Raw genomic sequence first — 115,319 nt, forward strand, 5'->3', positions numbered from 1 at the left:
ATCAGAGCAATGAGCTTCCTGAGAGCGTCTTTATTTCTGGAATTCTCTGGCCCAGCACCAAAGCAGTTGGCATGGGATGCCTGAGAAGTGTGTCCATCTCCTGCCCCAAGGAATGTGGTGCCCCCTGCCTGGCCGTTCATGCTCCCACCTTCTTTCTGGGTATGACCACCATGATAGGAAATCCATCCTGCAGCCAGAGGCCTGGGGGGTCCATTTTAGGTGGACTTTGTAGGTATTATCTGAGAGCACATGGGCAGCCAGGCTTAGCCTCGGGCCACCATTCTGCCCCCATCACAAACAGACACCTATCTCCCCCTGAGGTTTAATGATTAGCATCAGGGGAGGGAGGGTCAACAGCCCCTGGACCCAGGCCAGAAGCAGTAGGCCAGGTACTGATTTACAAAGCACCTTCCCTGCATTACCTCTGCATCAAAGTGAGTTGGGAGGTCTTATCTCTACTTTGATCAGATGAAGTAGCAGTGGAATACTGACTGGGTAGACCTGGGTCTGCGTCAGCTCCTTGGACTTGTGCCGGGCTGCCATCAGGGGAATCAAGGACGTTGTTTCCTAAAGTGCTGATTCAAGAGCACAGGACGCACAACCAAAGGGTTTCTATCTTCTACTGCTCTTGTTTAAGGACTTGGGGTCTGGCTCCTGACCCTGTCCTCAGACCCTGTCCTCAGCCTCCACCTCTGGCCATCATCAGTGGGGACTTCCATTCCTAGTACGATCCGCCTCGTATGGGAGTCCTATGTCTTCCATCCCCCGACCCCAGCTGCACACCTTCGGGTCTCTGCGTGAGAGCACCATCTGGAATCACCAGCGTCAAGGCTGGGGTCGTCCTTCCCAGACAAACTCCTCAGTCCCTCTCAGTGTCTCTGGGCCTCCTGGCTTCACCCATATGCATGTCACACTGAACTCACCTGCACCTCGGGTGCACGGACAGATCTGCTCATTCTCTGTCAATCAGATTTTAAAATCTGTTACGGTCCATCTCTATTTGATTTATGGTTCTGCAGAAAGGGCCACTTGAATGAATTGCATAAAACAAGACCAAACAAAGGTCTCCAGCTGAGGCCAAGGCCCTGGTGGGTCTGGGAATTGCCGCTAGCCCCCACACTTCCCCAGCTTCCCTCTCTCAGCATGATTTCCAACTGCCTGGCTGCCCTGGTCTCTCTGCTTCCTTCTTTCCTACGTCTGAGACTCTTCTGAGGAAGAGTCACCTCCTAGACCTGTAGCTGCCCCTGCCCAGAGCAACAGCCACTGAATGCATTGGCTACACTCCTCGGGAACCCCAGGGCTGAGAAGAGCTTCACGGAGGGCAACCACCTGGCTCAGAAGAACAAGATACCACCTTCCGCTACAGCTAGGAGGACAGGAGAGAGGACATAGGGAAGCAGGGGGCCATGTCACCCACTGCTAAGGGCACTCGGCCTGGATTCTGTGCTGCCATATCCTGAGACCCTGAGCATCCCGAGTGGAGGCCATGTGTTCTGAACTTCCCCTGGGCATGACGCTCCCTTAGGCTCAGTACCACAGAGTTCTCTTCTCCTCCAGTCTGCAAATAGCTGGCCTGGTCACTGACATGTCAGTGACAAGGGGAAAGAGATGATTGTGCCCCTTAGTAGTTCCCAGTCCAGTGAAGAAGGTGGAATATCGTCAGTCCCAGTACATGATAGGAGCTGTGGTGTGGGAGGAGGAGCCTGCAAAGATGGTGCTCCACTGGCTCTGTGAAGATGAGGGGCAGTTTGTCAGCTAAAGAAATAGGGAAGAAAGAATGTTCTGGACAGAGGCATTTCAAGAGCAAGGCACAGAAAACATCATGGAGCCCTAAACTCCCCATACACAGTGTCCTGATGGAGGGAAAATGTTTGAGACTTTACTCATCCATGAATCCCGTGCTTGGAGGATCACTCACTACATAGAAAGCTCTGTACAGGGAGCACAGGGGCCAGAATCCAAGCATAAATTAGTCTCTGCCCTCAAGGACACCCAGTGTGTCAGGAGGAACCAAGGGGAAGCAAGTAGCTGAGGATTATGGGATTTTCTATATAGACGGAAACTTCCAGATGATCTGGTGCAGTTTCCTGCAAGAGGTGAATAACTTTCCCAAGACAGAAACCCAGCTTCTGGGAGAGCCTGGATCAGACTCAGCTCTTCAGATCTGCTCCCCAGACCCCTTCCCTTACTCGGGGTAGTGGACACCACAACGGGAATTGTTGGCCAGCCTTGGGAACTGGGAGGAGAGTGCAGACTAGGTAGCCTGTGGATGATATGCCCAGGAGCTGGGCCTTGGAAGCCAGGAAGGGCACCTATGTGCATGCCTAGGACAAGGCTGTGTCCAGTAGCCATGAGACACAGGAGGCAGAAGGGGGCCACCAAGAGCCAAGGCTGGGATGAGAGGGTGGGCCTGTTGACCTCATAAGAAGTCACTTCTTTATTTTTGAGTAAGGAGGAAATGAAGAGTCACTAAACAGCATCGTAGGATCAGAGCTGTGTCTTCCAGATAACTCTGGGGCAGGCACTGGACAGAGTGAGGGAGAGAGGACAGACCAGAGAGAGGGAGGCCACGGTGGCCGTGAGGTCCAGGTCAGAGATGAGGAGCACAAGGATGCTAGTGGCTTTGAAGTGGTAGAAATAATTGAATGACATGACCGGGGAGTGCAGAGGGACAGCTGGGACCAGTTAATCATTGTCCAGGAAAGACAAACAGATCCAACAGAGGATTGCCACTGCCACCTGTCCGCTGTCACTAGTCCTTCCAAGTCTCCACCTCATTGGGTTTCAGCCACCTCGCTTGGCTTCTGTTCCGATGCTCCTGCCTGTAAACGCTGCTCCAAGACGGGAGGACTCTGGCTTTGAGCCACCTCATGCTTCCCTACTTGGCCCAAGTCACCCCGGCCCATAGATACCATCTACTCAGGTCCTCTTCTCACGTACTCACCTGTCATCAAGATCCAGCCCCACACTTACCAGTGGGAGGGGGCCCCCATACCCTGGCAGGAAGTGGTCCCGCCACCCCCAGGGTGTTCCCAGTCATGGCCAGGTTCACACTGCTTGGGGGCATGTGTACAGTGTAAGCTCCTGAGATCAGCGTCAAATGTGCTGGTCACTGCAGCAAATGCGGAGGTGATTGTCCACGCCTGCAGGATCTGACCTTCTCGTCCACCTGAGGACACAAGTGGCTGTGAGGCCCAGTGACAGAGAGAGCTGAGTCCAGAGAGAGGGAGCCCACTGTGGTCAAGAGGTCAAAGGAAAGGTGAGGAATTGGAGGGGGGTGGCAGGTAAAAACCCCTGAGATTAAGGTGGCCACTATCAAAAACCCAAACAAAACGGAAAATGACAGGTGTTGGCACAGACGAGGAGAAATCGGGGTCCCTGTGCACTGTTGGTAGGCATGTACAATGATGTGACTATTGTGGGAAACAATATGGAGGTTCCTAAAAAAATTTAAAAATAAAATAACTGTATAATACAGCAATTCTACTTCTGGGTGTTTATCCAAAAGAATTGAAATCAGGATCTAGAAGAGATATTTGTACACTTATGCTCACAACAGCCTTGCTCACAACAGCTAGAACACAGAAGCAACCCAAGCACCCACCAACGGATGAACCGGTCGGTAAGTCGGGGTACACGTGTTCTGCGGAAGCCTTATTACTCCACTTTAAAAATAAAGGGAACCCTGACGTGTGCTCCACATGGATGAGCCTTGAGGACATCGTGCTAAGTAAAATAAGCCAGTCACAAAAAGACAAATGCCCTATGCTTCCATTTAGTAAGTGAAATTTAGTCAAATTCATGGAGACAGAACGGAGGTTGCTAGGGGCTGGGGAGAGGGAAATGGGGAGTGAGTGTCTAATGGATACAGAGTTTCAGTTTTGCAAGACAAAGATAGTTCTGGAAATGGGCGGTGGTGTTGGTTTTACAACAATCTGAATGTTCTTAATGGCGCTGAACCACACACTTAAAAATGGTTAAGATGGTAAATTTTACATTGTGTGCATTTTACCATAATATCAAACATTAAAAAAAAAAAAACCACACACACACACACACACACACACACCTATACAAGGTCGGGGTGTGCAGTTTTTCTGTAATGGTCATGCAGCCGCTGCTGTCACAGTTCCACAAGGCTCGGCTCTGCCAACATGGCATGAAAGTAGCTACAACACACACACACACACACACACACACACACACTCAAGCATGGCTGGTTCCAATAAAACTTTATCAACAGAAACCAACGGAGAATGGATTCAGCTGGTGACTGGTAGTTTGTTGACCCCAGGTGTAGGACTGAGCTCCTGTACTGGACCTTCTGGTGACTACTTCCTGGAGGTTCCCGGGTCTGTGAAGCTCCATGCCAGTGTATAGACTTTTTTTTTTTTTTTAAAGAGAGAGAGAGAGAGAGAGTGTTTCAATATTTATTTTTTAGTTATCAGCGGACACAACATCTTTGTTTGTATGTGGTGCTGAGGATCGAACACCCGGGCTGCACGCATACCAGGCGAGCGCGCTACCGCTTGAGCCACATCCCCAGCCCAGTGTGTAGACTTTTTATCAGGCAGAGTGCAAATTATTTCTATTGAGATACGATAATCCCAAAGGATTTTTGACCTGGAGGACAGCACCGGTTTTGCATCTGACCCATCAATCTTAGATTCTAACATTTATTAAAAAAAATCTCTTTACATATTGTATTCCTGAAAGTCTCCCAGCTTCATTATCCTGTTGAATCCCCCATTCATGGGTTAAATAAAACTTTGACACATGTTCTTTCTTTAAAAAACAAAAAAGAAAACTTTAAGACATTAAAAAAAAAAAAAAAAAGCAAGGGGAGAGGTAATCGGGAAAGGCTTCCCGGAGGTGGCAGCATTTGAGAAGGGCCTGGAAGGTGGAGAAGATGGGCCAGCACAGAGGAGGGGTGCAGGTCAGGGGCTGGCTGGAGAGGGGGTTTGGGGTTGGAACAGGAAGGCAGCACACAGTGTTATGGTTTAGATATTAGGTGTTCCCCAAAAGCACACGTGTGAGACAGTGCAGAAGAGTCTAGAGATGGAATGACAGGGTTAGAAGGGGCCTAACCTACCTGGTGCATGCTCCCCCGGTGCTGGTTAACTCGGGGTGTCCGCAGGCAGGGAGGGTGTGGCTGAAGGACGCGGGTCCCTGGGAGCTTGCCTCTGCTTCTTGGTGGCCATGTTTTGAGCCGCTTCCCTCCGCGACACCCTGCCACCATGATGCTCTGCCTTACCTTCAGCCCCAAGGAATGGCGCTGGCCTTCTGTGGACTGAGACCTCTGCAACTGTTGAGCCCCCAAAGAAACTCTTCCTTCCCCAGTCGGGCACGGCTCACCCACTGCCTCAGTGCCCTGCACCGGGCGAGGTTTCTGTGCTTATTCTCCACCACGGGGGGGTCACACCTGTCTCCCTGCCATCTGTTCTCTGCCTGGGAAGGGGGCAGCAATGAGGCCCAAGGGAGGGACATGTCCTGACTGGCAGCCCTCATGTCCAAGGCCACTTTATTGGTCATTCCCTCATTGTGACCGTAAGTGACCTCTTAGGCATAATGCCATAGTTCGTGTATTTACTCTCTCCAGTGAGCTATTATGTGATTTTTTAAGTGCAGGACATAAACACAGGTCATTGGGCCCTGTTCTATCAATGAGCACAAGGTGGGGGGGAGGGAATCTGCGCAGCTGGTGTGGGTCGTGGTGACAGGGGCTTTCCACCTCTCCTGCTGCTCTTGTCTGAGGAAAAGGGACTGTGATGGATGCCACCAGAGCGATGGGGTAAACCCAATGGCCTCTTAAGCTGCAGTCTGCCTCCGGTGACATCTGGTCTCACATGTGGCCTCCAGCATGGCAGGACCTGAGAGAGAGAGAGAGAGAGAGAGAGAGAGAGAGACATCTCCAGCTGATCACTTGGGGATTTCTGTCCCCTCTGCCTTTGGAATCTGATTTGCTGGCCCTGGTGGTGCCACAAGCTGAGCTCAGAAGACACGCTGGTCCTGCTGTGACAGGGGGTTGTTGATTCGCTCCTGAATTCCTGCTGATCAGGGCTAATTCCCCCAAACTCAAAGTCCTCGAGGTAGGCCCTGGCCCGAGCTGACTGAGCCCATCCGCTGCTCCAGGGATGTGACATATTCCCCTCAACTCACCAGGCTGCGGGGCCAAGTCACAAGGCACGGGTCAACAGGTTACTGACACACCAACCTTGAAATGCCCTGTCCAGAAGCAGGGATTAGGCAGAACCATCTTCCCACAGTTTTGTGGCTCTTCAGGTCATCCTCCAGGGAGGGGTGTTCCTGCCCGATGGACTGTTTGTCCTTCTCACCATTCTACAAATATTCCGCTGCTCCTTCAGTGGCCTCAACCCTCATGGCCAGGCCAAAAAAAAAAAAAAAAAAAAAACAAGAAGCCTGCAAATCCCTTCAAATGTCTCCTTAAGAAACAAATTATAAACCAACGACTCCACTCCTAGCTGGGTATTCCGCAAGAGAATCACGTGCACATACCCCCAAAACATGGGCGAGGATGATCAGAGCAGGCTTTTATCGTAGTGGTCCCAAAAGGGAAGCACAGCAGAGGTCCATCCACAGCAGAAAAGATTAAGTCGGGATTTAGTCACACGATGGGATACACTCAGCAATAAAACAGAACGAACGACTTCTACATGCAGCAACTTGAAGGAATCTCACAGACATAAGATGAGACAAAGGGGGCCGACCTACCGCGTGGGGGGGGGGGCTGGGGTTGTGGCTCAGTGGTGGAGCGCTTGCCCAGCACAAGTGAGGCACTGGGTTTGACCCTCAGCACCACCTAAAAACGAATAAATAAAATAAAGGTATTAAAAAATCATAACTTGTTTTGTGAATCCATTTAGTTGAAGTTCAAGAATGGGCACAGACAGCAAGACAAGTCAGAATGGCGGCTACCGTGGGGTGGAGCGTGTTGCTTGGAAAGGGGCCCGGGAAAGCTCCAAGGCGTTGAAATGTTGTTTTTTGAGGTGATGGTGGCACAGGGGACTGTGTGTATGTTCGTATGTCACATGAGCATAAAAATTCATCAAGGCTTACATGTAAGATGGGCCCTTCACTGTATGCATGCCACACTCTGATTTAAAAAAAAAAAATGACCAAACACATTTAAAATTTGTCCTATGAGATAGACACTTTGACTCTTTTCCAACCAGTTGGAGCATTCCAGTGACTCTTGCTCTTTGTCAGCTGAATGCTGGACAAGACGGTTCCACCAACAACTCTTTAGAAGTTTCCCACTTTGGAGTATGTGATATCCTGAACCCTTGCCTCCATGACCTGCCCAAGAAGGAGCTGTCTCTCTTTGCCTTTAGTCTCCTTAGCTTTTATCATCCCGTAAAAGGTGCCAGGTGCAAAAACAGAGGGAAAGATGAATTCTGAGCAGGGATCCATCATGTGGGAAAGCATATTAGCCCATTTTCCAAAGGTATAACCAAATACCTGAGCCAAGGCATTTTATAAAGAAAAGAGGTTTGTTTAGTTCACAGTTTTGTAGACTGAAATACAAGGTCAGGCAACACCTTGCTTCAGCCTCTGGTCTTCTGGATACATCGTTACCTGCGTAGCCCCATGCCTTTCTCTCCTCCCTCTGTCTCATCCCCTTCTTCTACTCTATTGGCCTTCCATTTCAAATATCCTTCCATTTCATAATATCCTTTGTTGTTGTTGTTGTTGTTATTCCCTATCTCCCTCTTTGGAGTTTCCACACATGAGAGAAGACATTGACCCTTGACTTTCTGAATCTGTCTTATTTCATTTAGCATGATCTCTAGTTCTATCTATTTATCAGCAAATGGAATATACTCCTTCTTCTTTAGGGCCCCAAACGTCCTTGTGTATATATTCACATTTTCTTTAATTCATTCATTTGTTAACAGACACCTAGGCTGGTTCCATAAGTTGGTTGTTGTGAATTACTCAGCTACAGAAGTTGAAATGCATGGATCGCTGCAGGGTGCTGATTTTAGTTCTATGGGATAAATACCAAGGAGTGGGATAGCTGGGTCCTATGGTGGTCCCATTCCTCGTCTTTTGAGGAATCTCCACACTGCTTTCCAACAAGGCTGTAGTGGCATGTGGCTCTATGATACAATCTTGTGGGAACTCACCAAGGCCCTGTGAGAACCACACTCATCCCTTCCAAGGGCAGCACCCCCAATGAACTAACTGCCTCCGCTAGGCCCCGCCTCTAAAGGTTCCACCACCTCCCAACATGGCCACGGAGTTTCCAGAACAGGAAACTGTGGGTCCCACTTGAACCATATCCAAACCACAGCAGAAATCTGCATGAAGGAGTCAACACTGGAGCAGGACCACCACAGTAATAGGTCTGGGAGGACACTGTTTAACTTCATGGAGAAATTGGCGAGGGGGGGTGTTCACATTGTACTTTACAGTCATTTCTTCTATGGTTGAAGTTTTTAAAGTAACAAGAATTCGTGAGTTACTTCTGCATTTAAAACCCATAGCACCTATTCACAAATTCATAGAGTCCCACCACCTCCATCGACCGTGGTGAAGTTGAGGGCAGAAATGGAAGGAGTGCCCTACTGAAATGACACGACCCCCCTCCCACGGCCGGCCAGGCTGGTCCTCAGGTCCTGTGTTTGCCCGGGTCTTGCTCTTTGGGTATGATTTTGTGCAGGACCCGGGCTGGAATTGCAGTTGAATGCTCTTGGTGACTGATAATGTTCTCTTCCTCTTTACGGGAAGAGGAGTGTGTTTTTCAGGATAGATAAACAGGGTCAACTCAGGCTGTCACACCCAAGTACCGTCAACTGGGTGGCTTCAGGAACAGATATTTGCTTTCTCAATTTTGGAGACTGGGGATCTGGGGTCAGGGTGCCAACATAGTCAGGTTCTGGTGAGGACTCTCTTCCTGACTTGCACACGGGACGCCTTCTCGCTGTGCCCAAATGGCCTTTCCATGCACACAGGGGAATGGAGACCAAGCTCTCTGGTGTCTTTTCCTAAGAGGGTCCTAATGTCATCAGACCAGGGCCCCACCTTCATGACCTAAATGCCACCCAAAGCCTTATTTCCAAATACTTCAAGGGCTTCAACCTACAAATTTTCAGGGGATGTGTGCCATCTATAGCACATACTTCCTCCTGGGTATGTGACATGATTTTTGAATTCCTTTTTTCATCTTGGACTTTTACTTCTGAACTTTATCTTATTTAATCAGCAAATATTTATTGTGCTCTAGGATTTTGGGAAATATCGGTGAAGGACAAAGATCCCTGTCCTTGCAGGTTCTTTCCTTTAAAGTAGAAGGCCCTGTGGCTCCGCCCTTGGATCTCTTTCTCTTATTTAATCTACCTTTACTCTCTGGGCGATTGCATAGTCTCACAGCTTTAGATAACATCATTACGATAAGAGCCTCACCCTTCTATTTCCAGTCCAGTGCTAGAGAGACCCTTCTGTTAAGGTTTAATGTATCCCCTCCAAAACTCCAGCGTTGAAACTTGGTAGCCAGCATGGTAGTATTAAGAGGCAGGGTCTTCAAGAGCTGTTGATGGCCATGAGGGCTCCCCCCTCACAAATGGGATTGAAGAGGCTTCACACAGCTTTGGACTCGTTGCCCTTTCCGCCTTCCACCATGTGAAGAGGAAGCAAGGCGCCATCTTGGAACCAGAGGACAGCCTTCAGCAGATGACTAGAACTGCGACCACCTTGACGGTGGACTCCCGGGCTTCCAGAACTGTGAGAAATAAATGTGTGTCCTTTGTCTGAGGTGTCCTGTTGTTATCAGCTTGTCTCCGTCATCAGTCACACCAGTACTGACACAGGCTATGCATGGACAGAGTAGCCAAAGTGTCCCAGATGGAGGCTGCATATGGGTTCAATAGCATGGACTTACCTCTCCCCTCTACTGCCATGACTGACCACCTTACCTGCCAGAAGAGACCTGCCCGAGTCAGCCTGTAGCAGCTTGAGGAAGTGAATTACTAAATTTTCAGGAACTCTCTGAGCTAGGAGTGTTATGTTGGTAACTTGAAATTGGCCATCCTGGGAGCTTTTACACCACAGACATCAACAAATGCTACACATCAGGGTCCTTTCCTACTTCCAGGAAGCAGGTTGTAAAGCATTGGCCAGCATTCACTGAACAGAGACCAGTGCCGAGTGCTGGACTGGACACTAACCCTCAAGGTTAACCCTCTCCCAGAATGCCGTATAAATAGATTCATACAGTACATAGGTTTTTGTGTGTGTGCGTCTAACTTCTTTCATTTAGCTTAGTGTTTTGAGATTCATTCGTGTGACTGAATATCGCTGTGGATGGTTCCGTTTTTTACAGTTGAGTAGTAAGTATTCCACTATGGGATATATCAGAGTGTTTACATCCATGCACCAGTTGATGGGCATTTGTTTCAGCTTTTAGCTGTTATACATAAAGCTGCTGTGCACACTGTGTACAGGTCTATGTAGGAAGAAATATTTTCTTTCCTCTTGGGTAGGCCCCTAGGAGTAGAGGGGTCATATAATAAGAGTAGGCTCAACTTTATAAGAAATTCCAGTTTTCCAAAGTGGCCAGACCATCTTGCACTCCACCAACAGTGCATTAGAGTTCCCGACTGCTCAATCTTTGTTAATACCTGGTATTTTCAGTCTTCTTACTTTTAGCCATTCAGTGAGTACGGTAGCATCTCACTGTGGTATTAATTGTCATTTCCCTAATGACTCATGACTTTGAGTTTTATGTACACGTGCCTTTGGTGAAGAGTCCTGTTTATACCCACATATGTCGGGGAAGTGTCTGTGGAAATATTTAGCAACTTTTTTTTGGTTTGTTTTGTCATTCTACAAGAGGATTGGAAGAGTTCTTTACATATTATTTGTACAAGTTCTTTAATATTTTACAAATATTTTCTCTCAGTCTGTGCTTGACCTGTTTTGTTAATAATGGCATTAAGAGAAAAAAAATATGTAATTTTAAGGAAATCCAGCTTATAAAATTTTTTGTTTGGTGTTTATGATATTCATCTTCAAGAAATATCTTCCTCACTCAAGTTCACTGAGATGTTTTCTGTCAGGCAGGTGAGGTCCACCCACACTCCTACTCAGGAGGCTGAGGCAAGAGGATCACTTGAGCCCAGGAGTTCAAGGCCAGCCTGGGGTACATGGGGAGACCGCAGCTCAAAAAAAGAGCCTTTCTTCTCCTCTGTCTTCTTATAGTTTTACCTCTTATGTTTTCTTACATTTAGGTTCATGATTATTTTAGAGTTAAAAGAATTTTTAAATATGGGAAGTGTTTCTTCATTTATTTTCTGCAAGATTTTTTTTTTAATAGAACTGCCATTATTTTTTCCTTAAATTTTTAGTAGAATTATCCAGCAAAGCTGTTTGGTTCTAGAGTTTTCTTTGTGGGATTAAAAAAAAAAAAAAAAAAAGTATGCACTTCATTCAGATCCTTAGCTTCAACCTAGTGTCCTTTTTCTGTCCCAGAGTCTTATGCAGGATGCCATCTTACATGTAGTCACCACGTCTCCTTAGGTGTCTCTAGCCTATGACAGTCTCTCAAACTTCCCATCTTGTTGATGACCGTGACCGTTAGCGAGATACTGGCAGGTATTTTGCACAATGTCCCTCAAGTGGGATCCATGGATGTTTTTCTCCGGATTAGGCAGGGGTTATGGGTTTGGGGAAGGAAGACGACCTACGGGTCAGAATGACAATAATTATTAGTGGTTTAAATTCCTCCCAGAAACAAAGACTTAGATTAAGGTTAACAATGGGAGCCAAATGACAGGTTACCTACAGAAGACACACCCCCAAACAGAACAACCCCAGGAGGTTAAAATTTCAAGGAACAGCAAACTCGAATATAAAATAAGAGGCAAAAATTAATTTCACACCAAGTGGAAACCCTCTGTAAGTGCTTTAGGACTTCAAACACAACTCTCCAGCCCCCTGAGGCCAGAACTTTTGGAGAGGAAATGGCCTTAGCGAAGCCTGCCAGAGAGGCTCAAGGTGGAACTGACTTGGGTCACCAAAGTGGCTTGGGCAGGCCCTCGGCACAAACGATCAGCCTGGCATCTTATCAACTTTGGGGGAAGTTGACACTGAAGGGATCCCCTTTAGACAGCCACTTCTCTGGCTCCAGACAGGACCAGTTGACATCAAGAAGCCGAGAGACCCTCTGCAGGGCCCATATCGGCCCTCGTTCACTATCTAACTTTGGCAGAGTCGTTTTTTGCTCTCCAGATCTCAGATCCCTTCACTGAAAAGGGAATTTGGATTTGCTGATCTCCAAGTTGCACCTCTGCATTAAAAGAAGAAGGTTCTTCCTGCTTTTTAAAATGTCTCCTCTATTAAAAAAATATATATATATTCAACCAGTGTTACTGATCATGTGCCAAATCTACCAAGTGTGGGAGGCAGCACCTGAGACGCCAAGCCTAACTTCCTGCTGGAGGGACGCTGCCAGCCCACACCTTAAGCCCAGGGAGTAAGCTCAGGGCACTGTGAGCCATGACCGGGGGCTCCCCTCCCTCCTTGGATGCATTCATGGAGTGAATACTGGGAGTCCCTCCTCTTCATACTCTCCCCTTTGGAGACCCCTTCTACAACCTTAAACACGGTCATGTGCAAGAGACTCCACACCCAAAGCAAAAGCATTGAGAGGCAGGACCTTTAAGGGGTCATGGGGGCTCTGCCCTCCCAAGTGGATTAACGTCCTTATCTCAGAAGTATCTGGTATAAAGCAAGCCCAACCCTCTTGCTCTCTCTCCAGTCTCTGCTGGTGCTCGCTCACCCTGAGATGCCCTCCGCCTTGTCATGGTGCAGCAACAAAGCCCTCATTCCATACCATCCCCTGACCTTGGACTTCCTAGCCTCCAGAACTGTAAGAAATAAATCTCTGTTCTTTCTAAACCACCAAGTCTCAGGTGCTCTGTTAAAGCAGCACAAAACAGACCAAGAAAGAGATAAAAACACATGCTTATGGCATGAAGCTTTTTTTAAATTTTAGGAAATAAATCCTCTCTGTGAATGTGACCACTGTCATTAATTGAAGGCAAATAATCCTATTTTTGTTTTTTTTTCTTTCTGATCATAATAACGCCTAAGAAGAGATATAAAAATTGCAATATAGAAATATGATTGATAAAAAAAAATCTGAATTGGGGATGGGGGTGTAGCTCAGTGGTAGACCAATTGCTTAGCATGCAGGGAGCCCTGAGTTCAATCCCCAGCACCAAAACAAACATCTCCTCCCCACAGAGGCTCTCTGTGGAGGCTGCCTTTGGGACCACCCTTCCTCGGCATAATCAGCTTGTCTGCATCCCTCCGGACTCACACTGGGCCTTCTCGGGCCATGAGGAGGGTGACACTGCACTGCAATGGTGGAGCTCAGCTTCCCAGGGACACATCTGCTTCAAGGGGGGCTGGGGGGGGGCAGGTACACCGCAGCAGAAGCAGGAGGGAGAGCAGGGCACAGGCTGAACCTGGTGGGCCGCTGAAGGTCACCAGCCCTGCAGGGAAACGGACACACCCTGGCAGGTCTCTCCAAAGGCCCTGGATCTGAGGAATGCTCAGGGTAGAGGGTCAAGGCCAGCATGTGGGCCCCTGGCTCCTGGTCCCCCGTCTAGCCACCCACAGGACAAACACTACCGTGGCAACACGTAAGTCCCACTCCAGCAGGGAAGGGCGACTGTCTTGTGCAGGGTTCTGCATAGCAGATCACAATGAAAAACAGATCTCCCTGCTCCCCGCCCTGCGTTCAGTCCACAGACGAAACTTCTCTTCGTTTTCCTTCGGTTCGAGTCTTTAGTCTTTAGGGGTTTCTTTTTTCTGAGAGTCCTTATCTTTAGGAGAAACATAAAGCTGTGTTTACAGATGAAATGCTGCAACGTCTGGGAAGGGCTTCCACACACGGCGGTGGAGGCGTGGGTGGGACATCGACGGCAACAAATGGTCCGAGGTACAGGCTGCAGAAACCCAATCACGGCACACGAGGGTTTGGGGCTGTTTCCTCTACTTTTGTCTACATTTGAAATTTTTACAGTAGACCATAAAAAGAAAACCATTCTCTCCTTCTACTGTTGTGGGGCAGGTCATTCAGAAAACACACCGAGTCCCAGTTTTGTCCAAATTGAAGACTCTTTATTTAGCCCGCAAGCCAGCCACTGCTCCTCACAGGACCCATAACTGTCTCTGCAAGGAACAGCCCCCAGCCTGAGCATTTTAGGATATTTAAAGGCAAAAACCACATCCGGGTTGATGTAGCTGCAAGCAAACAGGAACAGAAACTGGACTGGGCAGTTAGCAAGACAATGCAGTGGGCACACTGGTGTTTCCCACGGGACTTTCCAAGTTGGCATAGCAGCCAGCAGAAAGGAAGTGGGTCAAAATGACCCTAGTTGAGTACAAGTTAGAGAATGGTTACTAACGTCTACACAATCAATCTCTGACAAGGTACGTTGCCCAAGAAAAATGGAAGCCAAAGAGAACAATTTTACACTGTATAATAATTGCTATTTTGTGTTGCCAAGTATGCTACGCTAGGTAATTATTAGGGGGTACAGAGATGGGGCTTTCCCATGGGAGAAGCATTTCTTACATGATATGGAGTCTCAGGGTAAATGGAGTCTGTTTGGTCATTTCCCATATAGCCTGGCCCCTAACACTACCACACACTAATCTCCTACATCTTTCCCCTGCCACAAAGGGATCACATTTTCTGACCATATCGAATCTCATCTGTAATCCAATCACTGGGGTCACAGAAGGACAAGGGGGAGGGAAGTGCCCAAGAACTGGGCAGCAGCAACAGGGGCACCTGGCGGGTGATGCTCATAACTCCTCAGAGGATAAAAACACAGCATTAAAAGTATTTTATACATTCAGTACTTAAGGCCCCGTAGGAGGTTGCCATGACTTGATGGTGGTTCGTGCCCCAAGGTTTCATGTGTTGGAAGCTTAGGATGTGGGGTGGTGGTATTGGGCAACGGTGAGGACCCTTTAAAAGGTGGGATCTGAGGAGGGGCGTCTTTAGGGCACTGCTCTCAGAAGGGAATTCTGGTTTCCTGGAGCAAGTTGTTTTATAAGCCTGAGCCTGACCCTTGAATCTCTCTCTGGCTTCCTGTTCTGACGCATGATCTCTGGGTCCCACAATGGGCTTCCACCATTGGCAGCCTCCATGAGGTGACACAGCCCAGTGGAAGCCCCTGCAAGGGTCTGTGCATTGCTGTTTGGACTTTCAGTATTCAGAACTGTCAACTAAATAAACATCTTTTCTTTATGAAGTTACTCTGCCTCATGTATTTAGTCATAGTAACAGAACATAAATACAGAGATTCAGGCAATCAAAATGGCGGAAGCAGACGCCACAGAGGGGGTAGAACACAGGGTCAAGGGACAACTGGGCTTCCCCCACCCACGACCTGCTTTTTCCATCCACACACACACTACTTGCCCACAGTTACCACCCAGTAATCCATATCAGAGGGTTAATGCTGATTAGGTCACACCTCTCATAACCTGATCATTCAGCTCTAAACGTCCTCACAATGTCTCACCCATGAGCTTTTGAGGAACACCTCACACCTAAAATAAATACCTAAATGTTTATTTATTTTGCCCTGCTGGGGATCAAACCTAGGGCCCTGTGCATGCTAGGCAAGCACTCTACCTCTAAGCTAAGCCCTCTTTGTTTTGAGACAGGGTCTTCCGAAATTCCCTGGGCTGGGTTAGAACTTTTTTTTTTTCTAATATTTATTCTTTAGTTATAGGTGGACACAATATCTTTATTTTACATTTACGTGGTGCTGAGGATCGAACCCAGTGCCTCATGCATGCTAGGTGAGCACTCTACCTCTGAGCCACAACCCCAGCCCCTGGCCCAGAACTTTCTATCCTCCTGCCTCCTGTCTCGGCCTTCTGAGTAGCTGGATTTGTGCGGCACCTCGCCCAGCTTTCTTGGAAGCTTTGATACTTGCCCACTTTCTCCTTCTCTGGCCCTGATGGCCATGACCTTACCATCTCTGGGTTTCTCCTTGCATCTGGATGCTTTTCTCAGGCTCCCTGGCTGGCTCCTCCTCCCCTGCTCAGCACCTCACTGCAGATGTGCCTCGGGGCTTGGTCCAGGATTTCCCCTCACCATTTCCACTGAGGTGGTTTACCAGCTTCACTCACCATGAGGGTCCCTGCTCCCTGCCATGCCTATGTCTCTATCCCGAGGTCTCTCCAGCTGCTGACAGGACAGCTCTGCCTCGGTGCCGCCCTGGCTCTCAGATTCAGAATACCCAAACCCAAGCGGCCACGTGCCCTTCACCTGCCCCTCCACCACCTTCCTCTTCCTCGGCCAGCAGCACCAGCTTGCCCCCAACCAAGTCATTGTTGCTTTGTCCGTCTTGCAGATCAGTCCATGTCAGATCTGCCCATGTGTTAGATTCACCCCACTCACTACCACCCTGCGGCCAGGGATCCTTTGTGACAAGTCCACTCGTGCCTCTTTCTACCTAAAACTGTTCCGAATATCTCACTTCCCTTGGAATATTAAGTCCAAATCCCTGTCCGGGGCTGAAGTGATTGGGGCCCTGCCCAGTCCCTTCCTTATCTCTCCTTATCTTCCTGCAGAGCGTCCTGTTCCCAAGTCAGCAGCCTGAAGACCTCTTTCCCTTTGTCCACCCGAATGGTCCCACGTGCCCCCCTTGCCGCCTCCCTGCTCTCCTGAGGATGGCTTCATGCACACGCCTGCAGGAACCCAGTGCCAGAGCCCATGTCTGGGTGACCCAGAAAAGCCCATTTCTCCAGAAGCCCCTTGACAGGACAGAGGGGAGAGAGAGAGGAAATGAATCTGCTGCGGCAGAAAGCCTAGGCCATTTTTCCAGACGCGTGGAAAAATTAAGGCCCGCTGTCCACCAGGACTCCTGGCTTCTTTCCCTCCAGGAGGTGATCTCTGAGGACTGGCCCAGGGCTTTGGGAAGCGGTTCCAGAGAAACGCATGAAACCCACCCTCCAGCCCTGTTCACTCTGTAATGCAAAAGCCACTTCCTGCGGGAAGCTGTGGTTCACGCCTGTAGTCCCAAGTTGTTGGGAGGCTGAGGGCAGGGGAGTGGCTTGAGCCCAGAAGTTTGAGGCTAGCCTGAGCAACACAGTGAGACCTCTTTTAAAAAATAAAAGACCCACTGATTTTGCAATCATAGCCAATGAAATGACAGCATCTTATCAGTCTCTGGCTAAAGAGCCATTGGTGGGTCCAGGGAACCCTAGTGGAACTCCAAAACTCATGCTGGAAATGCTCTGACCCAGGTCTGCCACAGCAGACCTGACCCCCGACCCCCTACGAAACCAATGCCTGTCCTCTCTAAACCCATGAAGTCCAGCAAAGCCTGTCATCTGAATAAGTCATAGCTCTTCTGAGCGCTGTGCCTTCAGAACTACATTCTTGAGACTTTACCAGAATTGTACAAATAGGCGGCAGCTTGTCCCAACCCCAGGAACCCTCCCTTGCTAAGACTTGTTTAAGCAGGTCAGGTCCTGTCTCACTGACTAGTGGGACAAGAAAGAATACAGATACCTTTCAGGAGCCCAAGTGACCCAGACTCCCTGCCCTTGGCTCAGTGGGGACAGTCACCCTGAGAGACTCCAGAGCTTGCTAGGACTTAGTTGCTAGGTCTTTTTTGAAGTTGCTCACTTTCCAGGGACACCCAACACTCTTGTCAAGTTGTTCCTCCGCTCAGGGAGCCCAGAACCAGACAGCCCTAGACTTTCAGAATCCACTTATGGAGCTCACAAGGGTTGCTGTAAAGCTTGGAATCTTCCTGGACTAGTGGTGATGAATAAGTGCCATGACCCCTCTTCTTGGCACCAGTTTCTGTTTTAATCACCTGATCTTCACTGTGACCTCTGAGGTCTCAGTCCATAGAAAGCTGACTCCACAGGTCTGGGCCCTCAGTGAGGCGGAACAGCAGGGTGGGAGGGCAGGGAGGAGGACAGCAGCTCAGGACAGGACAATCAGGAAGCAGTGAGTTCTGCTCACCAGGGATGAAATAGAAACACCAAATTCATGTCCCTAGTGACCTACTTCCTCCAACTCTACCTGCTATAGTTACCACCCAGTGAATCCACATTAGTGGATTAATCCACTGATTGGGTTACAAAACTCATAATCTAATCATTTCATCCCTGATTATTCTTGCATTGTCTCACACATGAGCTTTTGGGAAATACCTCATATCTAAACCATAACCACCACGGGATCAACTTGGCCCATACCCAGGGTTTTCACTCTCACCTGCCACCTTGGGACTTAAGTGGAAGAATCCAAGAGATAATAGCCCCACAAACAATGTTCCTAAAGGGTAACATTGCTTGTTAACCTTAAAAGGCAATTCCCACTACTTTTTTAGGGGACAGTGATACCCAAGAAATGACAATTATGACCCCTGAGTTACACCCAGCTCAATTCCCAAGCTTCACCAGAACTGCCTGAGTAAGTAATGACTGCATCTTTCATGTTTTCATTTTTGAGTGTTTATGAGCCAAGGATGGTGTTAGGTAGTGGAAGTAGAGGTTGATGTCCTGAAATATGCTTAAACATATGTCCCCAAGGCTTCCCTGCTGATAAAAGTTAATGGAAGGACATCAGGGCCAACTTTCAGTTTCCCAGAATCTTCCATAAGGCCCTAAAGAATGGAGAGCTGACTTTTGACTACCCAAGGACCAGAGCCACTGAACCTGGCTTTCAATTCCTAAACAAGAAACCCCCTCCAGAAATTTTTAAACTAAACATGAAATAAGAAGATGAAACAATCAGCCCAGGGTCACACAGATGAGTGATAAAGCTGGCTTTAGATTCTGGCCACGCTCATGCCTCAAAGCCCTTGAGCAAAGACGTTCAACCCTGGCACTTACAAGCCTCATACAAAAACAGGGGTTTCTCCCAGGGGCTGGGGAGGACCGGTTACAGCTGCTTAATGGGTACAGGGCTTCCCTTTGGGGTGAACAAAATGTTTCAGAGCTCAACAGAGGTGACGGCTGCAGCACATTTTGCGTGTACTGAATGCCATGAGTGGAACCATTTAAAATGTTTAGTTTTATGTTGCATGATTTTTTTTTTTATCTCAATTTAAAGAAGTAAAATAAAAGGATCTCTTCCTTAACAGGCTGGGCACTGTGGCTCCTCCTCACCCTTCTTTGCTAAGTCACTGAAGCTGTTGCTAAAACAGCCAGGAGTTAGCTTTCTAGGACAGACAACTTTTTTTTTTTTTTACTGATTTTTCTCAGTAATCTAGAAGTTTCTAACATGTCAGTGAAAAGTGTTGGGGCTCCGTAGCATCCAGTGGGACCCAATTTTTATCACCCATCTTTTCGTTATTGTAGGAAATTTAAAGGAGGGGGAAAACCCACAAGACCCCTCTGAAAGTACTTTTTACAAAGTATGATATTCACATAGGCTTGTGTGGCTGAATTCCATGGATTCTGTTCAGAACGAGTCAGAAAAGCAGATTCCATTGTTATTACAGAAGAGAAAGACTATAGGTCAAGAGGTTTGGTTCATGGAACCAAACACAGCCATGGGGGAGACTCCTCAGATGAGGGTTATTTAAAACACTGTGCACCAAGAGGGCTGGTTGGCTGGCACTTGTTGCCTAAGGAGAAGGGACAAGGAGTTGGCCTTTGGGAGTGGGGAAACCTTAAATGGCAGAGTGCAGAGGCTCTCCTCTGGATGCCAACACACTCTACTGGCCAAAGTTCTCCCCAGGAAGTTCCTCTGATTACTTCCTTTGGGAGAGGAAGACTACAGGTCAAGAGGCAGCTTATGGATTTTGGTTCATGGAATAATAAAGGTATATACATATATATATGATTTGATTTTCTCTTTCTTCCTGTATTCCACACGTGTGCTTAAGCATCACACACAGGCATATACATTTTAAGTCAGCATTACAGAACTGCTTTCGTTCCTCCACACATTTGTAGCTGCTTTGTTAACCTGGGTGCTCCCTGTGAAGTGCTCCATCTATGAAAAACTTCCTTGACTTTCCCACAAAGATTTAGACACACCTTTATCTGCAATCACAGTTTGCTCTTCATATATTCATGATATGTCCTCAAAGGGTACAAACTTTGTTACCTTTCGTCATATTAAGACACAATTATGTCCTTTTTTAAATATTTTTTTTCTAGTTGTCGATGGACCTTAATTTTATAGATTTACAGGAAGTGCTGAGACTCCAACTCAGTGTCTCATACATGCTAGGCAAGTGCTCTACCCCTGAGCCACAGCCTCAACCCATACAATTATGTCTTGTTATTTCTCTCTCTCTTTTCTAGAACAGAGCAAAATATCTGGAAGATGCCAGATAAGAACTAAATATATCCAGTACGATATATTACTATGTCTTACATTTCATTTCATTTCATTTTGATATATATATTTATAAATGTATTAAACAATTTTGTGATCAATTTTAACTTTTTGTGTGGAAAGCATCATTATTTAGCTAGAGATACATAGACATAAAATGTATGTATAAAAGAAGATTTTATACATATATTATATATATATGTATATATATATATATGTGTGTATATGTATGTATGTATATATATATATATATATATATATATATATATATATATATATATATGCGTGTGTGTTCTTCTCTTGCAATGTGACTCCAGGGCTCTTCCCATAGGGTCTGTTTCTCCACCCCTTGAACCTGGCCGTGGCCATATGATCTGCTTCAGCCAAAGGTTCATTAGCAAACATGATGAAGCTGAGCTGGAAATCATCTGTGCATTTGGGGGCAACCCCTTTTACTGCTGGGAGCTCTTCTGTCATCACGTGAAAGTGGGCTGTCCACTGGATGATAGGAGGCATCTGGCAGTCACCCCAGCTGACATCAACACAGCCCTACAGACAGGTGAGAACCCCCTGGTCCAACCAGCCTACAGACATGTGACTCAGGCCATCCTACACCATCCAGCCCCAACCAAGCAAGCCCGAACTGGAACTGCTTAGCTGTCCCATCAAATCTTGAGCAAATAAATACGCTTGTTGTCGTGAGTTATTAAGTTTTAGAAAAGCCAACATATATATACACACAGAATATCTCTGGAAAGATCTTTTTGACTGGCTACTGGTATTGTCCAAGGGGTAGGACCTTCTGCATCAGAGGCAGGAATTGGAGGGGAATTTTCACTGTATTCCCTTTTGTGCATTTTGAATTGTGAACCACACAAATGAACCTGCTTTAAAAAATAAACACAACTGCAAACTGTTGATGCTCTGAAGCATGACTTGTGGAGAAGGTAGTTTTACTTCATCAATTATTCTTTTTGTTATTACTTCAAGATGTAACTGAACTGCAAAATCAACATACAGGGCTTTTTTGTTCTGGTTTCCTTTCTTGGATGGTCCTAGGACCTTTGTCCTCTAACACAATGAAAGCCTCAGTGCACTGTGGGATGTTTGAGACAACAGTCCAGTCTCTTGTCCCCTCTGCAGAGGCTTGACCTAAGTGCTCGGAACAGTTAATAAATCGATAGCACCAGAAAGCAGTGTCTCATTCACATCTCACCAAGTTTCCTGACTGGAAGTCCACTTCTTGCCGCCAGAGCATGTGCTGCAAGAAGAATGGGAAGAAGAGAGTGGGGGCTGAGCTCCCCGTGGCTGCAGGTGATTCATCTGGAAGTGGCGGGGGAGAAAGGAGGCACTTACCCTCACTCAGTTCAGGAAAGGTTGGACGACAATCTGGCCACGGGGAAGGTGGGGATGGAGGGGCCTCGGTGAGTGCTGCCAGGCTTCTGTCTCCTCGGTTTCTCTTGCGGTCACTTCCTTCTCTCTCCCCGAAGACCAGTTTCTCGAGATGGCAGGGCCTGGAGTTCGCGGCCTGGCTGTGTCAGAGTGCAATGCCACCTCGGGGTCAAACTCCCGAGGAAGAACACACTGGCACCCGCTCCCTGGGTCAGGTCCCCGCCTGGATGGAACCAACTGCGGCCTGGAGATGGACCTCACCTGAGAACAATCCACACATGAGCAGGGAAGGAGACATCTGGGGGACAGTGCTCCTTCCGGAAGAAAAGAGGGGGCTGGGAGAAAACCAGACTCTGAGGGCAGAAAAATAGGGGTTTCCTACAGTCGAGACACACTTGGGTCTGAGTTCTGGTGTCGCCAGCGCTGCGTGACCTTGGGCAGGTTCCGTGATCTTGCCGAGCCTCTGTTTGGTCATCCGTCATACCCGTGCCGTAGGGTGGCTTTAGGTGTTGATAATATTCCTAGCACCTGCAGCAGGGGCTTCTGCACCAACGGATTTTCACTGTTTTGCTTAGGTCCAGCACCGAGGAGGTCTCCTGAGGAACTTTTTGCAGCACAAAAACTACTTGTACGTAGGGCTGGGGATGTCACTCGGTGGTAGAGTGACAAGGCCCTGGGTCTGATTCCCAGTGCTGCAAAAAAAACATCAGCAAAAATAACTCGGACATAAAGTTTCTTCAATGGTGTGGACAAGGGTTCCTCCCCCAAAGGCCTACATTCATGTTAAAGGCTTGGTCCCCAGTCTGTGGCACTATTAGGAGGTAGTGACAACTTGAGAAGGAGCTTTAGAAGGTGAGCCTAGTAGGAGGCCTCAGACCTGCACAGCCTCCCCGACTATCACCATCGGGCCCCAAATAGGGCGTGTAATAAATGATGAACCTACAACGACTCATCACTATAACCCGAAGTCCTCCCTCTATTAGGGTTCCTGCTTAATGTCACACATTCTGGAGGTTTTGACAAATGTACCAAATCATGTATCCATCCTACAGAAGAGTTTCACTGCCCTAAAAATTCTCTGTGCTTCACCTATTGATCTGTCCCTCCCTACTAGCCCCTAGTAACTATTTCCCTTTTTGGTACCGGGATGGAGCCTCAGGTGCTTAACAACTGAGCCTTTTTATCTTTTTTTTAATTTTGAGCCAGAGTCTTGTTAAATTGCTTAAGGGCCTCACTAAGTTGCTGAGGCTGGCCTTGAACTTGTAATCCTCCTGCCTCAGCCTCCAGAGCCACTGGGATTACTTACAGGCAGGCACCACTGTGCCCGAAATCACCTATCTTTTTACTATCTTCATAGTTTTGCCTTTTCCAGAATGTCATATAATTGGAATCATACTGGCTTTTATCACTTAACAATATGGATTTGCATTTTCTCCGTGTCTTTTTTCGAGGTTTGATAACTCATTTCATTTCAGTGCTGAATAACAGCCCATAGATACACCACAGTTTGTCCATCCCAACACACCTGCTCACAGACATCTTAATGGTGTTCAGTTCTTAGAGATTATGAATAAACCTGCTGAAAACATGCATTGCAGTTTTTTGCATGGGCATAAATTTACAACTAAAAACAGGAGCACAATTATTTAGCTTTATAAGAAACTACCTGTCTTTCAAAGTGGCTATGCTAGTTTGCATTCTTACCACCAATGAGTGAGAACTCCCGTCACTCTGAATTCCCGTCACCATTTGATTTTGTGGGCGTTTGGGATTTTTGCCCTTCTAACAGGTGCATTGTGGTGGTGTCTTAGTTATAATTTGCAGCTTTTTAATGGCGTGTGATTTTGAGCACCTTTCCATCCACTTACTCGCTATCCGTTTGTCTTCTGTGGTGAGGTGTCTGTTCAGGTCTTCTGCACATTTTTTTTTTTTCTGTCCAGTTTTCAACTTGGTTGTTCAGTGTCTTCTTGTGTTTTAAGAGTTCTCTGGATATTTTAGATAAACCCTTTATCTAATGCCTCTTTTGCAAATACCTTTCTCAAGGCTACAGATTATCCTCTTGACAGTATCTTTTGGGAGTGGAATTTTTAGTTTTAATGAAGTCAATCTTATCAACTCTTTCATAGATCATGTTTGGTGTTGGACCTAAAAGGTCATTGCCAAACCCAAGGTCACTCTTTGTCTTTTGTTAGCTTTGTAGTTTCATAGTTTTGTGTTTTATGTTTGTGATTTATCTTGAATTGATTTTTATAAGAGTTTTAAGGCCTGTGTCTGATTTTTTCATGTAGATGTCCATTTGTTCTAGCACCACTTGTTGAAAAAACTGATATTTCTCTGTGGATATAGCAGTTGCTCCTTTTTTTTTTTTTTCTTTGAGTAACGGGGATTGAGCTCAGGGGCACTTGACCACTGAGCCACATCTTCAGTCCCATTCTGTACTTTATTTAGAGACAGGGTCTCACTCAGTTGTTTAGTGCCTTGCTGTTCCTGAGGATGGCTTTGAATATGCGATCCTCCTGCCTCAGCCTCCTGAGCTGCTGGGATGATAGGCGTGTGCCACGCACTTGCTTCTCTGTCAAAGATTAGCTGACTGTATTTGGGTGGGTCTGTTTCTGGCCTCTGTCTTCTATTCTATTCTACCTGTCTATTCTTTCACCACAGTCCTGATTACTATAACTTCATAATAAATCTTGAAGTCAGGTTGCTCTTACTTTTTAGTAGTAGAAAAAACAAGAGATGTTCCTTTAGAAAGTCAGAAAACACAGATAAGCTAAAACATAAGAGATATGCCCGCTGGGAAACAACCACCTTTACTACTGCTGTGCATGTTTTTCAAGATCTGTGTGATGTTAAACATGTAAATTTAACGGGATTGGCCCCTGGTCTAAGGGAGCTCTGGCTTGGGAGGAAATGCACTCAGAAGACGGTGAGTTAAGTGCTAGGGAGGCCCGAGTGCTCAGGACAGGCACAGGTTGTGGTTTGATGGGAGAAGCAGGAAGATGGCATGGAATGGAACCTGGTGAAGGGGGGTGGTAAAATGTTCTCTCTGGAATGAGAGCAGGCTATTGCAGGCACAGGCATCAGAAAGACCTCCGCAGCGCTGAGGATCTGAAAGAAGTTCAGAAGATCTGGAACCCAAATCAGCCAAGGGGAGGGGGGGGGGAGAGTTCCAGGGAGGAAGAGTGAGTGTTGGTGCTGGAAGGCAAGCAAGCACAGCGCACCAAGAGCCTCGCAAGCTATTTTAAGGAGTTAGAGGTTAGCTCAGGGCTGGTGAGAAGCCAGGAGATTGGCTACAGGAGGAGTGGGAATTCGAGGGGGGCAGACTAAAGGCGGGGGGGGGGGAAGACATTCATTCATTCAACACATGCTGAGGATCTGCTATATGCCAAGCACTGTTCTAAGTCTTACAAGTACAGCTGTGTATGAGAGAGAGAGAGAAAGTTCTTGTTTCCTTAGTGCTAATATTTTATGTTGTAACTTTTTTTTCTTTTTGCTGTGCTAGGGATGGAACCCAGGGCCTCACACCAGCTAGGCTGGTGCTCAACCACTGCTATCCCCCCAGCCCCGTGCTTATATTTCAGTGGGAGATAAACCAGTCACTTCCTAAAGCTCCAAGGGCTGAGAAGGAAGAAAATGAGGGTAACAGAAACTAACCGAGGGCAGGAGGAGATGGGGGTGCTGTGGAGAGGCAGGTTATGGGGGACAGGAGAAGGCGGGAGCCAGGATGCAGTTGCTCTCCCCTAGACACAGACGGAGTTTTGCCAGTGCAGAGTGGGGCCGGGAAGCAGCAGACTCAGTACGTACAAAGCTGCCCTTAAATGGAAGCACACACAGAAGGTTAATGCGCTCCTTCCGCTCGGTGACGTAAGCCTGAGTTTAAAAAAGCAGTGACGAGCCAAGGACCTGGCTGCCTTCTCAAATCTGGCAGGGCCTTTCTTGGGCAAAGGGATCAGAGAGCAGGGTCAACGTGGAGACTGATGCTCGGCTTTGCTCGGTACCCCGAGGTACTTCCTGAAAGTTCTGTGTCACTGGAGGACAGATTAGGAGCCCACAGCAGGGGCGCCCGCCCCGGGTTGTGTGGTGTTCTCGCCTCACAATCTCGCATTCAATCTGCAAACTGCAGGAAGGAAATAAGTCCCCTGAGACCGAGATACTTATTTAACCTAATAACCAGATGGCAAAAAGGAGCCAGGCTAACCAGGATCTGGAGGGATCGCAACCCAAGAAAACAAAATACCGAGGGAGGTGAACTTGGGGTGAACAAAGCACAGAGAGACGGTGTGCACGGGGCATGGAGTGACTGGGAGGGACAAGTAGAACTAAGACTTGGGAGGGAAACAGTGGTCAGATGGCTCAAGGTAGTGAAGGTTTGGTCAGGTACTTTAAAGCATATTGAAACACCCCAGGAGGGGCTTAAGCAGGAAGAGACGTGATCTGACATATATGAATTTAAAAAAAAAAAAAAAAAAAATATATATATATATATATATATATATATATATATATATATATATATATATATATATAAAAATTACCCACTCAGGGGCACTTGACCACTGAGCCACATCCCCAGCCCTGTTTTGTATTTTATTGAGAGACAGGGTCTCACTGAGTTGCTTAGCTCCTCACTGTTGCTAAGGCTGGCTTTGAATTTGCAATCCTCCTGCCTCAGCCTCCTGAGCCGCTGGGATGACAGGCATGTGCCACCATACCAGGCCCTGACATTTTTTTAATAGAGTACTTTGGTTTATTTGTAAAGAATGGACTTAAAGGGGCAAGAGTGGGTACATGGAGGCCAGCTAAGGAGACTTGTGTAGTAATCCAATCAAAAGACAGAAGTCACTTCATGAACATGCAAAATTAATGGAGGTGGAAAGATGGGGATAAGTTCAGAGTATATTTTGGAGAATCAAGAAGACCTGCTTATGAATTGAATGCACAGGGGCAAGGTAGTGGTAGCGGTGAAGGAATGAGAGGAATGAGAGGAATCAGGGAAGATGTCTCACATTCAGCTTTAACAACTGTGTAGATTACCAAGACAAGGACGTGGATTAGATATACGGTTAAAAAATTAAAAATCCTTTTTTTTTTCCCTTTTGTGGTGCCGGGGGGGGGGGGGGGGTGTCAAACCCAGGACCTTGTGCATGCTACTCAGTGTTCTACAACTGAGCCAGGTGCTCCAGCCCCTCGAATCTCATTTGTAAAGTTAGGTTTGAAACTATTGGGCATTCACGTTGGCAGCGTGGAGTCATTTTCAGTATAGAGGTTTTAAAACATCTTTCATTAAAATAGATCCTTAAATGTCTCATATATTTGGTGCTCCTATAAAACATGGCTTTCAACTTCCTTTCCCTATCTGCTCATTGCTAGTATGAAGAAATACCATAGAACATTATGTATCGCTCTTGTATCCTGTGACCTTGACACATTCACTCATCAGTCCTAGTTTCTGTTGTGAGGTTTTGCAGACTCTGTGAGTTTTCTACATGCGCACCCCTCGGTCTGTGAATGGCGAGTTTCACTTCCTCCTTTCCAGCCTGTATGTATTTTATTTTTTCTTCTCGCTTCATGGAACTGGATAGACCATCCAGTAAAATGTTGAATGAAAGTAGGGAGAACAGTCATTCTTGCCTTCCTCTCTGCATTAGGGAGAAAGAATTCGGTGTGTATGTCATGATTTCATACCTGTCTTGACCAGATCGGGGAAGTTTTCTTCCACCCCTGCACTGTTATGAGTTTTCCTGATGAGGTGAATTGGATCTTGTCAAATGCTGTTCCTGCACCAATTGTGAAAAGTCCATGCATTTTTTTTTTCTCCTTTATTCTTCTGATGCGGTGAACAACCATGGATTGATCTTCAGATTTTAAGCCAGCCTCACATTCTTGAGATAAACTGCACTTGCTCATGTCAGTTTTTATATATTACTGAGTGGACTTCCTAATACTTTAATCGGATCCTTTTTTGCCTGTGCTTATAAATAATATTGGCCCATAATTTCATTTTCTTGCAATGCTTTTGTCAGGTTCAAGTCAGGTTCTGCTAAATTGTTAAATGATTTATAAAGTTTTCCCTTCTCTATTTTCCGAGAGAGTTTGTATAGGATTGCTATGATTTCTTCCTTAAATGGGACCATGAAGATATCTGGACTTAAAGTTTTCTTCATGGGAAAATTAAAATTATGAATGTGATTTCTTTAATAGATATGGGGACATTTATTTTATTTTAGTCCCTTTTATCTAGTTATATTTTTGAAAAATTTGTCCATTTCATCTAAGTTGTTGAATTTTCTGACAAAGTTACTCATATTCTTCCCTTATTATCCTTTTAAGTCTTTAAGATCTGTAGGGATGTTTTCTTTTCTCATTTCTAATTATGGTCATTTGTGTTTTCTTTCTTTTTTTCTTGATCATTCTTGCTAGTTATTTATTAAATTTATTTCATTTTCTCAAATAACTGTTTTTATTGTATTTAATATTTCACTGATTTTAGACCTTTCTTTTCTAAGATCAACAAAGCCATAAGTTGCCCTTTAAGCACTGAATTAATTGTATTCCGCAAATCTTGAAGTACTGTGTTTTCATCATCATTCAGTTAAAACATTTTCTAATCATTCTGATTCTTTAACCCGTGGTTATCTGGTAATATGTTAATTTTAAAGTATTTGGGGGACTTCCTAAACATTTTATTGTAAGTATTTTTTAACTTAACACTTTTGTGATCAGAGAACCTACTCTATAATGTCAGTCTGTTGATGATTATTGAAATATTTTTTTACAATCCAGCATACAGTCTTTCTTGATAAATGATGAATGTACTCTCCAACAGAATATGTAGTCAGTAGATGTTGGATGTGATGCTTGATTAATGTCAATGAGGTCAAGCCAGTTGATGGTATTGCTTAGTAATTATATATTTATACTGAAATTTTGTCTCTTCTGTAAATCACTAAAGGGGGCTTAAAAACTATGGTTATGGATTTGTCTCTCCCTTTAATTCTATCTATTGTTTGCATCAGATATTTTCAAGCTCTATTATTAGATGCATTCTGAACTTTGGGTTTTTATGTCTTTATGAATTAATATTTTTCTCATGAAATCCCTCCAGTAATACTTTTATCTGATTTTAATACAGCTACTCCAGCTTTCTACATTTTTGTTGGTGTATCTTTTCCTTTTCTTTGACTTACTGTGTTAGCATACGTAAAGGGCAACTCTTTTTTCATATAATTGGATCTTGGCTTTTAACTAATCAGACAATTTGGAATATATGGTCTGTTTACATTTAGTGTAATTATTGTTATGGTGATTTAAGTCCACAATTTTGCCATTTGTTTTCTCTGTCTTAGCCACATTTTTGTACCTTTTCTTCCTTTCTTGCTATTTTTTTTTTTTAATGTTGAAGTTTTTAAAATTTTCATTTGATCTCCTCCTTAGATTTTTTGCTAAGCCTTTTAAGGGTTACTTTGGGGAATACAATGTGCAGCCATAACTCATCACCATCTAGAGTGAGTTAATATTATACCACTTCACATATAATATAAAATCTTTACATTATATATTGAAAACCCCACAATATATGCTTATTATTTCTTCTTTAAGCAGTTAATTATCTTCTAGAATTTAACAAATAAGAAAAAAAAAAAGGATACTTACTTGCACAGGTACTATTTCTGGTGTTTTTCATCCTGTATACAAATCCTAGTTTCCATCTGACCTGAAAAACATGTTTTAACATGCTCCCAGTGATGAATTCTGAATTTGTCCAAAAACATCCCTATTTGCTTTCATCTTTTAAAATAGACTTTTTTTTTTTTTTTGGTACCAGGGAAACTCAGGGGCACTCGACCACTGAACCACATCCCCAGCCCTATTTTGTATTTTATTAGAGACAGAGTCTCACTGAGCTGCTTAGGGCCTTGCTAAATTGCTGAGGCTGGCCTTGAACTTGTGATCCTCCTACCTGAGCCCCAGAGTCTCTGGGATTACAGGCCTGTGCCACCATGCCAAGCTAGACTTCAATTTTAAATAGCTGCCTTAGAATCACAGCGGTATTGATTGGAAAATACAAGAGAGTTTTCTTGCCCTGCCCTCCAGAGGCCTCTGTTTTTTAAGAATGTTTTCATTAAATACAGACTCCTAGGTTGACAGGATTCCCACCCCATTTGAACATTGTAAAGATTTTTCATTGCCTTCTGTCTAGCATTATTTTTGATGAAAAATTTGGTAATTTTTTTTTTTTTCCAGGACTAGAGATTGTACCCAAGGGTGTTTTAACCACTGAGCTACATCCCCAGCCCTTTTTATTTTGGGACAAGGTCTTGATAAGTTGCTAAGGTTGGCCTTGACTTTGTAATCCTCCTGCCTCAGCCTCCTGAGTTGCTGGGATTGTTAGCGCCAGGCTATCTGGGCAATGACCAAACAGACTCCATTTTTGGCCGGAGACTCCATGTCATATAAGAAATGCTTCTCCCATGGGAAAGCCCCGCCTCTGTACCCATCAACAGTTGCTTAGCTTAGCATGTTTGGCAACACAAAATGACAACTCTTCTACAATGTAAAATTGTTCTCTCTTTGGTTCCCATTTTCCTTGGACAATGTATCCTGTCAGAGATTGATTGTCTAGATGTTAGTGACCATTCTTTAACTTGTACTCAACTAGGGACATTTTGACCCACTCCCTTTCTGCTTATGATTTTAGATCTCCGGATGTTCTTTTAATGGTTTTGAGTCATAGCAGCAGCCACTTATGACTAATATGGTTTTGGACTACAAAAGGTGCACTCAACCCCCAGGAGGGGGTCAAAGGGTGTGGACTTGCAGCCTGCCCCTTGGCCCACCAGCTGGTGGATCCGGACGGCCAACTGGTGAACAGTTTCCATCTCCTGCTTTAAGATCGACTCGGTGATTTATTGCAATCTCCACCTTAACAGGATTAGGTAAGTGATCAATCTTACTGTCATTCTTCTCCCTGGGTCTTTTCTTCTGAAGTCATTTTTTAAGATTTTTCTCTTTATTTTTTATGTTCAGCAATTTGACTATCATGCTTCTATAAGTGTTTTGTTTTGTTTTCCTGCTTGGGGGTTCACTGAGTAAATTGATATTTTTCATCTCATTTGGAAAATGGCCACTATTGCTGTAAACTTTTTTCTACTCCAACCTTTCTCTCCCCTCATTCTGAGATTGCCGTTATACACGTGTTAAAATACTTGATACTGTTCAGTGGTCACTGTTCTTGTTTTTAGCTTTTTTCCTCTCCGTGAATGTCACTCTGGGAAATTTCTGTTCCTTTCTTCAAGTTCATCGATCTCTCTTTCTGTAGTTTTCAACCTACGATGAAATCCTACCCATGAATTTTATTTATGATTTTAGATCTCAGGATGAAAATTGAATTTTATTTCAAATGTGATATTTTTCAGTTCTAAGAAGAATAGCCACTTAATTACTTTTTATTGTTTCTTTTTCTTGAGTGATTTTTTTTTTTTTCATATCTCACTAAAGGGATTTTTTTTCATCTACTGTTAATAGTTTCCTTTAAATCCTTACATATATTTATAATAGTTGTTAAGTTCCTGTCTGCTCTAACTAACATCTTTGTTATCTAGGGGTCAATTCCTGTTGTTTTGTATTTAACCTGGTTTTGAGTCACATTTTTCTAATTTTGGTCATGCCTAGCAATTTTACATTTTATGCTGGGCATTGTGAATGCTAAATTTTTTAATTGTCAAGATTTCGTGCCTTCCTTTAAAAAATGTTGTGTTTTGTTCAAACAGACAGTAATTTGCTAGATAAGCTTGATTCTTGCAACCTTATTTTTAAACTTCATCGGAAAGTGGCACATAGTTTAGGGCTATAGTAGCCCCATTCCTTAGGAGTGTTTTTCTGGGGTCTCAATTGAATGTTCAGAGTAGTTAATGGGGTCCTTGATTCTAACTAATGGGAACTCCTATATCTCCCAGCACTACCAGACCCAGCGGCAATTATCTGCCAGGCTTGTGGAGTCTTGCCCTGCACATGGTTAAGTCTTCAGTATTTGGCTAAAGACTCCAGGAGATCCCGGTGCAGATTTCTGGAGCTCCGTCTCTGCACACATTCCTTTCTAGGACACTGACCCACGTGATGCCTTGGCAGCTGCAAATGTTGATCTATGCTATGTTCTGCTTGGATTCCATCTTATTTTTTTTTTTAATTTTTTATTGTTGGTTGTTCAAAAACATTACATAGTTCTTGATATATCATATTTCACACTTTGATTCAAGTGGGTTATGAGCTCCCATTTTTACCCCATATACAGATTGCAGAATCACATCAGTTACACATCCATTGATTTACATATTGCCATACTAGTGTCTGTTGTGTTCTGCTGCCTTTCCTATCCTCTACTATCCCCCCTCCCCTCCCCTCCCCTCCCCTCTTCTCTCTCTGCCCCCTCTACTAACATTCATTTGTCCCCCTTGTATTATTTTTCCCTTTCCCCTCACTTCCTCTTGTATGTACTTTTGTATAACTCTGAGGGTCTCCTTCCATTTCCATGCAATTTCCCTTCTCTCTCCCTTTCCCTCCCACCTCTCATCCCTGTTTAATGTTAATCTTCTTCTCATGCTCTTCGACCCTACTCTGTTCTTAGTTACTCTTCTTATATCAAAGAAGACATTTGGCATTTGTTTTTTAGGGATTGGCTAGTTTCACTTAGCATAATCTGCTCTAATGCCATCCATTTCCCTGTAAATTCTATGATTTTGTCATTTTTTTAATGCAGAGTAGTACTCCATTGTGTATAAATGCCACATTTTTTTTATCCATTCATCTATTGAAGGGCATCTAGGTTGGTTCCACAGTCTTGCTATTGTGAATTGTGCTGCTATGAACATCGATGTAGCAGTGTCCCTGTAGCATGCTCTTTTTAGGTCTTTAGGGAATAGACTGAGAAGGGGAATAGCTGGGTCAAATGGTGGCTCCATTCCCGGCTTTCCAAGAAATCTCCATACTGCTTTCCAAATTGGCTGCACCAATTTGCAGTCCCACCAGCAATGTACAAGTGTACCCTTTTCCCCACATCCTCGCCAGCACTTGTTGTTGTTTGACTTCATAATGGCTGCTAATCTAACTGGAGTGAGATGGTATCTTAGGGTGGTTTTGATTTGCATTTCTCTGACTGCTAGAGATGGTGAGCATTTTTTCATGTACTTGTTGATTGATTGTATGTCCTCCTCTGAGAAGTGTCTGTTCAGGTCCTTGGCCCATTTGTTGATTGGGTTGTTTGTTCTCTTATTGTCTAATTTTTTGAGTTCTTTGTATACTCTGGATATTAGGGCTCTATCTGAAGTGTGAGGAGTAAAGATTTGTTCCCAGGATGTAGGCTCTCTATTTACCTCTCTTATTGTTTCTTTTGCTGAGAAAAAACTTTTTAGTTTGAGTAAGTCCCATTTGTTGATTCTAGTTATTAACTTTTGTGCTATGGGTGTCCTATTGAGGAATTTGGAGCCCGACCCCACAGTATGTAGATCGTAGCCAACTTTTTCTTCTATCAGACGGCGTGTCTCTGATTTGATATCAAGCTCCTTGATCCATTTTGAATAATTAACTTTTGTGCATGGCGAGAGAAAGAGATTCAGTTTCATTTTGTTGCATAGGGATTTCCAGTTTTCCCAGCACCATTTGTTGAAGATGCTATCCTTCCTCCATTGCATGCTTTTAGCCCCTTTATCAAATATAAGATAGTTGTAGTTTTGTGGATTGGTTTCTGTGTCCTCTATTCTGTACCAGGATTCCATCTCATTAAACCATCAGAAAGTACACTCAAGCAAAAAGTCAGGGAGATAACGGGGTTCACTTTGCATATTTCCTTTCTGTTGGGGTTCACAACCTTGCACTGACTATTACACAGTGTTCAAAAACAGTTGCTTCATACATTTTGTCCAGTGTGTAATTGTTTATGGTGAGAGTGTCAAGAAATGGTTGAATTTCAAAAACCATGTTTATGTAATAACTTGTCTCCTAATTTGATGGACATCTAGATTGTTCTAAATGATGATATAGCACAATGGTTGTGTGCAGCTCTGGCTTGTATTCCCAGTTCTGCCACTTATTGGCTGTGGTTTTTGGAGGAAGTTACTGGCTATTCTCTCCACTTGCAGATGGGCATATAATAACAACCATATCCTAGAGTTGCTCTATGAAGTACATGAGATACTGTATGTAAAATGCTTAGAACTGTTCCTGGGACTCAAAAAATGTTAGTTATTATTATTCAATATTCTTAATTAGCATAAACAATAAAATAATGAGCATTCTGGAACATTTATTTGCATTTTGTATAAGTAATAGCTCTGGAATTCCTGGATCAATAGATATATGCCTTTCATAATTTGATAGCTATTGCCAAATGTTATTTTTTGGCCCCAATAGATTTTAGCATTCATATTTCACTGAAAATTCAAGGTTTTAATTCTTCATTGCAATTTTCAAACAGTTATTTTATGTTCACAGACAAGGTAAATTATTCAGTGGTTTTCCTAGATAGACACATTACACTGTGTGTGTGTGTGTGTGTGTGTGTGTGTGTAACTTCGATTTCCTTATAAAATAGTGCTAATATTGCCAAATTTCAGAGGGATTTTGTGAAGACTAAGTAAAACAACATAAAAATGACAGCTGACATGTATTGAGTGTGTAGTGTAAGCCAGGTATGGAGCAAGGCCATCTGCATGTCTCATCTTACTTAATTCTTACAAGGATCTTTCAACACAGACTGCTGTTATCCCTGCTTACAGAAAAGAACACTGAGGCACTCAGGCCCCTTGCCCAGTAAGCCATACCTGCCTGATTCTGTCACTTACTCTGCCTCGCAGTCAACTTGCCTGCTTCTCCGTTCACAGAGGGGAGAGCTCCAGCAGTCCCTGGCACTCCCAGACACTCCATAAATATTTATTTCTTCCTTATTATCCACTTTTCAAGAGCGCATTAACTTAGTCCCTGGAGAAATGTTTTTCTGCCTTCCATAAATTAATGGTGGTAGCCAAGTGCTTTGGAGAGTAGTTTTGTTTGCGTTCTGGGTCCGTGTGTGTGTGTGTGTGTGTGTGTGTGTGTGTAACTTCTACTAGTTCTCTGTCACCCGTGGCCTCTTCTACCACCCCTAGGTTTGGCACAAGGATGTGAAGTGTTTCTTTTGTCAGCACAGTTTGAGAGAAAAGCTGTGGGTGGATTAAAGGTGCTGGCCCCAGGTGAGTTCCTCTCACAGGTTCGGCAGAGATGAGTCAGAGAGAAGGGCGTCTGTAGGCAGGACAACCAGAACATCTTCTGAAAGCTCACGGAAATGCATCTTGCTCTTGAGTCTGGGAGCCATGTTATACAACATGTTCCTAGAGTCCAGTATTTGTAAGTATCCTTCTGTTATAAAATCTAAAAAGTAATGTTGGAATTCCTAACAGGTTTCAGAGATTTAGTCCGTGGTCAGGGTCTGAGGTGACTCCGTAGCTCTGGGTTCGAGGTGAGGCAGAACATCATGGCAGAAGGTGTGGCAGAGGAGAGCTCAGCTCATGGTAGCCAGGAAGCAGAGAGATAGAGGGAGGGACAGAGGGAGGGAAGGACAGAGAAAGGTACAGGGAGGGAGGAAGGGAAGGAAGGAAGGAGGGAAGGAGGGAGGGAGGCGACACACTACACTTCAACGGTGTACAGTGGATTTTCCAGTAATTTCTTTGGCAGATAAACTGGCAGAAAGAAATAACCAAGAGACACATTTTCAAACAGTAGACTTCTGCCCAGGATCTTCAATCCTGAATCTTTCCAGTATATTCCAGGAAGAAAAGACTATGTGCTTCCTTACGAAGTGGGGAAGTAGGAGTCTGATAGACAGTTTAAAACCTTCCCAAACAGATGATATTAGACTTCTTGGTAAAAAAAAAAAAAAAAAAAAAAAAGATAGAACTCATGCCATTAATTGGACAAGTACAATATTCAACCATATTTGTACCATGAAACTTGTGAAGCAGTTGAAGGGAAAAAATAGCATTTGTAACACTCATTTCCAGATATGAAATATTTTTACTACAAAAACATCTGTCTCTGTATAACAAAGTTGTAAATCATCTGGGGAAAAATTATTTCCTGTAACTCTACCTTGTATGGATGCTAATGCATCAATCATTTTTCTTCTACAAATGCTAGTTTGGTTCCAATATTAATAAATATAAACCTGTTTCAAAAAAAAAAAACTTCCATTTCCCCTTTCACCGTCCTCTCTGGAGCCCAGCTTACTTGTATTTCTAGCCACAGCTGACTTCAGAGTGTGTGGATAAGATCGGGAAAACGGGAAAAGAGAACACGCTGCTTTGGGTTGTTTAAAAATTTTAGTTATAGAATACTTGTCTCTGGTCTTTTGACTCTAATAAGTATTTTAAAACTCATCAAATTTAAACATGCACCTTATCTTTAGCTAATGGGTAAATGACTTGGCAAGGCAATGTTAGAGTCTGTAAACAAGTCAAAATAACACCTAGCATTTTGCCAGGGGAATGTTAGAGTTCGTAAACAAGTCTGGATGGTGCCTGGCAAAATGCCAGAGGGAGTGGTTTGAGAAGTAACAAAAGCGAGCCATTAAGTGTGGAGATTCCTTATTGGTTGACTGATGTATCTAGTTTATGCTAATTAGATAAGCTGTGTGGAATGTATAAATACTGCTCCTGTCCTGCAATAAACGGCTCCCACTCCTGCTGTATCAACGTACACAAGTTGTTCGTCACCCCCCGGTTATTTTGCCCAGCCAGCCGGGCTGCGGCAAGGCAACAGCTGGAGAAGTGAGATATGAATGGGGCCTGACAGTAATATGTGGTTATCCTTATTTACCTAACAGGTATGAAAGACTCAGCCTGGGTGGCTAATCCCCAACGAGAGGCAGTGGTGGGCACATGTAAGCATGCTCGGCAGAAGCCAGGTGACTTTTGCACTTCCAAGGCAATTGATACGATCAAATTAGCCAGAGGCGTTTGAATCTATGATTAAGAGAATTGGAAAGAACCTTAGAGCTCCTCTGAGTGCTCGGCACTAGGTCAACACCTTTGAACACACGTGTCCTAAGCTGGGGATAGATGGCCACGTGCTCTCTAAAAGCATGCTCTAATCTGCCCTGCCATGATCTGTTTTTCCAGATGTTGCCATGTCTATAGCAAACCCCCAATTTTGCCGACACAAGAGGTGGAAATGTGACATTTTAAAAAATTATGGGACAGAGTTTGAGCATCCTTTTATGTATACTGGCCCCCTTGTTTGGGGGTCTTTCTTTTAAAACTCAATGCACACTGTCATTGGACTCACTGATGGGAAGAGGACTCATTCAGCAAGAAAGAGGCCAGGAGGGAGCAGCTCCTCCTCTGTAGAATAGGGGAGGGCCGCAGTCTGGGGTCCTCGGCCACTTAGATACCCTCCAATGGGCAGAATCTGTTGGTGACCTTTTATAAAAGTTCTGATCTCTTTGGTTCTCAGAAAAGACAGGGTTTCACTTTTCCAGGGTCCCAGATTTTGCCTTTCTGGATTGGGACTATAGTTTCCGTGCAGTAAATAAGTTCATAATAAGTAAATAAGGCCTTTAGCATATCGCCTGGGCCATCGGATCTGAAGTAAAACCAAGAGAGCCCTGGAGCAAAGACGTCAATTGGAGTTTAAAAAGAACTGCGATTCGGAGAACCCAACCTGGTCAGAAAAACCAGACTGTTCCCAAGAACACAAAGACCGTACGGGGTGTTTAGAGGGAAGGGGAAGTGAAAAAGAAGAATTTCCAAGCAGTTAGCGCCTGTTGTTTGCCAAAGAAGGTGGCTGGTGCCGAGGCCATCAGAACACTCGGTTACACAGGTTCAGGGGCCGGGGCTACCTTTAGGTGAGAAGTTCATGGTGTTTATGGCTTTTGGAGACTTAGCCTCGTTCAAAAGTTCACTCTTTTTCATTCTGGGTAGAGACGTGCACGAAGCCCTCCCAAGAATTACTCCGGACAGCACGGCAGGCGTCCCCGACTGTATGACTCCATTTTCCTCATGATGTTTCTCTTTCCCACTTTTTGATTTAGATCTTACCTTAGGGAGCATCACGGATCAGCACTTTGGTTGAAACCGCTGGGAGCTGAGGTTTTGGGGATCTCAGGAGTCGTGTCCCATGTAGAAAGTTATATCCCAAATGGAACCATGACCAAGAGCCGGAGTAAAGGAGCTAAAGGGCCCATTTGAGCCACAGAGGGAGTCGGTCTGGTCTAGTCAAACGTCATAAGAGGTGGCGGTGTAAAGTGTCACAGAAGGGGCCCACCGGAGTAGTTCCCTAGGCCACCATAATTAATGTGTGATCGGTAGCTCTGCAGCCACGGGAAAAACCAAGAAGGACCTGGGTGGAACAAATAAAGCAACAATCGATACTCTGATTACTAGGATAATTTGAAATCCGGACCTGGGTAGACTTTCAGGGAAGCTAGCTGAATAAATCAGAAAACATAAAGTCAAACCAACCAGGAAAACTGGTAGAAGGAATTCCTCTTAGAGATTTAGCTAACGGCAATATTTTAGAAGTCTCTGATTCTACCTGAGTAGGGGTATTTACACAGACACAAGAGGCTTGGCAGTACACATACTCCTCCTTGGGCTGGTAACAAATAATCAAGTTCTGAGTAATTACTGAGGACAGCACAGGGAATAGAAATCTAAAGACCTTTGTGGGCCCTAGTGGCTCTGGCAGGAGATCAGGCAATTCTGTTAACACCTGGAGAGAGATTATTATACATCATTCCAAACAGGGGCAGTTCCTGGCCATGATCTTAACATTCTGCCAAACCTTGCCCACCCGCTGCAGCTGACCCCTCTGGGTAACTCACATCCTTGAGTGTGCCCATCACTCTCTCCCCATAGTCAGAGGGATTTTCACAAGAATGGTTTTCTGTGGTGTAAAGGACATTTTGGGCCCTTGAAGGTGATTTAGTTTGGGGCTGGTAACCATTTACAAGGTTGTAAAAGGGGTAGATAGGTCCCTAGGAAGCATCATCTAGTAAGTCTCCAACCATCCACACCATCAAATGAATACCCATGGTTTCCCTTCCGGATAACATATAAAAACACAAACAGGGGAGCACAAGGGATCTCTGCCGGTGTGACTACTTATGGAGTCACTGGTGGGAACAGAGGGGACTACAGAGTCAAGCCAGGATTCAGAATTTGACAGCATTCACCCAAAGGAGTGGCTGTAGGGTGGAGGGTTTCATTAAAACCCAGTGGTCTTGCATCCAGACTGTGTGCGGAGGTAAGTACTGAATCAGGAGCAGAGTGGCAGGCTTGAGGTGACCAGTAGCACAAGGCAGAGGGACTTCCTGTGGAACAGGATCAAGTTTGGTATGGGGTGAACCCAAAAAAGGGAGGAGCCACCTTTAAAAAGTGGTTTTATAGCCAGGTGCAGTGGAGCATGCCTATAATCCCAACAGCTAGGGAGGCTGAGGCAGGTGGATTGCAAGTTTGAGGCCAGCCTCAGCAACTTAGTGAGACTCTGTCTCAAAATAAAAAAAAAATAAAAAAGACTGAGGATGCAGCTCAGTGGTAGAGTGCCCCGGGTTCAATCCACAGTACTGAGAAGAAAAAAAATGTAAAAATGTTTTACTCTAAAGGTGAGAGAAGTAGGGGCTGCCTGGTTTGTGATGAAAGTTTTCATATTGGCAAAAATCATAGCCTGGGATAATAATTGGGCTTAATGATCACCCAGATCCTTTTTTTTTAGGTTGTTCATAACATTTCCAGCAATGAGACCGGTTCCCCACTTTGGCCAAGGGACTGAAAGACTTAGACCAAAGTGTTTTGATGCCAGGAAGCGTCCACATTGCAGAGACAATTAGTAAGAGGAAATACCTCTTGCAGCATTACCAAAACACCAGTTAATCATTCGAACAGACTTTAACAGGGCAAGAAGCATGAAGTAGTGGCATAAGTGTAAAACAACACGTGAAAATGTTTAGAGTGACTGGTGTTTTAGGGGTCTGCTGGTCTCCTGTGGGAAGCAGACTGGAACGCTGGGGCGTAGACCAGAGGGAAAACAGCCGAAAGAGGATTGGTTGCAGCTCAGGCAAGAATGACAGTGATTTCAAGATCTCTCATTGTACCCACACCCTGTCCCGTGTCTTGGGAAACACTGGCCACATAACGGTCACCTGCTTTGACCCGGGCACCCCAAGTTGGTTTCTTTTTCTGGGAGTTGATTTGTCTTGGTCAGCTTAACCTTTAGGTCTCTAGATTTGGTTCTGACAGGCTTTCAGGAATGAAGGTCTTTTCAAAACGATAAACATGAATCCACAAGTCAATGCCGTGCAGTGTGGCACAGCACACTAGTGACACCTGGTAGGGTCCTTCCTATCTTGACTGCAAAGCCTCCTTAACGAAGGTGTATTTTCTAAAAGGCAGAATCTCCAGATTGTAAGTCCCTTGCGGGTGGCTCTTCATCTCCCAGGGATGTGCTGTGCAAAGATTTTCCTGCTAAGCCTGTGTTTTTTAAGCCTGAGCTCATTCCTTATGGTAAGTTAGTCTGTTACCTTTAATTAAAGCTGGCTCATAAAACCTTTAATTGAGTCTCACTGGCTAGCCACTAACCATTTCCCAGGGAGACAGTTTATACTTTCTAAAGGGGGGAGGGGGAATCTAACGTTGAACACCACAATGGCGGGTCCATGTGTCAAGCCGTTGGAAAGATTCCACCATTTTTGCAAACTGTATCTTAATTATCCCATTGATTCATTCCACCAGGACAGAGGGCTGAGTGTGGTAGGTGTCATTAAAATGGGGAAGAAAGGGCCAAACTTTATATATGGATTGGATAATTTGTTCTGTGAAATGAGTTCCTTGGTTGCTCTGTGGTGCAGAGGATTTGACTCTCCAGCTGGGGATGGTTCATTGCAATAATGTTATGATTTAGATAAGAGGTGTCCCCTAAAGGCTCACAAGTGCAAGAAAGTTCAGAGGTGAAGTCATTAGGTTAGGAGAGCTGTGACCTAATCAGGAGATTAATCTACTGATCGGGATTACCCGGGTTGTAACTGCAGGCAGGTAGGATGCAGCTGCAGGAGGTGGATCACTGGGAGTGTGCCTTTGTGGCTTGTGCTTTTGTCACCGGTGACTGGAGCTCTCTCTGCTCCCTGATTGCCTGTGCTGAGCTGCCTTCCTCCTCACCTCAAGCCCAGAGCCACGGCCTCGGCCACCTACCTCCTTTAAACTTTTCTTGTCAGGTTTTTTGGTCACAGTGACAAAAAACTGACTTAAACAAAGCAATATCCTACTTGGCACTGAGGCAATGGCTCTGTGGCAAGAAAACACTTCAACCCAGTGAGAAAATGTGCAAACAGTTACCAAACCTTTAGCCTTGGGATGACGGTAACTGGCTGAAATCCGAGTGCTGTAACTCCAAATGTCTAGAAGGCACGGGAACGTGGCCCAGCGAGATACTGATTGATTTTCTAGGTCATGTTTTAGGCAAACCTGACATCTCTGATAAATCTGCGAATCAATCCCAATAATACACTTAAGAGGTGGGGCCTAGTGGGAGGTCTTCAGGTCATTAGAGACATGTTCTTGGCCAGGACATTGGGACCTCAGCCACCTCTTCTTCTCTCTCTTCTTCTCAGCCAGGAGGTGAACGGGCTTCCCCCACCAAGCACTCCTCACACAGGCTCAAAAGCCATGGGGCCAACCAACCATCGACTCAACTGTGATCCCAAATAAGCCTTTTCTCGGGGCTGGGGCTGTGGCTCAGCGGTAGAGCATTCGCCTAGCATGTGCGAGGCCCTGGGTTCCATTCTCAGCACCACATAAAAATAAATAAAGGTATGGCATCCAACTACAACTAAAAAATAAATATTAAAAAAAAAAATACAAGGATGATTTCCAAAATAAGCCTTTTCTCTTTTTAAGTTGATTATCTCAGGTGTTTTGTAACAGTAACAGAAAAAGGTATCTTATTTGGTCCACAAGTTGGTTTTAGGATCAAGGAAATATCCTTGTGATTGCCATTTTGACATCTCCTATTTAGTAGCCAACTGTTTGGCTTCAGATTTTTTTTTTTAATATTTATTTTTTAGTTGTAGTTGGATACAATATCTTTATCTTTTAATTTTTTTTAGTTGTAGATGAACACAATACCTTTATTTTATTTCTTTATTTTTACTTGGTGCTGAGGATTGAACCCAGGGCCTCGCGCGTGTTAGGCGAGCGCTGTACCGCTGAGCCCCAGCTTCAGATATTTCATCTTTCAGAGTTTTAGTGTAGACTATAGAGAAGGAAATGATATTGAGAGGGAAGGGATATAAGGAATCAAAAAAGAGTGGCTAATAATTAAATATTAGCCACAGCATCAGCCTTTATTTTTTTTTTTCCTTATATGGTGCCACTGGGGACTGAACCTGGGTGCTCTATCACTGAACTACATCCCCAGCCCTTTTCTACTTTTTATTTTGTGATGGGGTCTTGCCAGGTTGCTGAGGCTGGCCTCAGACTTGCCATCTTCCTGCCTCAGCCTCCCAAAGTTCTGGGATCACAGGTGTGCGCCGCTGTACTCAGCTCACAGCACCAGTGTGACGTTTGCCCTTCCTTTCTTTGGTAACCACTACTGAGTATCCAAAAATTTGGATGAGGGCTAATGATTCAGGTTTTCATATGGAATCTAACAATTCTGTGACATAAGTGATATTTATTTATTTTTTTGTTTTCTCACCTGAAGGAGCCAAAAATCCTGTTTTCGGAGCATGGCAAAAAAAAAAAAAAAAAAAAAAAAGAATCATGTGCTAAAAAAAAAAAAATGTTCTTCTTCAAAAGCATAGCTGCTATGGGTATAAACGTTAGTTGTTTCCCCCTTTGATATGTCACAAGCTCTTATTAGAGCAAACGGTTCCGCCAGCTGGGCAGATGTGGCTAAAAGTATAGGGCCATGTTCCATGACCTCTATCAATGAGAAGGTGACATATCCGCCATGTGTCTCTTCTGTCCTCCTTCAACTAAGTAAGACCTATCAGTCGCCAGGCATCATGGTGCATCCCTGTAATCCCAGCTACTTCGGAGGCTGAGGCAGGAGGACTGCAAGTTCAAGTCCAGCCTGGGCAACTTAATGGGACCACGTCTCAAAATTTAAAATTAAATAGATAGACATAGACAGACAGACAGACATAGATGCCTCAGTACAAAGTGCCCTTCAGTTTGATCTCCAGTACCACAAAACAAGACTGGTAAACCTGACAGTTTCTGCATGTTTTTAAAGACTCTTTTTGTAGTTGTAGACAGACAGCATGCCTCTATTTTGTTAGTTTTATTTACTTATTTAGTGGCGCTAAGGATCGAACCCACACGCTAGGCTACAGCCCCCAACCCAGGTTCTGCGTTTTCAAGGCATGAGTCTGCCGTCAGTCAAGGTTAAACAGTCATGGGAACTTGATCACTAGGGACAGGAAGCAGAGTGGCAGGAGTTGGAGAATTACAACAAGCAGCAGTCACATTAGAAGGTGATAGTAAGAGTCTTATTTGTGGACAGATGCCGAGTGTGGCCGGAGTTGAGAAGAGGTTCAGGGGGAGAGGTCCAGGTTCCAGGGGACCCTATAATTCTGTGACTGCTTGTAGTGGATTAGCAGCAGCTGCAACTGCGCTTACATCAGGAGGTGAGCCTTTAGCTACAGGCCTAACTGTGGGCTCTAAAAACCCTATCTGTCTCAAAACCCAGTAGGTCTATGGTAATCTCCATGGGTTGCGCTTAGTACACCGAGGGCATTTCCATCTTGTTCATGGGAAAAACAAAGAAGAAGTTAAAGATAAGATCACAGAAACTGGTCTTGATTTGTTTAAAGGAAGTTTCCATTCCCTCTGCACATAGTCAGGGGTCAGGTCAGTCACCCCGAAGGAATGCACACAGAGCTGGTGCTACGGCAGTGACACTGGGAGTCCACTGTTGGCAATATCCTGCCAACCATAAAAATCCTCATAAACTGTCTTTTGTTTGCTGATGCCAGGAAAGAAAGGATCCCTTTTATTCTCTGAAGATCAAGCGAGAGACCATGTTCTGAAATCCAATGGTCTAAATATTTAACTTAGGGAAGCGAGAAATGAAATTTCTCCCTAGAGACCTCGTGGTTTAGTAGCTGATACCTTGGACAGTTGTAAATACCTCATGTGAGGATAAAGAACACAGAGGCCATCAACATATTGTGTAAGTGGAGTGGTAGGGGACGTCCTCGTCTCCAGTCTGCCTTTAGCTTCTGAGACAGATAAGTAGGGCTCTGTCTACACTAATGCATCATTGCGCAGGTGTACAGTTATTCTACCCCAGTGAAGGGGTATCACCTAGTTGGCAGGATCGACAAGCATACTTTAAGAAAGCACTACAAAGGTCAAAGGCTGTCAAGATCTTACCATCAGTTGGTATGACAGATATTAAAGTGTGAGTGTCAGGCATGACCACATGTCTAGAAATTACAATTTTATTAAGTCCCTTTAAATCCTTGACACATTGCTGCCCTTGAATATTGGGTTTGCCCACTGGTGGGATAGGAATATTATTGGGCTGGAACATAGGATGATCAGTCCTCGCTTAAGATAATCTTCAGTTGTGGGTTTAGTCCCTAGCAGAGTCAAAGCTTTTTGTTTTTATGTATCTATATTTTAGTTGGGGGAGTTGAATGAATGTCTCCAATATTAATGGAAATTTTCTGATCAGCAGACTAGAATGGATTCCAAGATTGTGTTGACATCATCTGTGTTTGAGGTCGGTTGTAATAAAAAAAAATATATGGGGATTGAAATTTCAAATGGTACAGTGTCTAGAATTATCTAGGGTTAACTGTATTTCCGGATCTTGGAAGAAAGAGATTACGTGCCTTATGGGGTTCCAGGAAATCTCAACCTAGTAAATGGGTAGAAGATACACTAAAAGAAACTGGTGATGGTACGGCACATATCTAGCATAAATAAATAAAAATCCCCAGTTTGCAAAACAAAAAGAAAAAAAGAAGCTGGTGAGGGCCTTGATTGAACCCTAGCTAGGAGGCAACAGGGAGAGACTTATTGACGGTCATTGGCTGATTTGAAATCCTAACCATTTGTGGTTTATTATTACTCCAAAGAACAATAACCATAAGATTGGTCAGGTTAAAAACTGCTAGAGTTGCACCAGTATTGATGAATACCTTTGTGATCTCCTTTTTAATAAACATCTCGGCATCTCCCAGGGTATTAGGAAGAAGAGAGACAAAAGTTTCCCTGGGCTCCTTGGAGCACCTCTTTTGTTTAAGCTGAAAGAAATTTCCTTCAGGAAAATGTGCTTTGTCCTGTTGACGCAGCTTTTGGAGGCTACATTACGTCTCTCGAGCCACTGGCTTTCTTGTGGTGGTCGCAGGCTCCTCTGGGGGATTGAGTTTGGTGAAGCTTGAGTTGGAGTCTGTCAGATGCTGCATCTGATCGTTCACAGCCTGAGCAGCCTGAAGTGAAAGTCCAGCACTTGTGTGGCCTTCTTTTCAGCAGTGTCAATGAGCATTTCAGAGTTGTTCAAGTCAGGTGACCTGCTCCGGAGTATCCATGGCAGCCCCCCCGTTAAGCTGACTTGGCTTCACTGAGGTGCAAAGTCTTACTCTGGCCCCCGAGCACAGGATGAACTGAAAAAGCAGGAGGCCTCAGAGTTTATCTTTTCCAGGCTACAGTATGGTTTCCAGACTCTTCGGGTCTATCACAGCCCTGGAAGACTGGTTCATCTGGTTTCTCGGTGCATTGCTAGATTTTCTTTCTTTCTTTCTTTCTTTTTTTTTTTGCCCCAGTCAATAGCTTTGGGGAAGACCTCAGGGATCTATTTATGTAGCTCCTTTTATTAACTTGGTGGCTCCTGGCAAGGTAGTGGCCCTTCTCTTTGAAAAATCATATAAGGTGTGCCAGTTGGCTTTCCCACCCGTGTCTTGGCACGTCCCCCACCAACGAGCGCGTGCAGTAACTCACAACGGTTGGAGCATCCAGGATGGGACATCCAGGCGGGAGAGGTTTTTAGTAACTCAGGTAAATTCCCTAGCACTGGCAACAGGATCCTCAGGGGGATCTGGGAAGTCATTAGCCACTGCTCTGAGCTGTTTTTTCTCCAGGAAGAAGAGGATAGACAGGGAATCTCAGGCCCTCCTTCAATGGCTTAACTTGAAAAGGGGCTTGAATGACGGGAGTACTTTGAATCAACTTTAAAAGGGAAATTCAGACAAGGCTGGTTGAATAAGTAGGGGACAGGGTGGGGAGAGGTAGAGGGATCAGTGGGTTAGTGAGATGGTGGAACAGGGAGTGCGGACGGTTAAAGGAGCCTGCAAAATGGATGCATTTTCCTTTACAGAGACCTCAGATGTACTTTCTAGATTAGACAGTCTTTGTGATAGCTTTGCATTATTTTCTTTTCGAAAAGCAACTTTGGATTCTTAGAGATGCCTCCAAATACCAAGTGAAATAGGAGTACTGTGTGATTTTTGATCCTTGTCCTTCCATTGGTGGAGAAAAACTAATTTGGTGATGTCAAACCAACTCCAGAGGGGCCACTGCAATTCAAGGCTACTTTGGACAGTCAGTCCATTCAGTCAAGAATTGATGGGACAGGGCTGGGGTTGTGGCTCAGCAGTGGAGTGCTTGCCTACCATGAGTTAGGCCCTGGGTTCAACCCTCAGCACTACATTAAAAATATATAAATAAAATAAAGGTATTGTATCCATCTAGAACTGAAAAAAAAAAAAAAAAAAAAAAAAGGAATTGACAGGACAAGGGACTTAAAGTTTAGTATATGTAACCAGAAGGACTTCTGTGAACCTGTGAGTACTTACCAGAACAGAAGGAAAAACATAATTTGGGACAGATCCAGCATGGGGGTAGAGTGGGGGGAGGCCTCCCAAACCAAGGTGGGAGGTTCAGGAGTCCAGAGGACCAGAGGACTCATTCAAGATCTGGGGTCCTCAGGGAGAAAGTGAGACAAAGGCCCTAGCAGGTACTGTGTTCAAGTCCATGGTGGCCCCAGAGAGCCATGGAGGGTCACTTTGTTTCCCACTTCTGACACCATTTAATGTCAACCAGTCTGAAATAACACCCAGAGAGTAGTAGCAAAGAAGGCATTTATTGGGGGTTTTAAAAGAATGGCAATTCAGTTGGAAAAATCGGCCTATGTTCCAAAGCTCAGATTGTGCAGTTTTTAAAGAGAAAGTGAAGGGAAAAAAAGAAAAATTCCAGCCAGTGTGCACAAGTTCTCTGCCAAGGCAGGTGACAAGCACACACAGGCTCTCTGAACATGAGGCTCCTATGTGCCGGTTGCCACGGCTCTCTCTAGGTAAAAAGTTCATTTGTGGTCTTCACAGCTATTGTTTCAGGATGATCATGGCTTTTGCAGACTTAGCCAAGTCCAAAAGTCCACTCTTCTTTCTGGGTAGAAATGTGCAGGAATCCCCTTCCAGAAGGCACCCCACTCCATCTTAGGCACTGCCGGCTGAGGGACTCCACTTCCTGTGGGAGGTCTCACACTGGCTCCTGATGAGCACTCCACTACCAGTACCCTTGTCAACGTCAGCTGAAGGGACCCTGGCCTCTCAGCTTGGTTTCAAATAATAGAAAAGAAATCCTAACTGGTGTAAGGGGGGGAAAGAAATGCACTGGCTCAGGCAGCCAGGGAGGTCAGAAGTAAAGAACTGCAGGAGCGGAGCAGGCCTGGAGGTGACAACTCAGCACTGCCTACTTGACTCTACCCTTCTGTCCCTGGGATCTAATTCTCTTTTATGCAGAGCCGCCTCCTTCATGTGACAGAAGACAGGACTGACTGTGCCTGCTAAGTGCCTCTAGCAGGAAGGATGCTCCTTCAACCTGGCTTCATGGAACAAGGACAAGCTCAGGGCTCCAGATTGTACTTCTGACCCTTGGGCCAACCACTGTTGGGGGGATTAGTGGCTTTCTATTTGGCCAAGTCACAAACCCAACATTAGACATGGCTTTGGAGAACAGGGTCTGTTCTTTCTTGTGGAAAGTCCCAAGTCAAAAAGCAATCACAGACAAGCCGCATAGTGACCGTTTAGTCCAAATGAGCTACTCTTACCCAGTCCTTTATAGTTTTTGAGATAGGGTCTTGCTAAGTTGCTGAGGCTGGCCTTGAACTTGTGATCCTCCTGCCTCAGCCTCCTGAGTTGCTGAGTTCCATCTCCAACTCTACAAAAAAAAAAAAAAAAGAAAAAAAAACCCAACAAAAATTAAGACCAATTCAGTTAACTTTACTAGTGCCTACTGTGTGCTGGGCATGGGTCTCCATGAGTCACCTAATTTCATGGAAACCCAGACACTGTGGCAATGGCTGTAGTCTCTAAAGGCCTTTAAAACAGGAACCACAGAGAAGAGGAGCAGGAAGGGCTGAACCCAACCAGTACCCTTCCTCTTATGCTTGTTGACTTTGTAAGGGACCCAGTCCACTGCACAACTACTATGTGGTTGATTCTTTGTCAAAACCTGAACACCCATCTCCTCCCGTGTTTTAGTTAGCATTTTAATCGCCATGACCAAGACACCAGATAAGAACAACTTAGCAGAGGAAAAGTCTTATTTGGGGCTCATGGTTCCAGAGGTCTCAGTCCATTCATGGCCAACTCCACTGCTCTGGCCCGGGGTGAGGCTGCGCTTCCCGAGGGAAAGGCCCAGGGGAGGACGGCTGCCCAGTTCCTGGCTGGGGAAGGAAGCAGAGGGAGGGTGGGGGAGGGGCTGCAGGAAGATCAACCCTTGGGGCATACCCCAGAGACCCACCTCCTCCAGCCACACCCCACCGCCTACAGTGACCACCCAGTCATTCAGACCAGGATGGACTGCTTAGGTTACGGGTCTCATAATCTAATCATATTACCTCTGACTATTCCCGCATCAACAGCAGTTTTGGGGACACACCTCATATCCAAACCATAGCATTAGCTGATCCCAATGGCCGTTAGCAGCCATGCTACTTAAATATGGCCTGATTAGAATCAACCTTAGGGTCTTAATCCCATCTTACTCTGCTCACTGGGTAGCAAATTTAGCTAGAACAATTAGTATTCACAAGAGCCAACCTGGAATTAAGCACATGATTCAGACCCTGAATAAGGCTAGTTAATTTAGGATCAGCAGAGCCCAGGAGGTTTTAAAGGGTTTTTCTATTGGCCCCCACTCAGGCCTGGAAATGTTTTTTTTTTTAAGTTTGCAATGATCATCCATGTAAGAGGGCAGGGACATGAGAGGGAATGGGACATTTACCTAAGGGCCTGCGTGCCTTCTGATCTGTATTTTTTTCTGGTTGAAACCATCAGTCAACAAATTTATGTGAGATTCCACACAGAACTCCAGACGAGGATACTTTGCTTTTACAGCTTTGCTTTGCGAAAGGATGGGTTCCAAGAAATGTGTCATCAGGCAGTTCCATGGAATGTTCTGTGGTGTGGATACCTTTTGAGCGTACTTACGCAAACCTGGAGGATGCAGCCCACTGGACACCTAGCCTATAGCATATATGTATGGCAGGGCCTACTGCTCCCAGGGATGATGGACAGGCATGGAATTTAACCAAGCACGAGAGTAAATGATATCATCAAGACCCTCAGGTAAACACTGCTGCTGACACACCCCAGTGGCTGCTTTACAGGAAATGTTTTTTTTTTTTTATAAGTAGGAGTATATTCTAAAACAATGGTAAAAGGTAGAGCATAGTAAACACATTATACCAGTAACAAACTCATTTATTACCATCATCAGTGATTAGGTGCTGCACACGCCTGTATGTGGTATATTTTTATAGGACTGGAGGCACAGGTTTGTGTACACCAGCATCACTACAAACGCACCGGTAATGGTTGCACTACCACGTTACAACCTCGCCAGGTGATAGGAATTTTTCAGCTGATGACATCACTGTCATATAATCTTATGGGACCACTGTGGTCGGTTAGCAACCAAAACATTGCTATGCAGCACGTGACTGTATATTTGGTAGGGCTAAACACAATCCAGTCCTTGCCCCGGAAGATGACAACCTAGTTGTTGGGGAGGCAACCAAAATACATGACATTGACCTGGAACTCAGGAAAAGCAAAGAAACACAATGCAAATTCACAGCACACAAACTGCTTATATGCTGAAAGGCAGAAAGATGAAATTGTTTGCAACTGTCCTACTGATTTCTCAGTGGCTTGCCTGTCTGTCTTCCCCAGTGGCATGGCAAGGCCATGTCACAACATTTCCACTAATGTTGAATAAAGCACTTAGTGAATGGGGCTGGGTAGGTGGGGTTAATCAAGAAATCATTCCACAAGTAGTATCCTCCCCCACTACAAAAATAATACAATGCTCACTATAAAAATTTCAGAAAATATTAAAGAAAATATAAATGCTCTTGTTCCACCCATCCAGAAAGTCACCATTATCATTTGCTTCTAGTTTTTTCTATTGAGTTGTTATCTCTGAAGCCAAAATTTCATCATATCATTTTAATTTTTATTTCATTATTATTATTATCTTTTTAAGTTTCACACTGAGACAATGTCTCACTGAGTTGCCAGGCTGCCCTCAAACTGTGATCCTCCTGTCTCAGCCTCTCATGTTGCTGAGATTATAGGTATGTGCCACCAGGCCCAGCTCATGACATTATTTCAAATTTCTGTTTAATCCCCCATTGATGATCATTTAAGATATTTCCAGTTTTTTTCTAACAGAAATACTACTACAGGAATACATTTTGTATATAAACACTTTCCGAAAAGAATCTCCATAAGCTATATCCCCAAATGTGGAATCACTGGGAATATTTTTAAGGTTCTAAATAAAGTTGCCAAATTATTTTTAACAAAAAAAGTGTCAGTCACCAGTGTCTATTGATTGCACTTTCTAAATACGAGAAATGGCCTAAGCAAGGACTTCTCTTAACACCCATGGCTTCATTACATAGTTGCCATCAGTGAATCCTTTGGGTTCCGTTTTACACTGGGAATTATGTTCTACCCATCAATATAGTTCACATCCTCGTCATCTTAACTCATTCATCAATTCTGATTGTGATGACATCGTTTCAGTGAGCCTGGGATTTTCTTATGGTCAGAACTTGTTTTTAATTTTTGCCATTAAACTTGTTCTTTTTGCATCTTTGCACAGTCTGTCCGCCCCATCTTCCCAAGGGTGAGATCACTCGGTTGTCCTTCAGAGGAGCATCTGCTTTGCTAAGTTGCTGGGCAAGGTCTTTAAAACAGGAACCTTGGCTGGACGAGGGGCAACCTCGCAGACCTCATTCCCGAGCCGGGTGTAGTGGCCTGGCATCTAAACTGGAAGCTGGGATACCTGGTCCCCATGGGAACCTGGGGAGTCCCCTCCTCATTCTGAAACCTCGTTTTCGTATCTATAAAATGAGGGACTTGGGTTCACTGATTAAGGTACTTCTCTACTAGAAATCCAGTCTGATTTCTCCCAGTTGTTTGGCACCACCCTCTCCTGGGTACTCCCAGGGGCTCAGGCTCTGGCTCCGTGCTGGGGAGACTCAGGCTTCCTTTCCCTGGGTTGCAGGGTCCCATTAAAGTGTCCCAAACTAGTGAAACAGGAGAGACAGTAGAGTTGAGGCTTCAGACTCCAGACCAGGTTCAAATTTGGGCTCTGTCATTAACAAGGTGTATTACAAAACCCTTGAACTCTCCCAGGCTTTTCTCCACTTGCAAGTGAGGTTACTAAACTGTTGCTAAACAGTTCCTGCCCCATTGCATTGTTAGGACAATTAAAAGAGTTAATTGTTTGTGAAACGGAAAGAACAGGGCTTGGCACATAATAAGTGATTTATAAAGTGTTTGTTGAACAAATTAAGTAAAATTGGGGCTTGGGGTGTAGCTCAGTGGTAGAGTGCTTGCCTGTCATTTGCAAGGCACTGGGTTCAATCCCCAGCACTGAAGAAAAAAAAAAAATGAGCATCTAAGCTCCCGTCTCTTCAGGATTGCAACAGTTTGTCAACAGCACCCCCACCTTTGGGAGGTGTTATTCCTCTTCCTAAAACCCAGAGATCTGAGTCCCAAGTGTCTGCTTAAAAGTCTCCCAGGGTTGCCAGGCACCTCCAGGGTAGAGGAGGAAGACCTCAGTTTTGAAGCCCCGGGCTTTTCACATAGGCCATATAAAGGTCAGGAGATGCTGGGGTCATTATTTCAGGATCCACATTTATTTAAGAAATGAAACAAAACAAAAATAAAGACCAACAAAAAAGGCAAATAGGGTTCCACAAATTGTGAGGCCTTTTTAATGATCTATGGACCCCACCAGGGCATTCACAACCGTCCCAACCACCAAGCCCAGTAAACCATGATCAAGCGTTGGGCAAGAACACCAGACTGCAAACATCTCAGACCATCACTCCAGGCGCACGACACGGGGAACACCCTGGCAAGGCTGGGGGAGTTTTGATTGTTCAAGGGTCAGCTCTGGGGACTCTGGAGAAAATGTTCATAGCCTAAAGCAGGTGACCATCCCCTTTCACCGGAAACCCTGTCCTCATACTGGGGCCTCAAAATGGCCCCAGTATGACCTCAGCCACAGGGGACAGCCTTCCCCAATTCCCATTCTCAACAGCACCCCTACCTTTGGGGGTCTTCTCACTCCTCTTCCTAAAACCCGGAGATCTGAGTCCCAAGTGTCTACTTAACAGTCTCCTAGGGTTCCCAGACACCTCCAGGCTAGAGGCTACCTATTAAATTAAATTTGACCTAAATTGCTTCCATACATAGCAAATTGTAATAAAACTTAATAAGTAAACGAACTGCAACCTAGTTTGAGAGTACACTCTTGTAACAAGGAACGAGTTAGATTAATCACAGCAGCTGAACTTTTGGGCATCACAGGCTTCAAACTGCTCAGACATGTCCAGATAGGGAACTGCTGGGCTGTAGCTGATCACGCTATTTCTGTACGTCACTTCCTTATTCTATCTATGAGTACCACCTGCCTACCTTTCTGGGTGGAGCTCTCTTGAGCTTACTGCTCTGGGGTGCTGTCTGATTCATGAATCGTTTCTTGGGTTTTTTGTTTTGCTTTGCTTCGCTTTAACAAACTGGCATCATAAGTGGAATCCAAAGTAGACCTTCAATGAACTCCCAGAGTACCAAGTGACCGAGTGAAGGGTCCCACCAAGGCCCATTGATCTTTTGAAGCAACTGGAGTCACCAGTGAGTTCTGTCAGGTATTGAAGCTCCACATATTTGTGTTTTAAACTCTATGATTTTTAATATATATATATATATATATATATATATATATATATATATATATATATATATAGTTATAGGTAGATGCAATATCTTTATTTTTATGTAGTGCTGAGGATCAAACCCAGTGCCTCATGCATGCTAGGTAAGCGCTCTACCTCTGAGCCACAATCCCAGCTCCTGAACTTATGATTTTATTGGAGCAATTTTTACTAGACTGGGTCCAAGATCAGTTTGGATCTGATAATTATCAGATTGGATGCAGTAAGAGGTCTCAGATTAGTGCCTTTGTTTTGTTTGGGGTTTGTTTGTTTTGCTTTGCTAAGGATTTGAACCCAGCGCTGCTCTACCACCAAGCTACACCCCCAGATCTGTCTATTTATTTACTTATTTATTTGTTTGTTTATAGGCAGGGTCTCACTAAGTTACCAAGACTGGTCTCAAACTTGTGATTCTCCTTCCTCAGGAGAGTCTCTGGGATTCCTAGTGTGTGCCTCTGTACCCAGCTAGATCACTGCCTTTTGAAAATAGGTTCCCCCAAATCTAAGAAGTCTGGGACTCTAGGAGTCTGAGTCTCCACTTTCTAGGATACCAGCCAACTTTATGTAAGAAAATTATGGGCCCAGAATGTGTGTGTGTGTGTGTGTGTGTGTGTGTGTATTCAGAAAAATGGGTTAGGCTTACTAAGGACAACCTAGAATCAGAGTGGCCACAGTGAGGAAGTTTTAACCTAGATAAAATTGTTCACTTGTGGAATACATTAGAAAAAAAGAACCAAAAGCCACAAAAGCAATGGAACTCATTCTTTAATTGGTACTCAAAGGCAAAGAAAAGATTAATCTTGGTTCTTTGCAGAAAGCAAATAAAGTAATCTTAAAAGTCTTTTTTACAAATATGAGTCAGGAGATTCAGTCTTCTGGGCAGGAAATCTTGTTTCACTGGCTCAAAAAACAATTTGGATCCAGTGAGCCTGTAATCCTTGGTGAGTGATAAAGCTGTTGGTTTTATGGGTCAGCATTCTACAGAGTTACAGACGCACAACTTTTCTTATGTAAGTTTACTGGCCAGATGAACTCATGTTATCTCTATGTTACAAAATGTATCAATAAGAAAAGTAACGTAAGTTGATGGCTAGCTATTTAATGTCTTGTCTTCATAAGCAATTGAATCATAAATATTAAAAATAAAGAAGTTAAATAGTTATAAGATAAAATTCCCAAGTAAGAGGTTTTAACATTTATGATCAAGAATGGAAAGGGATGGCTGAGGAGAATCTACAACAATCTACAAACAAACAACAATTTAATTCTCAGGCTTGGCTAAAGCAAAAACAAAACAAAAAACCCAAAAAGAGTAGAAATAAATTTTGCCTCTTTACTACAGAGAAACTAAGGATATTTGGAACTGTTAGTGAATATGTTCTGTGCCACAGTGACATTTTTGTACTATGACAAAGCATAAGCTTCTAGAAATTGACTGATAGAGTTGCCAATTTACAGATTGCTGGTGTGATAGTTCACAATTACTGGCTGCCTGGGGGTCATTGGAAAATGAAGGTCCCTAAAGGGTTAAAAATTTTAGGATTGTCATATATAAATAAAAATAAAATTTTTTTTAGGATCACTAGAAGGAATAATGGAGAAAACTCTATGCATAAGTTTATGAGGAAGGCAAGATGTGCCTTTTTCTCTTCTTATATTTTTAAAGTCTACAGCACCCAGTATTCCCAGGAAGCCTCCCATCCAAACAAGTATTCACCAGGACCAACCATGCTTAGCCACCAAGAGCAGGCATGTTCAGGGTGGAAGTCGCACATTTGGTAAGTAAAAGCTATAAGGTAAAGTTCTGTTCTACTAAGGGAAAAAAGAGTCATTTTTTTTCCTTAATTAGAATAAGAAGAGGAAAATTATAGGACCAAAACAACACAAAAGGAATGCATGAGAATGTTGCACTATGAAAGATGAATCTTGTGAAAGGAATTTGTGTGTGTGCTCAAGCTGGCTAAGATTAGAAGGGAATTATTTTTAAGATTTTCTAAAAATTGAGCATTAATACCAAAAGTACAAAACTAGAATCTGATTATCTGTCAAAGCAAAGATGTTTTACAGTATTAATTTGCACTTCATAGGAAATTGTGATTTTTTTTCCCCTTCACCTTTCAAGTAATTGGCCTAGGAAATGAAGATTCTATATTTTACCAAGATAATTTTCTGTACTTAGTGTTGTCTTTATTAAGTTTTTGATCACATAAGAAGATTAAGGCCTGGGGATGTAGCACGCTTGCCTAGTACGCATAAGGCCCTGGGTTCAATGTCCAGAATCACCAAAAAAAAAAAAAAAAAAAAGAAAAAGAAAGAAAAAACTGACTCCAGTTTTTAAAAGTTAAGGTTTTTCTACATCTATAACTTTCTGAATTTATTTGCCTTTTAATTATCACTTTGGTTAAATGACTATTGTTCATAAGGATCTATGACCATTTCTTGATCAAATGTTTTAAACTTTTGTTATTTTTGAAAAACTTCCCAAAATCAAATGCTAAATTAAGTCTTTTTCTTGAGATCAAATTTAGTTTGAGCTCAGTGCAGTGTTGCGTGCCTGTAATTCCAGCAACTTGGGAGGCCGAGGCATGAGGATTGCAGGTTCAAGGACAACCTAGCAGCTTAGTGAGGCAAGTTTTCAGGAACTTAGTGAAGCCCTGTCTCAAAATTTAAAAATTCAATTACACCATTGGATGGGTAAGAATTCCCAGAACTCTAATGACTAGCTCATAAAACTGCTGAAGCCCCCAAATCAAGAAACAGTTCTACTAATGCCCATGCCTTTATGTGTTCCCAGAGTCGACCTGAAACCCCAAAGGAAAAGAGGAAAGCTCTCCTTTAGTTCTAGATTTTGTTGCTACTTGCTTTCCTAACTCATAGAAATAGTACCCTGATCTTTCCAAGCAATAACCTAACCACTACCACATATAGAAAACCTGTTTCAGTGACATCTGCAAAAGGCATATTATGCTTCCGACATTGTGCACTCAAGACCGGGAAATGACCTGTGCGAGTGTGAGTGATTGCTTGCATGGTGTCTCCAGATTAAATCCAGTAAGTGCCTTTTCCACTCCCTGCGGTGATGCACCTTACAGCACAGCATAAAGGGATCATGAAAAAGTAAATTTCCCACTAGACCTTGTTCAGGAGCTATGCTGACTTCCAGGTGAACACATTTAAATACCTCTGCTCAAATGCCATCTGATGGCTCTCCTTCTCAGCCCCCAATGTCCTACACCAGGTTCATGGAAAACTCTGTTCTGCCTCCTTATTGGTTCTGATCTCGCTATTTAGACAGGTTCAAGCCTGGCTTTTGAGCTATCTCCCTGTAAGTCCACATAATACCTCCTAATCAGAGGCCAAAGCAGTCAATAAACAAAATTACCAAAATATCCTTGAAAGAGATGAAGATAAGTTAGTTTCCACTGAGAAAAAGTTTCCAATGGGGCTCAAGAAGGATTGCTCTTGATGATGGTGGGACATTGGTCATATAGAATTTAAAACTAATCAATAAAAGTGGGGAGAAGAATCTTGGATTTTGTATATTTTTCCCCCACTAATTGTGGGGGAAATCCAAATCAAAACCATAATGGGATATCACCTCACTGCAGTTCAAATGGTGATTATCAAAAAAATAAACGATAACAGGTACTGGCAAGGAAGTAGAGAAAAGAAGCTCTCACACACCACTGTAGATGGAAATGTAAATTAGTACAGCAGTTATGGAAATAGTATGAAGGTCCCTCAAAACATTAAAAATAGAAATATATATATATATAAATAAAACCATATATTTCACAAGAGATATATAGATATACATAAATATATATATAACCATATAGATGGCATACACTGTTTTACATATTTATATATATACATATATATATATATCATGTGTAAAGTATGATGTATAACTTGAGTTTTACAGATATTAGAAATTAAGGGGGCTGGGGATGTGGCTCAAGCAGTAGCGAGCTCGCCTGGTGTGCGTGCGGCCTGGGTTCGATCCTCAGCACCACATACCAACAAAGATGTTGTGTCCACCGAGAACTAAAAAAATAAATATATTAAAAAAAAAGACATGAATGGTGTGACTCTAATTTGTGTACAACCAGAGATATGAAAAACTGTGCTTTAAAAAAAAAAAAAAAAAAGAAAGAAATTAAGATTGGAATAAAAGAACTTGTGTTTGCCCAGCTGTGACTATCGGGTGACCCACAAGCATTCGATGAATGGCCACCACTGAAAGTGGTAGAAATACACACACATTTGGTCTATGCTAATGGCTCAGCTCATTCACAACAATTGATGTAGTAGCAGTATTCCATTTATTAAAGAAGGAATCCAATAAGTAAACAGATCATTGGCAAAATGATTGGAAATATACAAAATTTCAAACAAATCAAGCCATTTGGCAATACAGATAATATTCGGCACCCATACCAAAGACTTATGAACAAAGCTGACTCTGCAAATCTGTGGGCTGGCTTATGCCACGGTGCAACCATTTGGGGTAAAACCCAACTAGGGCACTGTAAGGAGGGCACATCCCAGATCCATGCAGATCAAGGGTCAAAGGTTGGAGAACTGGGAAGGTAAATGCTAGGATCTCATCTAATGAGGAATTTGTTGGCAAAAGAAATATACAAATATACAAAATAGCAGGAGGAAGGAAAGTGAACTTCAGGTCCCACGCCTACAATGATTCCTCTGTAATGTGGACTATATAGTTGTAATATGTTAAGAAATCATTAGCATGGGCAAGACATTAACTAGAAAACATTAACTGAACAAAAAAATTATGGTCAGGGTAAAAAGGAAACACCCTAACACAATGCTCACCTCTGGGGATCCGTATGAATGGCATAGCTCTGTGGTCACACAAATGGACACATAACAGTTATAAAACAAATGGCAAAGACCTGTAGTCTGGAAAGAATTACAAAAAGCCTCACAAACACTTAGCATTAGGGTGGCGCACGTATCAGCACATCAGAAGGATGATTCAGACACAACTAAATACAGCAACCAAGCAGATGCACTGACGCAGAGCATAAAGTCAGAGGACAAAACACCCAACTTAAAATTAACTAAGGATGCAGACAGAACTACACACAAACACTCCACCTCTAACACTTTGAAAAGGAGATGATGACCCATGGGAAATACCCAAGGTGCCAAGCATCAAAATAAAAAGGAGGAAGATGGACAATTAAGAAGGACCCATGTGCAAAAACTGCACAAGAGATATTAACTACACATGCATTGAAAGGACATATGGGTGCTCATGGACTGTACACATGGATGACAGGAACCAGACAGTGACCTGGCCTGAGATACAAAGGGCAAGACAAGGATGTGAAGATTGCAAAACCCTCACTGACAAAATTTAAATTCAGAATCCTAACAGACACATGTAAGTAAACCATCTAACTTGATTAAGCAAATAGATTTTCAGGGCAAATACAACACCAGTATCCACAAACACGGGTGGACATTTATTCAGAATCAGGTTTAGCTTTAGCAGCAGCAAAACCATCAGCAGCTTTTATAACCAGAGTTTAATGCTATGGAATGTAGCCTAGGGACCCCCTAGGAGAATAGTGATCAGGAAACCCATTTCATAACAAGGACAGTATGGTGCCCAAGCAGTGAATGGATAGACAATGTACTACTAAAAAGAAAAAAACAATTATTTCCAGAATTCTCAGCTTTCCAACTGAAATTGCTTCAAGCATGTTTCAATCTAAATCAGAGAGAACACAGAGTTAAGGGAAGTCCACATTCTTATTTAAATATACCCATTGAAAATATGGGGAAAAAAAAGGGAATTAGAAAGACCTAATGTGCTACCTTCTAGGGTGCATATTGAAATCAAGGACAGAAATATCTTCCCACAGGAAATTGTGGCAGTGGGAGACATGACTACCTATTGGACAACAGGACACAGGGGACATTACACTACAGAAAATCAACAGTCTCTGCCCCTATAACTAGATATATGAATGAACCAATCCGACTGGCCATTCAGACATATGCAATTGTCTTGACCACCGCAGCAGTAACAGCAGCACACTGGCAAAACCCAAACTGAATCCAATAGAAGGACAAACACCTGGAATGTGGAGTATGATCATGACATTTCCCATGTCCAGGCACTAACAGGCAAGTTTAGACAACATGCAATTGAGCTGTCCGCCCTGCCGCCTCTCATGCACATTCATTGCTATTATTCATTACTATTATTATTCATCTTTTTAAAAAATCTTTATTTTATTTATTTATTTTTCTGTGGTGCTGAGAATCAAACCCAGTGCCTCATACTTGCTAGGCAAGCACTCTACCACTGTGCCACAACCCAGCCCCTTATTATTCCTCTTTTAATCATCTGTGCCACCGTAACTACTACATCCTACTACTTATTTTGTCCACAAAGACAGTGTTATTGCCCAGATTCTGTTAGCACACCAGCACCTATGCTCTAACTCCACAGATACATACACACCCATGTACAGCACTGATACACTTCACCAGATGCAATTCACTAAAGCGACTGTTTGCATAATAGAAACACTAATAGATACCCAGTGCTGAACAAGCAAGCAACTGCCCAAGTCTAACAAAGATTATCTCAGGGGAAAGTTATATGCCCCACACTTTAATCCATGGTGATGATGGATTGGTTATGGCAAATAGATTATGAAGCACACAATTTCTTTAAATCTACTGGACTATATACATGACCTGTCAAATATGATTTAAAACATCCAGAGATTTCCCATTAGACATAATTCAGCTTTCAGGTGGAACTCCTCATTGATAGTTTATGCACAGACATTCCATGATTGTAAACATCAAATTTCCGCTACAGGAGACCTGTTATACATATCAGGATAGTGTATTAACAGGGAATGGTGCAAAAATGGTCATCTGAGTTTCATTATATTTGAGTAGATTACCCCTACTATAGATTATTACCCCATTAATATAGCAACTGTACCTATATATGTTAGAAATTAGGAAATTTTGTGTGGATAATATGTCATAAATCAAACATTAAAGTACTATATTACAATCATACCTCAGGATCAAATGCTCATGTTATAAACTCAGAATGTATAAAGGTGACAACTGTAACTAATGTTACAATGAATACAAAACCTTACCTAGTTTCCCATACCCAATAAATGTTATATGGAGACTTTCCTGAATCATGGCATGGTAGAATACAAGAAATTCCATGATGACACATGGACAATGTCATCAAAACAAACCAGGAGGAACTCAGAAAAGCATCTGATGCCTTCCACAATTGGCCAATGTAAAAAATTCAACTGAACTCACACACACACACACACACACACACAAAATGTAGCTGCAGTACTAAATATTAACTCAATCACACTTCAAAAGATATTGAAGACATACATACCAAATGCATGTTCTTCCAAATAATCAGCAAATCCTTCAAAGCCCACATACCACGTACATGTTCATGGTCCAATTGGAACCCTCTGACCTGCATCAAGACTGGTTGGTATAACCTGACCAGCATAATATGGTCTCATCTAAAGAAACATTGTTCTTATTATTGGCAATAATATTTGGATTCTACTTGCTCAAAACCTGTGTCATCAGTCTCTGAGAACGATTTGATTCCTCTTATTCCAGAGATTTCAGGTTCATGCCCTCCGGATTCAGGGGGTAGATTGTGGAGTACAGACTGTGCCCTTTTCAGAGTTACTCCATGGTATATAGGACAGCAGTAACCTAAGTTACTCCATCTTGACTTTTACTACAGTCTGAGTACAAGTGCCAAGATAGAATGACTCTATGCCTTGTTTGAAAAAGTAAACAACCACCATGTCCTCAGCACAACTATAAAGCACAAACTGATAAGTAACATACGGGCCAACTTAGACAAACCTCTGATTTCGGGTCTACCAGACTTCAGCAGAATGCAGTTTCCCCTTTCTGTGTTGACTCCCTATGAGCCCTTCCAAGCTGACACTCTAAAACTAAAATCACAACCCTCCAGACCCTCTGCCTTGACAACTCTGCAGAACGGGTTCATTAAAATCCTTACTTGACTGCCTACAGTAATTCTTTAACTGCCTTCAGGGTTAAAGAACACTCTCTCTGTGCTCTTGGTACAGCATCCTGAAACCCTGCAGTGGTATTAACTCTTTCTTAGTCTTTCTGTGATTGAGATATAGATAGATAGGTATATATATATATATATATATATAGAGAGAGAGAGAGAGAGAGAGAGAGAGAGAGAGACATACATGTTGACACATACATATGTATCATTGTGTGAAGTGTGATGTGACTTGAGGGTTATAGATATTAGAAATTAAGACAAATATAAGAACTCGTGTTTGCCCAGCTTATGTCTATCAGATAACCCACAAGTATTTGGTGAACTGCCACCACTGAAAGTGATGTGGCCTGTGAATTTATTGTTATGTAATAAATTTTGACATTGTGGAAAGACACAAATGTGTTCGGTCTGTTAATGACATAGATCACTCAAGAGAGTTAATTAGCTAGATTCAACCATCCCACCATATATATATATATATATATATATATATATATTTCTTAAAACATCATGCTGTACATTATCAATTCACACGATTTCATCTGTCAACTTAAAACATTTATGTATGTCACTTCCTTTTTCTGTCTATAATCGTTGCCTGCCCACCTCACTGGAAACTCTGTAATCGTTTGTTTGCCCAAATAAACTGCCAAATTCAATTTGTCTAAACTTGTTTTCCTTCTGCACAATCACACTCAGCCGGAGCTTCTGCAGGCCAAGCCTGGCCCGATCCTATTTGCATTTGGGCTTCGGCCTCAGCGAGCTGGGACCCACCCAAGCACTCCCCGGAAACCGTTATTCTGTCCACGGTGTTCCCTAAGAGCCATCCCTGCAACTCCCCGGAAACCGTTATTCTGTCCACGGTGTTCCCTAAGAGCCATCCCTGCAACTCCCCGCCAGAAACTCAGGAAGCAGAATTTAGCCGCGACCACTTTAAGGTACCCGCGAGGGGGCGCGTGTTCGCAGCGCCGGGAGCAGACAAGTCCCTCCCGGGGCGCCGCCCCTGCGGGCCAGCGGGAGGGCGGTGCTCGCGCCCCACGCCACGCGGCTCAGCCAATGGGAGCGCGCGCCGCCGGGCTCTGTGGTCCGCACCGCGGGTGCTGAAAACCCAGCACGCGGATTGTGGGCCCTGGGCGCGCGCCAGCGGACCGCTCCCCGAGCTCGCGAGGCCGGCGTGCACTGCTCAGAGTCCCAGAGCGCGCGCCCGACAGCCCCTGCCCAGCTGGCACGCGGCATCGCCAGGCCAGCAATGGCCCCCGACCCGGTGGCCGCTGGGACTTCAGCTCAGGGATCCATCCCGCGCTACTTCACCTGGGAGGAGGTGGCGCAGCGCTCCGGGCGCGAGAAGGAGCGATGGCTGGTGATCGACCGGAAGGTGTACAATATCAGCGAGTTCACCCGCCGGCACCCGGGGGGCTCTCGGGTCATTAGCCACTACGCTGGGCAGGATGCCACGGTGAGCGCCGCCAGGCAGGGGCACGGGAGGGGGCGGGCCAGGGCCGTACGTAGAAGGAGCGGGAGACAGGAAGTTTGGCGCCTTGGTGGACCACCTACTAATTGGGAGGAAAGCCAGGAGGCGCCGGATGATCGAGTGTCCTGTGGACACGGGGGCAAGAGTAGGAGAGGGGCCGTAAAATGAGTCTGGGGAGTTGGGGCTGGAGGCCAGCAATGTGCACACACAAACAAAGGGCTGGCTGTTCCCCACGTGTATTCCATCCGCAGCCCCCGTCTGCGGTCTCCAGGCGTGGACAGTACTCAGAGCCGGGATAGGAGGAAGGAGGCAGCGAGAATACAAGGCCCGGGGACAGCGGTGCTGCCGAGGGCCCAGAGAGGAGGGGTCAGTGCAGGGAGGGAGTCACGTCCTGTCTCCAGAGCTAGGAGCTGGAGGCGCAGCCGCGTCGTACTTAGAGTGCCTGACGGAAAGTATTGGGCTGCACTTCCAAGCACGAGAGGAATCCCTAAAGGATAGGATTGAATCCCGAAGCCCGCTGCCTTGGGATCCCCTACGCTTTGCGGAAACGCGGGGAAGGGACTCACCGGCTAGAAGCGCGGGGAGGAAAGGGAGCGTTGTGCTGAGGTGGGGGCGCCAGCTTGGGCATACACTATGGAAGATTTCCAGAACTGTCTTTGAATACTGCCGGGGAGGTCACTTAGCCAAATATCAGGGGGTCTCTAGCTATTTGGCACATACGACTGCTGTCCTCCCTTGCCTTGCTTCAGGGTGGGTTTGCTCTGCAAAACCCAGATCCCATTGGTTGATTGGTTTGGTTTTTGTATTTTTGCGGTCCTAAGGATTGAACCCCCAGGGCCTTGCGTGTACGCTAGGCAAGTGCTTTACCTTTGAGCAACATCCCCAGCTCTTTGAGACAGGTGTGCACTATCATGCATGCCTAGCTCTACTGATTCTCTTTCTGGATTACAAAGAGCCTTTCATAGCCTCCCTGGGCTGGAGCAGGGGATGAGGAGTGATCACCGCTTGTGATGGGTTCATCATTGTTAACCCCTCCCTTCCCATTGGATCCGTTTCTAATCCCACACAGTGTGGTGTGACACCCTAAACCTATCACCCATCTTCATTCCCATCTCTGCCCTGATGTCCCAAAGCATGCCTCAGGTCACTAGAGTTCCAGCTAAATCGCCTGGAGCTGCAGGGTGAAGACCTGCCCTCCCTCTGACAAGCTGCCTTAGGTGTGAGGCTAGAGCCTGTGCGGTTTGCGTTGCCTGTAGCGACCACTCACAAGCCTAGGTGGTTGTGGACAGCATGAGCCTAGGCCGTGCTTGCGGAGATGGAGATGGAGCAAGTCCGACAACAGGCTGTGTGTGATTTGGGGCCTGGGACACCACAGCTGGGTTGGTGATTGGTCTGGATGTGTGGTGCCACCGGATTGTTGGCTCCGCCCCGCCTCACTAGCCCCTTCTCCGCAAAGGGCCACCCCCCACCCCATCTGCTAATGTGAATCCTGTCTTAGAGGACTCCACTTAAATTAGGCATCTTGGGGAGGGGTTGGTAAGAGTTAAAGGAAGTTGGGAACCTTGCCCCTAACCATGGTGCACAGAAGGGGAGAAATGTGACAAGTTCCACAGTTCACACTGGGGACTCGGGCACTTTTTTCACGAAGAAGCTGGCTCAGAAAGAGGGACCTTGTTCAAATTTCAAAGGAAGAGAAGTCTCAGCCCCACCCATCCCTTCTGCCTGTTTCTCACCTATGTCTAAATTCCTGGGCAAAAGCTGTTCCCAGGCACCAGGGCCAGCCCAGCCAGGTCTTTCTGGGTGACCCCTGAGCAGTGTTTCTCATTCCTTGGTGTGGTGCTCTTCTCATGGTAACCCACATGCTGAAGATGAGCTGTGGGCAGTTGGAAAGGCCTGAGCACACTCAGGGCAGAGGCTGGAGGGAGGTGGTCTCTGCTTCAACTTGGGTAAGTCTTCCTGCCTGCAGAAGCTGGCTTTGGTGTGAGCTGTTCAGGGACTGGGGCTGACTGCTCACCTTGCTGTCTTCTCCCCACACATGCAGGATCCCTTTGTGGCATTCCACATCAACAAGGGCCTTGTGAGCAAGTATATGAACTCTCTCCTGATTGGAGAACTGGCTCCGGAGCAGCCCAGCTTTGAGCCCACCAAGAATGTGAGACCCGTTTGCTGTTTGGAGATTTGGTTGATGGGGAGGGAATGGAAACCTAGAGATAATAGGTGACAGTTTTCCAGTTTTCAGGAGGTTTGAGATTCCTGCCTCTCTTGTACAGTCACAGGGTCATGGGCCCAAAGGAACAGGACTTTGGAAACTGTGATTCTCCCAAGGGTGCCACCACCAATACTGCAGTCATCATCCTTGTGAGCAGCAGGAGATATATATATAAAACTTTTCTTTTTTAATATATATATATTTTTAGTGTGGATACAATATCTTTATTTATTTTTTTGTGGTGCTGAGGATCGAACCCCAGGGCCTCACGTGTGCATGGCGGGCACACAACCCCAGCCCAGGAGACCTATATTTTGAACACTTACTCTGTGCCCAGCATAGACCCATAAAATCCTCATACATTTACATGTGAAAAAACTGATGCTCAGAAAGATTTGGCACCAAGGATCACACAGTAAATGGCAAACAGGGACCTACGTCAAGTCCTGTTTAACTTATAGGCATAGTCCCATTCTTAGCAGGTCCTCCTGTCACCATTCCCCATCATTGTGGTGTCTCTGCCTACGATTATGGACTTCCCACAGCTACTTCAGTGGGAGGTCCTTGGGCCCTTGTCTCCAGCAGTGTGGGTTGCAGCTGGGAAGAATTAACAGCCCCACTCTTCCACAGAAAGAGTTGACGAATGAGTTCCGGGAGCTGCGGGCTACCGTGGAGCGGATGGGACTCATGAAGTCCAGCCACCTTTTCTTCCTGCTATACCTGCTGCACATCCTCTTGCTGGATGTTGCTGCCTGGCTCATCCTTTGGGTCTTTGGGACGTCTTTTGTGACCTTCCTCCTCTCTGCAGTGCTACTCTGTATAGTTCAGGTAAGAGCCTTTGACTTGTCGAGTGCACAGCCATTCTTGGCCTCCCTGGGGAAAGCTTTCTTTATACACTTCAGAAGACCAAGAATCCTGCCTGCAGATCTGAAGACACCCAGGGGAGTAGATGCACAAAGAGAACATTCCATTTTCTGTGACTTTTATCTGCTCATTGGCCACATGCACATTATCATTTCTCTTAATGTCTCTAATCCTTCTTCCCATGGAATTTGTTCTCTGAAACTTCAGGTTCAGGTTCTATCACAGCCCAGTGTGCCAGGAACCAAGATCCTGGTTTCTCAACAAAGCTTGACTCCCTCCCCTCAACCAACATAGCCCAACATGCTAATAATGGTGGGTGCCCAGTTGTTGGCTGTCAGCACCCATGTGGCAAGCCTGCTTATCTCTGAGTCCTTTCTGTTTCCTGGATTGAGTCCATCCTAAGTCATGGAACTTCAGAGATGGGGAAACTGAAGAGCACAGAAGGCATTGTGATCTGCATCAACTCCCATGTGAATCAGTGGCAGAGCCAGAAGTGAGACCCAGGTTTCCTAACTTCTTTCTTGATGTGCTCAGTTGGGAGCACTGTGGCCAGCACAGGCCTGGGTGAGTGAAGGAAGAGAGATAGGCTGGGCAGGCTGGCGGCTCTTGGCATTAACCTTCTCTCCTAGGCTCAGGCTGGCTGGCTACAGCATGACTTTGGTCATCTGTCAGTCTTTGGCACCTCTACATGGAATCACCTGCTACATCATTTTGTGATTGGCCACTTGAAGGTCAGTGGGACAGAGGGGGCTCTCTGAGACTCCAGTCTCTAATGGGGTGTCTGAGTGGGGGAGAGGTGATACTAGGTTTTCATATTCACATCCCCGATTCTCTGTAGGGGGCCCCTGCCAGCTGGTGGAACCACATGCACTTCCAGCACCATGCCAAGCCCAATTGCTTCCGCAAAGACCCGGACATCAGCATGCATCCCTTCTTCTTTGCCTTGGGGAAGGTCCTTTCTGTGGAGGTGAGCAGAGGTCTTAGTGAATGGTCTTGGGGAATGGAAAGCAGCCAGTACAGAGGGATTTGGGGGAAATACAGTGTTGTTGGTGTAGGCAAGACATCCATTGGGGACTGGGCTAGCTGGGGCCCTTGCATTTTAGAATTTCTGGGAAGCAGCAGGTAGTCAGCCAGGACTGGGCTGCCCAGGACAGAATCATCCACTCCTCCTACTGAGTTCAGTCAGCAAAGAGTTACTGTGTGAAAGTACCACAAGCTTCAGAGATCCAGAGGATGACCAGAAGATGACTGCAAGCCTCTGTTCATCCTTGAAGGTGATACATGGCACCTCCTAGGGGTATTTTGTGACACCCCAGCCATAGAGTCAGGGTCATCACCCTGCACATACTGATTGTCTATCTTACACTGGATATCCTGCACTGTCCCAGTTTTCCCCAGTCCAGGGATGGACTATCTACTCCTTTAATGCCTAGTACCTGAAACATCCATTCATTCAGTACATTTGGCTGCCAGTATCCTTGAACTCTGCATCTGAAGGTGCAAGCAACCACACATCAAAAATATTTAGAAAAGAAAATTGAATGGCTAGGAATGTAGCTCGGAGGTAGAGTGCTTGCTTAGCACGCACAAGGTCCTGGGTTCCATCTCCAGCACTACAGAAGAAAAAAAGAAACAGAAAAGAGAAAATGGTGTCCGTGACTTGAACATGTACACTTTTTTAAAAAAATCATTTCCTAAACAGAACAGTAAAACAGGTGTTTTTGTAGTATTTACATAGTATTAGGTATTATAAGTAATTTAGAGAATTTAGTTTCCCATGAGAGACTTGTTGGTGCATGCCTATAATCCCAGCAACTCAGAAGCTGAGGCAGGAGGATCAAAAGTTTGTGTCCAGCCTTGGCAATTTAGCAAGATCCCATCTCAAAAGAAAAAGGACTGGTGATGTAGTTCAATGGTAAAAAGCCCCTGGGTTCAATCCCCAGTACTTGGGGTAGGGGGTTATTTATTTATTTATTTATTTTTTACTGAGAAGGGGCTGGGGGTGTAACTCACTGGTAGAGCATGCACAAAGCCCTGGGTTAAAAATAAATACCAAAGCCCATTTTGCCAGGCTCACAGGACTATAGTTATTTGCAAATGCCACTTTATATAAAGCACTTGAGCAACTGCAAATTTTGGTATCTGTGGGGGATCTTGGGGCCAATTCACTGTTGAAACCAAGGGGCAACTAATTGCCACCTTCTTGGTTCCAGCCTGACTTCCAGGGTGGGCAGCACTGGGCCTGAGTCGTTATCTGAGGTGGGAGCAAGAATCCCAAGCTGTTGAAGGAAGAATGCCTGGGGCTGGAATTTTGGTGAACTCTCAGTGAGCATAAGCAGTAGAAGGTTCTGAATGGCCAGCAGAATTTCTTGAAAAGTTAATTTAAAATCCTTTGTCCCCAGGTTCCATGCTACAGTCAGAGTTCTGCCAGGTCCCCTTCACCCACTTAATGACATTTCAGCTTGCCAGGGATTAAACTGTCACTAAATGTGTTTCAGTTCCAGGCAAGAGTTCAAGGTAGCTGGCTCTCCTTTCCCCTCTGGTCGTGAGAAGAACTCTGGGAGGACTTTGGCAGCACTGGCCATCCTATTGTGAGGCGCTCTTAACTGGAGGCCCATGTCCCTGCTGTCCCTAAGGTTCTTATTTTCCATGTCCATGGTTCCTTGGGCTTCCAGCACTGTGTTAGGATCAGCACTGTGCGGGTGACGAGCTTGCCCTGGCTCTGGTGGCTGCTTCGAGAGCAGTGTGGGTGCTAGGGTTTGGATCTTAAATGTCCCCAAAGGCTCCCTTGTTGAAGATTTGGTACCCAGCTCATGGCAGTACTGGGAACTAATGGAGACGCTAGGAAGTGGGGCCTAGTTGGAGAAAGGTCATTGAGGCCTGCCCTTAAAGGGTGTATTAAGACCCCAGCCCCTTCCCCTGTCTGCTTCCTGGTTGTTGGTGGTGTATCATACCCTGCCTCCGTGATCTGCCTCACCAGAGACTGAAACTTCGGAAACCATGAGCCAAAAAAATCCTCTCTCTTTTAAGTCGTTGACCTTGGGATCTTGGTACAGTGACAGGAAGCTAACGTGGTGGTGGAGTTTTAGGAACAGCGCTGGGCTTATCTGCAGACATCCAAAACAGAGAATAACTTGGGAACCAAAATGAGCTTCCATTGTTTCCTTCCTTCTAGCCAGGAGGCTGAGGATGGGTCGCCTGTAGTGAATGCCTGTGCTGGGGCCACGTGGGGCTCGGTTCAGTCCCTTTGGGGATGGCTTAACTGAACAGTGAAGCCTTGGCTAATTCTGTGACATCTGCCCTAGGCCTCCCAACTCTCCTGGAGGATAAAGAGTAAGAAGGGACACTTTGCCCCTAACAGAACCCTTCTGACCTCTGAGAGGCTTAACATGGTGGGACAAAGTTTTGGGGACCATAATGGCATTTGATTCCCATCCAAAGAGAGCAATGGATGGGGCTCCTTTGCATTTCCCATCCACCCCACCAACCAATAAAGGTGACTCTTCCAGGTTTCCCTTTTCAGTTAATGTTGCTTGAGAGGGAACGTCCCTCACCACCACATCTAATTTATCAGCAAACCTTGTTGACACTGCCTCCAAAATATATCCAAATTCCATCAAGTTTTCTATATCCACTGCCATTCATTAGTTCATTTTCTATTGCTATAACAAAATGCCTGAGGCTAGGTACTTTATAAATAAATAAAGAGATTTATTTTACAATTTTAGATACTGAAAGTCTAAGATTGGGCTGCTTTATCATTTTGGCCTCTGGTAAGTGCCTCATGGCAGATACTGTCATGGTGGCAGGAGGGCCTGTGAGAGTAATCACATGGTAAGAAAAGCCAAAGACCAGGGAGAGGCCAATCTTGCTCTTTTTTAACAACCCAGTCTCAAGGGGGAACTAAATAGGGTCTCACAAGAATCACATTAGTCTCTTCTGAGGGTGAAACCCCAGTTATGTAGTGACATCCCATTAGGCACCTCTTAAAGGCCCCACTACCTCCCAACATCACCACATTGGGGACCAAGCCTCCAACACAGGAACCCTTAGAAAGCAAACCATGTCAGACCACATACCCATCAGGTCTATCTCTGGTCTGGATTAGCTTCAGCCTCCTCACTTGTGACTGTGCCCTATAATTCACTCTAGCCAGAGTAAGCCTTAGTTTTTTGGTGGTGTTGGGACAGAGTAAGCCTTTTAAAAGTACAAAGCAGATTGTGCACCTATATTGACCTTACCAGAGCTTTCTGAGGTCCCATACGAGCTGACCTCTCCCTAGTTTCATGATCCTGAGCGTCCCAAGCCTTTGTGCCGGCTGTCCCTTCTTTCAGTGTTCTTGCCCTGAAGCTTTGCATTGCTAGCCCTTCTCATTCAGGGAAGACTTGAGAAAGCCTTTTGACCACCTTTGCCAGATCACTGCCTATTGTCCCTGTTTTTCTGTTTATAATCTGTAAATTTTTTAGAGATTTTTACCAATCTTACCAGCTTCTTCTCCTCGGGTTATAGCTCCATACAGGTAGGAACTTCATACTGGTGGCCTCTGCTCCCTGACAGTGACTGGCATAGCTAGGTACTCCAGTACTTACTGAGAAAATCTGTGAATGCAGACAGAATGCTTCGTCTAGCTGAAGTGCCTTGCACAGAGTAAGCTCAGTGAGTAGCCTAAGGATGCAGTGGGGGGACGCATGAGAAGATGAGCCAGACTTCTGCTTCTGCTGTGCCCTTGGGGTTGTCTAGTCACCAGAACTAATTGGGCAAGAAATGCAGGAGCTGTGGAGTGACAGCAGAGCAGACACTGGAGCCCTGGGCTTCCTGACTGAGCTGGAGCACAGCCTGTCTTTGTAGCAGCTAGGCTTGTTAAATAACCACCACCCGCAAGGGAGAACTTTGCCAGAACCTTCAAACTGCAGAGTTGTTCTTGGTATCCTTTCCACACATACTTGCCAAACCTTGTTTAACTTTCAAGGGGTGGGGATGGGATATAGCTCAGTTGGTAAAGTGCTTGCCTTGCATGCACAGGCCCTGGATTCAGATCTCTAGCACCAAAAAAAAAACCCAACAATAACAACAAAAAACTTTCAAGTAATTTTATAAAGTTCATGTTGAAATCAAGCAACCAAAATATTTTGATGGGGGACTAGAGGCTGCACATAGAGGGAGTAGCTGCCTATACAGGAGTTTTCCATGGAGACTCAGATGTCCAAAGAGTACCAGGTGGGAGACAGGAAAGGCAATGATGGGGCCTGAACAAATTCATGACAAAGACATCTTTGGATGAATCTTAGAAGTCCTGAGGTCTGACAGAACCTGCATTACACACATCCTCATGGGGCACAGGCCATTGAGCTGTGGGTCATGTCACCACACACTGCAGGCTGCAGCCAAGGCCTCACTCCAGCTGCTGGAGGTAAAGCTGGGCCTCCTGGGGCCTTCCAGTAGCACCAAGAGGCTGATGACCCATGCGGTGGGTTCAGCTTTTGAGCAGGGAAGGGAGGGGACTGGGTGGCTGGTCTGTAACTGGTTACTGCTAAATTATGTTCACTTTTCATTACAGCTTGGGAAACAAAAGAAAAAGTATATGCCATACAACCACCAGCACAAATACTTCTTCCTGAGTGAGTGTCTTCACCCACCACGGGGAGCTGCCTTGGGTGGGGGGCTGCTGTGGGGTGTGAGGAGGAAACAGCTCTCGATGATGGCATTAAAGTTAAGGAAAGGGGCTGGGGATACAGCTCCGCTGGTAGAGTGCTTGCCTTACATGCACAAGGCTCCAAGTTTAATCCCCAGCACCACCACCCAAAAAAAAAAAAAAGAATACAATCCAGGAAAGGGGCTGGAGCAAGTACCCACCCTGCCCCTGTCACTCCCTGCCTGGAACTGTTGCCCTTCCACTGAGCAGAGTCAGCAGGCTAACAATATTTGACTAGAGGTCATTTGTGTTGGGGGCAAATTAGCTCTTTCCATGAGGACACCTAGTGGTTAGTTTCAGCCCTCCGGATGAGCTTTAAACCTTACCCTAACCCTTGTCAGAGACCCAGGTCAAGATGATCTGATGGGGCCCTGTCTGACCCATAGGGGACCAAATGTCCACATAGTTGTGGGAGGATGGGACCCGAGGAGGACTGTGAGCTGAGCAAAGATGCTGTGGCTGCATACTCTCTAGAGCTGCTGCATCCATCTTGTTTGGAAGTCTGTTCCAGATGGCCCCAAATAATGAGCCTTAAAACTCCTTTGAATTTTCAGAATTTTAAAGGGAGGGAGGGCAGGGATCAGTGTGAAGGCATTTATCCTGATTGCCTGTTAGCAACTGTCCCTAGCAGAGAAAGGAGGGTGCAGCGGACTTGTGGGAGAAGGAATTTCAAAATCCAAGGCACATCAAGGAGTCCTGGATGGGCATGCGATGCATGGGTTAGAGCAGTATCAGATGCTGCAGGGAGGGGACACGGGAAGGGAATGGGGCAGTGCGTAGAATGGGAACCACTTCTGCAACTGCCAGTTTTCTTTCAAAAGTAGCTCCTTGCCTCTGCCTGTAGTTGACTTCCAGGGCTTCAGATCAGGGCAGCACAACCCAGGTCGCTAGTCCAAGGAAGTGAACCTCAGCCTATGAAGGGTCAGAGGATCACATGCGTGTGCACACATACACATTTTCCTGTCCCTGCCCCTTCCCTTGACGTGCACAGTGGAGCAACCAAGAACTTGGCAGATGACTATGGGTGCAGGGCTTGGCCAAGCAGCACAGGGGCACTGGGGGTGTTAGCAGTGCCCTTTAAAAGGTGTGGGAGCACAGCATGTTCTGGGCCTGGGTTTTGAGTTTTAACCCTGGAAAAAGATGGCCCTCCTACCCCTCCCCTTCCCTGGCCTCCTTTTGGGAGTGGCTTTCTCCAGGTGGGCATTCGTGCCTACCTTCCTTCAGTGCCTGCTGGTGTGGGGCCAGCTGAGGAGTGCTAAGGCAGCTGGAGGAGCAACCTGAGGGGACGGGCAGGGGCAGCCCCGTGCTGGGGACCATTTCTTAATAAACCCTCTGTGGCTGTCCCACGGCTCACACCTCCTTCCTGTCTTTTTCCTCCCAGTCGGGCCCCCAGCCTTGCTGCCACTCTACTTCCAGTGGTACATTTTCTATTTTGTTATCCAGCGGAAGAAGTGGGTGGTAAGTATCCACGGCCAAGAGTCCCATGTCCTGTGTTCTCCAGCACCTGGTGGGGGAAAGGGGTTCTCCAGGGGGAATAAACTCCAGGCCCAACTTAGAACAAAATAACAGGACAAGGTATGATGCTCCCTGTCCCTAGACAGAGGAAGGGATCTGGGCGCACTCAGCAGGACCCCGCCTCCTGGGCCTGGCTTCATGCAGCCAGTGTGCCCCCAGTCCCCTGTGCTGGGGGAGGCGATGGGAGACAGTCCTTCCTCTCAGGGAACCTTCAGTGAGGCAGGGTATGATTGATACCAGGAAAGAAGTACAGGCAGAAGCAGCTCTGGGCACTCCACAAGGCCTGCCTGTGTCTGCTTTGTTAAGTCACCTTTCTAGCTGGCCTCCACGGATGGGTGGAGTTGGCAGACAGAGGTGAGGCAGGGGATGAAGAGCAGAGCACAGAAGCTGGGAGGTAAGGGTGAGTTTGGCCAGGCGTAGCGGAGGACTCCGGCACCAGGGAGGAGTACTGGGCTTGGTTCACTGTGCAGAAAAGGGCAGGAGCTTTGACCAGGGCACTGGGGTGCACAGAACCCTGGTCCTGGAAATTCATTTGGCAGCATTTAGGTAGGTTGGGAGGTGCTAGAGGCAGGGAGACTCGTGGGGCCCTGAGAAGGGACAGGCTAGGAGGGCTGGGAGTGCTACCAGCACTGGTACTAATTGTGTAGGGTGGGGCCACTGAGAGGAAAAGCTGAGGACGGCCAGGTTCCCCTGATGGCTGAGGCCGCAGCAGGCGGAGGAGGGGAGCGGGGAGGGGGCCAGAGCGGCCATGGCAGCGCTGCTCTGCCATTCACACTGCAGGACCTGGCTTGGATGGTCACCTTCTACACCCGCATCTTCCTCTCGTACGTGCCGCTGCTGGGGCTGAAAGGCTTCCTGGGCCTTTTCTTCATCGTCAGGTAGTGTGGTGGGGTGTAGGGACTGGCACAGGGAAGCACAAATGCTGGGTCTGGGGACCGCGCTGGGGGTCTCGGGCAGCAGTGGCTCTTTCAGGAGTTGACCCGGGACAGTGCACAAGCTGGCACTGTGACTGAGGAAGAGGAAGACTGGGCTCTGCTGACTGACTGTGTGCCACATCCAACAGGTTCCTGGAGAGCAACTGGTTTGTGTGGGTCACACAGATGAACCATATCCCCATGCACATTGATCACGACCGGAACATGGACTGGGTGTCCACCCAGGTAAGGGACCATCATCTGGAAGACCCAGGCATAACACAACTAATGAAAAGGGTGGAGGGAAGATGGTAACAGCAAAAAATAAGTCCCCCAAGGTACCCCCGCTCATTCGCTTGAGGCTTCTCTCCTGCCGTAATGTGAAGGGAGGGACCAGGGACAGTCTAACCTGCCCTCTTTAGCTAGCCTGACCTGGGGCGGGGTGGGCTGGCCTTTTGGCTCTAGACATGCTCCCGACCTCCTCCTCCAGCTCCAGGCAACATGCAATGTCCACAAGTCTGCCTTCAACGACTGGTTCAGCGGGCACCTCAACTTCCAGATCGAGCACCAGTGAGTCAGGAGCCCCAGGAAGCAGGGCGGGAAGGACCTGGGGTGGGGGTGGGGGGCGACGACGACAGGAAGGGCAGAAGCCACTGACTTCACTGACTTTCCCACTCTCCCTGAAGCCTTTTCCCCACGATGCCCCGGCACAACTACCACAAAGTGGCACCCCTGGTGCAGTCGCTGTGTGCCAAGCACGGTATAGAGTACCAGTCCAAGCCCCTGCTCTCAGCCTTTGCCGACATTGTCTAGTGAGTATCTGAGCCCTGGGGGTTGGCTGTTGGGAGGGAAGGGCAGGGCAGTGGGAATGGTGGTGCCCTGTGGGGTGGCGAGCAATGGGAACATTTCCCTGTCACCTGGGATAGAGGAGGTCACCACGGCACAGGCAGGGCACTGTGTGGCCAGGTCAGGCCCTTATTCTCACTGGAGTCCCCCTCAGCGCTGTGCCCAGGCCAGCTTCCTCAGAAGCAGAAGGGCGGAAAGACCTGTCTGTAAGACCTGCCCCTCCATCTCTGCTTGGCTCACTGGCCCATCTCCCTCACCGTCCACTCTTGTGTCACCCTGCAGCTCACTGAAGGAGTCTGGGCAGCTCTGGCTGGATGCCTACCTTCACCAGTAAGGACAGCGCCCCTGCTCCATCTGCAAGAGGAGAGGGTGACTCTGGAGCCAAAGCAGAGGGGAGCTCAAGGGACGATGCCACTACATTCCAACGTTCAGAGCGGGGAGGGTTAGGGGACATAAAAGTCAGGCTCCAACTTTCCCCTTTACCTTCCAGATACACATCTAATCCCCTAAGAAGGGTGTGGGGACAAGCAAGTCCCCAGAAGGGGAGGAGCTGTTGGAGCCAGAATGTGAATCAGTTCTTGTTTCATTTTTCTACTTTGGCAGATGAACATTGGAGAACACTGGGTGAGCCCACATCAGGCAGCAGCACACTCCCTGGTCCACCTGTCAGTGATGTCGCTTGCTAACCTCTGGGAGGGAGCAGCTGACCACTTTGAGAAAGATCTAGAAGGGAAGCATTCATGCACAGAATCCTGGGGCTTAGCACAAACTGCCTGCCGTGGAGTTCAGCTTCCACATCTGCCCTTGCTGTTGGGAGAGACTGTTTTCCAGTTTCAAAAGCAGCCAAGGCCAAGATTGTGGCTTTAGTGACATTTGGCCTTGAAGGATCTTGGGGCCACTGGTTTTGGTCCCATGTTCTATTCAAGGTCCAGAGGGAACATTAAGTAGAGTTGCTGGCCATCAAAAATCACTTCTTTTTGACTCACTTCCAACCCTCCCACCCCAAGGAAAAAACAGAACTCCCAAGACTAGGGGCTTGCTTCTTGTCAGCCAGCAAGCAAAGGCCTGACTTCCTTCTCCCTAGAAATAAATGGGGCTCCCAGCGGCTTCCCTTTGTTTCACTACTTGTAGTTCCAAGTTTAATAGCAATTGGTGAGCCCAAGTGATTATGAAGTTTCAGTCATGAAGAGTCTAAGGGCTTTAAGTAGAAACAGATTTTCTATACCCTAAATTATGTAACAGCATTTTCTAGCAGGAGTAATGGATTACACTAATCACTTCACAGTTCTAAATCCAAAATAGGAAAGTTGGAAATACACAATTTTGTGGTCATCATTGCTGTAGCTAGGCACTTCCTCCGCCCTTATTCATCTGGAGACCAGATAGGGATTGAGGAATACCTCTTAGGAAGCCCATCAGTCTAACGCTGATATGCCATTTTTTGATCTTTTGGTTTGTGAGACAGTTTAACTCATGTTTCCAGAGAACAAACATAGGAACACGCTCAAGAAGTCTTGCCGAAGGCCTGTCGCCAGCACTCACACCCTCTTCCTCCCCAAGCCTGTGGCCAGTCAGGCCCTCGTTCTCTCTGAAGTTCCCCTCAGTGCTGAGGCTTGGTCTAGATCCCACAGTCCAGCCAGGACATAATTTCTTTAGCTCTTCAACAGCATCTACCTAAAGTGTATGGACCATTTGGACACTGGGAGAAGAGAATCTCAAACTTGAGGGCAAAAGCAGAGCCCACATCTGGTTTTGGGAAGTGTGGCAGGCAGCTGAGATGAGGGTGGCGAGGTTGGCAGGGCTACTTAGGTTTGTCAGGTGCTGGGGACAGCGGGTCACAGGGGTTCAGGCCTTTTCCTTTGGGCCCTGAGAGCCTGGTTTAAATCCTGGGCAGGAAAATCAGAAGCAGAATGGAAGAGTTGGCTTTCACTGGCTCCCTCACTCCAGAATAGGTGCTGATCCCTCCCCCTTGAGGTATGGGTGTGATATCACCAGCCTATCTAGCCAACTGGCTTTGGGCCCAGTCTGAGCAAATACCAGTGAACTTTATTATGCCAAGACCAGGTCCTCAAAGCACCTGTACCACCATGGCCTTCTCTCAGCCCATACCATTGTGGCCTCACGGGGACACAGGGTGATAAAAGATACAATGTTATAGTATTAAAGCAAGTGACCTCAAACCCCACTGACAGACGAGAAAACAGGCTTACAGAGGAAAGGTTGCCTCTGGTCACAGATCATGGCAGAATATGTGAACTCACTTTTTCAAACTCCAACTCTTATGTTTATCTTTTTGTTATTTTTATCGTTCTACTACCAGGCTGGAGGCATTTTCTTTAATTGGGCTCAGTGTCGGTATCTTTTTGTATACCAACGTTAGCACAGTAGCTGATGAAGTAAAACTGAAAAATAAAGTTGATTTTGACCAAATGAAGGCTATTCATTATAACCCACAGTACTTGTCTATGTGTGTGCACAGGATTCCCTGGTGACGGTGCACCTGTGTCCTCTTAACTTTTGGAACATGAGTCACTGCAGACTCCCTCTGTATAATCCTCTAGGGAACAGGAAGGAGCATCAGGACTCTCCAGGTAATAAGCAGGCAGGGTGGTCCATGGCAAGGAAAAGCAAAGCCAATTCTTTCCCATATGCGGAGGCCCTGCCTGGTTGTCTACCATCACTTCCTCCTCATGAGACAATGTCTCCACCCTACTGTCCTCTAGTTTTCCATTTTGAGTCATTTAACCCTTCACTTTGTTTTAGTGCCTACATCTTTGCAAGCACAATACCTCAGACCTAGACAGCAGGGCAATATCTGCACCCTTCATCCTACTGAAACAGTTCTAAGCAAAAACGTCTGCAGACGAAAGATTTTTCCCTGTAGCGTGCCCATGCAAAATTAGATTTATGAACTTCTAGAAAAGACCAAGCAACAAATTAAAAAAAAACAAGCACAAGCCAGGTGTGGTGGTGCATGGCATGGTAAATAGCTAGAAAGGAGGATCCAAAGTTGAGGTCAGGCTCAACAATTTAGCAAGACCTGTCTCAAAAAATTTTAAAAAGGATAGGATATAGTTCAGTGGTAAAGTGCCCCTGGGTTCCATCTCCAATATCAAACAAGGAAAGCCTACCACCATGTATTTGACCTCCACAGGAAATAGCCCATAGTAGAAATGCTGCAGAGATGATCAGTCCTAAGAAGCTTTAGCACCTCTAGGCCCCAACAGCGTGACTGCAAGTTTTGAATCAAATTACCTGACTTAAAGTGGAGCTCCAGTAAGTCATGGCTTGGTTCAATCTGGGAAAATGAGTTTCATTCATCAAATACTGGAGTAGAGCAGGGAACAAAACTAAGTTCCCTGTCCTCACAAGTTTCTACATCAGTGGTTTTCAGAGAGTTCCCTTGTTATGGAGCCATTGCTGGGGACACTGTCTCTTACCTGTTTCAATCAGAGCTCTTATATCCTGAGATTTCACTTAAGATTTTGCTTGTAATATAGCTTGTTCCATTAGAAATTTGAAAACCAACAGTATTTAGTCTCTACCTGTCTAACCTGTCAAATATTTTCAATTTAAATTTCAGTTACTTATATGTTCTTGTTAACTTCAAATGGCCTTGATAGGAATGCTAAAAAGATCAGAAGCTCAACAGGCTAGCTCTCCCCAAGCACTACCAGGATTATAAAACTTTCAAACATTCAACTCTATAAGAAAAGAGCAACTTCAATTTGATGTCATAAAGGAAGAAGAATGTGGTTTCTGAATGGCAGCCCTCATAATCTACAATCTGGCAAAGTAAATACTTGGTTGTTATGAGGTAGTTGATCTAAACTGCAAGCCTTTCTCAAAGGAGCTCCTTTATCTCACAGACTAGGTGGAACATCAGAAATTCATTCAATTTATTAAAACAACTTTCCCAGCAAAATAAGCTAGGCATCTGAGCTGCTGGCTATTATACTGCGCATGGTGCCCTCTTGTGGCCAGTTGCAAAACACCTTAGAGTGCAAAGAACATTATAGTCTACCTGGAGCATGGAGCGCTGGATATTTTCAAATGTTCTCAAAGAACATCACATTCTGGATACCTACACAATTTTATTGACTTTTTTCTCTTCATATTTTAAAAATAAAAACAGCACACGAAAACCAGTGACTTATCCCAAAAATCTCAATTCTGTTGTTGCCCCAGAAAGGCCAAAAGAATATCATCATCTTATTCCTCTGAAAAACCACTGTAATACATTGCAATTTAAAGTTTCTGCCCACCACAAGACACAGCCAGGAATCAACCCTTCCTGCCAAAGTGCAGGGACTCCTGCTTCTTCTCATTCTTTTTTCTCAGTAGCTCTTCCCATCTGCTGAACTTGCATCTTCCTGATGGCTCTTCTTCAGGGTGGGTCAAGGCTGAACCAGGACGTACAGTCTGGATCAGCCCCATAAGCCCCAGTTGGCCAGCCAGGAAATCATTTCCATGCAGTTCGGTTCACCACTTTCATCTCTGTCTTCCTTCTTCAAAACTCTTTGCTATCACTTTCATGTAACAATGGATCCAGTGTCCAGTAAACTGCCTGAGAAGTGGTTTGAGCCTGATACTTTCCTGAGCTAAAAAAGAGAAAACAAAGCACTTCTGTGGCCCACCTGCCATAAGATCAAGTAAAAAAGGGAAAAAGCCTACAGAGAAAGGTAGCACTAGAATAACAATGCATCCCTCCCAGCCCTGCGGAGGTTTCTCTAGCTCTAGCTTGAGGGTAAGGGCAAATATTCGGGATCAAGAAGGGACAATGGAGTGAAGCACATTTATTTTCCCCTCTTGAACTTCCCTGCTGCCCCAGTCTTTGCCTTCTTCTTAGCGGATCCCTTGGGTTCTGGCTCCTTGCGCTTGGCTGAGGACAGAGAGCCAGTCACCTTAAAGAAATCATCCAGACGGCCCTGCGTGCTGCCTTGGCGGCTCTTACTCAGTCGCTTGACGCCACTGCGGATTCGCTCCTCAGAGAACTGCTTTTCACCACACATGAACTTGACGAGCTCCTCTTCATTTGGCTCACTCCACTTCAGCTCCACAGACTCTGGGTCTAGCACCTCCGGCTCCAGGAAGAGCTGCTGGGCCTCCTTGTGGAGCCAATTTTCTGGCACAGGGTACTTATTGGGGTCAAGTCGCCGCACGATCTCCTCGATGCTCTTGTGCTTCTGGATGAGGTCCACAGCTCGCTTGGGCCCAATGCCCCGGATACTCTCACAGTAGTCACTACCCAGGAGAATGCAAAGATCCACAAACTGCTCCTGGTTCAGACCTAGCTCCTGCAGAATCCGGCTCAGGTGGAACTCCTGGATGGGCAGTTTCTTGGCCTCACTGGCTGTCAGATGTCGCATCAGCACAGGGCTGCCGAAGGTAAGGCAGTCCATGTCCTCGGTGGCTGCAGCATAGACTTTGCCAGCTTTCACCAGGGCAGCACAGCTGGCCTCTGCCTCGCTGGGTGCATCAAGGAACGGGATGCCCATGAGGCTCAGCAGGTGTTTGCACTCATCATTGTGCTGCTTAGTGACCTTCACTAGCCGCTTGGTGAATTTTTCCACCTCTTCCTCCACCCCAGCAGCCTGAGCCTGCTGCAGCTGCTTCTCTGCCTCAGCACGCCGCTCACTGCGTTTGGCCAGCTCACCTGACTTGAGCTGTGGCGGTTTCCCATCAAAGACATACACAGGCTTGATGCCATTCTCCATCATGCGGATGGTGCGGTAGAACATGCCCATCAGGTGACTGGTGGTCTCACCTTCTTCATTCTGTAGCACATCCCCACCCTGGCGAACTGCAATCAGGAACTGATAAATGCTCATGGAGGCATCAATGGCCACCTTTCGGCCAAAGTAGCTCTTGATGTCATTCTCCCGGATGGCACTGGGGGCCACATCAGCAATTAGTTTGGCCAGGCCTTGAATTCCCATGGCAATATGGAAGAGAGGTGGCTAAAAAGAGTTAAGAGAAAGAGAAACCTTAAGGATGCAAAGGGTTATCATTGGTGCTATCTCACCAACATCATATCTAATCAAATTTAGCACAAAGTACGGAAACCAAGTCAGCACAACAGAAGATGAAATGAGTAAGACATGATTCCTTCGTTCTCAAAAAATGTACAGTTTAGCAGTTCATTCAATTTACAGTTCATTCAATTAATACTAAGTCTTACTTACAGGAACTCAGATACTGTGGATGTTCTTGAGGGACTAAAAAGTTTTGTGGATAAGAAATGGTAATTCATCACCCCCCCAAAAAAAGACCAAAACATGTGTTTCAACAAGGACCATGGAAGGCCTGAGGACAGCACTTGGCTCAGCGTGAGGAATCCAGAATGGCAGACCTGAGCCCTAAAGAACAGGCAAATATCTGCTAAGCAAATATATCTTATAAGTGAATTGTTGTTTCTCTGGAGAATTCTGATAAAGCACTCTTGAAACACTGGCAAACAAAACGTAACTGAATGGGGGTAAGGTGAACAACTAACATGCTACTTTATTTTTCCTTCTGCATCCCCTTTAGTATGTAAGTTTCTAACCTTTTTGTTTGTTTTTGCTACTGGGAACTGAAGCCAGGGATGCTTAACCTCTGAGCCACACCCCAGCCCCTTTTATATCTATTTTGAGACAGGGTCTATGTTGCTTAGGGCCTTGCTAAAATTGCTGAGATTGGCTTTGAACCCACAATCCTCCTGTCCCAGCCTCCTGAGCCACTTGCATTACAGGCATGTGCCACTGTGCAAAGCAAGAGTTTCTACTTTTTTCAGGATGTTGCTGGGAGCTTAAGACTTCCCCTTTGTATTTTCGCTCTACCACTAAGTCTAAAATGTAAACACTGTGGCTCTTACCCACCCCAGGGCCTAAGTTAGAGGCTAGCAGGCTGTAATTAATAGGCCCAGTACTGGACTTCTGTGGTTCAAATCTTTCCTAGGGGGCTGGGGTTGTGGCTCAGAGGTAGAGCACTCACCTAGCATGTGTGAGCCACTGGGTTCAATCCTCAGCATCACATAAAATAAGATAAAGATATTGTGTCCATCTATAACTAAAAAATTAACATTAAAAAAAATATTTCCTAGGGCAATGTTTCCCAAAACATCCTCACAATTTCTGACACTTCCAAGTATTCACTTAATAGTGTCTCGAATAGTTTAAAAAACTAAAATAAGTTGAAAAAGAGAACTCACATAAGCACATTATCTGTATTACATCAGTTACATTTTAATATTTTAAACATCTTTTTTTTTTTAAAGAGAGACAGAGAGAGAGAGAGAATTTTTTTAATATTTATTTTTTAGTTATCGGCAGACACAACATCTTTGTTTGTATGTGGTGCTGAGGATCGAACCCCGGCCGCAGGCATGCCAGGCGAGCGGGCTACGGCTTGAGCCACATCCCCAGCCCCTTAAACATAACTAGCAAAAACGATTTTTTTTTTTAACGTGCAACATAAATCATCTTGTACCCCAAGGATGGCATGTGTCCTGACTCTAAGAAATCGTCTACTAGACCTTCCAATTGTTCTCACATTCCCTCCCAGGGTTCTTTTCCAGGTGTAACTGATTCCATTACATTCTTCCCTCTAATTAACTGCAAACACCTCAGCATGGCATCAGAATCCTTCACATGCTGGTTCCCAGCCTATCTTTACAGTCTGGGAAGGTTAGGATGACCTTTCTAGGGACACTAGTTACCATCTCAGTAACACTAAGTCATAAAAAATTTGATTTTCTCATCTGTAGAAGAAGGATGGTAAAAATGCCTTGCAGGATTCCTGCCAAGGCGAACTGAGACAACAGATGTAGAAAAACTCCCCCCACAATGTTCCCCATCCGATCCTTTGGTTGGTGCCTCGCAGCTTTGACAGAGTAGGCGCGAAGAGGGCAATGCCCTGCTGGCCGTTTATTCTCTCGCGGCACGAGAACGACGGAGGCAGGAAGGGGCCTAGACCGGTGACGTCTCATAAATGTTTCCATTATCCGATCTTAGTAAAAATTGACTGCGACCCCATCGGGGGGAAGTCATTACCCTCCTCTTACAAGTGAAGAAGAGAGGCTCTGTGTTTACGCGAACCACCCAAGCCTGGCAGCTGGAAGCGGTGGGACCGCACTGTTAACCCCGCGCGCGCCAGGCCCCGGGTCCCCGCCGCACCTGGCGGACCCCGTTGTCCTCGGAAGTGCTTCCCCTGGAGTCTCACCTGGCCTTTGGGGCGAGAGGCCTCGGCGGCTAGCGCTGGGTCCGGTATTGCCCAGGACAGCCCCAAACTCCGGTGCTGTTCAGCTCGGCCGCAGGTCGTCTCCCGCCGCCTTCCAAAGCCCGCGCTCCCGTCACGTGACCTGCCCGGCGCGCACAGCCTTCTGGGAAGCGTCGTGCAGGCCCCGCCCCTCAGGCCGCCGCTGCCACAGCGCCCGGTCCTGTCGCGGAGAACCGGCTCTGTCAGAGATCCTGCCCTACCCTTCTCTGCCACCCGTCCCCGCTCCACCTACTCGGGGCCCCCACAGGCCCAGCTCACCCAACACCCGAACCCGCAGGACTACAAGTCCCACAATGCCACGTGCGCGGGGACACCGCCTCTTCCGGCCGAGCCGGGCGCCTGCGCCTGCCGACGTGTTCTTCCGGTGGCAGAGCGGCGGATTACCGTGTGCCGGGCAAAATGGTGAGAGGGTCGGGGGGGAGTTCCCTACGGGGCTGTGAGACGGCTGGGCGCCCGACCACACTCGGTTCTCTCGCGGAGACCCGGAGGGTGGGACGTCCCGGAGCCCCTGGCCTGAGCTGGGGCGGGGAAAGGAAGCCTCGCCGTGGACTCCTTAGCGAGGTGGAGCTCTCACTGGGCTTTGGACCTCGCTGTTTGGAAGGGCGAGGGGCGTGGAGTGCATTTGGACTAGCGTGGAGCTTGTGGCTGTTATCTCTGTCTGGAAAGTTCTTCCGCCTGCCAAACTCATACTCATCCTACAATACCCTAAGCAAACGTAATTTCTTGGCGAAACACTTGGGACTCTCTCGGGCTCTTGGCCTCTGTCCCCTGGGAACGCCCACAGCCTATATACAGACCTCTTGCCACTTTTCGTGGACCTCTTTGTTATCTGCCACGCCTCTTAGTGACCACCATCTGACGTGCATCTAGCTCTGGGATGATGTCTATTCATCTTTGTATTCCTAGTGCCAAACACAAGGCCTTCAATTGGAGGCTCAATAAATGGCAGCGATTGTCTTTCTCACTTTGGGGGGGGGGGTATAGCAGAGGGGGACATAATTGTTTTACTGAATTGAATTCCAGTGTCTCTTAGAACAATGGGATCATTTTACTTCTCTAGAGTTGTTGTGTTCTGGATTTTAGAAGCATTGGCTGGTGGGGGACAATGGAAGTTAACATTTGTACTTTTACAGCCCTCTTTCACAGGCATTATCTCATAATGGACCCCGCAACCTTTGGAAGGAACTGAGCAACCCCTTATGCCAGGCATTAAACTGGATGCTTCAACATTCAGATCTTAAATTATACATCAACATGTGAAATAATTATTATAACCACGCAGACTCAGACTATTTAGGTGCTGGTAGGTCCAGAGATTCCATGATAGTGTTGTGAGAATAGTGCTGAATTAGAAGTTGAAATCTGGGTCCAAGTCTAAGTCCTGACTTACCATGGGGCTCTGTAGCTTGAAGTCAGTAGACAGGTTTTTCCCAGGTAGTCTACATACATCTCATTCCATTTTCATAGTGGTCATTGGGTAAGGACTGTTGATCTGTTCCTAATCTCCTTTTGCCTCTTGCCCTCTGACTCCTAGCTGCTCTTCATGACTCATACTGAAAAGAGAACATGCCACCTGTTTTAAGATGTAGTCATAATTGTATTTCCCATAACGAATCACTTGATACTGGCTCTGAAGGATTTCCACATTTCCAAAGTTGGAATGGGCCTCTAGGAGTCACAGCAGCACAAGGCTGTTTCATCATCTCCCCAGGGAGAAATTATGGGATTCTTTAATAACTCTGATCTCATGTCTACCCTAGGAGCTCGAGGCCATGAGCAGATACACCAGCCCAGTAAATCCAGCTGTCTTCCCCCATCTGACTGTGGTGCTTCTGGCTATTGGCATGTTCTTCACTGCCTGGTTCTTCGTGTATCCTTTGACCAAACATCCATTGGGCCAGAATAGGTGGTGTGAGAAACTGAGGGAGAAAACATCCTGGGTAACTGTATCTGCTAGTTTTGTGTATAGGGGTTGGAAATGGACAAAGGTTCGTGATGCCCAAGGGCAGATTGTGGCCTTATATTCCAAATCCTGGTGAGCTGGGGTTCTTCAGATTTCTAGGTCAGTGAGCTGAGGATCTGGCTGGAGTGGATGCTGGAGATAGGGGAGCTGAGGCTGGAAAAGTAGTGTAAGGAGGGGTGTGCTCGGGTGGCAGTAGGGGTGAGGGTTAGCCACAGCTCCACAACTCAGGAGCTGTGTGACTGCGACACGTAACCTAACCCCTGTAGGTATCATTTCCTCATGGGTAATGGAAGGGTGGTATGGAGTAACAGAGTCCAAGTCATCTCTTGGGCTCCTTTTCCTAGCTGCACCACGCCAGAAAGCCCTTAGCCCATACCTTTCTGCCCAGAGTGATGCTAGGCAATTCGCTGCACCCCACAGCCCATCACCGCTTCTCCTTAATAGCCCTGCCCAGTTACGAGGTTACCTCCACCAAGTACACTCGGGATATCTACAAAGAGCTCCTCATCTCCTTGGTGGCCTCACTCTTTATGGGCTATGGAGTCCTCTTCCTCCTTCTCTGGGTCGGCATCTACGTGTGAGCTCCCAAGGGTAAGAGCTGTGACAAGGTGGGACACTCACGTCTCTGAGGCACAACCTGGAAAAGCTTCCTACAGCCACATCAGTGGGTCCTCAGGCTCTTGCTGCAAGACCCTGTGGTTCATGGAGACAGATGTGCTAGGATGGATAGGGACCTGGGCACACATGCCTCTTTCTCTGCTACTCATGGGAATTTGAGCCCAGTGTGACCTACTTTGATCTGAGTTCTCCACGATACCCTAGGCCTTGATTTGTCTTTGGGTTTTATTAGATAGAGGCATGCAAAGTCTTCCTACGGTTTTACATTTGCATTACTTTATTATATTACTATAATGACTTGGAGAGGATCTAAGACTTAAAACTTCTGCAGATAACCCACCAAACAAGTTGCTGAGAATTGGCTCTGGTGTCCCATCCTCCAAGAGGTATAGTGCTTATCAGATCTTGATTAGGGCCATATGATGGGATTTTAGGGACAGGAGGTGGGAAGAAGTGTCATTGTCTGGTTTTGACTGCCCTTTCCTCTTTCAGGTACCCGCCAGGTGGCTTCACTAAATCCCTGCTTTTGTAAATTAATTTTTTTACTGTTGCTAGAAGTGTCCCACCTACTGCTCAAATAAAGGCAGATGTGTGACAGTCCTGTCTTGTGCCCATTCTGTAGCGGTAGGGGTGGTGCTGGGGCCTGCATGATGTCCCCAATCCTACCCTTTCCCAGCTCTCATCTGCCTTTCACATGGTTCCTGCTGTTGGGAACCTGCTTTCTACCCATGGGGGTGAAGGCTGTGTGGCAGGGGTGAATTGTCATTGAAATTAAGGCTTACTTGTGGATAGGAAGGGTCCAGGCCTACCTTCTTCTGTCATTTCTAATACAAGCCAGTTGATTCTGCCCTCTGCCCTAGGCCAATCCCTTCCTCTAAACATAGCCCCCCTTCTCTGGGCTGGAATGCTTTTGCCAGGCTCTGCTTGTTCCCGGAGACTTCCCTAACTGGCCAGAAAGACAGTAGCTGGAGATACTGCCAGGGGAGAGGCCACTGAGTCATATCTCAGCCCTAGGGCAAAGCCAATGATGAGTACAAAACATTCATCTGGCCATCAGGCGTGGAGGCCCAAAGATTCCAGGCTTCTCAGGAAGAACTTTGAGTTCAACTGGTCTTAAACCCCCACGAAAACCTTTCCTACCACAACGACCCCAAGAAGAGACAGGAGGCAAGCTCAGATACAAAGCAGTATTTATACATTTATTTATATATGTATATTTGGAAGAAAGGACAGTTTGGAGGACAAGAAGCAAGCAGGCCTAGGGTGGCTTCCCTCTGCCTACCTCAGTCAGTGGGTATATGATAAATATAAGTCAGAGCCCAGGGATAAGACTCGGAGTTAACTGGGGAGGGGACGCTCTATGCACATGCAGACTGCTAAGGGGCAATAGTGTGGGCAGGGGTTCTGCACTGGGAGGCCATATGTACAGCTTGAAGCTAGAGGGGAATAGCCCAGTGGCTACAGGAACAAATACCAGAGAGGAGAGAGGAAGGGAGAGATGGCCTGCTGGAGCCTGGGGAGGGCCAGCCAGCCTCTGGCAGGTGGCCCACTCACCTTCCTTGGAGCCCTTTTATACCTTGGGCTTAAGGTAGCTTTGGTCCAAGGTTGACCCCCTCAAGCAGCTTGGAGCCCAAGCCCCCACCCTGGCACTGAGGACTCCTTCCAGGCATGGAAACAGGGCCAGCTGCCAGTGGGACTGGGGGCTATGCTATGTCCATATAGACTCCAGGGGGCAGTGGAGGGTCACTTTCCAGTTAAGGACTGGTGCTGCAGTCCAAGAACGATCCCCCCCACCCCAAGAAGCCCCAGAATCCTATTACCAAGGAGTGGGCTTGGCAGTTTTAAGGCACTGTAAGGAGGTGTCCCCTGTGGGAAGAAGAACCCAGTAGAACTAAGCAGGGCTTGACCCCTGGCATGGCATGGGGAGTCATATAGCTCCTATGTTGGAATCAGGGAGTAGAGCCAAACTGGGGAGGGAGTTGGAGGCAAGGTGTCCTGCAATCCCTGAGTCCCCTAGTGCTTCCCTACCCCGTGGATAAGTGCTTTAGATCCATGGCGGAAGGGGGTCTGCAGTTAATTGGCTTCTAGAACTCAGTTCCCCAACAGAAAAGCCTCCTGTTCAGAGCTGAGAGGTAGGATAGGGGTAAGGCCTGGTTTCCAAAGAAGTGATGGGATTGCACAGGGCAAGGACGGCAGTTCCCTTTCCTGTTTCTGGACAATGGTAGACATGGCCAAATGACTGCCACATTCCTTTCATGAGCCTGCATGTGGCCCCAGAATGCTGCAGACACCATGAAGAGAAGTTAACATCTTCCTTAACCCAAACCCACTGTATCACTCCTGGGAGAGGAAGCCAGAGATGGGGTTTGCTGAGCATGGATACCTCCATCTTGACCAAGCACAGCAAGGGCGCCTTTAATATGGGGAGAGAAAGCTACCCACAAACTGGGGAGAAGCCAAAATTTGGTGGTTGGAAGTGGGGTGGGTGTCTCTGAGCCTCCTGGGAAGGATCAGAATCAGGACCCTTCTTTCTTTGCAAGTGTCACTCCAGGGCTCTGGCCCACTCTGAACTTTCTAGCTCCGTCCTTCCAATCCTTCCTGGCCTGGCTTAAGTGCATTTAGTAATTATTTCATTAATAACAGCCAAAGTTATTTGCATCTGCCCACCAGCCCAATGCTTGCAGGGATTCCTGCTCCTCTGCTGGGGGTGGGGGGCGAGGGGAAGGATGGAGTCGCTGACACCACGGTGTAAGTTCCCGGGATCACAGGGTGTGGGGGTTCACAGGGAACCTCCCCTTCCAGATACTCCAGGTTTATCTGGCCTGCTGGCCCCCAGTGGTTTAGACTGTGGAGGGCTGAGGGTGACTTCCTCAGGCACTCAGTAGATTTAAGGCACAAAATCAAGTCTCTCCAGCCCATCCAGGGCTGGCCTCAGCTGCCCGGGAAGTTCTCGGGAGCCAAGCTCTCCCAGGAAGAAATACCTCCTGGGCTACACTTAAAGCTTAGAAGTCCAAGTCCAGTGTAACAGTCATACCCCAAAAAGTCCACTACAAAGCCATCCCCCAGGGAGCAGCATCAAGGGGGAGATCCGTCTGTCCTATTGACTCCTGGGGTCCAGTCAGATCTTGAAGGGCTGGATCCAAGCCCCTGGCAGCTGTCTCCAAGAGCAGCAACTCCCTGTCTCAAAAGGGAGGGGCAGGGGAGAGTGGGCTCTGGGCAAGGCAGGGCCCCTGAAGCCAGCCTCTATATCTGAACCACATCTGGACAAATGTGGATCCTGCCACCAGGAGGTGGTAGGCAGGAACGCCCAGGAAGTCTTGTCCCCGGCTCCCTCCATGCCACCTGAGGGTGACCAGTAGGAACAGCAGATCCAGTGCGAAGACTTCCAGTTTCCCCAGGCTCAGGGAGGCCAGTGAATTGGCAGAGAGCTGGGAGGCAGCAGGCTCCAATGGTGGAACACCATTCGTTGCACCCAGTGTGGAAGGGGTCTAAGGACCCCAAATCCCTGGTGTGGCACTGCCCCAGGAGGCAGCTCAGTCACACAGGCGGTAGAAGTGGAAGTAGTAGTCTGTGGCTGGCTGGATAAGGACCTCCGAGCTGCAGTTGGCCTGACCCTGGGCAGAAAGGCAATGGGAATAGGTGAGATGACCTTGGGGTGCAGGGCAGGCAGCACTCTCCCTGCCAACATGCTTGACACTGTGCCCAAGTCCTACCACATGCTCTGCAAAGCTCCCGTACTCCCTAAGCCCCACGCTTCATAGAGGTGTCTGGACCTCAAGGGGCAGGCGAGTGCCCATGCTCACCAGCAGTGCCACCCGGAAATGGTAGGTGAATTCACGGAAGGACAGTATGGTTATGGGCCACTGGTGAGAGGTGCCCTGGAGAAAAAGGAGAGGGATCAGGGGATGCCATCCCAACTGGCATCTCTGCACTGTAGCCATGGCAGCCCCAGGATCTGGGCCAAGTTCTATGAAGGAGAAAAGTGGAGAGCTTCAAAGAGGTATGGGAGGGAACAGTCCTGCCTTGGGGAACAGTCGCTGCTACCCTCCACAGACTGCGCCAGGTGTCTCCCTGACCCCTGCTCCCCTACTGTGCTCACTGTGTCCTCCTGGCCATCATGCAGGGCTGCTGCTATCTCAGCTCACAGATGAGGAAACTGGGTCACTTGCCTACAAGTGGCACAGTGTTGCAGAGCTGGGGTTCAAGTCCACGTCTGTCTGGCTGACTCTCCTAAGGTGGCATGTGATCAGCCACACGCAGCTTGCCCATCTCCCACCTGAGGCTTTGGCCTGGTCTCTGTGGTGTAGGTTGGGACCTAAGCCCATGTCTAAAGAGTGTCTACCTAGGTGTTCTCTTTGAGGTGTTCTTGCCTCTCTGGGGCCTTCATCCACCCCTTCCTCTACTCAGGGTCCTTTCTGCATGTCCTTTCTCTCACTAGATTACATTCTTGGAAGTGGAAGCCCATCTCCTCCCCTCACTCTCACAGCTGGGGGCACAGGGCCTGAGACATAGGAGGCCCAAACAAGTATTTGCTGAGTAAACACATGAGTAGGCAAGAACTCTCCTAAATCTCTTCCCATGGCCTTGGGTCAAGGATAAAGTTCCACCAGCTACAGGTTATGTAGAGCTGAGCAGGTTGTACCGGAGTCCTCAGAGCTGGAAGGTGACAGGGCCCAGCCATTCAGTTCCCAGACCAGGAAGTAGCCCTGCACCTGGAACAGTGGGCTCTTCTAACACTGCAGGTCTGCCTGCCACTGCCCCACACTGCTCCTTCCCGCCTCTGCAGGCTCTACTCTGCCTCCCCAGAGACCCTCAGCCCTCCCTGCCATGGGCTCCCGGGACATTAGTGATGGCTCCTGTCTCCATCATTGCATTCATCCCAGGTTAGTCCTTGTGGAACTGTTTTTGTCCCCAGGACTATTGCCACCACAGGAATGGAGCTGCTCAGCAGGGAGTGGATTGAACAAAGACCTGCATGCATGTCCCCCTTCCTGGGGCAGAGGCCCAGGCCCTGAGGTGTCCCTATGTAGACACCTGCACTTTGACTCCAGCTTCTTCTCCTCAAGTGTTTGGGGTCCACTGTCCAGAGAACAGGGTACAGCTGGCCCACAGCTTCCCAGCTGCCACCTACCTGGGTGTCCTGATGGGTAGGGAGAATCTGCGGGAGTGACCCCTCCTCACACGGCTTTTCCTTTGTCGTCAGGCTGCACAGCACCACCGACACAGGGGAAGAGGAGCTGGGGAAAGACCCAGTTAGCAGGGAATGGGGTTCCTGAGTCCCCAACTCCAGCACCCTGCCAATCAGCCCTCCAGCCCAGAACACGCACTGAACCTCGTGGCCTGGAAACCACACAGCCTTAGTGCTGGTACAGACCTTTCCCACCCACCAGCCGCTGAACCACAAAGCCTCCCTCCACCACGTTTCCTAGGACTACCACCTGGAAAATGTTATGGATGCTGGAGCTGGCCTTGGCTTTGGCCACTCTGAGGTTCTACTGGTTTCCTCTGGCTCCCCTCCCATCCCTCTGCTCCCTTCTCCAGTACTCACTTCATCTGCAGGGTCAGGCTGAGGTGGAGTGGGGTACTGCTACTGACAGGAATGTGGTAGGTGAAGTTTCCAGGCCTGAAGGGGCAAAGATGGCACCTCAGCCCATGACCATCCTGCCAAAGCCTCTGCCCTCAAACCCCAGACTACCCCAGAACCCTTCAGAGCCTGGAAAGGGGCTTCCCTGTCTTGTAGGGAGGTTCCTCCCTGAGGGCACAAGAGCTGAGCATCTATACTGCCTGGGGTCACCTAAGGGCCCCCTGGAGTGAAGGGAGGAGACCACCCACCTGCAGGCACCCTGTGGAGCGCAGTACTGGGAGGTGATGGACATCGAGTTCTCCAGCACCTGGATGGAGGTCAGGGAGGGCACTGGGTCTGCAAGGAGAGGGGCTGCTGGGGCAGGGAGGAAGGTGAGGCGGGATACAAAGCAATCAGGTCTTTCCTTCCCCAACAGTCACCACACCTCAGTCCTTTCCAGACCCCACAATGGCCAGGATTATACCACACCTCTTTCCCAGCAGCCCTGGGACCAGTTAGTTCCCAGAGTTCTGAAATCTGCCTTCTCCAAAGAACCAGAACACCCAGAATCAGGGATGGGTCTTGTTCCTGGCATGTTCCTGGCCAGCTGTGTGCAGAAGCCTGTTCACACATCGCTTCCCACTCTGTTCGGTGGCGTCCACTGGGAGCCTGACATCAACCACGGAGGGCGCACTACAGGCGAATCAGGCTTCCCCTACTCCTGCCCCTGTCCCCTGCCCCAGAGAAATCTACCAACATGCCACCACTTGTGGCCCTCCACAGCAAACCCACAGACTGGCTAGCCATGAGAGGGTTGGAACTAAAGTGTGACAGAAAGGTGGGCAGCCAAGGCCCTCTTATTCATCTTGTTCACACCTGGGCTCATTGCTGCCTGACCCTTCCACCCAACAAGAGGGAAGATGGGGCCACTGGCCTCTGGACATTTGCTGGACCCCGTTCATTTTCAGTTCTTTGAGGCACAACCCAAGGACCCAGAATGCCGTGTGGAGCCAAAGAAACTGTTTGAAAACCTCTGCAATAAAAAATTCTCTGGCTTTGTTAAAAATTAAGGCTTGAGTTTGGAGGAAAGTTGGGTAGACTCCACACAGCACCTTTCTCATCTTTGCATGGTGACAAAGTAGCCAGACTTAAGTTTGGCCAACCAGGAAGCGAATTCTAGGTGGAGCCACTGATCACTGTATGACCCTGGGCAAGTCCTTTTACCTAAGTCTCTATTTCCTCACCTAGACAGTGGGGACAGTTTCTCTCTTGCAGGAGTGTTGTGAGTACTTAAGGCTCCTGACCTGATCCCTGACACTTAGCACATGCTCAGAAAATGCTGTTGATGATAATTCTGCACCCGTGCATCATGTGACAGGGCTGAAATGGGCCCTGGCCAGTAAGCCTTGCCAGGCCGGGCTGGGAAGTGTCAGGGGTGAGACAAGTACCTGGCTGGCTGTGAGTGGGCTGAGCAGGGCCCAGGCTGGTCTGGGGGGCTCCTCTGCGGGCCCGGCCATGGAGTCCAAGACTGGGGCTGTTCTTGGCCTTACTCTGCCCCCCAGGGAAGGGAACTGCAGGGCTGGCCACAGGTTCCATGCCCTTGGAATGTTTGGGGTGGCCAATGCCATTGGCTGAAATACTCCAAGACTTGGCTCTGATGTTGGTGACTGGCAGCTGGGCCATCTGGCTGGGGTCTGTGGATAGAACCAAGGATAGGCTGAGAGGAGGGGAGCTGGCTATCTCCTGTCCAGCTGTCTCTAGGGCCTCGAGGGAACCCCATGTGTCTCTTGGTATCCTTAGGGGAACTCCCCAGTCTTTTCTTCAACCCTCATTCTGGGTGACCTGAGACCCTCCCACCTATTAGTCTTTGGGGCCTTTCTCTGGATTCAGGGAAGCTGGACACCCCCACAACCCCCCCACCACCCCTGGGTTAGCTGTACCTGAGTGGTTAATGCTGGGACTGGGGCTAGGTCTGGGGGTGGGACTATGGCCAGGGTTAAAACTGGAGTCAAGACTAGGGTCCGAGGCAGGGCTGGAGGCGGGTGAAGAGCAGCAGACGACAGGGCAGGGGTGGCTGGAGCACAGGTCCAACGTGCGGATAGCTGGATCTGGGGCCGAGCTGATCAGGCTGGTCGTAACTGAGGAAGACGGCGGTGGTGTGAGCTGGAGGAGGGCAGCAGAGCCCCACCCAGAACACAGCCACCTGCCTGATACGCACCCAGCAGCAAAGAGGGCTGTGTGCCTGGCAACCCAGTGGTCACAGGGGACTGTCGGAGCTGAGTGGTTCCAAAACTCTGGCTGGACCTGCTGGGGAAGGGTGGGCTGAGCTCAGAGCGGCTGGAGGAGACTGGGAGTCCCCGAGAAGCAGGAAGGCTGGGAGGAGGCGGAGAGGGAAGTTGGAAAGGAGGCAGGAAAGGGGCAACAGGAGCCAGAGGAGGGAGGGCACTTGGTCAGACACGTACCATGGGCACATGGCCTCACTCCCCCCAGGGTGCTGGGGCCGGAGCAAGGCCAGGAGACAGGAAGTAGACACGGCAAAAGAGCTAGGGGGCAACACAGAGATCAAGAGGGAGACAGGTGCAGGGGAGGAGAGAAAGAAAAGACACAGTCAGAGGTAGACCCGGGGCTGAGGGTGACAGAGGGCAGACAGAGTCCAATGTCCTGCCCTGGCCCTCCTGCATCCCCTGTTCCAACCAGGGCCCCTCAGCTGGCCGACCTGGGGGAGCACTGAATTGGCCAGAGAGAAACCTTGGTGTCAGCAGGGACAGGGATCTGTTGCCCACCATCCAGGGAGACCCTCCCTTCCGCCCCAGCTACCCCTAGCAGGCTCAGAGCCTAAGATTGAACCCCTTTAGAGACAGCTTCCATGGATCCTCTGACCCTGGGCTGTCCGCCAAAGCCCCACCTGGCATGGGGACTTAACAGCAGCCTGACCTCCAGGGACATACCCATCAGTATCCACCAGGTCTTCCTCGGTGCGCAGGCTCAGCACATACAGTGTGGACATGGACACCACGCTGGGAGCCACGGAAAAGGGTCACCGTTAGAGCTGGAGGCACATTAGCACCCTCTCTTTATGGTATTACCTATGATTCTTGGCCCCAGGGACCGGGCTCCCAAGTGATGCCCAAATGGATCTCCCTAACCCTGGAAAGAGGAGACAGAGGAAGCAGCCCACCTGCCCGCAAAGCCTCAGCCACTAGATCTTCCAAGCCACATCTCCCTCTCCTCTCCTTGGGCCTGGGCTAGTGGTCAGCTGACCCCACTGAGCAGCTCTCAGTCAGCCACCCCCACAGCCTGGGCAACAAGTCACCTGAAGGCCATGACCACCACCAGGGCAATGATAGTTCCCTGCAGGAAGCGCTGGCTGATGCAGGCCTGGTCTGGCACCACTGATGACGACTGAGAACCAGGAGGAAAAGGGGAAGCAGCAGAAGAGGGCAGACTTAGGAAGCCTGCAGCCTTACCCTATCCAGGGGTCACCCTTTCCCCCAGGGGCAGAGGGAGCAGAAGAAGAAACGGATTGGGAGGCTAAGAATTGGGGCGGGGGAGAACCAGGAGTCAGGCTGCAGAGGGGAAGCCGGAAAGGGAGGCCACGGGATGGAAAAGTCCCCGCCCGACCTCTCTGCCACCCAGCACCCACCCTCACCTTGCTGGCCACCTTGGGGGGCCTCTTCTTGTGAGGAACGCTGCCTGCCCGGCTAAACTGGCTCCCTGTGTGGCTGCAGTAAGAGGGCCACGGTCAAAGGTGCCTCTTGGAAGGGGGCCTTGCCCTCCCTGCCCCATGCCATGCCCCCACCTGAAGGCCCCCGAGCTGCCAGTGGACTTGAGGCTGTCGAGGCGCCGCAGTTTGGCCAGCTTGTGGCTCCAGCGCTCCAGCTCGTCGATGCGCGTCTCCAGGTTGTCCGTCAGCTTGCAGAGCTCCTTCACGGCCCCCACGTTCTCCATGAAGATGCGCTCCTGCCAGGGCCAAGGGCCAACCTTGAGGGCACAGTCAGCCCCGGGGCCCAGGCTGCAGACCACTGAGGAGCAGAGCAGAGCCCCACTCTGCACTGCCACCTGGAAGCCCCTGAAGCCTCCTACCTGGTGTGGGCCTCCCTTCCCCTGTGCTGGCTCCACACTGCATCCCTGCTGCACCTTGCCTGAACGGCCCTCCTTGCTGTCGGAATCAGAGCTCTAGCCTTCAGAGGCACCCCACAGCTTGGGTCTGCCCCTGATGACCAGGTATCTCAGACTTGGGCACTTTCCTACTCAGATGAGCCTCCTCAGTGCCCAGCCTCATGTCACGTTAAGTTAGAAATGTCACATAATAATGAACACATTCAGGCCTCGATAGCCGTGACAGTGGCTCACAACCCATGTTTAACAAGGGAGGAGATGGCTCTCAGCAAGGTTCTCCTGTCCCAGACCTCATGGCCTCTCCTAGCCAAGTCCACCTGGAGAGCTGGCACCCTTCCCTGTGAGGTAGGATGGGGCTCTGGAGGCAGCATGAGACTGGGCTGTCTGCCCTCTGCCCCCAGTTGGCCTGCCCCTCTCCAGAGCCCTTCAGGTCCCACCTTACTGACCTTGTTCACCACCAGGAAGTTCTCTATGGTTTTCCCGTTGGCAAAGACCACATCTCCCGTGTCCTTCACAGCCTCGGGCAGGATCTCCTTCACCTCCTGAGCGATGACACCTGGGGAGAGACAAGCCAAGAGGATGGGCTGACTGCCTGCAACTCTTCAACTTAGAGGGGGGTGGGAGTGATTTTGGTTTTGTTTGGATACTGAGGATTGAACCAGGGGTGCTTTACCACAGTGCTACACCCCCAGTCCTTTTTATTTTTTGAGACAGGGATCTAATTAAGTTGATGAGGTTGGCCTGGAACTTGCAATCCTACTGCCTCATCTCCTGAGCCGCAGGGATTACAGGCATGGGTCACAACGCCTGGCAAAAGGTGGATTTTGGAAAGAGGGACCAGAGATTTGGGTTCCAAGGAGCCCTGGGCAGTGTCTGCCTCCTACAAAGGTTCACAGGGTCGCAGCTCCAGGGCTCAAGACGTGGCGTTCCAGAGGTGGGGTGGTTCCTGGAAGTAAGGACCTCAGGGGAAGGGGCAGGATTCCAAGAGGATGAAGGCAGGAATTTATGAGGGGGGGGGCCTGGGCCGAGATTTTCGGACTTTGTTAAGGGGTGAAGTTCCAGAACGCCAGGTGGCGCGATTTTCCAGGGATTAAGGGGAGGGGCTTCTAAGGACAAGCTTCCTGGGGCGGAGTTCCAGGGGTCAAGGAAGGATTTCTGAAAGCAGAATTTCCAGGGAAGAGGGACAGAGAGTCGGAGCCGAAGGCAGGGGCCGGGGCTGCTGAAGGCTGAGGGGTGATCCCAAAACCCAGTCTGTGTGTGGGGGGGCGGGGTCCCTACCCGTCTCTGGCGTGGTGGCCTCGATGCCCGCGCTGGCCGCGAACTCGGGCTTGTATCTGTAGTGCACCAGCCGCATGCGCGAGATCCTCTTCAGCTGCTCGGTGGTGTCCACCTGCCAGGGGACCCCGGGCTAAGACTGAACCCTCGGCCCCTGCGACTGGCCAGAGCAGGCCCGGGAGCTAAGAAGGACTGAGCATGCAGTGTGGAGAAGCGACCCCGCTACCCGGCTCACAGATGGAGACCCAGGGACAGCCCCGCCCTTCCACCTGGCCCAGCTTCCTCCCTGGAAGCCCCGCCCCAAGGCCCCGCCCCCACCTCCTGCACGTGCTCCTTGGCCCGCAAGTCCGAGGGGTGCATGAGAGAGCCCATGACCTTGACGTTGCCATGCACAACCAGAGCCTCGTCAGGCCTGTCGGTGTTGATGCCCACACGACCATGGTGGAAGACAGTATCGGGCACCTGCGCCCGCTGCCACAGCACATCACTGTCGCTCTCAAACTGACCTGGGTTGGAGGCCTAGGGCAAGTTGGGGCTGAATCAGTCCTGGAGGATGGGGGACCTGCCTGACCATGGGAAAGGGGAAACACCACAGCAACCTCTCCTAGTCCAGCCAGGGCTCTCATCCCACCATGCCCAACTGTCCTGCTCAGTGTGACAACTTTTAGTCATATGTGGTATGCCAGAGGCTACCAGGTTACCAGGCTCCATGCTTTACTATGAAGGAAATAACTTGCTGGGAAAGGGTGAGCGTTGTGCCCGGGGAACACAGCCAATACCCAGCAAAATCCACACACCATTCCTAACTCCTCAGTACCGGGCATCTCTTCCTGGTGCCCTTTCTTCCAGCTCTGGGGAGGACTCTTTACCCCTGAAGGGAGGTGGCCCTTACCCTCACGATGATGCGCTCTGAGATCTGGGCAGCCAGCGTGTAGTTCTGGTTCTGTGCATGAGCCTGAAGGGCCACCACCAGCATGAAGTACCTGGGACACACAGGAGGCTCAGAGGTGCTTAGGTTCCTGCCCATCTGTCCCTGGCCACCCCTTCTGGGCCTTGTGTGCAGTGTACATAGCTCCCAGGTCTCAACCCACCCTCAAAAAGTGGCATTAAAGGGGCTGGGGCTGGGGCTGGGGCTGGGGCTCAGCGGTAGAGCACTCGCTTAGCACCTGTGAGGCCCTGGGTTCAATCCTCAGCACCACATATAAATAAATAAAGTAAACATATTGTATCCAACTACAACTAAAAAAGTAAATTAACAAAAAGTGGCATTAACAGTACATTACAAAGGAACCTGAGCCTCCACTAGGGGGCAGAAGTCCCCAGGACCCACAGTGGGGAAGCAGAGGCTTCTGCCCCTCTGATGATCTTAACTCAGTGAAGGGCTCTGAACCTCAAGCCCCTAATCTATGAGATGGCCAGTCTGTGACCTCGGCCACTGGCAGGCCCCATGGGTGGTGTCTTCCTGACCCTGCTGCTCAGAGCAGAGCAGCTCCTGGGGCAGGGGCCCAACCTGCTCACCTCTGGTCAGGGTTGGGCTTGCCTTTCTTGCGCATGTTGTTGGCAGTGGTCTCACTGAAGTGCAGCCGTCCCACAGTCACCTTTGTGACCTGCTCAGGAGGCAGATTGACCCTGCAGAAGAGGGGCAGGGTGCTCAGGGGGGAGGGAGGGAGGCTGTCAAGAACCAGGCCACAGAGGGATACACAGGCCAGGAGCATTCGGGAGGTGGACACTCTACCTGGCCCCCTCAGTTCCCAAGCCAGCTCCAGGGGAGGCCCTTCCAGCACCCGCCACCCCTACCAGACACTCACGTGACAGGGTTGAAGGGCCGCTTGCTTCGGTCTGACTGAGACTGTTCAATGTTGATAGACTGGTTCAGGGCCTCCAACTGGGTAGGATAGAGAGCAGCAGAGGCTCAGAGTGGGTCTCCCCACCTGCTCCTGCCCTCCTTCATCCTCTCAGCCTGGGCCTGGCCCAGCAAGAACCGGGGGGGTGAGGGAACGGAGCAGAGCTCGACCCTCAGCCTCCCTACCCCACAAACTCAGGGGCCGTCTATGCAGCAGCACCTGACACACCACACCACCCCACAGCAAGTGCGCATGTAGCCACCATGCTCCACCATGCCCCACTGCTGCATGATGGAGCACACATGGTCACCGTGCATCCTCCCCTTACGCTCACAGCCCGTCCCACACACCCACACCTACATGCTCCCCACCTCCACCCCTCCATGAACACTGGCTGAGCCACTCATGACACTGAGGCAGACAGAGCTGGGGGACCTCCCAGGGACCTCTCTGGCTCCAGATCAACCACAGAATGGCTGTCCCATAGGGCCCCTAAGGGCAGGCTTCCTGAGCATGAACCAGTGTGGAGTCTGCCAGGAGGAGGAGGATGGGTTGGGAGCCGCCTAGGGGAAGGCAGGGGCTGGGAGGGAGGGAGAGAGGGAAGGGCTGGCTCCGAGGAGCTGGTGGGCTCACTGGGAAGCTGTGGCTGTGCTGGGAGAACACTGGGGTTTTGGAAGAGTGGGGCATGCCATTACCACCTGTGTCACAAGTCAGGGCCACTCGGGCAAGGAGCAGGGATGACGGGGACAGGGAAGAGGCCAACGGAAGGAGGGGAGGAAGGGGGCCTAGGCGAAAGGGTGCTCCAGGAGAACTGCAGGGCCAGGTGCAAGATGAGGTCAGTGCGACAGGGCCCCCACGTCTATGGCTTGGGTGACCAGGACCCTGGACTCCATTCCCTGAAGGGGAACTCTGGGTGGAAGCAAGGTCGCAGGGACGCAGAGCTGAGGTGGCTACAGAGGGGCCAGGAGGTGGGTCTTGGTTGAGGATGCAGACTTGAGGTCACGGAGTGGAGAAGGATGAAAGAGCATGAGATGGTCACGGGCAGCCCCCGGGAGAAGAGGCGGAGGCCCCGGCTGCGGGGTGGGCTTGGTCACGGAGTTCCTCCACAACGCTCTGGCCCTCCTGCCCGCCCTCCTGGCTGAACCCCAAACCTGCCTTCACTCCATGCAGCTTCAGGTAGAAGCAGTCAAGGGGCTTGAGGCCCTCGGGCGTCTTGACGTACTTGGGCTCCCCCAGCATGCCGATGTACACCGTCACCTGGAAGTGGTTCTTCTTCTGGCACACGAAGGCGTCGTCCCCCACCGAAAAGTTGAAGCCCTTGTCAGCGTCCACACGGTAGGTGAGCATAGGCCTGGGGGACAGGTGAAAGCCAGGCCTGGAATGTCACTCCCTCCCCTACACACCCTGTTCCAAAGCAATTTCCTGTTCTCTACCTCAAGATCCTCAAACCACCAATGGTGCTGTCCCCACTTCCCAGAAAAGAAAACTGAGTCCCCAGGAGGATTCACGTGCAGATGTCAACTCCTCGGCAGATGATCTTTCCTCGACATGCCTGGTGATGAGGGTGCAGGGCAAGTCCCTGAGGCCCACCAAGCAGGAAGGAACTCCTGAGGAGGGGGCTTGATGGCCCTCACCACATGTGGCTGGTTCCCAGAAGGCTGCCGAAGCCCCCTCCCTCATGGGAATGGGGTGAGAGGGGCTGCATCTGCAGAGCCTCAAGGCAAGTGACAGCTGGTTGCCATGGAAACCGTGGAACCAGGCGCCAGCTCTGCTGCAGGCAGGTCCAGCCCCTGCCCCCCCACGTGTTCAAGTCCCCACACACCCTCGTTCTGATTCCTGGGTCTGCCAGAGCAGGGAGGGGCACTTCTGGATGCCCCCTCAGACTCAGCGGGAGTTTGCCCTTCTTTTGCTGGAGATAGTAGCAATCTGGTCCCTTTGGGGACCTCCAGGTGGCAGTAAAGAAGGCAAGTGTTATCCTATGGCTTTGCCACCGTCACCCAGGTCACAGGAGTGCCTGGTGCCTGCCTGGAGGAAGGTGGGTGGGGACAATGCTTCCAGACTCATGGGAAGAGGCCTCTGGGCCTGGCCTAGGCCTACAGGAAGGCCTGGGCTCCCGGCCTCTCCTCCTGGGGCTCCACCCACCTGCTCAACCCAGCAAAGTGTGGAGATAGTGCCTGGGCTACACGGCACCTCTGCTGCCAGCTTCCTAACCTAGGGTCCTGGGATGACAGGTTGGCCCAACGTGTATCAAGTGCACCTTGTAAGAGTAGAGGGCTTCCTCCCCAGGCCGGACTGCGCTCCCATAGACACCCCCTCCCACACCAGCCGACCTCATGGGAGCTTGAGCTGCCATAGCAGCTGGACCACTCCCTAGCCCTGGGGTCTGCTGGCTAAGAATCCCACACAGCCTGGGGCGCCCAACCCCAAGAGACTGGTCAGCGCCCCAGCCACCCCGCCAGGCCTGGAAGTGTCCAAAGTGGGTTGAGGGGAGTTGCCCTCTCACCTACACACCAGCCTTGGCGGGGGACAAGGGGAGTGCTCCCCACAGGGCTCCTGGCCTAGAGCCCAGGAAGCTGAATCCACATGACCAGACAGACCCTGACCCGGTCCTGCCCAACCCCCTCCACAGGGAGGGGGCTCTGGAAGGGCCCTGCTTACACTCAGCTTCCGGCTACCTTCCTGGAATGCAGGCGGAGGAGGAGTAGGTGGAGGGGGAGGCGGAGTCTGGAAACACCCACCGCCCACTTCCTCCAGACTGGCCGCCCTGGCACACACCACCTCCTGGGGAGGCCTGGGGCTGGCCTGGCTCTTTCTTGAGCCCGTTTGCTCTTCTGTAAAATGGGATCATCCTGTACCCTGGGTGCTCCCAGGCCCTGATCTAGGACCTCGGTGAGATCCAGAGCTGTCCTAAGATGGGGTGGCCGGGCGACACTGATCACTCACAGCTCCTTGTAGTTGGCATCGTACAGTGTGGCCCACTTGTTCTGCTGATGGGGCTGCCACTTGATGGACTGGTAGTTGGGGTCCAGGTAGGAGCCACTGAGACTATCATTGTCCTGCAGGAGACCTGAAGGAAGGGGACACCCACGTGGGCCCTGGTCTCCAGGCCCCACTCCCAACTCCAAGGGAGGGCCAGCCACGTACCTGGTGAGGGTGCACCTGGAGGGTGCCACGGCGGTGTCTGGACCCGGGCAATGCTGAGCGGCAAGGAGCCGGGGCCCGGTGAGAGTGGGCCCTGGGGAGGCCAGGGTGGGGAAGGGGCTCGCGCAGGGTGTGGGGGCAGCGCTGTCACGGTCCCAGGCTCCTGTTTGATCATCCCATTCAGCATCTGGGCATTGAGGGTGTTGGGGGGCGAATCTGAGTGCTTCCTCTTCTTGGAGGGGTGTGTGGGGAGCCTGGGGAGGCAGAGGTGTGCGCCGTGGGGGCTGGCTCTCTCTGAGCCCCCTGCCTTTGTGCAGTGCCCACTCCTCTCCCCTCTCCCTGCTGTCTTAACAGGCTGGGCACAGCCCAGAGGACACTCCCTCTGGGAAGCCCTGGGACGTGGCCTCCTCAGCACTCCCACCACTGGTCAGCGTTGTCATTCTCTCTCTGTCCCTCTTCCCCACGGGCTAGACTGTGGCATCCAGGAGGACAGGAGGCACACCTGACTGGTCTGTGTGTCTCCAGCAGGCCCAGCAAAGGCCCGGCACACATCAGGTGACAGATTTCTTATAGCATCACTCCTTCTAGTGGGGGCTCTGCAAGCAGCCTCCAGAGTCAGACCACACAGGGCCTGGACCACAAGGCCAGGTGGGGAGTTTCCCGAGGCAGGGGACAGGCGCAGGTTTGGGTGACCTGCACAGCACTCCTTTCCCCATCTGGTTAGAATTTTTTTTTTTCTTGGTAGGAATTGAACCCAGGGGTGTTTAACCACTGAGCCACATCCCCAGCCCTTATTTTATTTAATTTGGAGACAAGGTCTCATTAAAGTGCTTAGGGCCTTGCTAAATTGCTGAGGCTGGCCCTTGAACTTGCAATCTCCTGCCTTAGCCTTCCAAGCCGCTGGGATTACAGGTGCCACCACGCCCAGCTACAAAATGTTTTGAAGAAGACTCTTTCCTTGAACTTTATAAATCTTTGATGAAATTTCAATGCGCAACACAGATATAAAGTCATGGAAGATAAAAACAGATAAAAATGACGAGTGCCCAGGTTGGAGTCAGAGCAGGGTGCTTAGGTCCAGGCCAGGAACCTCCTTAGGTTGGGGAGGACTCCATGATCGGCTGGAAACCACCTGTGCCTGGGTAAGAGTATCGCCACAGGCTCAATTCCTGGCTCTGCCCTCTCCTGGAGGCACGATCTGGAGGAGCCACTTTCCCTCCTCAGAACCTCAGTTTATCTCAGTGGAAATGTCAGTCCTGAGCAAGTAGCCGCTGTAAATCCCCCAGGGCATTACTGGGCACTTAGGTATAAATAGGTTGCCCCCCCCATCTTCCCTGCAGAGCCCCTGCCCCCTACAGCGTGTCCCCACCCCCTCCCCCTCTGGCGGCCTGCACCTGCTCTGCCCCTCACTCTCCGCGGGGGCTCCCAGCCTTACTCAGCTCCGTGCTGCTGCAGCAAGTGCTGCAGCATCTGGGACTGCTGGGTGTGGTGGAGATCCGCAGGCACCAGACCCGGCCCCATGGCAGCATACGGCGGGATTGGGGGCTCGGCCTTCATGTACAGGTCCCGCTGCAGGACAGGGTAGTGAGGTGGGGGCGGCGGGGGCGGCGGGGGGCCTGGCAGGTGGGCTGGAGGTGGGGGCGGGTGCTCCAGGCGGGAGGGCACCCCCACGTGGCACAGGGTCTCAGGGGTTATTGTGCGTAGGAGATGGGGGTCTGTGGGAGAGATGGGGGTTGGGCATCAGAGACCACCCTCACTCTGGTTCCAGACACCGATCTCCCTAGGCAGGGTCTCCAGCTTCCACCCCCTCCTGAGCCAAGTCCCCAAGCCCAGGGGCCGGGGAGTCAGCTGGTCACTAGAGCCTGGGCAGGGAAGCAAGACCCTGTGCAGGAGGACCGTGGCCTTTGCCCTGTCCTTGCCGGTTCTTTTAAGATGAGGCAGGCCCAGCTCCCCAAGAAGATCCCCATCTCAAGGTTCCTCCAGGCCCCCAGCTCCTCTCAGGCCTGACCCTCCTTTGGCCTCAGGAAGGGGAGTCTGGAGACCCCCAGCCCCTTCTCGGCTGCAGGCGGGCCCTCCTCCCTGCAGCAGCCCCTCTCCTGGGCTCCAGGGGCCAGCCCCCCACTGGCCGGAGGGGGAGGCCGGCTCCCATTGTTCCCCAGGAGGCATTCCAGGGATGTTTTGGGTAAGATAAACAGAACTCTTGACCCCTCTTCAGGCTGCGGGGAGCCAGCTGCCCGTGGTCATTCTGTTCTTGACCACCTGGGGGCCACTGCACCCCTAAGCACCCCCGTAAGGGGAGGTGGGCCCAGCGGTGGTAGGCCTCTGCTCAGACTGCACCTGGGCCTTCCCAGCCGTCCACTTACCGCCGAAGGGCGCGTCCATGATGGCGCAGGCGGCCAGGCGGTGGCATCTCCGGCAGGGACACTTGCTCGGAGGCAGGGCCGGGCTCCCCACCCGCCCATGGGGAACAATAGCCAGCGCCGGGCAGTATTTGACCAGCGATAATCTTGGCCCGTTGGGCAGCCGCTGGCCCCCTCCCTCTCCTCCCGATAAGGCTGCCCCAACCAGCCCCAACCACTGGTGCACACCAGCGGGGAGGCGGTGCCCGCGACTCACCGTTCACCTGCTGCGGGGAGTAGGCCTCGGAGCCCGAGTCTGGGGGCGAGTCCGGCAGGGTGCTGCAAGGACCGGAGGAGGGGCTGTTGGGCCAGCGGCCGGGTCCCCAGCCCTCAGGCCGGGCAGCCCCTCTGTGAGTTGGGGTCCACAGACACCCCCCAGAGGCTGGAGTCACCCTACGCTTTCTCTGTGCCACCTACCTTGGTGTGCCTGGCAGGGTCAGGTGATGAATTGTGGGTGGGGGCCTTGGGGTCTTGCCTAGGATCTAGGATCCCCTCAGACCTAATGGCCCCTGTGGACTGGTAACCAGGTCCCTGATGATGACACAGGGACTCAAGGACCCCCTCCCTAGGGGCCTAGGCCTGCTCCCCTCTCCCTGTACCCACCAGAGCCGTTCAGCTTCCCAGAGGCACTGGGCCTGGGTGCCGGGCCTCAGTAGTTCAGCGGGTCACTGGGGGCTGCCCTGCCAGGCAGGTGTGGGCTGGGCAGGGAGCCAGTTCTGTTGGGCCTGGCTTTTTGTTTCCTTGCAAGTTTTATTTTATCAGTGGTTCAGCAAAAAGAACAAACTCAAGCCCCAGAGGTCAACACGTCCTGTGTGAGCCCTGTGCTTGCCCAGCAAGAGGAGGGGCTGTGGCCTACGAGCAAGGAGGCTATTTGGCCATCCCTGGTCCCCTTATCCAGAGACTCCCCTCCATGGTACCCAGGGAACTGCCAGAAGGGACTCGGAGCCATCATGGACACAGCCTGCGCTCACCCTGGAGTCCCAGGGCATCCCTGGACAAGCCACCTGTCCCTTTGGTCCTTGTTTACAGATCTATGAAAACAACCCAAGAATGCAGACCCTAAAACAAGGCTGTGTGAGGTGACACCAAAAAGCAGGTGGGGACTGGCACCATACTCTCCCCACAGCCTCGGGGCCCGTGGGCGGATCCTGGTTTGTCCAGCTCCAAGTCCACCTGCCACCTCTCTCTGCACTTCCTGACAAGGGCCTTGAGTTAGGGTCTTTCCCACCATCCAGTCTCTGCCACCAAACGTCCTGGGTCCACTGCACTTTTCATTCTTTCTTCTTAAATTTATCTCGCTTCTCCTTATGCCTGTATTTGGTGATTGATTGATTGGTTGGTTGATTGATTTCTTCCCAGCACTGGTCACTGGTGTCGGAACCTAGAGCCTGCCCATGCAGGGAGAGTGCCCTACCACTGAGCCACACCTTCAGCTCTGTGAGGTATTAATACCCCTCTCCCCGTCTCAGCAGCAAACCCACCTAGGCCTGGGTCCCTGTGTGGCTCTGGACAAGCCCTCTTCCCTTTCAGAGCCATCAGAATCCTCTAGGAGGAGCTCCTAAGGCCGGCATCAGGGTCCCCCCAGAGCAGGGTCCCCACACACAGACACTGGGGGGCAGTCAGCGGGCACTAGCTGAATCTTGGTTTTCTCCTCTCTGCCTTCAGGCCTCTGTGTCTCAGGAACAGTGGCATGGCCTCAAACCGTCAGCCTGCCATCTGCTGCAGAGGTTCAGCCCTGGCACCCCAGCCTGGCCACTATCAGCCCGGGACTTGGGAAACCCTGCCAATAGCGTCCCAGGGCTACTATCCCCCCTGCACACCCCTCTGCTTACTCCCACCTGGCCCTCAGGAGGAAGCCTCTGGGGCTCCCTTAACAGAGAAGGAGGCTGTAGATCACCAGGGCAGGAGGCCGGCACAGGAGCCACAGCCAGGCTACCTGGGCACAGTGTGGTTCCTGCCCCGCACTCCAACCCTCTCCCACCCAGACACAGGGTCCCTGCCCATGCCCAGGCTGGGGAATCAGAACTTCTCCCAGCTCGTCTGCAGAGCACGGCACACCCATGTTCTCTGCCTCTCCCCACGAGCCCGTGGGGTCAGGGGTCGCCCTGGAGTCTGGCTAGGCTGGTGGTCACCTGGATCCTTGGTTGAAGCCAGGCCAAGGCTCAGCCAGGGTCAGTCCACTGGTGTGGACTCCTCAGAGTGATGCGGGGAGCCAGGTTGGGCCCGGGAGAGTGAGGCTGTGTTGGGATGCGATGTGGCTCCGGGGACCACATATGAGCCCCAGGCAATTCCCAGGGCCACAGAAAATGTCAACTGCACGCACCTGGGCCTGGACGGGGCTGTGGAGGTGTTTGGGTACCTGGGTTTGTGCCTGTGTGTGCTGGGGTTCCCAGGGATGGAAACAGAGGAGGCCTCCAGCCCCGCCCGCTCCTGTCCACAGTGCACCTCATCAGCCCTCCTCACAGCCTGGCTCAGACCCCGCCGGCTGCCCACTGGTCCACCGCGGGGCAACCCGTGGCCTGGGCCCTGCCTGCTGCCTGCTGCCAGCACCTTCAGGCCTGAGGCCACCAGGCGCAGGTTTCCCACTCCATCCGCTCCCCGCCCTCACTCACCCTGGGGCATAGGGAGCCTTGGGCTCTGCCTTGATGGGGGGCCCCGAGCCCCCCAGGAAGGGCTTCGGGGCGGCGCCCATGCCGTTGTTGTTGTTGCAGTTGAGTGGGGCACTGTAGCTCGGGGGCGGGAGGGGACCGTGGCGCACCGGGGAGGGTCCACCCCCAGGGGAGCTCAGGTGGTGGACCCCACTGGAGCCAGGGGCTGCAGGCTGCCCGTGGGGGAAGGAGGCGGCGCTGGCTGGAGCGGAGATGTCGGGGAAGCAGCTGCGGAGAAGGGACGAGGTCAGCCCAGCCGTGGGCCAGGCCTGGGAAGCGGCCGCCCCTCCCGAGGGAACTGTGCGGATGGCAGAGGGCGCCATGTTGGGAGAGGGGGAGGAGCAGCTTTCCGAGGTGGGACTGCGGGGTCTGCGCAGAGGGTGAGCAGCGGCTGGCCAAGGGGCCGGGGACTCACAGGTCCGAGGCGTCCTCCTTGCCGATGTACTCCTCCAGGATGCTGGTGTCGATGTTGGAGGGCTCCAGGGCGCCATTGATGTCGTGGCCTGCAGGGAGCGGGGAGCTGGGCTAGAGGGCCACAGCCCTGGCGACCCTACGCCTCTGGGCTCCGTCCTCCCCCAGGCCCAGCCTTGCAGACCTAGGCCCCAAGCTCTTCCCCTCTGTGTGTCCAGGCGGGGGTCCTTCACTGGCCACCCTGACACCCTTCAGGAGGGACTGATGATCCCCCCCACCCCGGCCCACAAGGCCACCTCCAACCTCCAGAGAGGTGAGAGGCCCAGAGTGTAGATCTGGGGACGAGGGGGCCACCCTTGCACCCCCGCGCTCCTTTCTGGATTGGTGACATGAGCCACAAATTTCCCTCTCCTCTGTAGCATGGGGTGCCTGTCCCCGTGTCTGTGGGACTGTGAGAGCAAACGAGGTGCTTTGGGGAGCTGAGGCCCACTACCCTCCATGGCTCAGATGCAGCACGGGTTGTCCTGCCCTGTCCTCCAGGATCCAGACAGCCAGCTGCGGGCACGTGAGCAGGACCACACTCCTGGGGAGCCCGGGAGTGGGGAGCCACCTGCAGCTGGCTCCACTGCGGTCACAGGGCTCCTCTGACCCCTGGTCTGAGAGGCAGAGGCCCACAGGGAGGAGGGCTTGCCCTGTCCCACAGCGGGGTTCCACGGAGCTCAGGGTTCTGCTCTCCACTGTGGCCCTTTCTGGGCCCTCCCTGCTGGCCCCGGCCCCATGAAGGGGAGGGACTCAGAGAAAAGGCAGTCCAGGCTCCTGGGCATCATGACGGAGGGGGGAGGGGGGTTGGCGCTGGCCTTTCCTCTCCCAGGGTCACCTTGCGGGGGGGGGAGCCAGAGGGCGGGGTGATAAGGGGGCTGACGTAGGAGATGCGTCAACCCCGATAATGGAGGGCTGCTCCACCCACCCTGCTGACCTGGGCTGGCCAGTCCCACTGAGGCAGGAAGGCTCCTTCCACAGGCCCCCGGAGCCCCAAGTCTGGGGTCTGCACTTCAGGCCCCCCTCTCTGATGAGCCCTGGGAACAGAACTCAGACAGCACAGGAACAGAACCCAGCTAAGCCACTCCATGCTGTGTGACCTTGGGTAGGCCAGGCCTTCTCTGAGCCTCAGTCTCCTCATTAGTAAAATGGGACAAGAATAGGGAACGCTTCTTAGGGTAGCTGTGAGTCTGTGGAGACAGGTCTTCGAGGTGCCCGGCACTCGGTGAGGGCTCAGCGAACACCTTCCCTTCCCTTCCCAGCCCCGATCCGATCCCTGGGGTCCCTGAGCCCCCAGCCCAGGCCCCTCCCTGGCCCCAGCGGCATTTCAAGAATGCTGAGCCCCGCTTAGGTGATTAATGAGCTAAGCCCTCCTAGGAGTCACGCGCTGCCTGCACAGGCCAGGGCCCTCCTGCTGACCCCCACCCTGCTCACCCAGCTGGCAACGGAGACACCCACCACGCGCGGCCAATGGCTGACCACAGAGAAACTTGTTGAGCTAGGAAAGACTATCTGCATGCTGCATTCCCGCCCCTCCCGTCCTTCCCTGGTAACCACACTTGCCAATTTTAAGCACCTACTGTGTGCCAGGCATAGGAATTCATCATGTGCAAGCGTTCTGCCTGTGCCGCGCCACTCAATCCCACCATAGTGGTGACAATGAAGATGGTAGCTCCTACTGAGTGCCTACCACTATTTTGGGATTCATGATTGTGACGAGGACAACGATGGTGACAGTAGCGGAAAGCGCTCAGGCTGGCTGAAGCCCTGCACAGTTCTAAGTGCTTCGTGCATTTTCCCTCCCAGTCACCCCTGGATCTTGGTGGTGTCACTGCAGGACGGGCTGGAAGGTTCTGGAGGGCGGGTCAAGCCCAGGGAATGGGGAAGAAGGAAGGTTCTGGAGCGTGGCCCCCGTCCTGACAGCTGAAGCGCAGGTTTGGGAGGCTGAACTTGGAATCCGCGGGAATGATGGGCTGCCGTGGTCATGGTGCTGCTATTTATAACAAGCCCAGCCCTCCTCCTGCCTCCTCCCGCCAGGAGCACTCCTAATCGCCCCTAATCCTCCTGCCCACCTCCCCGGGTGGGGTGGGGGGCCTCGGGCAGAGGCATCCTGGGAGACCCTAACAAGAACCAGATGTGGCTGGGGGGAGGAGGGACCCTCCCGTGCCAGGGGCCGGGCGGACGGAGGGGGAGGAGGGAGCGACGGGCAGGTTGGGGGTGGGCCCGGGGCGGGGGGAGTTGGACGGCTGGCGAGCTGGAGGGCCTCCCGAGGAAGGCCGACCCCCGCCCTCTCCCTGGAGGCCCTTGAGGACGGCCTGGTCTTCTCCCCACACTGTCCAGACAAAGAGACCAGCCACCAGACAGAGGCCCCAGCATGTCCCATGAGCCACACTGGAGATCAGTACCAACATGGGCACTTGCTGGACCCTGGAACCCAGAGGCTGGAGCAGAACCCCAGGCGCAGGTAGAGGGTGCCCCTCCCCACTGCTGCCTAAAGAGCCCCAGACCGTCACTGGACCCCAACATGGGTACCTTGGTCCTCAAGGCCTCCCTGGAAGGAGGCTCCCTGGACGGGAGCTGCCAGAGGCTGCACAAGGCCCCACAACGGAAAAGTGCCGCCATGAGGTCACAAACCGCATCCCTGTCCTGCTCCCCTTCGGATATTGGATAAGGAGGCCCCGGGCCCTCCAGGTGTCCAAGGCTGGGCACTTTGGCCCCTCACCTGCCCGCCCCAGCCTCCTCCTGCCCCAGAGCGCCCTCCCCCCGTAATTCCCTCTTCCTTCCCATCCCGACACACCCCCATCCCACCCCCACATCAGGCCCTCTGCACAGCTGCTCCCCCGGCCAGAGAAAGTGGCTCCTCTTCACTCTTCAGGCTTCCGCTGAAATCATCCCAAGACTGTCCCCCCGGCCCACTGGACCGTCCCATCAGCACAGACCCCGGGGTGGAGCCCCGCACCACACCCTTCACTAGGCGCCCACTCAGCTCTCTGACACCCGCCAAGGGCAGGTGCTTTCCTTTCTCTCTGTTTACGGATGAGGAAACTGAGGCTGGGGGTTTCCAGGGATACCCTTCTGGGATACCAGTATCCCAGCACACAGTAGGCACACAGGAAAAGTCCAAGGGAGGAATCGTGGAGTGGCGAGCCAGAGTCTGGGACCAGGCCTGCTGGCGTGGGGACCTAGGCCATCCTGTGCTTCTGGTCCAGAGCACAGGCTCCCCGGGGGCTGCCCCGTCCTGCGGGCCCAGTGCCCAGCTGCTTCTCCTCCCTGAGGCCCTTCGTTACCTGCTTTGAACAGGAGCCAGACACTGGTCTTTCCTGGGTGGGCCAGACGGTGGGAAAGTGGCCCTCTCCCTTCCTCTCTCCACCTCGCTTCAAGACCACCCAGCTGGGCAGGAGAGGAACTGAGGGGACCCAGCCAGGTGCAGGACGGAGCAGGCAGGGACCCAGGTGGTCTCTCCACCCTGGGCCCCTCCCTCACACCCCTCCTCGTGCTCATGCCCCCCCCCCCCCACCAGCTGTGGCTGCTGGCTGAGTCTGGGCCATTGTCCCATGGGACGGGGGAGGGTGGGGACCCGGCACAGTGGGAGGCTTGTGCCCTGCCCACCCCCTCCCTTGCCCGTCAATGGGGCACTTGTCAATTCATGCCCCAAACATGGCGGAAATCCCATCGGCCACGTGGCTGTGGGCAGGGTGGGCCAGGGTCTGAGGATGCTGGTCAGACCTGGTTGCTCTGAACTTGGGGTGGACAAGGCACCAGGACCCAAGCCTGTCCCCTGAGTGTCCACCCCAGGCATCTGAATCTGAGGGGTGTCCTACCTCTAGGAAATAGAGAAACTACCCACCTGAGCACCTTCAGGGCATCATGAGGGCCTGTGGGTCCAAGAGGCCTGGCTTCCAATGTGAACCCTCACTTCCTTGCTGTGTGGCCCTCAGCAAGTACCCTGACCTCTCTGAGTCCTGGCTTGCTTCTCTCTCAAGGAGAGCATGAACCCCTGCATCCCAGGGTGGTGGGAGCCTTAAGCCAGGTGAGCCCCAGGAGGCCATTCCACTATCTGTTCCCATCTCTGTCTCTCCCACCCCCCTTCCCGCCCTCACACCTCTCCACTCCACCCCTTCCCCTCCACCTTCCCACCCATCTGCTCCAGGGACCTCTAGAGACTCCAGGGGGCCCCACACCTCATCCTAAGTCCTCTGAGGCATGAACAGTAAGGTGCTGCTATCCTTGTACGTGGGTGGCACAGTCCAGCCTCTTGGCCTTGGCCGCAGCCCTAAGATGCCCCCAAGTCAGGTCAAGAGTCCTGGGCCAGCCCACACTGGGTCCCGGGACACTGTTTCTCTCTGGGGCCCGCAGACTTCACTCCACAGGGAAAAGCTAGTCTCCACCCAGTGCCTCTGACCCTGTCCTACAGGAACGAGGGCAGGCAGGCCACACAGGCTGTGCAGCGACCGTGCAGCCGAGTTCCCGCGCCCGTCTGTATGAACACAGCAGCGTTCCCCACATACGGCACACTCCAACATGCATACACGTACATATGGGCACACCCCAGGGTCAGGTGTCCACCGATGTGCATGATCCTCCCCGGCCTGCCCCTGCCCCTGCCCAGCACACACTGACACACACTTGGCTCATTCAGGTAAGCGCTCACCACGTGTCAGGCACAGTGCTAGGCTCTGGGAACACAGTGGCGAACAAGAGGCAAGACCCCTGCAAGGAGCTGACACTGCAAGGGACAGAGTCAGGTGACAAGGTAGGTCAGTGAAATCCACTGCATTTTAGAATCCAGGCCGTGGGGACAGAGGCCCTGAGGCCAGAGCATGCCTGTGCACACTCACGGCATGTGCACCAGGACCCAGGCACAGGACCGAGGCAGGCCGAGGCCATCGCCCCTCTCAGGGCACAGCTTCATACACTTGGGTCCCAACCCACCTTCCCCGCCCTCTCCTTCCCTCAATCCCCCTCCCCACCGGAGCCAGACCCAACTGAGTCAGCCCAGGAAGGGCAGCACCCCCCACCCCCGCTTCCAAGCTACCAGGAAAGCTAGCCACAGACCCAAGCTGCTGGCAGAGGAGGACAAACAGCCCAGGACAAGGACAGGATGTCTATCATGGAGGCCGCAGAAGGCTCTGGACCAAACTGTCCCCTCCTCGGGCTCTTTGCTCTTCCTCCCCCTCCCCCTCCAGGCCTGGGCACTTTTGGGGTCTGCTCACACGGACAACCTTGACCAGAAGAGGGAGGGGCTAAGGGCTGGATGGACATCACGGAGCCCGGCCTTCAGCAGTGGGTCAGGACCCCCAGTGTGCACTGAGGGGAGGCCCTTTCCCGTCCATCCCAGGCTAGCACCCAGCTGTGACCAGGATCCCGTCCCACCTCTGCTGTGGCCACCCCGAGGAGCTCGACACAGCACCGTCCTCTCCCCGGCGTCTCCCCCGGCTACTTTCCAGGCAGGACCCCAGGAAGACCACAGTGCAGAGCACCCGGCCGCGCGCTCCAGGCCTTCGCCAGACTGGGTCCCTCCCTGTCCCCTGGGAACAAGTCTTGCATCTCCCAGGGGGAGGATGGAACAGGCCGAAACGATGTTGCTGGGGACCAGGACCCAGCACCAGGACCAGGCCAGGCCAGACCTGTCGTGCTGAGGCCCCTGCACACAAGCCACACTCAAGGGCTCACAGTTCCCCTCACCCCTGAAATAAGGACCCAAAGAGGGTGAGAGGCTATCCCAAAGCATACAGCATCAGCTGCAGGGCCCCTGCCTGAGCTTGGGAGCATCAACCCACCCTGTGGGCCAGTAATCCTCCAGGTGGGGCCCGTCACACCTGCCCGGGGCCTGCAGGTGAGCCTGTGCCAGCCTGTGGGACACGCAGTGGACGGAGGCTGACATTTAGGGCACAGGACCCAGGCCAGGCCCTAACCCAGCCCTTCCCAGGTGCTGTCGTACCAGTCCTCACAGAGGCCCTGGGAGGAGGTGCTAACCCGCACTACAACTCTACTCCCCGTTTACAGATGAGAAGTGAGAACAAGGAGGGGCAGGGACACACCCATGGGGGACTCTGCAGGCAGCTGCCCACCCAGCTCCCACACAGCCCGTTACATCATCCCTCCTCTGCCCCCAGCCACGGGCCACTGCCCCGATGTCAGAGGAGGCCCACCATTCCCCAGCTCCCCGGGTCGGAGGGAAACCGAGGCCAGAGAAGGAAAAAGGTGGAAATCAGGGGGCAGGCTGCCTGCCCAGGGCGGGGCCACCCCCAGTTAATGATTCGGTTAATGATTTCTGCTCTGGTCCTTATCGGGGAGGGCAAAGTCCATGGGCAGCAGCCAATCAGCAGCCCTACTGGGCTGTTACCCAGCAGCCTCTGCTGCCAGGGTCCCCCAGTGCCGAGACCTCTTGGCAGTTGGGAAGGGGGTCAGGTTCCCAGGGAGGAGGCCATTCTGCCCAGTGACCTATCTGTCCCCAAACATCTAAGACCCTAAGAAACACTCTGTCTAGTCCCCCAGATTTGGGAGAGACCCCAAGTGCAGGGATTGCTGTGGCCTGCTCCTCACCCCTGGGCTGACCCCAAGCCCTCCCAGAGTCCTGCCCAGGATGCACCCCCACCCCACCCCCAAGGCTTCTGTTCACCTATCAGTTGCAGCCTCCGTTGACCAGGAACACTCCCTGTCACCAGCTCTGCCATGTGGCTCTGTACTGGAGGTGGGGACGTGGGGATGAGTCAGACCCCCCCAGGATCACTTCCCCTCTGCCTGGCCCCAGGACCTGAGGGGTGGGTCTGGCAATCCACTTGTGGATTGGGGCGAGGACAGGAGTCCTGGGGGATGGGCCTAGGAGACACCTCATTTCCTTTCCCAGGTGTCAGGGGTCAGGACATTTGGCTGCCTCCCCCATCCACTAGTCCCTGGGTGCTCTGCAGGCAGACAGCCCACCGGTCACACTTCCCAGCTCAATCCAGATCCCAGGCAGATACGGGTCCTCTCCCCCAAATCTCCACCAGAGGCTCCTACTCTCTAGAGAGCAGGCAGAGCTCCTCTCCCTGACAGGTAGCCCACCACTCAAGGCCCTGGGGGTGGAGGAGAGAACTGGGGGCGGCCCTGGCTAACTCTGGCTACCTCCCTCCTCTTGGAGCCATAGTCTTGGCCCCGGGGAAAGGGGGCCCATTCCATCCCCTTCTGCCTTCCCTCCATAGGAAGGGTGTCCCTCAAACCAGAGTCCTGGGAGAGCCCAGTCCCCCTTGGTCCACTTTGCATGTCCTATCTGGAGGCCATGAGTTTGTCTTTGATGGCTAAAAATGATCACATTTGAAGAACCTGCTCGGGTCCCACTGGCCTACCTACTCTCACAAGGGACATGGGGCCAGAGAAGAAGTAAACCTGTCCACGCTACATCGGGTTCAGAAGGGAGATCCAGGTCCCCTGCCGGCCTCGGTGGGTCTCTGGAGGCTGGGTGGGGGCCTTGCCTGCACCTGCGGGTCCCAGTTCCTCATCTCCAGGATCCTCCACACCGACCTGCTTTCTTGGGGGCCCTGGCTGCTCTGGAGCCTTATATCTCCTAGAATAGGAAGCCAGCACCCACCCGCTCTGCGCTCAGCCATTCATACTCTACAACATCCTCCCTCCCAGGACTTCAGGGCCTCAGAGCGGAAGGCACCATGGAAACCTTCTCCACCACCCGCCCCTGTCTTGCAGGTGAGAAAAAGGGTCCCAGGAAGAGCAAGGCCCCTGACAGGATCAGACAGCTCTGAGTGGCCCAACCTGCACCAGAAGCTCTTAAGGTCCTGGCCAGATCCTGCAGTGCTGCCTGTCCTGTCCCTGCCTTGGCTTTGGGAGCCTAAGGCCCCAACCGGCCGGAGATGAGAAGCACACCCGCCACCTCCACCCAGTTACCTGCTGGGAGCCAGTGCATCCTGCCCGTCAGGTCCCCTCTCTACAGGCCCTGTGCCCGCTGATCTGGGCTGCTGTTACCTCTCTCTAGGGGATTAGCCAGGCGGTCACACGGGGGCCCGGCTGTACCAGCCTCGAGGGGGCCGCCCTGTCCCGGCTTCCCACCCGAGGCCCAAAGCGCCTTAGCCCCCAGCCCCACCACGCGCACAGGCAGGACCCGGGACACACGCCTGTGTGCTAAGGGAGCGCCATGACCCACTCATGTCCCAGGCACCAGGGGCCGGGGCGCTGCCACCCCTGAGGGTGGGAGCACACATGACTCCCACGAGCTCAGGGGAGACCCGTCCACACGCACCAACTCTTCCCCCTCCATCACCTTGACTCACACACCCGAGAGCACACGGGGCCCTGGGCTCCCAGGCTCCCTCAGCCCCCACAGCATCCCCCTGTCATTCCCCCCATTCCCCAGGCCTTCCCCTCCCAAGTAGCCCCAGAGGCCGACCCTCACAGCCCACCCCCGCCCCATCCCAGCTCTGGAG

The 115,319-nt window shown here is 49.3% G+C and overlaps 4 protein-coding genes across 5 annotated transcripts; 2 read left to right on the top strand and 2 right to left on the bottom strand.

Annotated features, from left to right (window-relative positions):
• Window positions 1-30,613: 30,613 nt before the first annotated feature.
• Fads1 (fatty acid desaturase 1) lies at window positions 30,614-77,053 on the top strand. Of its 2 annotated transcripts, none has more exons than XM_071616114.1 (12): window positions 30,614-30,687; window positions 64,625-64,735; window positions 65,423-65,620; window positions 66,286-66,387; window positions 66,495-66,623; window positions 71,214-71,274; window positions 72,730-72,806; window positions 73,644-73,741; window positions 73,927-74,023; window positions 74,268-74,347; window positions 74,464-74,589; window positions 74,906-77,053. In XM_071616114.1, exons 2-12 carry the CDS (start codon window positions 64,673-64,675, stop codon window positions 74,955-74,957), a joined length of 1,083 nt encoding a protein of 360 aa, XP_071472215.1. In that variant the 5' UTR covers window positions 30,614-30,687; window positions 64,625-64,672; the 3' UTR covers window positions 74,958-77,053. The 2 variants fall into 2 exon arrangements, with proteins under 2 accessions (XP_071472215.1, XP_027799874.2); XM_027944073.2 differs by lacking the exon at window positions 30,614-30,687 and adding an exon at window positions 62,188-62,568.
• A 1,644-nt stretch (window positions 77,054-78,697) lies between these two features.
• Fen1 (flap structure-specific endonuclease 1) lies at window positions 78,698-82,948 on the bottom strand. The gene is made up of 2 exons (XM_027944494.2): window positions 82,826-82,948; window positions 78,698-80,583 (listed from the first exon to the last, which is right to left on the bottom strand). Exon 2 carries the CDS (start codon window positions 80,560-80,562, stop codon window positions 79,420-79,422), a length of 1,143 nt encoding a protein of 380 aa, XP_027800295.2. The 5' UTR covers window positions 80,563-80,583; window positions 82,826-82,948; the 3' UTR covers window positions 78,698-79,419.
• Window positions 82,949-83,201: 253 nt separating this feature from the next.
• Window positions 83,202-86,060, top strand: Tmem258 (transmembrane protein 258). The gene is made up of 4 exons (XM_027944495.2): window positions 83,202-83,284; window positions 84,643-84,752; window positions 85,300-85,436; window positions 85,956-86,060. The coding sequence occupies exons 1-3, from the start codon at window positions 83,282-83,284 to the stop codon at window positions 85,424-85,426; spliced, it is 240 nt and encodes a 79-aa protein (XP_027800296.1). The 5' UTR covers window positions 83,202-83,281; the 3' UTR covers window positions 85,427-85,436; window positions 85,956-86,060.
• Window positions 86,061-86,652: 592 nt separating this feature from the next.
• Myrf (myelin regulatory factor) lies at window positions 86,653-114,802 on the bottom strand. Its single transcript, XM_027944749.2, has 26 exons — window positions 114,784-114,802; window positions 106,868-106,955; window positions 106,417-106,680; window positions 104,022-104,083; window positions 102,841-103,120; window positions 101,409-101,659; window positions 101,208-101,331; window positions 99,420-99,615; window positions 98,229-98,305; window positions 97,939-98,049; window positions 97,313-97,403; window positions 96,739-96,939; window positions 96,424-96,535; window positions 95,592-95,701; window positions 94,826-94,986; window positions 94,676-94,748; window positions 94,340-94,428; window positions 93,975-94,043; window positions 93,245-93,333; window positions 92,967-93,164; window positions 92,469-92,720; window positions 91,296-91,383; window positions 91,012-91,086; window positions 90,595-90,700; window positions 89,267-89,341; window positions 86,653-89,077 (listed from the first exon to the last, which is right to left on the bottom strand). Exons 1-26 carry the CDS (start codon window positions 114,800-114,802, stop codon window positions 88,997-88,999), a joined length of 3,342 nt encoding a protein of 1,113 aa, XP_027800550.2. The 3' UTR covers window positions 86,653-88,996.
• Window positions 114,803-115,319: the final 517 nt, after the last annotated feature.

The sequence above is a fragment of the Marmota flaviventris genome, chromosome 9 (genome assembly GCF_047511675.1).
Source record: "Marmota flaviventris isolate mMarFla1 chromosome 9, mMarFla1.hap1, whole genome shotgun sequence".
In the NCBI taxonomy this organism is placed as follows: domain Eukaryota; kingdom Metazoa; phylum Chordata; class Mammalia; order Rodentia; family Sciuridae; genus Marmota; species Marmota flaviventris.

Excerpts from the sequence above, each read along its gene's own strand:
- Myrf (XM_027944749.2), bottom strand. Across the intron at positions 98,306-99,419 it reads TGAAGCTGCATGGAGTGAAG|TTGGAGGCCCTGAACCAGTC; the intron begins GCAGGTTTGGGG and ends TATCCTACCCAG. Across the intron at positions 93,334-93,974 it reads GACCTGGTGGATACTGATGG|CAGGTCCAGCCAGAGTTTTG; the intron begins GTATGTCCCTGG and ends ACCCTTCCCCAG.
- Tmem258 (XM_027944495.2), top strand. Across the intron at positions 84,753-85,299 it reads TTCACTGCCTGGTTCTTCGT|TTACGAGGTTACCTCCACCA; the intron begins GTATCCTTTGAC and ends AGCCCTGCCCAG.
- Fen1 (XM_027944494.2), bottom strand. The coding sequence starts at position 80,562 with ATGGGAATTCAAGGCCTGGCCAAACTAATTGCTGATGTGGCCCCCAGT.
- Fads1 (XM_027944073.2), top strand. The coding sequence starts at position 62,362 with ATGGCCCCCGACCCGGTGGCCGCTGGGACTTCAGCTCAGGGATCCATC. Across the intron at positions 64,736-65,422 it reads GCTTTGAGCCCACCAAGAAT|AAAGAGTTGACGAATGAGTT; the intron begins GTGAGACCCGTT and ends ACTCTTCCACAG. Across the intron at positions 66,624-71,213 it reads GGAAGGTCCTTTCTGTGGAG|CTTGGGAAACAAAAGAAAAA; the intron begins GTGAGCAGAGGT and ends TTTTCATTACAG.